The sequence below is a fragment of the Passer montanus genome, unplaced genomic scaffold, assembly GCF_014805655.1.
Source record: "Passer montanus isolate IOZ18808 unplaced genomic scaffold, ASM1480565v1 scaffold2, whole genome shotgun sequence".
Lineage (NCBI taxonomy): Eukaryota > Metazoa > Chordata > Aves > Passeriformes > Passeridae > Passer > Passer montanus.
In genome coordinates, this window is record NW_024366591.1 from 16,359,667 (window position 1) to 16,503,845 (window position 144,179).

Here is a 144,179-nt window from a genome sequence, read left to right on the forward strand (position 1 = left end):
ATCTTGAACCTAAAATTTTCTCCATGGCAAAAGAGTTGTAGGAGAATAATACTGCTGGGTAAAAATGCTCCAAGAAGCGATTAACAGAAATTTGAAGTGATCTATGTGTGGGATTGCAGTGCCTGAACTCTCTTAGGAGGATAGCACACACAGCAGTGGATAGAAAACAATGCTCTCTGTCACTGCGGGCAGATAGCTGGCCACAGGCAAAATACAGAAATGAAATCTGAATTAAGATTTCATAGTCCTTCAGTTCATTAATTCATATTGTAACATAAATGGTGGGGAAGGATGAGAGCTGGTTGTGGTCATGACTGCTGTAACTCTAATTGGAGCAGTAAGCATGACACATGTGAGGTCATATGGGGAGCTTGCAAGGAAAAAAGGCATTAAAATTCAAACGTAAAGTTTTAAAGATATTGAAAAGTAAATAGGTTTTAGCATGCCTCAGCTCACAAGTATCATAATCTATTTTTGCTAGCTAAGGCTTCCTTTGCCTTCCTGATGGTAATCCTAAGAATGAAAGTAGAGCAGTGCAAAGTTCACTTGGCTTGTTTGGTTGAATAAACCTGCTCCTGAATCCTCAAATATTTTTTTCTTTCAGCCAGTGGGCCATATATAGACATGGGAGATGACTCTGGAAATGTTTTTTGCATATAGGGGTCAGTATCAGTAGCTCCAGCAGCAAAGATACCAGTGAAAATGTTGCTGTTAATTTGTCCCTTGTTGTTAATATGTCCCATTTATCATTAGAAATTTTCCATTTTCATTCCGCTTAGAAGAGATTTCCTTAGCAGGGATGGTTTGCATTACTCCTACTTGTCCTGATAGCTTGAAATTGTGTTCCTTCTCTGGCAATGAGATGCCAGAGACTCAGGGGGTGTTGTCGTGCAGTATAATTGCCTTTCTAAAAGGTGATGTGTGTGGGGGGAAATGTAAAGAATAGTTCACAAGGATTTAACTGAACAGTTCCCACCGATGTTAGTTTACCCCCTGTGAGTCTGACAGGGTAGATTAAGCCACATTGGGGAAAATAACATTCATGCTTAGTCAGTCACAAAAGATCACTGCTATTGTGTCACTCTGAGAGGAGACAGTAGGTATTAGCCATCGCTGTCGCAGTTCTCTCCATTTGAAGCTTGTTAAGCCAATTTTATATTCATTGAAGGAGTGCTTGTAGCAATAAGCAACTAAGCTGATGCTCTGTGATCCTGTAGCTAGGGCTGATAGAGGTACTAAATGAGATATCTTTAGCTTAGTGCTGTGAGAAGGGCTGGTTTTTCTTTCTGGAGTTTATTTGTTAATAAAAATAATCCAGTTTAATCAATTTAGAGCAATGTCCTGCTGTGTTCATATGGAACACCATGGTTTGGACTGGATCAAGCAATCCTTTCTTCCAGAGAGCTCCAGACATCTTTGCTCAAGTCTCTGAGATGGTTAGTCCCTCTCCCTTATTCGTGGAGAGGATGGTGGATCTCTGATTTGTTCTTCCTGTCTACCTGGCTCATCCTTCCAGACTTACTTTTTTTAGCACTTGCTGTTTTCTTCTCTTCTGCTGTCAGATACTAGGGAGTTAAAATGGTTTGAATTCACCACAGTCTCTCTTCCTAGTGAGGGAGGGGGAAAATAAATGTTCTGTTTCTTTACTTGAGATATGTCACAGAGGTTGCAGAAAAATGCAGTAAGTGACAGCATCTTTCGTGTTATGCTGTCATTTTTCTGAAATAAGAAAATTTCAAGTACTTATTAGTTAGGAACACTGACTCATTACCAACAGAAACAAACAATTCCAAATGTCTGAATAAAAAGATAAAAAAATCCCACAATGCAGCTGCTGCTGTCAACCAGCAGAAAATAACCTGCTGATAATCTGTCCGTACAGCCTGACTTCCTGAAGGGCAATACACACAGTGTTTTTTACAGCCAATGTGGATTGTGCTTTCCTTCTTATTGCACACCTTAAAGAAACACATGAAATATGTTAAAGAAATATAATAACACTTAGAATGTAACATGATGGGAACATGATGGAATAGTCAGGAGGAGAATCTTGAAAACCACAGAATGTATATATGTCCAGAAATTCATGCACTGTTGCTTCTCTGTAACTTGTTATGTTGTGGCTTAATACTGCAAAACATTCCCATGTATAGTTTAGTAAGCAAATGAAGAGCCAGTAATGCTGTCTTGATTTTCTTTTTTGGATAACTGGAAAGAATTAATTTTGCACTTAGAACCACCATATCTAAAATAATAAAAAACAAATTGTTTCCATCCCAAAAGTAGTTTGATGTCTATAATTTATATAAATTCATATTTGTGTGTGTGTGTGTGTGTGTTCTCTGAAATAGCTGTGTTCAGGTTAAGATTGCTTGTTTCTTGAATGGACTCTGGTTGCCATTTTTCAATAATTATTGCCTGAAGGCATTAATCATAAACAATTTTTTGTGAGTAGTTGATATGTGAACATCCAAAGTTTATAATTGTTTTCTCAATTGTAGCTGGTCAGAAACCACATGATATAATTTCTATTTCTGGACTGGATGACCGTGTGTGCTCTTCCAGGATGAGTATTTGCATGGGTGAATTGAAAATCCTCTTTCTGTCTATACTTGAAATACACTTCTGCATTTGTGCCAGAAAACAAGATTGTTGAGAAGGTGAATACAATAGCAAATTAATTTAAAAATAGAGGGAAGCGCTTTGCCTTGGTCTAGAACTGACATTGCAAAAAAAATCTTAACAGAACAATAATAACTATAAATCTGTTTACTTTTGAGTGGCGCTGAACAGTTCTGAAGTAGATGCTTCTCAGTGTATTTTTCCTGACCTTGCTTTTTCTTTTCATGGGATCAATTAGATTTCTACAGGTTTATTCTTCGCTCTTGATTTTTAAGAATTTTAAAAGCATTCTTGGCTGCATCAGTAGATATGTTCTCATATGTTGCTTCTGACTTCTTCTGACAATTGCTCGTAGACTAGGAAGATCAGATGGATGCAGAAAATCATAATGTACTTCCAAAAATGATGCCCTTCCTTAACTGACCTCAATGTTTTATACACTAGAGGTTTTATCTTTAGCAATTTTTGTTAACACTTCTGTGAATTTAAATTAGAGCTCTTAATAAACAGTTTCTGTTGCATTTTCCAAACCTTAATTTTCCAATCCTTCATTGATTTGAAAATCAGTAAACCATATCTAAAAAATCTGACATGCTAATGATTTAGTATTTGCTCAAACTACTGTATAAAGCCAAGGAAATTTTAAATTGAGCCCAGGAGTTATTATTTAAATATTGGTTAGTTAGCAGGTCATATTCTTTAGAATAGCACTATTAATTTCCACAGTTCTATTGATTTCATACCTATGCAATCTGAATTGATAGCACATTCCCAAGACAGCTGGTTTCAATTGATCCAGAAACTTGTTTTGACAAAAATATTGTGAAAAATATGGACACTTAGTATGCATTAACTCTTGCTTCAATGTCAATTTTTGTTTCACTCCAAAAAACCAGTCAGATATGAACATTCATGCAAAGGGATCAAACGAAAATTATACTTTTGACCTAAATAATATGTTTGACACGGAGTTCATGATGTTGAGCAGAAGGTGAACTCATAGTTCTGTTGAATGCTTTTTATTTGAATACTAAGCTGGAAATCTTTGAGGAGTACACTTCTGTATGAAAGAAGTGTAGACATCCTTTGTTCTCTTCACAGTACTTGAACTTCTTAGTTTTTACTGCAACAAAGCAATTCAGAGCAACTGGCTTTTCCTCTCAAATTGCCTGTTTTCTTTTCGACTCCCTTTTTGGATTTCATACAAAAATGGTCTGTCCCATACACCCTAGAGAGAAAGTAGAGCTCTTGCATAAATACTATGGGGTTTTTTTAATGTTTCATGGGAACATGATGGAATAGTCAGGAGGAGAATCTTGAAAACCACAGGAAAGTAAAGTGTTAAGTGAGCCAAAAACCTGGTGTGTGCACCTGGCTCAGAAGACTAGGCAGCGTGAAGTATAAATTGCAGTGTAAGTGAAAGACACAGATTTTCAGTGATCCTCTGAAGGCAAATCAGTCCAATGATCTGTAGTTTGTGAGTCATTCTGGTTTCCCCCTTCCTTTTATGTGTCTGCTTAGTGCCATCCGTACTTATTTCTGTGGCACAAGTAAACCTCCATGAGCTGCTGGGCTTGGATTCTCTGTTTCCAGATATCTGTGAATTGGATGCTTTGAGGCTTTCTCTGCTCTGAGCAAATTGAATCTTTCTTGGTTGTGTCTGAAAGCCTTCCAAGGAACAGGCAGGATGTTACCCTTCATAACAAAGGGATTTCTTAGCCCACTGCTGCTAATATCCTTGCTCTTACTCCTGTCTTCCTTATATATTAACACAGACATACACACTCTTTACCCTGTTGTTTTAGCTCTGTGAGTACCGATGGCAGTGAAAAAAGGCTTAGCTTCTGACTAGGTGTGTTCTTTGAAATCACATAGCTTTTTCTCCATCTGCTTCTTCTGCAGCATTCTCCCTCAGCTCAATCCAGCAGCACTGGAGCCCTCATATTGGAATTTAAGATAGTTGTCAATTTTCTTATTGATCATTATAGCTTTATTCACTCCCTCTACTTATTTGCCATTGAACTCAACAGCATTGCATATGTTGCCAAAACTGAAATTAAAGTGTGACGCAACAGGCTTTGTGTATATCACTGACCTGTTCTTAGATCATATAACAACTGAGCCACACATAGAAACACCAGAGGAGACGTCAGTCATACAGTGGAATTTGAAAGTAGTGATCAATAATTTATACCAGCTATCACTTGGCTCTTATCTAATAACCCACTCTGTACTTTTCACAATCTAATTTCATTTGGTGTTAGTGATCACTGCTTTTCTACTTATAGTGATCTGATTAGACCTTGAAATATTTCCGTTTTTCAAGATATAGCACATCTTCTGTAACTCTATGTAACATATATTCAGGAAGAATTTGATTAGACTGGGCAATTACTTGTGATTCATGCCTAGTTTAAGATACTGAAGCAGGCAGGAAGGCGCCAGTACAATTTTAAGCCATCCAGGGCACCAGTTAAAGAGCTTTTCTACGTCCTTGATACATAATGAACATTTTAGGTACTTTCAGAATCACATCAGATTTGCTGATTGCAAAAACAAAACACAAACCAAGCTTCCAAGTGCCCTTGCATGTCTTGTTGGGGTTTTTTATGTTTGTTTGTTTTTGTTTGGGTTTTTTGGTTGGTTGGTTTTTCTTCCTTTGTTTTTTGGTTATTTTGTTTGTTAAATATTCTTGTCAGAATTCTAGTAGGAGACAGAAACACACACAAGTTATTGTACCAGAAAGGACTACTACAAGATTATTTTGAGGGGCGGGGCTAGGATGGGTTTATGCGTTTGAGCTACAGATCTAACAGAAACTAGCACTGACATGGGCAGATAACACCTGTGTTTTTATTGATCACAATTTCACAGTGGTATTTGTTACCAGCATAGCTAAACATATATATAGATGTTTACATATGTATATATTTGTATATTTTTCATGTATTCTGGTGTTTATTTGTATACATGTGTACAGTGTGCATACACCTACAGAATATATAGGTATGAATTTTTATTCCTATTTCTCTACATCCCTATATGACATATACACACACAAGGCAAGAGGTGGCAAGAGCCAAACTTGGCCAAACTACTTGGAGGAGGGCTACCGCAGGATCAACCAGCAGCAGCAGGCAGCATGAACTGTGCCCAGTCTGTGATCTCTGGCTGTGGAAACAGCCTCTGGTTTGAAATGAAGACCAGAGGGAGTAGAGACTTGTACAGGCAGATATGTCCAAAAGGCACTGTGCTCACACAAGGACTTCTCCCAAATGGCAATTCAGATCTCTTCAGGCTTAATATGGGCCATCCCTAAAGTTAAGGTTCAAGCCATGAGAGCCAAAGTGTAAATGTTAGAGCTGGAAAGAGCCGGCATAAAACATGACGGCAGACAGCTAGGTTTAGCCCAGAGACTAGCAGGGATGACAAGTTCATGTCACCAGTAGTTATCCCTGGATTCAACAGGATCAAAATACTTAGATAGTTTTATCATCTTTTCAGTTTATCATAGGAAACAGTTTGTGTCTCGCACAGACACAGGAATTCAACATTGGAATGGGTTTTGTGAGGAAATGTCAGCCCACCTGCTTTATTTTTAGGCTTCTGCCCAAAAGTGTAAAATGGACAGTGTAAATAAGGTGCTGGCAATAAAGTGACCCATGATGACCCTAACCCATACTTTAAAATGAGTTGTAATGTCACTTTAATGAACCTTTACCTCAGACCTTTTTTTCTTGTGTTTCTCTGAATTTATTGATTAGGTTGGAGAGGAATTTTTTATACAGAATTATGAAGTAAACTCACCTTACATAAGTACTGAAAGCAAACTTCCTCACAATGTCCTGATCAGTTTGTTTTTCTTCTACAGCACTTTAGCACTTTAGCTTGCTCTTTCCCTGGAGCAATGCTTCATGTTCAGCTTCATTAATTTTGGAGGACCTCCAGAGGGGACTGAGATATAGAATAAACCCTAATCCTGTTCATTTCTTGAGATGGGTAAGAAGTAATTAACTGAAATTCATGAAAGTGTATTTTTTAGTAGATTCATGTACCTGTCTAAATGTTAATTTAATTCTGATTCCACAGAATTTTCATAAAGAGTCTCTGCTTTAAAGAGGTACATTTCAAAATTAGAGCTTATAGTAAAATTCATTGCTGTCATATCTAAGGTGGCTCAGCATGAAGATAAAGAATCCCTGTGATATTTCAAAATTTCCTGACTTAATGTTCAAAATTTAATTTTTTCTGCCTCCAACTTTTCCCATGTGAATAAAGTGAAAAAAAAATTTTAAAAATAGTTATTTATTTATTATGCCTTTTTTTTTGTTGTTCTACATGAGCAGGGACTTCTTAGCATTCCTTCCAGTCATGTTTGCAGAATTCAATCAGAAGTGAATACCTTGATGAAAGTAATATACTATATTCTTATTCCATTGGTTTGGTCTTTTTTACTGAAGTGGTGTTGTAGTTTAGCTGGCATTGATGATGTCCATAGGATGGACGCAGAATTGTGTGGCCAGAGGGAATGTTATCTATCACAAATTATGTGTCATGGGTTACCTATTTCATCCTACTGTGCTATTTTGTCTTTTTGAAGTATTTCCAGAATTGTTCTGTCCTGACTGCAGTTATACCTGTGGAAATTCTTACTTTCAAAAATCTTTCACTTTGCCCTGGGTTTGATTAACATTTTACCTTTTACTCCAAGTTTAACTAACTCAACCTGCATTAAAACATATAAGCATTATGGAGTGGCATTCAAATATAATTAAATGCTGCCTTTTACTTCTGCCTTGGCCACTTAAGTCTTTAATTACTGCAGAAATATGTACAAAAGCAATGTATAAAGCACACATTTTTTGCTTAAATTATTAATTAAACTTTTTCTATAAGGTAGGACCTCTTGTCTATGTTTAATTAAAATGAAACAACTAATATTGCAAAAGGACAGAATTTCCTGTGTTAGTTATCTGGGTGTTCACAAAATCCACACAAAGATATTAACTCGATCCTACATTTGCTGAAATCAGGTCAGCAGTGATTCAGAGAGAGGTCCTCATGTCTTCTAAATCAATACTTCATCTAGAAAACAGACAAGCAAACAAAGAAAAGCTTTAGAGAAAAGTGTAAAAACAGTTAACAACAAAATAATTGTAAATGAGCTACAATGGATGTAACCATTTGTACTACGGTTGAGCTGCTTTTTATTGCACTAATAAAGATTTGGAGAAGGTCTCTAATCTGTTGTGCTACAGACACACCCAAAAGCTTTGCAATTTAAACAACCAAGAAAAATCTGTAAGTAAGGAAGCATGGGGGTAGATAAGCCGAGTTGCCTGAGGGTGAATGATGGGTCCCGTAATGAACACTGGGTATCCCATTCTAGTGCCCCTCCGGAGTTCACAGCCTGCTGGCTCTTTCATCCCTCACACTCCTTTAGAGTAAAGAAGATTGAGAGGTGACTTGATTATAACGTAGATGGAGTAACTTCACAGGGAGAAAACACTGGCTACTGAAATGTTCTTTAATCTAGAAGACAAAGGCGTTACAAGGTATAAGAGCTGGAAGCTGAGATCAGACAACTGCAAAGGAGAAATAAAATAAACATCTAGACAGAGAAGGTGATTAAGTAGCACAGGAAAGATATATCAGAAGATTTCATGACTTTCCTATAATTAAAGACTTCCATCGCATTTTCAGACAAAATGAGAAACAAAATTTCAAAAGAAAATATTTATCTGGAAAAATACATGTGTTTTTGCTGAAAGCAGAATCTTTCATCTGCAAAATTTTTGTTTTGGTTACAGGTGCTTAGGTTTTCTTTCACCAACTGTTATATTCAGGTTAAAGAAAGACAGTATGGCAACTGCATTATGTATTTTATTTATTAGTATAGAAGATGGCCTCCTGAGTAATGCAATTGTCAGAAACCATGATTCAGAACAAAACCCTCGAAAAACCATAAGCTTCTAGCAATTTGTCTAAAAACTATGAAAGTTACTCATATAGCTCAAAGTCTCAGAAAGCAAAACAAAAACAAAACCAAAAAAGACAAAATAATATTTAAAATTATATTAAAATGTTGACTACATTAATGGCTGGTTAAATAGTTGAAAGGACAAGAAACCTGGTTTCCACAGAAATGAAATTATGAGGTGTCTGAAAGTATTTAAACTTAGTTTTTGTTTGGCATTTTTTTGAGATTTATCTTTTTTTAAAGAAAAATTACCAAATTCTCCATTTTCAAATAATGACATGAACTCAGAATGCCAGTTAGAAAACATCTGAATTATTGCAAACTTACAAAAATAGACAAGTCTGCTTCTCCATGTCTTTAAACTGTGGTTTAAATTTTTTGTTCTCCCTTCAAAAATAGCAGCTTTGATCTTTCTCAGGAAGTTTTCACCTTCTGAACTCTAGGACTGGCTAGGTCTTAAATACCACTAATGGAGGGTTTGCAGCAGTGGATGGGCATAAGTCTTGCTTGTTCTATTTTAACATTTATATTTTTCACTGGATTCCGTTCTATAGAAGATAGTCCAGAAAAAGCCTGAAATGCTCCAATGAACTGCTGTTATTAAAAAAACCCAAAAAACCAACACTGGTTCTTGTTTTGACTACTTCAGTGGCTCAGATAAACACGAATTATCCTACAGCAGTGTCCCGAATGAAAGTGTCCACCCGATCCAAGCTGTTAGAAGGCTGCCAGCCACATTATTGGTTTGTGCATTGCTGGGGGAGGATGAGCAGCTGGAGGTGGAGGAAGGAAAACTGCTCTGTGGTGCCTCTGCTTCCATTGTTGTCCTGTTACAACCTTATCTCTGTGCCCAAATAAAATGTCAAAAGCTGCAAGAGAAATGCCGGAGCAGAGTGGTCAGAGTGAGAGCTGTCCTCGGTGCGGGCAGGGGGTGAGGAGGGGAAAGGTCATTGAAGAGTGTTCACAGTCACTGCAGCTGCCCACAGCTCCTAGGCTTTGATAAGAGGGTACATTTTTCCAGCACTACTATAATTCTAGGGAAATAAATTAGCAAACCTTTTCTCATATAATACCACTCTTATTAACTCTGACTGCATTTCAAAGGAAAAGAACCTGTTGTGCATGAAAAGTTGTAATTTTTGTCTTGCCCCTGAAAGGTCTGGCCCTCTGCTGTCAGGTAGTAATTTAGACTGCAGACCCTGCCACTTGCACAGTCCTTCCTGTCCACCTTCTCTTCCTGGAGCCATTTGTTTGCTCTCGTGGGAAAGGAAGGCTCCTGTGAGCAGCTCATTGCTTCCAGGATGCCATCCCTAGCTCAAGGTAGCTGTGGGAGGGGGTACTGCAATGGAAATGTAGGAGATGGCAGGTGAAGTATTTTGAAAATTTGCAGCTATCTCTTTCTCCCTATTAAGAAAAAAGTCATAAAGCATTTTTCTGTCCTGCCCTGATGGACTTAGCTGCCCACTTGAATCAATATTATAGAAATTATTTTCAGTCTCAGCCTACAACAATTCCAGTTTCTCAGTCAAAATATAGCAATCTCTGCACTCATAGAAAAAAAAATACTATAGTTTATTGTCTAGTAAATTGCTTGCCAAAGTTGTGTGGAATAAAAGGTAAAGTAGGAACAACTTTCTGATCTGTGTGCATTGCCTGTGACAACAAGTTCTTTGTCTGTGACCAGAACTCATAGGTGTTAACAACACATGGATAAAAAAAGGCACAATTATCAGATATGACTGAAACAAGTGGAAGAGACATTTACCATGTGTTCTTTAGCTGGAAGAGAAGAGGGAGGGAAAGAGGGAGAGATTTCAAGGTTACAAATTTTAACATGGTTCATACAACCTACTTGTAGCACAGCCTTTCCACTTAATGACCAAGTCTTTATCTCCTTTTTATCTCATTGTAGAGCCATAATCATACAGCATTTTTGCTGCTTAGGTTTGTTTTCTAATGTAGTCAGGAAAGTCATACAATGACAGCTCATACTTTAGGTTTCATCAGGAAACAATGAGAATTCCTTATGCTGGGAAATGCTGACTGACACACTGTAAATACCAAACAGTGTGATGCATTGTGGCCACCACATACATTTGCTTCTGTAGTTCTTGAATCCAAGGGGTCTCAGTCTCTGGCCAGATGGGATTAGCATCATGGGAGGCATGTGAAGCCGTGTTCTATATTTTTTCAGACTAAATGGATACAAGAATTTGAAGATTATAAAGCAAGATTATAAAAGGGTTAAAATGGGGCTTATATGGGGGCTTCTGCTAAGATTGCTGGCATTTGTTGATTTTTTAACACTTCTGAAATTTTAGAAATTATGTTAGACACTGAAGAGATTTCTACAGAGACAAGATGAACACACTAATACTCCAATCAATTTGTCTTCCAAACATTAAAAAAATAAAAGCTAGGGAAAAAACTGAGGAGTAGGGAGAGCACAATGCCTTGCACAAATGGGTAGCACTACCACTCATGCATTTTGACATATGACTGAAGTTTCTTTCCAGACACAGAAGTGGAGACTACAGCCAGCTGTGTCTTACTCTTTTGGGTTGTCTCTTCTTGTGTTATTTGCCTGTTTTCTGTATTAAATTAGCCACGTTTTCTAATGGCTTATTCTATAAGCCATTAGCAAGACAAATGTTTCTCATAATCTTCTTCACTGTCACCAAAGGTTTGTTACCTTCAAGGTATTACATGAGAGGCTTGTAGTCAACACTTCACTGACTTCTTGAGGTGTTTGAATCTTTCCCCAAGACTCAGTGGATTGAAGTTTGTTTCTCTAAATATCCTCACTGCTTCTTCCACATAAGATCTTTATGTACCTATTTCTCAATTCTTGGTGGGACCAATGAGGTGACTTTTAGCATACGCTGTCCAACACAGTGTTGAGGAGTCACAACACTTAAATCCTTTTGGCTGACTCATTCAGTAGCCTATAGATGCACTAAAATTACACTGTAATTTTTCTTTGTATCTCACATTTATGGGTTATATAGCTGTACAGGTTCTAAAAAATGCATTAAGTGCTCAACAAGGAGATTATGCATGGTTAATTCATTGCTGGCACAGTAAACTTTGGTTATAGCATTTTTTAGTATGGTGTTATTAAGCGTGCACTCAGATATACCACACCTGGATTTCAAAAGCAAATATTAAAATTATCAACCTGTGGGATTAATGCTAAAATATTCTATGTTGCATTCCATTTTTGTTAATGACAACTGTCATAATTTGCAGTGAAACTCTTGCATAATTATCCTTTACCATGAAGTGCATCTTCTTTCAGAGTAAGCTCTGCAATGATTTTCCATAAGATCTCTATGCTACTGATGATTTTTTGATAGGGTTATCTCCATTCTCATACATTAACCAAATTACGCAGAGGAATTTCTCTCCCTGCAACATCTTAAAGAGAAAAGAATGGTATTTTTTCTTCTGATGTTCTCAAGAAAATGCTTCTCTTCTGTTTTCCTTGGGGATGGCTTCATTATAAAGGATTTATTTTGTTTTTTCCTATTAGGAGATTGTGTCTATATTTCTCTTTTCTTTTCATTTTCCCTTTTTATCTTTCCCTAAACTTTTCTCTTCTGAATTTTTTAATCTCTACCATCTTCTGTCTCTCTCCCAGTGTAATATGAGCTCTCTCAGCTCTCTCTCCATGTCTTTGCTTAACGAAAAGTGATAAAGGAAAGAGACTGCTGGTCCAACAGATTGTTGGGAGTAGCTTGTGTTTGCATTTATGGTCTTTGGGAAATGCTTCTGCTGTCCTTTTTGTTTTACTGAGCACAACATAAGACTCAGGATCATGATGAACACTTGTGCTACTAATTTACACACAAGTAGTGATAGGATGTGCACCTCCTTATTAAGATGGGTACCAGAGATCTTTGAAAAGATGAAGGAGATACAGACATACTGCTTTTAGGGAAATTAATTACTTCCTCACTTCATGACTACTGCAGTTCACTGTCTAGTATTCAGGTCTAGGTTTTAAGCTCAAGATTAATTTGATCTGGTTATAAGGATGTGATTCAGAACACTACAAAGAACACATAATGGTATACCCTATGCTCTCACACCTGAATTCAGCAGAATAGTCCAGAAGGTCTTGTGTCTTTATCTGTCAGAATAAAGTCTATTTGTGGGTACTGTGTACCTATGTTTAGTGAACTGAATCACTTCCTTTAGTGAGTTTTAGGCTTTTCTTTTAGATAACATTGTGTAAAGACTTGCACTCAGAATCATGTGCACTATTTCTGTGCATGCAGCAATTGCTTATCAGCTAATAAGGCTATCAAAGGCTGAGACAAAAATACTACTAAGTTAAGCATTTTTAATTTTACCACTCTGGTGCAGATATTTTAGGAGTCTTTTTTGGTAAGGCAGCTGGGAAAAGCATTGGCCTCCATTGCTTTGTGGAATGGGTTTATCCTCTGTCTTGCTAAATCACTTTTCATTTTACTCTCCACTTTTTCTCTGAAAGTTTTATAATGTTTAATGCCAATATTCCTCTTCTTAAACTGAGGTTCTTATGAGTACAGCCTTACTCCTTCACTTTGTGCTGTCTTGATCTGTACAAATTCACAGTCAGCTTACTCATAGATTAATGTGACAGCTATGGGTCGAAGTTGGCAGTGCCATGTCTACACAGTCAAGTTTCACACAGATGGTCACACCCTTGACCAAGTGGATGAAGTTGAGTTCTAAATGGCTAGACTCTGTCTGAAATAGACAGACATGACAAGCCTTTTCGAAAAGGATGATTCAGCAGTGCTAGGGTAGAGACCAGCTTTTTGGAAGTTTTAAATGATGTGAGATAAATCTCTAACTTACAGATGAACTATGGATGCCTGAGAGGCAGATAATATGGTTAACATTCCCAAATCTACCTGACAGCCAGCCAGCATGGCCTGTACTACAGGAACCCCCACTGTGAGTGTGTGGAGACTGTCTTACTGTTTCAGTTGAAAAATGCACCAAACCTGTGATGGAAGTGGCCAATAACAAAACCTTATGGAAGACTATATGAAGAAAGAGAGAGAAATCAAACTCAATCCTCCAACTTCCAGCAGAGATGTCTATTCTCAAAGTACTTGAATTTTCTGAAATTAAGAAGTTCTTCTAAACTGAAGATGTATTTACTTACTTGCATTCCTTTAACTGTATTCCCTTAAATGAAAATGTAATCCCTTAATAGCAGCGATATATGGGGTTTACATATGGTGTTTACATATATTTATGTTCGCATTTTACTTAAAACCAAATTAAAACGGGAAAAAAATATTACTGCACTGCTTCATGGCTATTGGTTACAGGAATACTGCAATTTGGCTACTGTTCATGTATTTATTATTTATTTACTTATTCCAGAGACTTAAGCAGCCGTGGAAGATGATCATATGCTTGCAGGGCTCTGAGCTCTGTGAGCTTGCTGCTCAAGTTATTGCTTTCTGTCTTGAAGCAGTTCATTCCAGCCCTGCTGCATTTGCTCCTCTCTCCCAGTTCAATGCACTTGAAAGTGATAAAAATTTTGCTTGGTGCTTACACTGTTTATTGTTCTCGCAGTAAAATCTCCCATTGATTCCTGTGGCCACTGGGTGAGGTCTCGAATGGAAAAGGAAAAAAAGTTGAACTGATGGTTTATTCAAGAGAGAAAATTATAGATGAAGGAAGGGCAATTACAAGAATTAAGAGTCCTGACCTGTGCCCAGTCATGACTCAGGAGTGACAAAGATTATCTAAACTGATCAGAGTTTATGTTGGAGTAAGATATGTTGAAACTGTCTGTAGTTTTCTAAAAGGAAAACCAAGCCAATATGGAAATGATTTATACAAAGAAGAAAGATTATCACAACAAGTAGCAAATGAATGAATTATTAATTTTTCAGTGCTGGGAGAAAATTATAACACTCTTTAAAGAAGCAGGAATGTTTATGAAATGGAGCAGTAAGGAAAGCTGCTCTCAAAAAACCAGCAATATTTATTTGACAAATCTGCCAAGGAAACATGGAGCCAGCCTCCTAAATTAAGGGAGAAAGTGAATACTTTGAATGAGACTATTAATACCATTAGAATTGATTGCCTTAAGATTTGTTGTTGTGCTGCTAGATTAAAAGATAGATCAAAGTCAGTTTTGTATGGGAGCCCCTCCCACACCGATCAATCAGTGACTCTACAGCTGTTGCTCTCCATCCCTCCCAGCACATTCTTATTTCTCTTCCACTGCTTGAGCTACGGGATGATCACATCCTTAAGCCCTTTGTTTTTCTAGGAGTGAAATCTGGTCCACATGAGGCATGTTAAATAATCCTTGTTATAGAGTCCTCCTACATGGTACTTACACTGTACACTCTAGGTAGGTGCAAACCTGCCCTCTTGGTACCCTGAGTTGAGTGGGAAAAGGATTCATGAGGGCAATTACTACAGTGCTGAGCTAGTGAAAGTTGTTGAGAGGTGAGATTATTAGCACACAATGTGTAATGCACTGACACAGGTCACTTAGAGGTTGGAATTTTTTTCCCTTGATTCTGGACACAGGCAGAATCAATTTATTTGTGCCCACCACAAGTTCCCATGGATGTGGAGCATGTGTGGTAAGCACACAGCTAACGAGTAGCTTTTTTAGATGAGGAGTGTCAGATACTAATACTGTTAACTATGAAATCTGACTTGACTGCGATTTATATTGGTGACTACTTTTCCTGATGGCAATCTGACCTTGAACCCTTAGCATGTTCTTCTAAAATTTATCTATAGTATTGCTGACATCAATAAATTTTCAGTATAAATTCAGTATTTCATCAATACATATTTTCACTGTCACAGGGGCTTGTGACATCACAGCATATGTGCCTTGCTGTAAAAGCTCCTTTACACTTTTGCGTCCTAACTGGGTTCAATCCCTGGGCTCACCCATGTTCAAAACTGCTCAGAAGCCATCTTGCATTATGCAGGTATGAAACCTCAGAACGTGGAGTGTGCAAAGCCATCTCCTGCGGACTCCCATGGGTAGGAGGGGGTTGCTGTGGCTGCCTCTGGGCTTGTTGTGCACTTGCTTGTTGTGTTCAGAAGACTTACCCTTGGGAGTCTGCTTCTGCCTCCAGGATACCCATGCTGCTTCTACTGCTGAGAAGACTTAGGATAGGGGAAAGTTCACTATCTAGAGTTCAAATCCATTGCAGCATCTTATGATGAAGTTTGAAGTACTGGTTGTGATCTTCAAATGGGCAGATTTAGCAAGGAAATTTAGCAAGTACATGCCATGTTGCTAATGTTTTCTTTCTGCCTGTTTGTGAGAAAGTGTCAGGAAGGGTGTCTCAGAGGGCCCAAGTCATTGGAGAGGATGTTTTTAGATTGCCCTTGACAAGTAACTTTGAAATTGTACTGTAGACTGCAACCTGAGGTTTGCTAACTAAACTATACACAGGTATATCTGATGGGCAGAAATTTAATAAAACTTTATCTATATTTCTATGGTTGCCCACAGCACTGAACAAACCTGCCTTAGGGTTTGAGTTGCAATAGCTTTAGTGGTACTAACATTTGATATATCCAGATGAGGCATTTCCATACTAATAGAAGAGAGCCACAACCTTTTCTGATAACAGTGCTTATTCACTGTTATCAGAACCAGTGGATAACTTGAGCCATGATCATAGAGACAGTGAAGGCTGTGGATCACATTAAGAGTGCCCCAGCTAAGCCTTTGAGCACCCTAAAAAATGAAGGGTGTAAGTCAAATGCACGTGACTGTAGGGTCTCACCGAAAACTTTTAGTTCCTGGTAGTACTTTTGGGGGTGGTGATACAAACAGTATGGAGTCCTACTGATAAATGGTATGAAGTTGTTTATTTTCCACTAAAATATTCCCCCCACAATGGCATCCATTTTCACCAGCTTATTTTTTTTTCTTTCCCTCTCAGTCTCCTTACTCATTGCACTACACAATCCTCTGAACTAATCCCAATTTAAGAAAGAAAATACAGGGTCAGTACTCAGTGAATTGCTTCATAATGCACCCCAATTACCTTAAAAGCAAAACAAAGGATACATAATTCAGAAATATTGAGCTGAATGAATGAGCATATATGTGTAACAGCCACAATTCTGCAGGAGCTATTGTAATTTTTTTTTTTCAGTTAGAAAGTTTAGAAATAGGAATTTCTTCTTAATGTTAATTTGATTTCACTGTTTGGACGTAGAAAGTATCTCTAGCACCATATTCTGTGAGTGTTTCAAGAACTGTGTGTGCAAGTCTAATCAATATGGTGCTAAAATGCTGACAGAAGTCAAACTAGGTTTTCTAGCCTAGGTGTGAATCTTCCCCTAAAACATCCTTAGTGTAGACAAGGTGTGAAGTGCAAGGTGCAGCCTGAGCATGGTAACAACCACCTTCAAGTTTTACATATTTACTCTTTTCTAGAATACATACTTGCAAGTGAATTGGCCTATTTACAGGAGGAAGAGTTCTTCTGAAAATCCTCTGGGAACTGTCTGCAGCAAATGTGATAAAGCTACATATATTGCTCAAAAATAAGAGGAAGAAAATGTGTCCCCTCAAGATGTTAACTAAAAAGGACACACTTTGCTCATCTTACACTGTAATTATTCTGTCTGTGTTATATCTTCTGTGGAGATTATGGCAACAAAGAAAAAAAAAATCTGCATTTTAGAAGGACATAGTGACCGGCAGCAAGAATGGGAACACAGTGCTGCTATTTTCTTTTCCTTTAATGTTAACAGCCACTCATCCTTATCCACAAAATGAGGTAATACACAGAAATAAGTAAGAAAAAAAATTGAAAGACATACCTACATCTCTGTTTGGCAGAATCATCTAATTAAATGAATCCCAAGTATTCCTTGCTGTAAATCTTACAGCAAAGGACACATATTTTCAAAGTACTGTTCTTAAAATTTAATCCCAGAAAAGTTAAACATTGATTATAAATAGACTACTCTGTGACAGAAAGCAAATATATGTACATCTTAAAAGAAACCTTCTAGTTAGATAGCAGTTAAAAAGCTCTACTTACCAAAAGGTTTGCATGGCATAAAGCATTGAAGGTTTATTCTTTTATGTGTTCAGATAGTGCTGTTCTCTTGGTAGGTTATTACGTTATTTGGTTCATTGATTTATGTTTCATTGATTTGTATGAATCTAGATTTCCCGAGAATGTACTCTGTCTTATGAGTTTTTTAGGAAGGTATTAAAATGATGAAAGCTGTTGACTTGATAGCCTTGGGAACTGAAGACATCTACTGATGCTCTGTTTTTTAAGGGAATCTGATGTAAATTTCCCCTCACTAATCCATTAATTTGTCAGAAGTCTTGCTGGGAGGGAAATTTTCTGGGCTGATATTTCATCTTCTAAGTTTCTTACATACATGAATCTGAAGCTGTCATGAAGTACTAATGATGACTGGACGTATGATACATGATATAAGAATTCAAGCATCACTAACACTGGCCCTGGACACACATCAGATTAAAAGATTCCTTAAATAATATTTTTATGGGCTCTAGTGATGAATTAAAGAAAGACATTACACTACATTCAGAATATAATCAATTTCTTTCTTGTGTAGTGTTCCTCTATCAATTTAGAGGTGCAAGGCTTGGTAGTCTAGTATTATTCCCATGAGACACCTAGTCTCTGCATCTGTGAACCTCTCTAGAGTAATTCCATGGTCTGTAGCAAAGTGCTTATCAGGGGAATAAAGCTGATTAGCTGCAGATATTCTTGCTCTGGAATTTAAATATAAAATTTTGTAGCTTTTTTCTTTCTTTACAGAAACCCTGCTATGTAAAACCACTGTTTGTTTTCTGTAACTGTATTATGAATTTTGTTCAGTAGTGCATTTTACTCTTTGCATTGGTAAACATATTTCTTACAAGTAAAATGGGAGAGTCCTGTCTCTGATTAGCCGAACTTTTGCCATATTTCCTCAGGGAAATATTTGCTCATATTGCAGGATAAAACCTCCATTTTTACAGTAAAATGGGTCTGCAGACCTGAATTACTGAGAAGACAATTAGCCTTAAAAAATTGTGACAAAAAATAGGATTCTTCCCAAAATTAATAATGTGTTTACATGTATTAAAAATGTAGTATCTAAAGATTGCTTTTTTGTTGTTGTTGTTGGTGAATTTTTTGTGGGTTTTTTTTTGTTTGTTTTCTCCTAAATAAATCAAACAAGCAATTAACATTATGGCCTAAATATCCAGGGAGAACTTGGTTTACTTGTCTCCTATATATTTTAATGTATAAGATGTTGGTTTGTCTCTTCTTAGGGTAGACCATTACTTGAAGAGTGAGGGGATTTTGAGGTCTAATTGACTCATGATTTTCAGAATTTAAAGAGCTCCAGCTTTTGACAGTCTGACTTTTGTAAGGTACTCCAGGTCAAGTTTCTAAGACCATAGTGCCTTTTGAAATTTTTATTCAAACAGTTTTGAAAAGGTTAAGAGCCTTATTATTGTGGAAACACAAATATACTAAAAAAACCTTCAAAAATAAGCCTTTGCAACTTCCAAAAGAAATTAATCCTTAAGAAACTATACTTGAGAGTCTTGATTCAAATGATAGCTAGAAAATGAGTAATAACAACATTATCAGCTTTTCATTTTCTGCTTTGCTATGATTTCACTTGGTTAACAAAGGATGTTCATAAACTATGATTTATTTTTCACTGTGCATCCTTTTTTATAATGAGGTTTCATCTCGTGACTCCTTCCTTCTTTGCTTCCACTACACAATTTGAATCTGTGTGCTGCATATCATTTTGTGTAATTACACTATATTTAGATACCCCTCTGTGATGTAAGGTTCTGAGACATATGCCTTTTCCTGGAAAAATTATTTTGTTGTAGCTTTTGTGAACTTCATTTGGACCTGATCTGTGAGCAGAGCCTAAATTTATCACATGATTTGCAACACCATTCTGTTCAATTTTAAATTATCTCAGTGGTTGAGAGTCCCTGAATGTATTTTAACTAGACAGACATAAACAGCTTGCTCAAGCTGACCTCCAGATGTCCTTTCCTTTCCAGCCCTGACCCAGTTCCATAGGTGAACAGTGTAAACTCTGTGCTACAGTCTGTTACCATCGGATGCAGCAGTGAAGTGGCATTCCCCTTCCCATGGCTGATGCCTGTCATGCTTCATCAGTGCTGACAAGCAATTATTACTCTTTGTTTCTTTTATACTATATATTGGCAAAACAATCATTGCGAGGAATTGTAGAGGTAGAAACCATTATCTTCGCACTATAGTGGTAACAGAGCTTTTAGGCTTACTGAAAATATCCATTAGCTTCTGCTTTCTTATCTACAAATGCTTTCTATTTTGCTCTCTGCTATTCCAGCAGTTGAATCACCAACTTTTGCTGCATTAAGAATGGATCACTCTATTCTTTAATTTGGTGATTTTAATTTTCTGCTGGCTTTTGTTCAGAACAGAAGACATTCTTCATTAGTTTTGAGTCCCACTATATGAAATATAATTTGAATATCAGTTTTAGCCTCATTGACTTTGAGGATTTTGTTTTTCTCTTAGCAGTTGTGACATGATATGACATTCCTGTGCAAGTTTACAAACAAAAAGGAAAAAAACCCGAGAAAATAAGACAAAATAGACTGAGCCAATTGTTGTTTCTGATCTGGGAGAGCTTTACTTTCCTTGGTCATCATATCTGTATGACTCACTTAAATCATTGTTTTCAAGTACTGTTAATAGCCTTCAAGAGCTTAAGCAGAATGCAGTCATGGAGAACAAAGATCTTTTAGCAGGTCTCTGAGCTACTTGCACATTGCAGTTATGGTCTCCCACCTGAATTAGAAGTTAGACACAAGTTATGAGAGGTTTCATCTCCAGCAGGAATTGTCCTTGGTTGAAGACACACAGTTCCAAAAAAAAAAAAAATTGCCAGCGCAGGGAAAAGAAACAGTCTCTCAGATCCATAGAATTTACTTCTTCTCAGCTCTCCAAAGAGGTCTAGTGCTGGTTCTGGCTATGAATTTTGATTTTCTCAAAAAAGCCACATCATTGTGAAACCTCTTACACCATTCCCACAAGTTCCCTCTACCTACTTGCTCCTGTCTCTTAAATGTCCCTCAAGTTTCCCCTGCTGCCATGCAAAAGTGATCTGGTAGTCTGTTTTGTTCAGAGAGTTTATTTTCAAAGCCTCTTTCAGGCTGTTATTTTTTGGAAAACATTAGGTAAACTTAACTGGAAGGTTCTCCTTCAATCTCTCCCTTTGATGAATTAGCATATCTAGTGAAGATGGAAAAAGGGAAAGGTGTGTGGGCAATTCCTGATTTTTAAGAGCCCACTCTGTACTACAGTATTGTAAGAGTTACATCTTGGCCACTGTGCCTGATGTTTAATCCAAATTTTTATCAAATTCCTTAAGTGTTACTTAGGATGAGGTTTTCTTCTTGAATTTGCTAAAGCTGCCAGAAGTATTCAACCCATATAAAACCGAAAAATTGCTTTTCCACACCTCATTTTTGACATGGTGTATATAAAGGTAGTTATGGTCACCCATTGTTACATTTTAAAAGGGTTTATTTTCTTTTATCTCAACTTCTGTTTCTTTTCTTCTGATACAGAAGGAAGGTTTTCTAATCCTATTAACTTTTGTACTGGCATTTGACATCTTTGACACTGTCAATGAATGAGGAGAGGGTCTGTCCAATATATAGCTGAAGCTTATCCCCAGAACTAAAAGATAAGTTGTGCTTTTTTCCCCCTCTTTTCCTAGTGGATTTCTAGCACCACGTTGCCTGATAGTAGAGGAATGAGGAGACTTAGGCCCCTTCTGTCACATACAGAGATGTGAACTGCTGCAGAAAAAATGAACTAGCTTGTCAGTGCTTTCTAAATATGAATAATTCTGTCCCATCATTCCAATCCTTCTCTGTTTGAACAGTGTCTGCTCCTCACTCCTCTTCCCAAGGTACTTTTATATCCACTTTCAATCCCATTCTCAGCCTGACTCAACTATAATTTCTCAGTTGCACATATTACTAATAGGTTATTTTATTTCTTCTGACTTGGGACAGACAGCTCTACTTCAGAAATACCTACTATATTTAGGTCACTTTCAGTTGCTATTTTCTTCTAGTTACTTTTAGACAGAAGCACAGGAGACAGCTCAGCCGATTGGACCGTTGCTATCATCATCCCCTTGTGTAATCCTGCAGGAAGGCTACTGCCTGTCAAAGCTTTCTCCCAGGTGTCCCTTTTCTGGATCACATAGGAGAAGCAGGGAGGCTCATGCCTAGGCAGTACTTGAAGCATCAGACCATATGCTGATCAGCTACTCTAGCCTTTGACAGTCAACTGAGTACCTAGGGAAGCTACAGACCTGTTTGTCACGGCACCTTTCTGTCTTCTAGCTTTTTTTTACCCATTATCTGTCTGCTTCATTTAGGCAGTAAAATCTTAGAGTGCTGTGCCTCAGCCATCCCACCATTAAGCCTAGTGTCACACAGAGGCCTTTTAGGTATTCATATTTTGCCACTAGTAAATATATGAATACAGTTCTTACATAAAGAAAGAAATATCTAAGTAGTCTGACTTTGCTGTTACTGAATTCCTTTGTTGCCTTGTATATTACATGCAAGTACCTAGCATAATGCTCTGAGGCACAGAACTCCAAGCATGTCCCTTCTTTTCTCCAAATAACTTAATGGAAGACAAGAGGAATTGCTGGTCACAAACAAGTTGTCAACATAGCTTCCAACTTTTTATCTGGGGTACAATGAAGCTGATCACTGGTCCTGCATGGAAATATTATATGCAAATACTAGTAATTTACAAAAAAAAATACTAAAAGGGAGACTAACACTGTTTCCTCAAATGAAGAACATGTAGCGAGAAGTAGATTTATGTATAAAAAACCATTGAAGAAAATTCTTTGTATGGAGCTTTGCTCTGATTCATTTGAAGCTGTAAATCTGACTCAGCAAAGAAAGTGAGATCCTTTAAGTATTATAAAGATTAGGCCAGTTCTTGCTTATATAACTATATATCATCTCTATCTCTATTTCTATATCTATCGATCTATCTATCTATCTATCTATCTATCTATCTATCCATCTGTCTATCTACTTCAATTGAAAGTTAAGTCTGTATTGAGGGAGAGAAAAATGTTTTCAGGTTTCCAGGTTTCTTTCTCAGTCTGGATTTGTTTGAACATTGCCATGCAAAGGAAAGAAAAAAAATCATGAACACTTTTTACTGTCTCCTAGCTTCTACCTTCACAGATCACATGATTTTCTTACAGGTTTTTGGTTCTGTTTAAACATCAGCCTTTGCAGCACTTTCACTGCTATGTTGTGTGTATCCATCACCACTTACTCAATGTGACTCACCACCCATATACTGAGCTGCTTCTAAGTCAGCAGAATACTTCTTAGCCAACAAATTTTCTCATTTTTCAAAGTGACCTTTGTTTCCATTATCCTTCAATTCTCATTCTAGAAAAAGAAGAGAAAACTGAGACTACTAGTAATACAAACAATGTGAGCTTATAGTGAAATAGACAAACAAAAAATTACTTTTTTTTTACCTGTTTTGTTGTTGCTGTTGTTGGGATTTTAAAATTAATATTCTGTTCCTAATGAATGAAAGAGGGAGTGCATGAGGAAAAAAGCAGCTGAGATAAAGATTTGCATATGCAGAAAGGGTGGTAATTTGTGCAACTCTAACCAAAATCCACCAGTGTCTGAATGCCCTTTGTGTTTTAGAAAATCTCTCTCAGAAATCCTTGTTTGTCAAGTTTGAGCCTTTAACCTAATTCCATGGTCACCATGAAAGCCCTGTGAATGGGGACTTAAGATGGGAAAATATGACATTCCCTCTAACTCTGGTAGCACAAGCAGGAGCTGCTGTATAAATACCTTGAAATGTGTAATAACAGTCCACGTCAAAGTTTTCAGAAATCTTTTGTATTAGGCCCAAATCTGCTTTTCAGGCAGAGGGAGTAGGGGTCAATTACATCAAGATGCTTCCTGCTGGGTCGTGCTGCTGTCAGTTAGTTGATTGTATACAATATTTATGTTCACCTTACCACTTCTGATTATACCTTTCCTTGAAGCCATTGAAAGCACACTCATTCAAGTATTCTCTCTTTATTTGTCACTGCAGAATAGACTATGGTCCTTTACTTCACTATCCTACATCTGTTTTAATGATCTTAGTCTTTTATGAACCTTACAGGTTAAGAGAAGTGCTGACTGGATACTTATATGTATGTTTTTCTTTTAATCTTTAACCTTTAGTAGTGTAATGAGCATGTATCAGTAAGCATCACCCCAGTCAGTATGGAAATATAAATAATACTTTGCCTTAAGATTTCATGAGCACATATCTCAGTATACTTTTAGCTGGTGGTTTAAGCATAGTGAACCTCTGGCACCTTTTAGCTGCATGTTTTTCTGACGTTCAGCCATGTAATTTAGCTTGCAGTGGCCTGGGTTACAAGAGTCCCTATGATATTATTAGAATAGCTATTCTCACAGCTATATTGTTAACTGGGCAAATTAAGACATACTTGACCTGCCCTAATGATTTTTTTCAGTATTACAGTCACAAAAGCCCATTTTTAAAACATGCTACTTATTTTCCTCTCACAGATTCTGCATGGTGCCAAGTATATCAAAACAGCAAGGGAAAACCGGATATCCAGCAGGGAATGTAAAATAAGCAGGTATGCAGGCTATAAAAAATGAGAAAATACTTAATAATCTTGGCAATTTTCAAAATTTTATACACTGTAAGATATAATTTTTGTTATAGATTTTCCCAAGCTGTTTGTAATTTTTTGGTAGCTGTCTTACTTTCAAATTTTTTAGTCTAGAGTGAAGTATACTGAAAATCTTCTGCCTGATATGTCTCAAGACATTTGTGCCTAAAATTTTAATGCATAAAAAAACTTTTGTATGGGAAGAGGTTGCATACTTATTCCATTTGCTTTAACCCAACAAATAAACTTGAGAAAAGATAATTCATATTTCAGTGGTAACATAATGAATGAATGGGCTGAATTATTCATGGTCCTTCCATCCTTTGAAGCAAAATGAATTTTAGGAGGACATAACTGTTCTCAAGAAGGCAATCAGTAAAAGAACAGACCTGTCAAACAAATACTCCATGTTAAATTATTAACTGATCTCTAACATTTAATTAACAGAAGAACACAGTTGTCCTTGCTCATGTCCAGATATTGGAAACCATAATATGTTCTCTGCCACATCTCCTCGCTCAGTTAAATCCTGCAGAAAGATCTGTGTTGTGAGGCAGCTGGAGCCATCGATGTTTATTAATTCATGACTGGTGCTCAAAACACTGACCACAGAACTAAAGCTATGAATTTGAGAAGGAACTGCTCATGTATTATAGCTGGCCCTTAATGGTTGTTTTGTTCTTGGCTCTGTGTTTCTGTTCTCTCTGCTGACTGATGGTGTACTTTAAAAAGAGACACCAGCATTTAGGAGCAGTCCACCTGTCTGATTGCTTTTTGGATAATCCCTGTGATACTTTGTCACTGAACAAAATAGTCAGATGTATGGGCTGCACCTAAAGACATTTCACTTCACACATTGCCATCTTTAGGATTTTTGGTTCTCTAGAATTTTTTTTCTTTGTATCTGAATCCTTATTTCTGTCAGTTTGGGTTGACATCTACAGAAAACTAATTCCATTTCATCTCAACAAATTTTTATCCGACAGATCTAATCTAAAAAAAGTCACAGTTTGAACCTGGGACCATTTGCTTCTGAATTGCTGCAGAAATGACACATGCTCATTCTACAGCGAGGAAAAAAATATTTAAAAACCTGAAAAATATTGAGCCTCAGGCTACTTGTCCTTTATGTATCTGATAGTAAAAGAAAAGGACTTCAGGGGATGGTTCTTTCAGCTTTTGCAAGACTGACAGTTAAAAGGGAAATAAACTAGAAATAGACTAGAAATATCTGGAACCAGGGTTGTGATATGTTTCAAAGAGGTACCATATTTAGGACAGTTGTGATGAAAGTTTACAGTTAGCTGGTGATAGTTCAGCTCAGCAATAAATATGACCTCTCCCCTTTATTCACTATGCCTAGATTTTTTTTATTATTATTATTATTGTTACACAGATATTTGTGCACCTTTAAAACTACTGAAGTTCACATTTCATTTGCCAAATAATCATGTTGTCTTAAGCTTATTTAATGACATTTTTTTTCCAAAACATATACACGACTATTACACATTGAATATAAAACCTAGATGTTTTAACAAATGCATTATTAATACTTGGGAGCAAATGCAAGTTCTACTTTTGAATGGATGTCCTTCATTCTGTTTCCATGTGAACTATGTAAACTCTTTCCAGAAGGAACTTGGCTACTACTTCTTAACACGCTGTTTTATATAGTTTGGAAGATAGATGATGAAACAGCAGATATGTTTGTTTTCATTAATAGTCATAGGTTTTAAATTCAGAATAGACTGTTCTGTTATCTGCTTGTGTTCCCAGTAGCACTGCTAAAATTGGAGTTACTGCCTGGGTTCCTCTCTTATGACTGATATCTAAGACTGAAACATTTCTGAAAGTGATTAAATCATTACAGTCTCCTTCATTTGCCTTTAGCTGTATTGGTAAGGTTAGGGGCAGGAAATCTTTAACTGCAAAGACATTTGTGCTTGAATTTCTCTGGTTTTCACCTGTAACTATTCACCACTCTTGTTTTGACATGCTAATCCCCTGCAGTGAACTGGCAATGCAAGGATGCCACATTTCTTTAGAGGATATTGTCCCCAGGCAAGTTTATCTCTGATGAAGCTGGACATGACACAATGAAATTTAAATGCTGGGCGAGTCACACCTCTTAATGAGCTCTTTGATATACCAGTCCAGAAAGAAATAAGCACTCTTGAAGGGCTGTGGTGATTAATGGGCTTTCTCAGAAAGCTGGAAGTAGGGGTTTCACCATATCTCAACATGCAAAAGTGATTATGTATAAATAGAATATAAAATATTCTCATCCTGTGTTCTATGCCAGATTTATTTTTTTCACCTGCCTCCAACACAACTCTAAGATATCTAAGAGACTGGTACCAGAGTTTTACTGGTCCTTTCTGGGAAGCAGATTTTAAGTGAAATACTGGACAGAATCTAATTAAGATGCTTAGGAGAGCTTGTGGTAGAGAGAGGTGGATTGGTATAAGTTGTTCTAGGATTTTTAAGAGAATAATGGCTGAGCTGGAGAGAAAGCAGGAAGATAGAGAAGTATGAGAACAATTTTCTTCATGCTGCACTGAAGCTGTTTTTGCGTCCTCACTAACACTGTCGTTCAGGTGTTTCTGTGGACTGGCAGAGTAGAAATGTTAACTATTTGAACCTGAGCTGGAAGCTCATCAGTTTCTTATTTGTGAAGGGTGAGGAGTCATTGTTTGCTCTCATCTCAGGCTGAAGCAGACTTTGATTGTGCCCCTTGGTATTCACCTGGAACTACCAGAGCTGAGACCCAACACCCCCTCCCTAAAAGTGGGAGTGATGAAAATTTAGCTACACTGAACTCTCCAGGCTGATCTCTACATAAGACTGTGAGCTCATGGGGGTACTTTATTAGTGAGATGTTCCTGTTTGCTGTGATCAGCACCTCTTTTATGATGTATGTGGGAATTATCACACCAGCAGGACAGCCCAGGAAATGTGGTAACCCGTGGCTGAGGATTTCTGAACCTCAGCTTAGACAGCTACTGCTGACAAGCTGTAACAGAGTCATGAAGATGTTGAAGTGGTATATACTTTATGCACAGCTCAAGCACTGGCAAATTCCCCAGGAGAGGGATTGTATTTTAAATGTTTCCACTCACTCTATATGGAAGGCATCAGCGTGCCCTCAAGCTAATCAATGTGGATAACTGAGGAATTTAATGCTCGCAATATACCAAAATGTCTTCTTGCAGATCAGCTGTTACACCAAACTCACAGCCTTCATAAAGGAAAACATCTAACAAAGTTAATGAGACTTTTCCCTATTTAAGAACAAGAGATTAGGTTAAATGTGTGACCACTAGCAAAATAAATCCCAAAACTTTAAGGCTAGACTTATTCTGTTACTCTGAAGGGAATTAAGATTTGAGTCCAGGCACAGGCAGAAAATATTCTGCACAGATATTGTTAGAATAAAACCTTTGGGCTTCTGAGGGCAGCCAGCTTGTACTCTCTCAGGTAACCTCTAGGGACAGTGTCAGGAAATAATAGAGAACATGGACCATTCTTGGTAGTAAGCTACAGAATTAAAGGAGCCATTGTCTTCAGGGCCAGGGAATGGGCCCTGATGCTCTTAGTTAAATGGTAAGCTCAGGATGGGAATCTATAACTCAAGATGCTTAAGGAACTGCATGTTTAGAAAGTAAGCATCTCATGAAAAGGTTTGAACAGACTGTTGTGGACATTCTCAGTCTCAATAAATTCATAAACTTATGATGTTTATGACACCATGCTATTTCAAAGCACTTTGAAAGTAGACATCCTAGTTCTAATAGTAATTTAGTGAGTTTTTTATTTGTTGTTGTTGGGGTTTTTGTTTGTTTGTTTGACTCAAACTGTGTCAACCAGGTTTAACATGGGTGCTATGGCCATCACAGTTCTTATTGCATTGGCATGCTGCATACTAATAATTGGTGTGCACTGTATGATAAGACCAATAATATTTTATTTAACCATAGGAATAATTTTTGTCTTCACAGTTTAAGTTGTCTGTTTCTCCAAAGACTGGTTAGGAAAACACACAAATACTACATATGGGTTTTGAAAAACTTTACATCAAATGCACAAATTAGTTTAGCCTACTGTTGCAGTGCAAGTATCTGGAAATTAAAGTGCAGTGCTAAGAACAAATTTTTTTTACATAATTTTACCATTATACAGCTAATCTGTATCCATTATGAGGTCCAATTAACAAATGCAAAACAGTAGAATGTTTTTCCTTCCTCTCACTGAACACCACCTATCAGGGGCCATTCTGTTTAATAGATGATGATAGAACAAAATAACCCAAGTCCAACACCAAATCTGCCCAAATAGTGTAAAATGCACACTGTGGTCACTTTCATTCAGAAGCATTATTGGGGAGTCTAATATCATGCATCACTTCACAAGGAAAGTGTTATGCAGGTTGCACCAAAACACTACAAAGAAGTGAGCAGCTTTCAATACTTCAGTCTCTGGTAGTAGTTTTGGAAGGAATATCTCTCTTTATTTTCTTGTGACCAATTAAGCCCTGAAACTGTCACAGGCTATGAGGCTGTCACCTCCACTAAAGTCTTTTTCAACTACTTTGGAAGTTTTGTGAGTTTAGGCATATTTTTAACAAATACATTATGCACCTCAGTTTCCCTAATTATTACTGTCTTTCCTGACTGCAGAGGGAACACCACATGAAGGAAAATTATGATAGATTCTGAGGAACATATCTGAAGTTCTCTCAGAAACTAACAGAAAAGTTCTGAATAGGAAATTGCCTCTGCCAGGAATCAAATTGGTCAGCAAGTTTGCCCTTTTTAGGCTCAAGCAGAACATTAAAACTTTTCAGATTCTGGTTCAAGGGAAGAAGGGAGGTGAAGTGGGCTGTCAGCGGCTGCACGGGATGCAGGGGGAGATTCCTGATTCCAAGGAACACATAAGCAAGCTGAAACAAAACAAACAGTCTCACCTACTCCCACCTAACCTGAAGGTGGAAGTAGCAGGAAAAAGCTGAATTTACTGAGACTGGGACTGAAAGATGAAAGCTGAAGTAAAGGTCTTTTGTTTGCTTAAGCCTAAGCCCTTTTCTTTGTGTTTGAGTGAATAATGCTTTGTTTTGGAGAAGCTGGCTAGGGGTCACTTAAATTCATCTGCTGTTGTAGGCTCTTGGAAGAAAAGGCATATTGATGACAAACACAGTTGGGTCTGTCAGTTGAACATGAGTAGTAAATGAGAGATTGCCGCCAGGATTTCCAGTCTGAGAGTGGTAGGACCATATGGCTCTATCCACAAAAAGTTGAAGGTAACAAACCTCTTCTCAGGAAAGTGTGCTTGAGAGGTATGAGAAGGCACTTCAGTACAGTTTATCTGTAGTTGCAACTAGTCTTACAATTCTTTCAGTTTAATAAAGCAGAATATTCTCTACTGGAAATCCTTCCCTCTAATTTAAGCAAACTAAAAAAGAACAAACATTTACTTAAAAATGTGTAAAATGCTATCATCTTTGGTTTCCTGCCAACAGCTGATGTGCTCAACAAATGATCCAGAACTAGCACATCCCAGTTCAGTGCTTAAAAAGGAATATTTAGGAGATATTTTGGTGTATGTGGCTTTGTTCTGAATAGCTGGACTTCTGCTCACATGGTTTAAAAATATTTGAAGAACTGTAATTTCTAGTGACCTTAAAATATTGGATATTAATATTTATATAAGGATCTTGCCTTCCTTGCTTTTTTTAATTTTATTTTTTTTTTTTAGGCATGACTTGTAAACACCCGGCAGCCAGTACTGATTGCATGTTCCCAGTTAATGGAATGCTCCTGAAATCAGAGACCTGCCCTGCAGACAGGGGTGCGTGTGTGACCCAGGAAAGTTTCAAATCACCTTTTTTTAATGAATCAGGATAGATGTTCAAAAGGACAAGTAGGGGACTCTTATTTTGTGTGTGTGTGTGTGTGTGTGTCAACAAAGAGGAAGAATGTTGTGTCCTCGTTAACATGTATGAAGCATTACAAAATCTAACAGCAAAATTGGTTTCAGTTTGCTTTAAAAGTTGTGTTATTATTCACTGACTGCTAGAAGGCTACAGACATTCTGTGAAGGAAAAGGCAAGCTCATCACCCCAGTGTTACTTTCATATTTGTAGTCCAAAGGGACTTCCTTTTTTGACTATTCAAGAATGAAGATTTGATCTTATTTTGCTAACTTTGGGTTATAGAGTCTGTTTCACTGAATCTGAGAATGGACTGTTGTTCTTTTCTTGATAAATGACCTGTAAGTAAATGTGTAAAATGGAACATATAGGGATAGAAATTAATATTTAATGTTGTTGCAGATTCATCAGTGTATGTCTTACTTCAGGACTGATATACCACATAGCAGATCTTCCTTTCCTTTGAAGGGAGGAAGTGGGATGTAAGAAACAGGAAAAATATTTTTCCACTGAAATAAGTGTCAGAGTTCATGGTTAATGTTTAATCTGAAAAAATATTTAACTGCCTCACAAAAGGAATGTTCTATGGTCTGCCTAGAATTAATGTCCTACCACCTTTACAGAGACCTTGAAGTACAAATGTGCCATGGAATAGCAGTAAGGAGTAAGTAGTCCTGGGAGTGACAAATCTATAAAATTCATTCTACATATATGTTTTGTTTTTTCTTTTGGTTTCAAGTGCCATATGGTGAGAGTTTTAACAGAGGTTCTTACAGCTGAAGCTTTTTTAAGGGCAATGTGTGTAAACATATATTGTCAGAATATCCACTATTGCGTGACTTGATAATGGAATACATCTTTCTGGTCCACTTAATTTACTGAAATATTATCTTTCTCCATTCCTCAGTCAGATTTGCCTGAATCATCAGCTACCAAGCCCAAGAGTTGCTGGGTATGGAGACAGTTCAAGACAAATTCACACGGACAAGCATGCAGGTATTTCTAGACTAATCCATTACTGAATTAAAAGAGCTGTAATGATATCTTTTATTATACACGTGGATTAGTATGGGCATAGGACTTCAGCACCTTCTTCCAGACGTTTCACTGCTGTTGAGTGTTTTCTCAGTCAAAAAAATACGTGGAGATTCTCTAGGAACAGCAGTGGCACCTGGGATAGGTCCAAGTTGTGCCCTGATGTCAGCTTCCAGACAAAACCAGCTGTTTTGGAAGGCTGTGGAGATGTGCTGCCCATCATCTGTCTCTGACTTCCTGAAACTCTCTGTCAGGGAGTGAGGCTCTGATGGAGCAAAAGACATTTTTCAAAATATAAATTTGATTTTAGAATAAGGGTCTCAAAACGTCATACTCTAAAAATTTGCAACCAAATGCAAAATCTGCCTTGGATTTTTTTAAAGCATGTAATAAGATATGTAAGAAAAGAACATTGGGAAAGTTAGGCCCCAGCTTACTGCAAAAACTTTGTCCCATGTTCATCTCAAAGGACAGTGCAGGAACTGAAAAACATCTATTGTATCTGTCTATAACAAAGAAGCAACTAACACCCCTGCAGCATGGAAATTGCTGGTTTAGTCCTAATTTGAGAAGCTAAATCATTATTTAGACCCATAACTAGGACTGCATTCAGAATAAATGTACCTGTTATCACCTCAAATACAGGTAGCCTTCCTTTTGGACTCTCCAGATAAAATTCTTGAAGTTATTAATCACTTGACCTTGCTTTAAATAGGTGTGTGGAATCTAATACCTTTGAACTTAAAGCTTTGAAGTCCTGGGTCACAATGTGTTTCTACTCTTTCTGTATCACTAATCTACATAACTGCTCATTTAATTTTTCCTCATACAGAGGAATCCCATGCTTGGTTCAGGGTTTTGTCTAATCTCATCTTTCTCCTGCTAGACTAGACAAAATCAATGCAGTAGCTTTTTTTCTCTTTTATTTTCTGTGTGTTTGTTTATCTGGTTAGGGTTTTTTTTTTTTTTTTCAGTTAACCTAATTTTGTGCAATTAAAAAAATCCAGGGTCAAAGAACTAGTTGAAAAATTGCAGTTTCTCTTCCCCTTCACCTTTTATTTTTAAATATCTTCAGGTTCTACTAATGATAGATTATGCTATCCTTGCCCTTGTCCATTCTAGAACTAGTTTAGAATAGCAAAAAAAGCATTTTGTTTGTACACCTCACTCTTAATTGCTCCTTGTGGTACATTTCAGTCATAGTGTGACACTGTGATGAAGTTAAACAGTGAAAGAGGATATTTTCTGTGCAGTGCTTAGACTGCACAGATACCTGAGATAAACCTGAGGTAGGGTTGGGTTGTTTTGTTTTTTGGTAGTGGTTTTTTTTTTTGGTCCCTTAGCTGAAGCTGGAAGCATTTGGGAAGCCACCTGTCTGCTATCTCTCATTTTGCTTATGTTATGAGTTGAAATAATGAGCCCTAGAGAGCTCTTTTTCCTTCCTTGCTAGCTCAACATTTAGTCATAGTCTTTCCCAAAAGACCATCCTGTAGTCAACTCTTGTGCTTTCTCGGCTGCCCAGAAAGGTCACAAAAAATTTTACTGAATGTCTTCTTCCAGACTTGGAGGCTTATCACAAATGTTTGAGAACTGGCTGTTAATTTGCTGGATTTGAGTTTTATAAGCATATTTTGGAATTCTGGAAGTATTGTTCTGCCCCAGGAGGAACGGGGTTCTTTCTGAGTCCTAGAAGACAGAACAGTAAGTAGAATAAGGTAGAAGTAGGAAGAGAAATACAGATGGCAGGCCAATCTTAACGTTCTTTCAGGGGGTGGGAACTTTACTGAGCAGACACCAGTTGGACAGCCACGATGTGCTGCTGTGCAGGATGATCATCTGTGGAGAGGTTCAGCCTTTCTGTTTATAGTGTCTCCTTACATGTGCAACAGCAAAACTTTCCAAGTTCTCTTGACAGAGTTTGTAATCCTTTTCTTCATGCCTGGCAGAGCACATCCAGCATATCTAGAATCCAGGAACAGGATATTCCCTCACATTCCCTTACATTGTTGTGTGTACATGGCTGTGCCGTGGCCACTCATGCTGGAGTGCAGATTTCTCAAGCCTTGTGTAGAAGGCTCCATACGGCAGATGGGATTTGCTCAAGATCTTTAACTTCCTGAGCATGCTGGCTTCTGCAATACTCCTGGTACAGGTACTTGTTTCTATCCTGAGGAGCTGGTTTCTTCAAGCTAATTGAAATGCATCCAAAGGTAATCCTCTAGCTATTCTAAATGCTTTAAAAAACTTCCATCAGTTGCTCTTCTGTTACTGTATTCCTATAAAGATCATTAACTCTGTCATTGCACTATAGTAATAAAACTGTAATAATGCTGCTATTTGAGAATGAAGGCCTCCACAAATTTAGAAAAATAATTATGTAAAGATTTTCAGTCATTGTATAGGGTGATGATCAAAATTAACTTTAAAATTTTAATAAAGATTCTCCATCTTGGAAGAAAATAATTCTCCATTTCTATTTTCCAGTATGATGGCAACAAAAATTCTGATTTCCTCCTCCAAATAAATAAACGATTGGTTAAAGCACACAAAAAATTAAAAATCAAAATATTTTTTAAATCACATTTTTTGTGGTGTCTTTGTGATAATGAAGAGACATATTAGTTAAATAAAATAAGAACAGTTTTCTGTGCAGTTACATCCACTGATGGGATCAAAATGGGTGCATGTCAATTTTCTGCTTTCTTTCCCCTGTCTCTTTCAGTTGTATTTTCTATGGTATGCCTTTGACAATTTCACTGTTCTCTTTGTGATAGTTCAAGATAGAGAAAGGATGATCCATTAGATCACTTCAGTCCTTGAAGGAATGTAGTTTTCTGGCAGTTGATGTAGGGTTAATTAAAAAACCACACATTGGGTGGTAAAGTGCACGATTGTTTACAGGGAGTTGTGGGAGAGGTGGACTTCAAAGTAACACTTTATCCAGAGAAGGAAAATCTGCCTATGTGGACAGATCCTGCCAGAATGTAGGGTTTGTGCCTTAAAGTCAGCTGAATGGATATATCTCTTTTGTGGGACACAAAAGTGAGGGGGCAAAACCTCTTCCTCCCTCAAGGGTGGGGAAAGTGAAGGCCTTTTTTTTTTTTTTTTTCCCTTGTATTGTGAAAGCATTATTTCTTTATATTAAATTGTTTGAACATGTAAAATATTCTGAGCAGTATTCTTTTCCCCTTCTTTTTCATTCCCACTTGCCTGCTCCACATATCTGCCCAGCTGTGCTAGTAAATATGATAAGGTATTTTAACAGTCATCAGTGAATTATTTACTTCCAGTTTGATCTAAGAGCATAGCTGCAGAAAGTAATCACAGCTTCACATTTTGGTGCATAGTGTCATATTTCCTTACAGGTTTTGATACATCATTGACATAGTTTCATACCTCCATTCTAGGGTGTATAAACTAATTGTCTGTTTCTTGGCATGAAGCAAATCATTTTAAAAAAATCTTCTTCTGACATAAGCTGTAGTGTGATACTTTGTGTCTTCTTGCGGTTATGATGACAGAGCTACATTCTGCTAATTTACAAAATTTCTGGTTGGACACAGTGTGCTTTGGAGAGGCTCCTTCTGATTGAACATTCTTCCTCCGTCACAAAAAGTTCCCCATGAAATAATGTGTCACAATTTGCTTTTTGGTACACCCTGTATAATCTAATATTTTCTTAAATTTGTGACATAAAAGTGTTCCATTGATTTAAGAGTTCAGAATAGAGTTTTAAACCTAGAGACACATTATTGAACTGAATGCAACTGAATCAGAAGTTGCATTTTCTGTGAAATCAGAAGTTGCTCAGTGTTTAAAAGAGAACCGAGGAGAAATATCTGGATAATATTTTCTTTTTTTTTTTCTTGTGAAGTACTCTGGGCTCTATATTGTTACAAATTAGCCACTACAGAACTGTGTGACAATGAGGGGTAGAAATTCTGATGTTTTGGTCTCCCAAGGTCCACAGCCTATGCAAAATATGAAGGAATTTCAGTTTGTACGGTAACATAGAATGATCATTAAAATAATAAATTAGAATGCATATTTAAAATTTACCCCTGATTCCTAAGTTGATTAGATTTCTAAAGCCAGAAGGAATAATTAATCTGACCCAGTGTATAGTAAGGCCACTTAATGTCAATTGGTAATGACTACATGATTCTCAATAACCTGTCTTTCAGAAAAAACTTACTACACTAAATATAAAGACTTTTAAGAGATATCTACTTTACCACTGATGAAAAAGTACTGTTTTTGGGTATTCCCTACTGAAGAGTCCTTGGAAATGTGGAGGAAAAATGGGTAATTTCTATTCAGAGTACAAAGTACCAGGGTTTCTTCTTCACCAGGTGATTTCATGTACATTGCAAAAGGTATCAGCAAAAAAACCCTGCCCGCCACCGTCCCCCCCCCCCCCCCCCCAAAAAAAAAAGAGAAAAGCTTTAAAAAACCTTGATAAAAGACCAATGTTAATTTTAGACTGAAATTGTTTTTCTGAACTTCAGTTGGAATACATATGTAAGAATGAGTTATGAGCTGTTGTTATCACTGAAGATATCAATATAGGACAGAAGTACTAACCTAATTTTTGCTAGCAAAAAATGTGAATGTCTGTACAGCAATCTGCTTGCAAAGTGTTTTCAGAATGAGCAAGGGAATTTTAGGATGTTGAAATAAAGGAAATGAATGTTCTCATTTATTAAGAATCATCAAGACCTCTTTTTGCTGTTGTGCTTGTCAGAAAATTTCACCAATAAACATTTCAGCAGCGAATGCAAGCATTTTCATGGTCTTTGACATGACCCAATGCTTTATGATCGATTGAAACCTTATCCATATTTTCATAAATATCCATTATTGGGAACATTATCAGGGAAAAATTAAAAATTTTCTTGTTCATTATATGGTTAGACTGGGATATTCCTCAAAGATTTAGTTACCACTGATGTTCGGCATTTTCACATTTACTAGAACATGATACCCATGGTTAATTAAAGTAAATGAAGTTAAAGCATTATACATACAGTTGTCCATTTTTCTTTCTTTGTTTCCTGCATTTTTAAAACCATGTTTGCTCATATTCATCCTACCATCAGCAAAGTCATGATGTATATGGTGTTCAACAGTTTTCCACCTGTGATTCCCTACACATCAATGCTATGCCATGGGACTGCCATGTAATGTAAGATTTGTTGTAGTGGGTATGCATATATTTACAATCATTAATTGCTTTGGAGCCTTCATAAAGGAGCTTGAGTCATCACCAGAGGACATTTTCTGTGGTGCTGGCTGTCTAACTCTCGTTGTCTGAGTGCCAGTCACACTTCTGAAAAATGATAAATAACGTTATTACACAATCTTAAGTGCATGAAATAAAGATGCCATCACCCATAGCTCATCTTGCAGTCTTGTAGTTCTGTGGCTCTCTGTCTTCAACTCTGTTCATTATGTCAATTCTGTCACTACATGCACAATTCATTGATATAAGATTGCTAAAATACAAAGCAAAATCCTTCCTTCAAAATCTCCTTCTAGGAGATCTCGAAGTCTCTACATGAAACAGTATTCACACATTTCCACAAACATTTCATTCTTGAAATTAAATGGATTTCAACAGATAGCCATGCAGAAAGATCTTCAGCTTCACCTGTCTTTCTATGAATGTTGAAAGCAATGATCTTAAGATTCTTTTTCACCAGTCTTAGCACATGCTTTAAGGAAGGGACACTGCATCTTTTACTCTGGAAGCAAAAGAGCTTTTCAGAAGCCTGTGAACAGGTATTAATCTTTCCAATTTTGGCATGAAAGTGTTCAGTTATGACTTTTTTGCTCTTTGCTGCAGTCAGCATAGAGCTAGACCTGACACTAGGAAAATCAAGCAAGTTCTTCAAACCTGGGAGAATCTTCTTTCAACTAAGATAAATCCATTCAGAAATTCACATAGGAAAACTGAGACACCCTCAAGTTTGCCATTTGTGAATACTTCCAAAATGTCCTCCTTAAGTACTTCCTGCAGATCTCTGTACAGACAGAAGCTGTACCTGTGGAGTGGAACCAAATCAGGCTTTAGGCTTTCCCTTGAGAGGATGAAAAAAAAATAATTATCAGCTCTTATCTTTTCTTAATAAATCTTGTTATAAACTATAGTGAAATAAAAAGTAATCTCTATGACACTAAAAATGCATAATTGTTATAAATTGCCCATTTCTTTGCCTGTAGATAGGGATATAATATTTTGTCAGCACAATATTTTCTGTGCTAATTCCTTAATTTTTTTAAAGGTGTTTATTTTGACTCCTTCACTCATTCATCTTACTTAGATAGTATTTAAATAATCTGAAGTATTGCTTTTGTGGGCTTACAGGAGTAATTTATCCCATTGTACTGATAAATGATTGTGGAAATTGTGTAATCTGAAGCTGCCAATGTATGTGCAGTACTTTTAAAATTATGCTTAAATTTAAGGAAGATATATTACCCTTCTTCCCTGAAGCTATCTGTCTATGTGTGATCTCATGGACTTGAAAAATAATATTTTTCCTTTGGTACTACTTTTCCTGTGAAACAGAATAATTAAAATGCTTATGATAGGTGGCTGCATAAAAATTCAGGTCAAATGTAAATGTGTTGAGTGTCATTGTAACTTTCTGAGGACTGACATTGTAAGAAAGAATATTTCCTGGGCTGCACTATGAAGGCTACTGGGCTGATTTCACTTATAATACAGAAAGATACTGAATTTCTAATTACTTCATATCCAATTGAGTAGAATTTCACTAATTTGTAGTTCCTAAATCCTGTAGTCTCTGAAAAACAGGCACTTCATGGTTATACAGCTGGTCCATTATCTACGTATAGCACACACATTTTTCCTCAGGTACTGAGAAGTAGTAGTTATCAAAAGATCTGTTGTAGTGATTGAAATGTAGAAAAAAAAGAAACTAAAATGCCATTAATGAAGCCACACTCTTCAAATGAAACATATCTCCCTGCTTTCCCTTTCATGAACTCATTTTTTGTCTCCTTTGCTGCACTGTCTCTGTTTGTGCAGTATCCATAATGAGTTGTTAATGAGCTGTCGATTATGAATGCAATTTATAGACAAGAGAGATTGAGGACTTGAGGTGCTCTTTCAAAACAAATAATTCTCTATCTTAGTTCTCTTTCATTTACAAATATCCACTCTTTCTATTACAGTATCTTTTATACTAAAATCTTAATCTGAGTTACTCTGAATGTAGTTGCACATTTAATGAGTTTCCTTTAATGATATATTGACTATATCCTGAATGTTGCAATGAACAAAGAATACAGTATAATGAAAACTCTTTGTTATACCGCGAGCAGACTCAAAGAATTATGGTCATTAAGCTGTGATCCTGAACCAATGAATTTAATGGAAAATTTGCTGTCAAATTCAGTATGAACAGAACCAGAACCTAATTTCTTAAAGGCGTTCAGATATATGGTCCTTAATAACAGTTTTGTAATACATCATATACAAATACAAAGGGAATTAGTTACAAGCAATCTAATTACACTGTAGGATGAATTGGCTAATGCTCTGTACATATAGCTAGGACTCCCCTATGCACAAAAATTGAAATGATTCGCATATTCTGGGTTTGGTTTTCACCTTTAAAGCCAGGAAGGTTGAGACACAGACTCTAAACCAAAAGCCAAGACTATATAAACATAATCAGAAATGAACCCAGATCTCTCAGCTGTTAACCCATATAATCATGTTTGAACACAGCAGCAAACCCCAGTATAAGAACGGGCATCAGGTGGTCTGTGCACTCATCAGGCAAATGAGGTCTAGTCACTCCATTACCATTAATTACAGTTTTAGTGATCTAAAATTGAAGCAGCTCATGAAACAGAATTTCTCATGAAAAACTAGTTCATAGACAAATTACCTTGAATGAACCCTGAGATTTTGTGAGCTCCATTCCTTCTCCAAGCAGAGGAATTCCAGGATGACCTTTGTCACCATTAGAGAATTAAATATTTATTAGAGGTTTTATGGAGCTGCTTTAGAGAAATAAGTTACTGGTGGTTAGCAGAGAGGATGCTGAGGTCCTAACTTGGTTAGTTAAGGAATGGGAGTTAGCCCTTCAGACATTCAAAGTAGTCAAATTCCTACTGGGTTGTGTTTTCTCTATTTATTTTATTTTGATGAATACCTTTCTCCTGAGTCAAATGTTGCTTGTGCACAGTAATTTTGCAGATCTGCAGAACTAGAGATTTTAGTTTTGTTGTTGTTGTTGTTGTTGTTGTTTTGTACTGGCCATAATTCACCCATGCTGAAGTTTTGAAAAATCCTGGTATTATATCTCCTGTCAGAATCAACATCTGGCAAGAACCAAGGGTATGAAGCCTTTCAAATATTTGCTCTGAGAAATGCAGCTGTGATACTATACCTACAGCCCTGCATTGCTCTTCTGAAACCTGGCAGGAAATAAAAAGGAAAAAAAAAAGAAGAGAAAAGAAGCTGTTTAAAATCATATGACAGGTTATTATTTTGTTTAATGTGAAATGTTCATCTGACAAGCTTATTGAACTTGATTTGTGTACCGAAGCCTTCTGCAAATCTACAGTCTATCTGATTTCCCTTCCCCCTCTTCCTCACTCCCCGCTCTGCCACTAGCACTGACATCAACCATTGTGCCATATGAGGGGGAAAAAAAGGTACCTGGTGTATTCAAGTGATTTAACCAGTTTGATTTATGTTAATGGTACAGAAGAGAATATTTTTTGGTCCTCAAAAACATAACAGGCAATTGATGTGCCATATTGCAGTATGGTTTTAGCTATCAACATGTCAAGATTTAGTTTTGCTGTTAACATTTTACGATTTAGAAGGCTATAAGAATATGTGCAGTGTAGCAACAACTCAGGCATCATTCCCCCAGCTATATTTATTGGGCTTTCATTTTTCCCTTTTATAGAGAAATTGAAAAAGAAAAAGGAAGGGAAAAAAAGCTGACATTTTCTGTCTTTCATTTTCTTCAGTGTGTCAGGTTGTGAGAATAGAGAGAAAGAAAACTGAGTACTTATGGTTTGTTTTCACACCAAAGTAGATTCAGGGCATAAGAATTCAAATGTGGAATTTGTTGATTTCTTACTAAACTAAAGATAACCTGTGCATAAACTGCAGCTTCATTGCATCTACCACCTCTATTTATTCCTACTGCTGAAAGCTGCATGTTTAACATGCTGTGGAGATGGTGATCTATATAAGCCAATTGTCTGAAAATCTGGAAGTACTGTGTGCAGTGTACATGGTCATAGAAACATTTATTTTCCTTCTAGACCTTCATTTCCTTCTATTTCTGCTGTGGAAAATCAATAAGATGTACTTCTTGGTGTTTAAGTGGGAATCTAATTTTTTTCGTACTGAAAGAATGTCACAGTGGCTGGAGCTGCTAAAATAATATCTAAATTCCTCTTTATTGGGTATTTTACTTCCCCCAGGTTTTAAATTGATGATAACTGGATAAAAAATTTTGCTGACCGTTTAGAACTAGCACTAAAAAGTAAATGGGACACATGAAAAACTTGCCTACTGAAATTTCTGTGCTTAAACTTCCAGGTTAAAAAAGCAACTTGAAACATGGGTGATAGGAGACAATACAAATTTTAGAAGAGTTTTCAAGCTTCTTTCAATGTCCCTTTCAAATCCTCAGACACATTGCTAAGAAGGCATTGAAATTCTTTGTGAAGATCTAATTAATACCTTTTTTTTTCTCAGTTGCTCTGAGTAATGAAGAAATGCCTAGTATTTGGGACATTACCCCAAAAAATTTGTCTTCCTAACATGTATATTCCCACTACATGTTGTTTTATCAGTGCATTCTGCTCTTCATGTCAACAGTATGAAGAGGGACATACACACTTATTTGTGCCTCATCTGTTTCACAGTAGTCAGAGTACATTGGAAAAATACTTAAAATATATTTTAAAATTTTCTTATTACTTTCTGTGTTAAAGTTTCATAAACAATTTAACATTTTCAAACATAACAGCTTAAAGTTTAACAGCATCAAAGTTTTTGTCATAGCTTCCACTTTTGATATTCCAGAGCTCAGTTTGTCATGCACTTATCTTTATTTATCGTTATTTTACTATGACTGCCTTAAATTGTATTTGGCTTTGCAGGACAGGTCTTGCTTCAAACTGGGGATTGTGTCATATGTCATTTGTGTGAAAATCTAGGTCCTGGAGTTATTGTCTACAAGAGAAAGACCTGGGTAGGCTCCAATGGGTCCCTTCACAATCTTTATCTTTCCCTTTTAACGTGAGCTGTTGTCCAGCTGAGTTTCTTTGGCGAACTATTGAGAAATCAGGAAAAGATAAAGAAGTCTATTTCTACATGTGTGTAAAAAGAAAAAAATCCAAAAAAAAGCAGAAAAAAAAGCAGCAATTATTAAATCTTTGGTCTTTGGCCAAGCTTAAACTGTGGAACCCCAAAAAGCTGCCATTTCCAGAGGCATGACATCCAAATTAAATGGGACTTTGATGTGTGCTATTTCTTCACTTCTGTTTTCCCATTCTGTGATTTGGGTAGAAGTCAAAAAGCATGCGTCAGAGGAAGGTCCAGGAGAAAACAACTTTCAGATACTACCAGAGAGCAATTGTTCCCTAGGTCTTAATCCTCCACAGGTTTACCTGCTGAGGCTATTGCAAAGATGAATTATTTGCCTTTGAGCTCCTCTGTGGTGACAGCAATATCACAAAGAATTCTATTGAGAAATAAATATTTTTCTGCTCACTGAAGAGACTCTGGAATAAATAGGGTCAGAACTACACAATAAACAGGAAGATAAAAAGAAATATTGATTAGTTGCTCATGAAGAGAGAGCTAGTCATCTTGTGCATTGTGTTGAAAAATACTGGGTAATTACCTAATTAAAGATTATATCAGCAATACACATAAACAGCACAGCTGAGTGAATCATGAACAGGCAAAATTCTGATGTCAAAGCAGATAAGTATGAAAATGCTATAAACTCTGTGAGGATTTTGCTATTGATATTGATTTTGTATGGAAGATGTTCAATTCCCACTGTGATGGACTTTGATTTAGTATGTAAAATAGCAGAAAATTTCCAGCATTTTTTATTATTTAACTTGCTACCCTTAAAGTTCTTTGAATATAGTAGTATCTATTAAATGCAGAAGAGTGTATGCAATCTTTTATTTAAAAAAATAATTTGTATGGAGAAAATTAAAGTAAGCCATGCAGTTCTGTTTAATAGAACATCTAATGCCAGCAAACTTTTTTTTTCTTTTTTTTTTTTTTTAAGAGGATTCCTTTTCCTTCAAAAACCTGGAGCTTTGTAGTTATTTAACATTCAGGTTTACTATAGTGAAACTGATTTACCTTGACTCAATCTGTATTTAAAGAGGGAAAATGTACAGGGATAAAATAATCTGTTCCACAGTTCTCAACTGAACTGCTGCTTAGGTTTGAAGGGCAAGAATTCTAATTGGTTGATAATTTTTTTGAGTATATGTTGTGATAAGGCATGTTTTTGATAATGCCTTTCTTTTTTTAATTTAAAAAACCCTACAGTCAATGTCAGTCAAAATGGAGCTGGTAAAAATCTGAATGGACCTAGATGACATAATTGAGGTTACAATCATATTATAGTGTCTTCTTAATATAACAAAAAATAATAGTTTAAAAAAGGTAGATATAGTAATTTCAGGAAGTCCTTATTAACAAAATATGTTATTCAGTATGGAAATCAGATTGTATGTTTTGACTTTATGCATGAGGTTTAGTACCCTTGGGTATTCCTTAAGGAGCAAGAGCACATGATTTCTTCATTTGCAAGCCAGAAACTTGACAGCCACAGATGCAAACTAGTCCAGCTTAAGGTGTGAAAGCTGTTCTGTGAAGCCAGAATCCAGGCAATTAAGCAGGTTTCCCTGCTCCCCAGGTAGGCTGGTATTTAGCTAAATTGTCAGTACTGAATATACTGCTCTAGGAGGAAAGGTAGACTGTGATAGACAGAAGACTGGAAGCATTTTTTGAGAAAAAAGATAAGACAAGTACCTAGGAATTGATATTGCATATCGGAATAAATGCATTTTTGCCTTTGGTTCCTCAATATTTTCATCAAGATCCTTAGAAGCATAAACGACAAAAACAGGCCAGAGTGCGAACTCTCAGTGTATCACATACAACAGAATCTAAGCTGAGGCTGTCCCTGAGATATAACATTATTTACCCAGAGGTGCATGAGTAGTGCAGGGCAAACCAGTCTGTCTTAACCCACCTCAATATCACTCGACATTAGTAAGCAAATGATTGCTCAGGTTAGTGGGTGCTTTGACAATGGATTAATTTGTGTGAGAGGTACACGCATAAATTCTGATTTTTGTAATCTGTTTGTTTTAAAAGTGTGTTAGGCTTTCGTGACATGAGCATTGAGAAGTTAACATCAATATGAGTCAGAACTTTCTGACAGCTCTTCATGCACGCTAAGGGGCTCTCAAACCCTTCTGCCTGCCTTTGGTGCTGGGTCTGAATGTGACTTAGAATATGTTCCTCCCTACTCTGATGTATAAGGGAATGCTCTAATGAAAAGTCTGGTGGTGTTTTGCCAATGTAAAACAGATGTAGTGTGTGGAGTACCACTAATGAACTTAAGGCCTTGGTTTTCTGTCCAGCTGAAACCTTTCCACTAACATTGCAAATGTAATACTGCACCTCACAACAGACCTAAGGTAGAGAGCACAACTGTTCTTACAGCGCTCCTGATCTCCTGAAGTCTTGATGTCTCTGGGTTAATGCACTGCCTTGTGAAAGGACTGCATGCTGGGGTTTAAGAGAAGGGCTTCCCCACATGCAATGTCATCTACTGGTGGTAGCCCAGGTCTTGGACTCTATGACAGGTGAGCAGTGGATTGAGCAGCAGACAGCCACAAAACTGGGAGTGGGAAGGGGAGCACATTTCCTGACCCAAACAGAGCATGTAATTCCTTTCTTATTCCAACCTCCTGCAGCCAGTGTGGTGTTTGGGTTCCTGAAATGAAACACTATGACATTTCTGTGCTACACCTACTAATATCATTCCCAGTGGCCTCCATAACGGGAGAGAAGATGAAGTTAAGAGCCTTCAAATGATTCACTGCAGGACAGCTGAGCAGTATGCATTGAGTTATTTGCCTGGTTTAGGTGTCTGGTTTATTAGTAAGGCTAATGGAAGGCTCCCAACACTAGAGTTTAAAAGGCCCTGAAGTTTGACAGGTTAAGTACCCATGTTTTCACCTGTCAGGTTTTTGAGTATATTAAAATATTAATTTATATTATTATATTAAAACCCACATCCAATTAAAAAAAACCAAAACAACAAACAAACAAACAAACAAAACCCCCCCCAAAAAAAAACCCAAACCCCAAACTAAAACAAAACAAAACAAAACAAACAACCAGCAAAACCTTGAAAATAAGTATCAGGAAATAAATAAATAAACAAACAGATTAACTGTGTGATATGTAGACAGAACATAATCTGATCCTATTTCATATTCTCTCTATATATATATATATCTGGAGTCTCCCCACAAACCTTCTCCAAAACAGCCTGAGTCAATTCAGCCATGCAGGGGTCAATTGACAAGCCCATTTGGTTTCAAAAGAGATGAGATAATGTTTTAGATGTTAAGAGAGGTTTGTTATCCAAAGAGAAATTGATCACCTAGCAAAGCACCTTCATAATTTTTATTGCAGTCTCTTTTTCAAGAGCACTATAGTGGGCCAGAACTTGCATATACTTTTGTTGCTAGATTAAGGAGTTAATTTTTCTGAAGGATATTAGAGCATAGTTTACTATATCTAAGATTGTTTCTGTCATATATTTTATAGTGTCTCTTCCTTTGAACCACATCTAACAAAGCTTCTACTCTCTTACCCATACAGAACATTATTTTCTGGACATTGTTTCTGAAAGAGGACAAGGCAACCTGTAGACTGGCTTTCAAGCAAGCTTTATTTCTCTGCTGGGAATTCAATAGGGAAGAGAAAAACCTAATGGTTGTCACTGACAGTTTACCCACCAACAATTGTGCTCTCTTCATGAGCAGTGTGTTTTTGCTGTATGAAGTTCAGTGGACATTTGAAAGGATGTAACTTACATAATCTTTAAATTATTTTACAGCTATGATGAGTGAGGCCTGTGGTGATAGACAGGACTTATTAAAGTGGTTGATTCCTTATTGTAAAATAAAATGCAATATGATCCTGGAAAAAAGTTAGAGAAATCTCTCACAGTTTTCTACTTAAAAGTTTTGTTTCCTAGAGTGAAACCATCGGTGTTGGGGGAATGCACCATGAGGAACAATAGCCATGGTGACTCACACTTGTCTAAAAAGGCTACATCATCATTTCCTAGTCTGAGATTTTAATAAGAACAATCAAACAACAAGGCTTGTTGTAGTAGAAAAGCCTGCAGTTTGTGATTAATAAGAAATAGGTTTAATAGCAATGTCTGAACTGCTGGAAACCTGCAATAGCTCTTTAGAGAGCATGAGGTGACGTTGTTCCTCATAGCTCTGTGCCACTGCTGTAAGCTATCTAAGGTAGTGCTATTTTAACTTTTCTGTTGCTTGACATTTTCTTATTTTAATAGTGTAATTTCTGTGTTGGACTGAATTCTGGCATTAAGAGCCTCACCACCCTCCTCTTTTGATTGCTTCTTTTTAAAGCAAGAGGAATAAAATTAATTGCTTCTGATCCACCACAATGGTAATTACATAGTCCCAGGTGGGACCTGACCAAGGATGAACTGCTGCTTTTGCTTTCTGGCTGGAGACACTAGACAGGGATAATAGAGAAGAATAGCCCACTGTTTCAGTGGGCTGGTTGTTTCCTGCAGCAGAGAATGATAGAAGTCTATTGCTGTACAATTGCACTGTGGCATTTGCAGGTCTCAGTAGCATCCCTCAAGGACTGAGAGGAAAAAAATAATTTCCATGGTTGTGTATCTCACTTTGCTAAGTTTGTCTGTGAAAGCTGTTGGCCAGCTGCTTCTTTGCTCCTTGAATCTTTGTTATAACATTACACTGATATAACAAACGTAGCAAAATCATTAAAAACAGCTTGTACACTGCATGGCCTTGTAAAGAAGAAGTGATAGAAAACAGGGCTAGGAATAGTTAGGAAATGCTAGCATTGCAATGGAGCCACAATCATTGCATTTAGATGTAGTTGTCTATTTGTTATTTCTTTAAGAGTCTTAAACAGGAAAGCAATTAAAAGCATGAATGTTTTTCCATATTAAAAATAAATACATTCTACCTTCAATTTTTTTATGTAGAGGGGACTAGAAAAGAAACTTTGACAATAAGTAAAAGTGTTTTGCACTTCCATATGTCAGAAAAAAGAGGAGAAATTTCTCTGATCTTTAAAAAACTCCTTACACTCTATTTTAAATAGAATAAAGCACACATATAAGAAGACTGTTCAGTGAACATTTAATGCATCACATTGAATTAGGTCCCTGAAATCATGCTAATGACTTAGAAATGTTTAAGCTACTAAAGTATAATACATTTTATCTTTCTGATTTCTATACATTCACAGTACAATTTTTGTATCAAGCAGTGTATTGAGCAAATCAGGAAAGATTTTTTTTCTTCTGAAGTTGATTTTCTAATATGCTCTATTGGCATAAACAATCCAAACCTGTGACACTTGCCATTAAATTAAAAGGATGAACAACAAGATTATAAGAACCATTTTCTTGAGTACAACAAAAACTGAAATAGTTTTCTCATTCAATTATGTAAGTTTTTCAAAGAAGTTTTAGAGAAAGAATATATAAGATGTAAATGATGCTGTGAAATCTCTTGTTGGCATATAGTCTTCAGAGAAAGATCAACAAGACACAGATATTGAAATGCTTCTATAGCTGAACTAAGGCTTTACTTGTCAGAAATGTTTGTGCTTTCAAATACAAGCCTTTTGAAGATCTTGGCATGGATTAGCTAAGATCTATTATATATATCAAGTTGAAGGCAAACTTTATGTTGGAAAGAATATGCAGAAATTCCACAAAAATCTTGAAATTATTGTGTAAATGTGACTGAAGTTCCACAGATTCCAGTCTCAGCTGCCTAACACTGAAACTTAAACGTCTTCCTTCCTGTGAGATTTTGAAAAGTAATTTTATTTAATTAGATTTCTGATTTAGGCAATTTCAAAGTGCACCTGAATAGTATATTAAAGATTTCCTCTGCAACAAATACTAGAAATTTACTTAAAAAATAAAACCTGATTTTTGATGCATTAATTCTTCCTGGAGGTTGAGACACCATGCAAGGCAGCAAACATTACCAAAACAAGTCTTATTGAATCTTATACTAGTTCTTTGAGGTGAAAAATTTCACTCAACATCTGTTTTTATCTTTTGGAAGCTGCTTTTAAAATGTGTATTGCTGTCATCCCATGGCATACAATTATGACTTTACAGTAACTGCAGCTTCAGTTAGCAAAGCAACTACATTTTTACATGCATTTTTACAAAGCAAAATATTACATTTTTACAAAGCAAATACATGTATACATACATATACAGAAACCTGTCATCTAACAAATACCAGCCATTTTCTTAAAGTGCAGCTCTGGATAAACCTCCCTTTTCACCTGATTACCAGGCCATCATAAAATCTTATGAAGTGAGTAATGCCTGCAATATCCTTAATCTCACCTTTACAGGCACTTTAGCTTTCAGGCAATTATACATACAGCATGACTTCAGCAGTCAAAATGCTATCTGCTTGCGCAGAGAGCTGACATTAACTTAGGTTTTTCTTGATAATTTAATCTTTGCTATGACCAGTTCTGCCCCCTGGACACTGGGCTATACCTCAGTCCTCAGGTGCATCACCTTTGCTGCAACAGGTCACCTCTACCAGGCTCAGTGGCCTTGGAAGTGTCTCCAGCTGTTAGTGACCTTCTGCTCTTATGCCAGCAGCAACTGCAATCTCTAAAACCTCTGTCAGGCCACCTGCCTGGCTGCCAGAAATAAAACACACTCCAAAAACATCCCAGGCAAGTTTAAAGGAAAGTTGCGCCAAGATTCCTAAACAGCACATAGAACTCAGTGATAGCCAGAAATATCCAGCTACTTATTACCAAGGTTGAGTGCAGTTCAAAGAGCATACTGGGAGCAAGCAGCTTTAGAGTGGCTGTGTCAGGATTTGCCAGGGATTCTCAGGGCAATCCAAAAGCAGAGCAGGCAGGAGAGCAGCTGAGCCAGTGCCAGTCAGGAGGAGCGGGATCAGTGAGCAGAGTGCTTGGCGGGGGATGGCAGGAGTGGCTGCGCAGCTGATGGTGCATCACTGCAGCTCTTTGGGAAGGTGGGTTGGTGTCAAACGCTTTTCAGTGTGTCCTGCTTTGGGGATGGAAGGCAGTCTGGGTTAGAGCCCTTCCCTCTGGCAGCAGTGCACAGAGCTGAGGGGAAGGGTTTGTTTTGGGGTGCTGGCATACAGGTGGGCTCATGGGCATCTTCTGTTGGTACATGTGAAACTGAACGTTTCAGGCTTGCTCCTGACTTCCTCAGCACTGTTCAGCTGGAAGGAGAGGGAAGCTGCAGCATAAGCCATGCATGCCTTTCTTTCTTGGATGTAACTGCCATAAACAAATAAGAAGTGTGAAAAGCTTGTGTTATCTGCAGAAAATGATGACATACTGTTCAAAAAATGTAGGTCCTGTGAGTATTCTGTTTTGCAAAACAAAATCCTACTGACTAAAAAAAAAAATTACAGATGCAAAAGTGTGTATGAAATGAAAGAATAATTTCTAGCATGGATTTATAATTTTATTATGAAATAATTTCAACTACCATTATCTTGTCTGAAAGACCAACTGCTGTCTGTGATTTAGATACTCATATTTAGATTTTTTTTTACGTGGTTTTTAAAATTTTCTTCATTACTGGAAGCATTTACATGATAACAGGATCCTTGCTTTTAAGAGTTCATCAGCTCCAGCCACTTAGTTCCCACTTGAAGTCATAATCTTCTGTTTATAATTTCATAATTGTTTGTAGTAGAGGTGATTAAAATATTGCAAACATAGCATTATTTCAGCTTCAGGCATTGAACAAGCAACAGATGAACACTTGAGGAACAAAGATGATGTTTTCATGTAAATAGCCCAACCAGTACAAAGTAAGAGGAAGAAATGAGAATACAGAACGTGCCCAAATGCAATGCTTTTCACAGCTTTCTTTTAGATAGCAATCACTCTTTGAAAGACATGCTTTTCAAAACCTCACATCTTCCAGTAGAATATTCTCTCATCTCTCATGAAGTTTTTCTACTATATGAAATGTTTCTAAATACACACACACACAAAAAAATTAATGCATTAATTGGCACAATAAACTCTCCTAAGCATTAATTGGCAGAAAGTTAGGAACTCTTCCAGACAAACATTTGAATTTCACCCATGTGGAAACTCAAGTCAGTGTGATGGCAGCATCAAGTGTATTCAGATATTCTAACAGGAGGCAATTCTAACTCTGAATTTAGGAGTTCATGCTGCATTTCTGTGCTTCTGCTCAGTCTGTACAGCAGGCTCTGAGGGTTCATACAGCACCCTCTGCAGACTCTGGGTTTCCATCCCCAGAGTCTGCAGCAGGATTCTTACTGTAAGCATCCTGCTGGGGTAGGGACAGCTTTCACACCACATAATCAGATCATACTTGGAAATTCAGTACATCTAGGATCTGTCAGATGTGTAAGACAACAAATTTGGGGTGACTTATTCCTAAACACGCCCCCTCTTCAGTTGCCAAACTGCAATGCAAAAGACTGATGTAATTTTATATGCTGTTTAAGTTGCTGAATACCCAGAAAATTCATTTCCCTCCCTCTCACAAACCCCAAAGGAACTTGTAATCCAATGATAAGTGGTTATCTCTCATAAACATTAAGTACAGAGATATGTGCCACTCTTTTATGAGCATAATAATTCATTAAGTTCACAAGAAGATGTACTGATTCTGCCATTTTATTATTTTAAAAGAAATATTAAAAAACAATTAGGTATTTTGGTTTTGCTCCTCAGCCACTGTTGTTTTGCTACATATGTTTTGCTTCCATGAGAAGAACAGGACTGTGAGAATGAAACATTTCTCTGGGAAATTATATGTGCCCAACATTATATTTGGATAATGCTGGAAAAGATTTTTTTAGAAAAACCCTGACAAAGATCGACTCTGAGGGACAAGTAAATAATGGGAAATTTTTGTTACACTCTTTGCCTGATGACTCTTTGTTTAAAGGGTAAGAGATGAGTTCAGTAGTCACTCAGAGGCAAGATATCTGAGGTGTTATCTGAAGGTACCACAATAAAGCAAGCTTCTCATGGCTGGTCCCAAGTCATGCCAGGGTCTCTTGAATACCAAGTTTGTCTGATCCAAGCTCCCTGTAAAACGTAAGCCCTGGTGCCGAAAGGCATAATGCACAGGAACCAATGACTTCAGCAATCAGCTGTCTCAGAGGATAAGAAATACCTAAGAGGGAGATAAAGAAGGATCCTCAGTATCAGGGATGAGGACAGTCCTTTATATGTAAAACCAGAGGCTGAACAGGCTGTCTCAGCATGGGCAGTGGGGAGGTGCCACTGCATCCCTGTGTGCTCACTCTCTGATATACCCTGTGAGGACAGGGCCTGAATCTCCTCTCCAAATTCAGTCATCTGGTAGCCTCATTCCTGAAAATTGTTCAAAAAACATGGCTATGGCACCTGATGACATGGTTTAGTGGTAAACAGGTGGTGGTTGGACTTGATGATCTTAAAAGTCTCTTCTGATCTTAATGATTCCATATTCTGTGATCTCTGTGTTGGACAACTCAGTGTTGGACAATTCCTTGTTGGACAATGTTGCCTAAAACTGTAGATAGCTGACAAAATATACCTGTGTATATTTAGTATTAGATTCCTAAATAATTTATGCTTTCTGAACATAATTGCTTATTCTAATAAGCTTTGTCTATATCAGTATGACTTTCCAGAATAAATTTTCTAATGGAAGAAGTTCCCAATTTAATCTTTTTAAGGAAATGCAAAAGATGGAAATAGAAGAATATTCCTTAAAATATAAAAAAAATTTTTTGTGAATTTTGAAAGGAACAGAATTAAGTCAAAAAGAAATAAATGAATGAGGGTTCTTAATTCTAAATTTAAAAGACATTTTATGTTGATTTATGTGAGTTGAGCTTCTGGTCTGAGTCCAAAGTTGTTGCTGGTGGAAGCTACTGTTTAGCTTGGAAATGTGTTCCCAATTTGGTCAGAATACTTCTTTTTACCCTCTGAGGCATTTTTCAAAAGGATAGGTAGAGAAGAAGAGGAGGTTGATTGGCCTATATTTCAATAAGATGTCACTTCTGGAAGTGGGACTTTTGGGAAGTAGAGGGAGGCAGAAAAGAGAGAAGATATTATTTTTCTCACTGTCATTAATGAGAACAATACAGTAGTAGCTATCACCAGAGATAGTTACCTAACCATAGATTATAAATTTAGGGGGTAGAATATATTGGCTAAAGCTTTTATATCGGAAATACAAAAATGTGCAGTTTTTTTAGTTCTCTTTTTTTTTCTTCTTTTTAAAGTATGTCATAAAATTGATGGCAGGGTTTGCAGATATGCACTAATTAAATACATGCAGAATGTTAAAAGGATGGACATATAAGTCTTTCTAAATACTGATGCATAAACTAAGACTTTTCTTGTTTAAAAAATACCAGTTTATAAGGAGAAAAAATGTGCTCTAATTTAGCTGGACAGATTTGCAAAGATCTTTGAAAGTGTGAAAAAGGGGTAAGAAGGAAATGTCTCCTTTACAATCTGTTTATGGCTTTGGGACTGTGCTTTATCTTGACAAATAAGATAAAGATCATTTGACAGGAATCCACTTATTCTTATCTTGCTAGCAACTTAAAAACTGAATTATTCATCCTCAGTGTGAAACTCTTGATTTCTATTCTAAATTCAGCTGCATAGTTCACACCTAGTCTCCACAAAAATGTATCCAATGCAATAAAATAAATTTAGTGAAAATTACCTCTGTAAGAGCAACTTTACCAAAAATTATAAGCATTCCATGAATGAAAGAGCTTTAATGAACTAGTAATAAGCCTAATAAACTTACAGGAGTAACATAAATATTTCTCTAGTTTCTTCCTGTAACTTTTAGGTTTGTGGAGGGGTGAGTGAACTCATGAGCTTTGCTAAATCATGAAGGAATTTTCCTCTGTGTGAGAAGTCTTTAAGTGAACTTGGGGCCACACTGTGACTTGGGCCACATTTAACTGCAAATATGTGTTAACCTTGACTGTGTCACACAGGTATGTGAATAAGCATGATTGCCAACTGCCAATCCCAGACCTAAAAATTCCATACTACAGGTGCAGTTGTATCACAAATTTCATTTTTCTGGAAAGATTTGATGAAGACTAATATCAACTGTGCCTGTGCCAATGTTACATTAATAAAGCCAATAAATAATACAAACCTTTATATCTGTAATAACACCTGTGCTTTGCAAACACTACATATCTGTAATCTGTCTTGAGTTCTGTTTAGAGCTGATCCAAAACAGCTCTGTTTAGACCAGAAAGAGATCTTTTATGCTTCTTAGTAATTTTGAACAATGCAGTTTTTCCTCAATAATTAATTTTCTTCTTCATACATTTTCTATTACTGATTTATATATATATATATATATATATATATAATATAATGCATATATTATATCAATTAAGCATTTGCATCTCTTGAATTAAAACCAGTTGTTTAACACATGTAAGGTCAAATAAATCAAGTTAGGAATCTTCAATTTTGGTCACTGCTGCTCAAAACTCAATTCCATGACATATTTGAATGTCTTCAGCTCCATATTTCCTCCCAGTTGGTAATTTAATGGCACACCTTTGTTAATGTGAGTATCTGTGTGCAGAGTGAAGGTGAGCAGTCTCAGCTCTGGACGGGTGGGGTTTGATCTGGGGAGTTGTGAGCAGCTGAGGAGGGATTGTCCTGGGCACAGCATTTGAACAGGAAAGTGGTGGCTCTCTTTCACAGTACAATAGAAAGGAAGCAGCTAACAATGGTGTGCTATAAAAAGCAAAGGAACATTCTTCTCTGTCAAACAGCCGCACCTCTCTGGCAGTGCTGCTGCTGCACTACACTGGCTGGCAACCACTCTGTGTTTGAACTCTGCTGTTACTGAATTTCACTTAAAACTGAAAACCACACAAAGGGAGCAGGCACAGAGAACACCAAAAAGAAACAAGATGTTCAGTTCCTTGCTGCTTTTGTTTTAGGGGTTTTCTTTGTGTCATTGGGAAATAATGATCAAAGTGTGGTGGTGAGGGTTATCTGCTGTCTGGGCCAATTTTACCTCATTAAAGAAAGAGAAGAATTATGGCAAGTTCTTCTAGAAATTCAGAGCAGACATTCAAAAGCAAAAGTCACACTGGGATGCAAAATCCCTCCAGTTCCTGCTTCAGTCCATTAAAAAAATATATATATTTGAAGCCTGGGGGAAGAATACAATTTAAGGGAGATTTTTCCCTTATGCAATGAACCCAACAAGGCCTTATGTATGCTGCAGCAAACTGCAGTACCTGCAGGGTGCTCATCTACCATGAAAGTCTTCTATTATCTCATTCTTTACATGAATGAAATGTGAATATAGTTCCTTCTTTCTCAAAAAACCATTACACTGATTGGATTGTGTCTGGAAGCAACAGAATGGGTTTTTCCACACAATTATTTTCAACAGATTGAAAATGTATGGCTCTCCTTGTAGGTGCTGATGGAAGGTATTCTGGAGTTTCAAAGACTGTGTGAAAAACAGTAGCTCCTGTAACCTTTAACAATGTTCTAAGTAGAGGGGGAAGAAAGAAGTTTTAAAAGTTGTTAAAAATACATATTCCTTCACTGTGGAGTTTTCTCTGGAACTCAGTGGCCTTTATTGCTTCAAGTTATTGCTATTGATTGTAATTAGATCATAAGCTTCACAAATATTCATTTATAATAAAACAAATGACTTGTGATAAAATTAAGAATATTGTGGTATTATTATTAAGAATAAAAATGAAATCTAACAAGATGATAGAGTAGTTGCAGAGGGAGTACCAGATATATTTTCTTGGAACTGCTGGCTATATTCACATCATGTAAAACTGTTTTGAGAAATCCACATTCTAAATAAGGACTATAGGCAAGTTTTTAGCTAAACAGTAGCTATTATGTTATCATGGGGAAAAAAATGTTAAAAAATGACAAAAAAGGCTGTTTCACGTTATCTGAGGATGTGTGTGTCTGTGTGTCTGTATTTGTGTGCATGTATGCCTACATGCATTACTATATGTGAATAAATATATTCACATATTTCCTGAAAGCTTTAAAACAGATGGAAAATTGAAAGGAGTAGAGGAAAACTTAGTTTGGCTAAAAGCTACTAATTCCCTTTTTCTGCCTCCTTATTAATCATATCAATATTTTAATTATATCTCCTTCCTTATTTCTTCCTTTGGATTTTCTAAAACCTATTTGCTAATTCAGTCCAGCAGCTCATCTTTTAATGTCATTTTAATAGACCTTGTCTTGTGTTCATGAAACAGTGAAAGTAAAGGTTTCATTGTAAAAGAAAATTGCCGTACTTGCACCGAGTTTTCTAATTACTGTGTCTGGTACCACTACTGAGTGTTTGGAGAATGGGAAAGGGGAAATAGAGATGGTTATTAATCAGCCCTTACTGGTAATTAAGGCCCTCAGCTTCCTATTGATTTTTTTTTTCTTTCAGCTTTACATACCTTGATGTCAGATAAAGCAAATGGCAGGAGAAAAATCTCAGCTGCAGACAAGTAACTTATTTTACAGACATGAGCATTCCATGACATTACGTGAAGGAGGATGCAGGAATGTGGACCTGCAAACAGACCTTGTTTTCCCCAGAAGGGCTGTGTAGTAACATAAAGTGGGCAAATCAAGAGACACATGGCTTCAACAAAGAGCAGCATCACTGAAGTCATTAGTGAACTTGGATTTGCAAATACCTCCTGTGCATTTGCTGAATTCTATTCTTGCAAGGATGAGACAAGAAGAGAGTTTTTCCTTTTAGGATGAATGAGCAGTTTGCCTACTTTAGATAATGAGATATGTTCCCCTCCATCTTCTACATATGTGCCCATGGCCACTGTGAAAGTGACTGCTTGGCAAGAATGAAAATTTGAATTTATGTAATATTTTCCTGTAGAGTCATGAGGTAAGAAGAAGAAGCTGGGAAGAAATGTTTCTGTATATAGAGGGGGAATGGCAGGCCACCTTAATGACAATCACTCACAGGACTGATGCAAGGGCAGGGGGAACTCTCCATTTCATGACAACTTTCTGCACTCCCTTTTCTTATTTCCCCATTTAAGTTATACAGAAACTCAGCATCTAGCCATGGCTCTGGTGAGAATATGCACAAAATTAAATATATTCATACAATTTTGAAGAAAATCTTGGTGGATGGTAAGAAGAGATGAAAGTTTATTAATGCTGGACAAGTATTGATTCCTGCTCTTTAATCTAACAGTAAATTTGATCACACTTCTTTGTTTTACCAGAACTACCTGTAGAATATGGAAGTCTCATAATATGTACTGCACATCTTCTTTTCCCCCTGCAAGTATATCAGCAGTTACATTTTTCATCTCCTTCTCACGGGATTATGGCACAGTAAAGACAAAGTACGACATGAAAACTAATTTATCTCTAAAAAGAAGAAAGAAGCCAGGCTATTTCTGGGAAAACATAATTTGAAATTCCACAAAAATCTAAACACAATTTATTTAGATTTTCTTAATAATTTTAACAGAGAAGAATTAAACCCCAAAAAAGTTGTTTAACTGTACGTAGAGGTCATGACAGAATTTATTTTGATTGGGTGACCTCATAAAATTATTCACCACTGCTGCAATTTTTTTTAAGACAGCTCAATAGAGTGTGATTCCCAGTTCCCATTAGAGTTTAATGAGAACTGGGCCTCTAAGTCCCCTGGATTCCTTTGAAAATAACCCAGCCCATGATAAAATAATACAGTTCTGTGCATCCTTAATTTTTGACAGTTTGCTTGTGACTGGAATATTGATTGCAACAGCTACTGCCAAGCACACAGCTCCCATCACTCTCTTCTGCTTTTCCATTATGTCATAAATAGATTGCCCAGCTCAATAGATTATACAAATAGACCAGGCTGGACCGCTTGTATGGGTTTGTTTAAAAAAAAAAAAAAAAAAAAAAGACAAGCTTAATAATAACCAAGCATTTATGTTCCTTGAACAAGTTAATTGTATGAATTTTAAATGCTCTGAAATTAGTAACTTCAAAGACAAAATAAGGACCAAAGTAAGACCAGGTCCAACAGTAGTAATTAGAATCAAGTCAAAAGTAAGCCTGATTGGACAGTTTAAAAATGTTTGTTCTATGCAAGAAACCTGGCAAATATGTGGTACCCAAAATGTGAATTCAATTAAAGCTTTGGAAAGTCACAAAAATATGCAAGCAGAAACATTTAGTATTCTGCTAAGCTGAAAATGCATTCAAACTAAAATGAGAACTGAAATGAGGTGATTGAATAAGCAAGAAGAATAAAGGAAGTGAATTGTCAAAATAAAATATATTTGGGAATTGCCAAAGCCTGGCAAGCCCTGCCTACCTGCAATCTCAATGGACTGGATTGATTTGGATTGCTGACATCTCAGGGAAGATTTTAGAACTGGTTTATTGAGTTTTGGTTTTCTCTGCCTTGCCTTGCCTTTTCTCTTTCTCTTCATAATTTTCTTTCTCTTTTCCTTCCTCTGGTAATTTAAATAATAGCACTACCTAGAAGGCTGTCAGGAATGAGGACTCCATTGTGTATCCTGTGTGTTGAACCTGCTGTACAACTGCAAAATACAGAAATGTAGATTGCTTTACTCAAATGCTTCTAATTAAGTTGAGATAGGATAAAACTGAGATGCAGTAGAAGTGAGTGTCCAAGAAGTCAATGGTGTGTCTAAAAGCACTTTAAAGCAAACTTAGATATCTTTAGATGGGTTGAAGCCACCCTTCTAGGCGTAATGGGTCAGACAAAATCCATCACACAAGCAGTCAGGAGCTTAAGTACAGCCCCTGTTTACCTGCTACCAAAGGCTGCATGTTTGTTTCTGAAGCTGTTGCAAAAGGAAAATATTAAGCACCAACTTAGACTGCTGAGATTATGATGATGATGATGATGATGAAGAAGCTTTCTCCAAAACATCTGGGCTGCCACCAAACAAATTACAAATATACTGGTTAGAAAGTACAATGATTACATAATGTCTTAGGGTGGCAGGTGTTAAATTGACCTTCTGAAACCAAATGAAAAATGAAAAACAGATGGAAGTTTATGATGAATGAACCTGACGTGGTGGCAAGAACCTGGTAGCTGATGGATTCCTTTGGATAAATGTAGATGGGTGACAAGGGTGAAAGTATAGAACTTCAGAATATTGTTTTCCTGTAAACTTTTATTTAGGTTCTATTGACTTGAACAAAGATGGTGGCTGCAAAGTGGAAGATTAGTTTCTACCTGCAAATTAGCTATAATTATTTATAATAATGTGTTGGACTGAGACCAATAGTTCAGGAACAGGCTCAAGAAAAATAGTTTTCAATTTTATCATGGGATGAGTGACACAAAATATGGAACATTCTGCAGCATTTTGAACATGTTCAGAAATAATTCCAGAAAAATCTTGTTTTTCTGAGCAAAGGCCATTTCTCCCTTTGCAGAAGACATACTGCTGTGACCATTAACAGTCAGTGTCAGGTTCTAAGGCTGAGACTTCAGTTAGAGCTATAGGAAAGAGAAGATAGTTTCTCTGCTTCTGAGGAGCTCTTTAACTAGTGGTGATTTCACATCTGTCAATTTTTTAATTTTTTCACTTCTTTTTTTTTTTTTTTTTTTTTTTTTTTTTTTTTTTTTTTTTTTTTTTCTCATCTCATGTGTGACAATGGTTCTGGTCTTGTAAGGGGCTGTTCGAAGGCAGGCTCTGACACCAGAGACAGCTGCTGGTGGACTCAGAAAGGCTTCATGCAGATGGAAAGGTCAAGTTGCACAAAATAGCTTGCAGGTCCAGAGGTCTGATGGCAAATATTCTTACCCTAGAGTAAACCCAAAAAACCTAGTGAGGCATTTAAAATGAGATCCAGAAAAAACTGATAAAGGTTTTGTGCGGGGCAGTATAACACTAGCTAGGTTAAGACTGGAGCAGGCATTAGTCAGAGTAGCACTAACTTCTTAAAATACTGCTCTGTGACATTACCAAGAGCAGCTTTAAAGTTGAAATGATCACCCTCTGTTTGCTTTACCTCCAAACACTGCCCTGTCTCTTTGAAAGAGAATTCTGAACTGAGCAGATGGGACTCTAAAAGATAAAATACCCATTTTGTTTTCCAACAGAAACATTTATTTGTGTTTGGACCTTGGAAATATTTCTTTTGACTCTCTTAAGAAATTATATGATTTCTCTATCTTCAATTATTTATTTCCCAAGGCCCCAGAGCCTGTTTGTGTGCAGTGTAATTTGAACAATGGTTAAAGCTGCATTGTTGACTCCTCTACAAAACCTGTACCTGAATATCTGCATAGAGACTGTGTTTAAAGAAATAAATTAAAGTAGAATTTAAAAGCGCAGTCTCAGGATAAAACAGACTTTCAGAATCTTCAGCTGCCCACACCTAAACAGTCCCAGTTGAAGCACAATCTCTTTGGTTTGCAGTTATCTAATACCACAGGAAAAAAAAAAAAAAAAAGATAGATTATCATGGAGATATTTTAAAGTGACCAGTATAATCTCATTTCTAAAAATAATTATGCCAGAACTACAGACAGTAGGGATGAAAGAAAGTTATTTTTGCCTAGCTTCAGATTCACTTCAGATTCCTGGATTTTGCACATTTACTGTAGACACCCAGAACTGAGTCTGTTTGAAATGAAAAGATGTGGAAGAGGGGAAATGTCTGAAGGCGAGGAACAGCCTTAAAACTATGGACAACATATCCTCAGAGAGCAAAACTAACACAGGCACACTGTGAATAAAAAGAACAGAGATGGTGTAGGGAGTATAGGTCAATGAACATAAGGAATATGAGGGCAAAAATGTGTCAGTTTCCTCAGCTATTTCTTAATTTGTGGTTGGAAATATGTTTAGTCACTTATTATGCACTAATAGTTTATTAACTATCTACTTCTAGACTCTCATGTCATTACTCATTTCTGAAAGTATCCAATATGATGGTCATTAATGAGTTTTATATTTTTCTAATAGCTTTGCCAGCCCTGTACTATGACTGCTCCTTTACTGACCTTCCTTTTGTCATATGCATGTGTTTTGATCAACTTTGAATTATTAGCATTTAAATATGCCAGCAGAATATTGAAGTTTCAGAATACAATGTTGTTTGTAATAAAATCATTAATGTGATAAGATGCAGATCAAAAGGAGTGTACACCAAAGAGAATACAAATGATAAAATACTGAATTAATGTGAAAAGATGAAACACATTTAACAATAAGCTTCCACTAATATTAGTGAGCCTAATAAGGAGCATTTCCCATAATGTAAATATGCTTCAAAATGAGACAATGTAAATATTGATTTGGTATTTTTTCTTTAAGCATGTGTCAAATTTACTAATTTGTCAAAAGTCCTAGTTTAGATATATACACATATGTAATAGATACATGTTTATTGTAGTAAATGGTGTAACAATTGTTACTTTAAAGTGATCATGCAGACTTCTCTCCTCTGGGCTGGTGAGTCATTCAGGGAGTCATGCAAAATTAGCCCCACAGAAAGGACTCCAAGCCAGACTCACAGCATGTGGGTTGCTAGATCATGTGTTCTTTCAAAGAGAGATTATTGGGAATCCTCTTGATAGGCACCTTTGCTGCTCAGGGTAATCCTGGTGTAGTGATGTGGAGACATGCAGGGACATGGAGAGCAGAATTTTCCCAGTCCCAGACTGAGTTCCCAACCAGTGAGCTATAGCTATTCTCTAGTGAGCGGACAAGTCTTTCACTGAAGTTTTATTGAAAAAGCTCTGTCTCAAAACCAGCACTGCCTGCTTGCCACAGTTATGTTGTGCTATCAAGAGTATCATTACACCAGTATCAGCTTTCTGAACCTTTGCCCAAAAGCAAAGAGAAAAATCATGAAGCATACAAATTTTTGTAATTAATGTGATGTTTCTTCATATTCTCTCTCTAGCTATCTTCAAAACAATTCTGTTTTGGTGTGGGTCTTTATCATCTTTAAAGTCTTTGTAACAACATTGTCAATATGACAGATGTTCCTGTGTGTAGCTGTAACTCAAAACAAGAGCAATATATTACTGATATGATATATTTAGATATAGATGGATATAGAAAACTCACATATGGTCAACCATAAGGAAAATACTAATTCCTACATCTTCTATATTCTGAAATGCAAAGTTCCAGCCCTTAAAAAGTGGCAAAATTCTCAGTTTTCTGCACAACAAAAATATATTGTCCCTTCTAAGTCCGTTCCTAGATTTTTAGTAGTATGGACTGGTAAAGAATATAACTAAATTGAGCCATAAACATTGTTCTGCTTGTGTGTGCGATTTCAGAGAGAGGAGTGGATAAAATGGATTTATTCTCATAATGTGAAACTGCTTCATATATCAGAAATTGCATAGTTGACAACTGCACTTGAGTTACAGTAAAGATTTTCAGCATTGCCAAATGGCACATCATGTAATTTCTGATCTGGTTTAATAAAATTGAAATGTTTGGTAACAATTTATGGTTATTTCTTGAGAGTTTCATAATCTATATTTATATTAACTTAGAGTGGCCAAGATATGTGAATTTTAATCCTTCATCTAGAAAGTTATATAAATCAAATATAGGGACAACATCAACAGAAATAAAGTTACCAAGAAGAGAAAGAAGAGGTCTTTAGGGGGCGGTTTCACCACATATCAGTAGACTCACCTAAGAAAATCAATTGTTACCCTGAGTTTATTTGGGTATCCAAGACAGACAAGGATTGGAAAATTACTTGAAAATTTCTAAAAGCAAGCAATAGCTGTGAGAGGAAGAAAAGAGACTCAAACCTGGAGCTGTGACACACCACCAATGTTGTGGCTTCCAGTGTATGGCTGGATAATTGAAATAAAAATGAATACTAGGGATGTCTCAATAAAAAGGAAGGCCTGATATCTTTTTCTTTGTAATACAAATACTTCACTCAGATCTTTGGAGATAGGGACTCACAAATACAGCTGAGAATGCTTTGAGAATATGGGATCTTTGCTTTTGAAAAATAGTGTTCTCAGTTGCAAATCAGTGTTGATGTGGAAACTGAAAAGTAGGATTACCTGAGCTGTGTTTGTAAAATATGCCAACAGCAAGAACAAAAAACCACTGAAATACTCACTTTTTAATAAAGAAAAGTTATTTTATGATTAGATTATTTACAGAAATTGTGCAGGAGTGGAGTTGGAGCGCTGGTGCTGTAAAGAAAAGATTGCTCATAAAAGCTGGGAGAACAGAATCAGAGTTTTGATTTCTCAAGTGTGACAGAAGGGTATGGTTCTGGGAAACATACGTTTACAAAGATTTGAAGCTGTAAAATGTGTAGATCCTGAAGAGGAAAAGAGTAACTAATGAAACCCAGTTTCCTATGAATTCATGCCCTCATTCAATACAGACTGCCAACTTCACAATTACTCTTTTTTTTTCCTGAGGTACTCCTCTGAGCAAACAACAGTATTTGTGGTGGGTAACCTGGTGCTCCCAGGCCAGCTCACTCCCTGCTGCTATGTGGGTTTGTCTGCTTCTCTTCATGTGGGGGCAGTAATTCTGGAGTTTCATCCACCTCATTTCTGACTTTTCCTCACAATTCTCTTAATAACTTATGTTTGAGATTCCAAACTCTCTTTTAGATCTGATAATTTTTAAAAAAGTTATTAGAAGGGGGTCAGCAGACAGAGAACCATGATCAAGTAAACATTATTCCTTTGAAACCTTGGCTAAAGAATAAAAAATATAACCTGTGTGAAGGAAAGCAGAGAATGAGTGATTCCTATATATGCTCCTGAGCAAAAAATTTTTAAGGAAACATTGTTACCTAAGAATGTTGTATATGTCCTGTACAAATGAGCCAGAGGCTGAAGAGCACATAAGTGAACATGGGAAAAGAACTAGGGCAAAAGAGTCCACAGTAAACCAGCACAACCAAGCTTTTTTGGGGAAAGTTAATCTTACATGACCAGATGCACTGTGAGTAAGTTTATTAAACAAAGAAAGAAACAAACAAAACCTCACCAATCTGAAGGACTTTTTCTGACTTCTTCATAGCTTTACTAGAGGGATACTATGTTTTAAATTCTGTGTACTTGGGTCAGCCTCTCGACTGCAACAAATAGAATTGGTGGCCTAAATTCTGATAGTTTTTGTACTATTGTCATGGGTAAGTAAGTTCTCTGAAGTCCAAGAGTTATTTAGATTTGCAAGGTAAAGAAGAAACCAGCCTGGGGACTTCTTACATCATCTTCTCTTCTTGATCCTTGCTGTAAATTATAGGCGGACATTTTACAGTGCTATCTTAAACCATAAAGGTGACAGCTATCATCTAAATACAAAATATTAGAAATGTATCAAGAATGTAACTGATTACACAGTAAAAAATTAATCTGAAATCAGAGCCTTTGTATTTTTTCTGAATCTCTTAGCCAGCTTGAAATAATTTCCTGTTGTCACATGCTTTTAAGTAAAGGACTCCTTAGTTAATGCAGAAAATCTTTACAGTCCCAGCTATTGGAAAGCTTTTGTAGGGTTTGTTATTCCTGCTGTGTAGCTTATGCATCTTTTGACAGTATACAAGCATGCAAACACAAATGCATAATGTAGGAAAATGTTCTTCCTTACTCTGTTTCACTAGGGATGATTCTAGCTGTGATAGATGCTTTTAGCATATCTATTTATATAATGGAAATATGATATCCAAAATTATTACCATTTGATAAGCTGTTGTTATTTTAGTGAAGGAAGATAGGCAGCCTTTCCAGTTTCTGTGCCACTGTGTTACACTTTTAAGAATAAATTCTTAAGACAGTTCCTTTCAATGAATATCTCTTCCAATGTCTTGTGCTTGTTCATGGCCTCTAGTTGCTAAAACTACTTTAAAATCACATTTTGCTGGAAGTGCAGAGCCTGGAGGTTTTTTAAACTCATATGAACACCAGCTATGCTCTGACCATGTATATACACATTTAAAACTAGAATGATAAATCTGAAATGTACTCTGGTTGTAAGAAAAACTCTCAAATTGGAATGAGCTGCTTGCCATGTTGCTACTAATCCATTGCTGTCTGTATACAAAGCACCAGCTAAGTGGTATTTCTAGACTGCTCATTGTGTCTTGTTCTTTGTTGATTTTTCTCATTCTGTGTATTTGAACTACTTTAGCTGGAAGTACTTAGCTGAGAGATTCACAAAAAGAACACATAGCATGGGGTGGGTGACCTATGAAGTCAGACATGAAAGATTCCTGTTTGGCTATTTTTCAATGCTGTTTCAGTTGAATCTGAGGCATTACCAGCTGTGACACTGCACAGCAGTCATTTTGTTTCCTTACACTAGCTAGACAGATTTATCAATTCCTTTTCCTTGTTATGAATTTTTTTCAGTTCTTGCTCTAAAAGAGAAGAGGAGAGGAAATGCAATATTGGAATCTGGAATAAAAATGGATTCTCAAATGCCTTTTACAATTGGTGCTCTGGGAGGAGGGTCACACTACCGAAATTTCTGAGGTTGAGGTAGAACACCTATTTAATAGGTCCTTTGGCAAATGAAATAATTTCTGGTTAGCAAAACCAAACCTTTTCTATTTTTTGTTTTTCCAAGCAAAAGCTGTGTGACAGAGTGGAACTGAGGATCAAAGTTTAAATACAGTTTGCTCTGCCACCTGGTTTTGATCTAGAGCTCAAGCATATGACTGGCAGCACTCACTGTCATGGGAGGGAGACCTGGCAAGGGGGGAGAGAGCAACATGTCTCCCTATTTTTCAAATTGTGAAAGGTATGAGATTGACAGCCTTGGAAAAATAAGTCTCCAATTTTATTCACAATTCAAAAAGATGGCAGAGCAATCATAATAAACCTTCTCCCTTGGCGCTTTGCCCATTTGTTTCAGGCCTCCTTTAGCTGAACTGTCTGGAGGTGGTGAGGAGATCACTTTGTCTCTTGACCAATTCAGTCTTTGTCCCACCGCTGACTCTGCACTGGGGTGTCAATTGTGGTTGTCATCTTTTCTTGGGTAGTTGCCACCTGTCCATTAGAAACTGGCCAGAGACCAGGAATTCACTTCATATTGACCACAGAATAGATGTTATAAGCTCAAATTAACATTTTAGACACGGAGTCCGGACTTGAAACAGCAATTTAGAGAAGAAAGGCAAAGTGTCTCTTCCTTCTCAATCACTTATTTATGGAGTTACTGTGTATTTGAGCTACATTCACTTGATTATTCTCTGCCTGTTGTAAACTTTCTCTACATAATTATAATTACTTTTTAAAGAATCATTAAAGGTCTGAGGCACATTCGCACTCAACTTGCTACAGGCTGTAAAAACCTTGGTTTGTCTTTCTTAGGTGACAGAAGACATTTCCTTCCAGTTCTTGTGGCTGGCTTAAGGGTCCATACTGATCTCAAAGAGCAGCTTGACCTGAGGAATTATAAAGCCCTGAAAACCTATCTTCAGTGATCAGCTGAAAAGCACCATTATTTTGATGTGTTATCACCATGAGAGAAAGATCACATTAAAAGCAAAAGAGATCAGTGTTAGAGATAAGAAGAGACATAAAGATGAGACAGAACATGAAAAAAGAACAACTAGGTAGCTGGTCAATAAATTTGGAGTCTGGGTATTGGTGGGCTTTTTTCCCACAAGTTGTTGAATGGAGTATAAAGGAACTTTTTAGGGGATGGGTTATTTGTCACTGTGTATCAGAATCCAGTTGGTGATTTAGGGACTTGTCAAAATGGCACAGCTGTATCCATAAGGTCTATGGCTGTACTAGTGATTTGTCTGTAAGGCTGTGGCATTAAAACAGCTATGATATATAAGGGCATTGGTAATGTACTGTACCGTGGACATCCAGAACAAGATACAGATGTACTAAATCTACCACTGTTCTGTCACAGGGAGTAGTTGCCATAATAATATTCAAAGTCATAAGCACAGAGATAGAATTAAAAACCCCCAAAACACAAACTGCTAAAATAAGCATTCCTGTCATGTTTGTACAAGAACTTTTATTCAACAAAAGGAAATGACCATGAACTGGGAGGAAAAAATAGCACTGTTGGCAAAAAGGTATTTTCATGGTGTGAAAGATGGAGATGGGAACACTTCTCTTTTTTTAACCTTTATAAACCCCCAAGGATTTACAATGATTTATACTCATTGACATAGATCTGCAGAAGAACAGGATGCTTTGAAATAGTTTGCTTTATGATACCTTGCTGACCAGTGCAATTCTGAGTGTTGTTTGCTGCAGTGTCTAAAATGCACTGCAATAACATATTTCTTTGGATTGGATAAACTGCAAAATGACATGCAGCTCTGTGAATTAAAAAAAAAACCCCAAACAAACAACAATTTTCCACACACACTTAAATATCTATGTTACAATGATAATCTTGAGTGTTGTATAATAGATGATGTTAGTCCACTGGAAGAGTAAGTAAGACCCTCTTGGTTTGTTTTTTTTTATTGTCAGACAAATGTGCAAAGCTGTCTGTCATTCTAGTAGTTATCTTTGAGGTTGTAAAAATTGCAGTCAAGTTTCCAGTTACATTTCGATCTTTCAGGTTTTGGGATTTTGTTCTGATTTTCTTCCTCTTTTTTTTTTTTTTCTTCTTTTTATAGCTTGCTTCATTCCAACAAAATTATTCAAATCAAGAAAAACCATACTGTTTTTTTACTTTAGCAATGCCCACCCACCCTGGCCACCAGTCAAGGTCTCAGCACTGATATTGATTTCATGTTTGACATCTCTAATGAAATAAAGGACCTCATTGCACTCTTCCCAAGGGAAAGAAGTATCCACAGTAATCACTTTTATCTTAGGACAGAAGAAAAAGACTTCATTTTTCTTTCATTCAGACTATGCACTACTCATGGTTTTTGTTGGAAATCTGATCCCTGTAATTTAAAAAAGAAAATTTCCTTTGCAGTGAGAACAATGTTTAGTTCAGAAAGAAAAACTGTTTAAGACAGTGATTTCAAGGAAATGCAGTATCGGCTTTTCAAACTGTGTACTTCCTCAGTGCATTCATCACACATGATCAAATGTAATGTTTTGTCAGGTTTTAGACACTTTCCTATTAGAGTTACATCTTTTACTTCATCAAACTAAGGCTCTGCTGAAGGACAGATTGTACAAATAAACATTAGTTGGAATGTTTTTAAAGAGGAATTGTTTACTGATTGAAATACAAAAACTGTTGCTCATGCTTGCAGATCAAATTACATGCTTAAGAGAAAGCAAGCTACATAATTTGTTGACTCATGACTCATAAGAAATGTCAGGCTGTATCTTTTGATGTGAAGAGTTGCAGAATCTCTTGTCTTTATTAGATGAAGCAGTAGACAAAAGGTTGTTCTTAAAAACAGTGTCAATATACATAACAATCTCATAGCCATCAAACTGCAACCCCTCTAAGGGTGAGTTTGTGAAGAGGATGATCTGTAACATTCAACTTAAGGAGACTTTTGTTTTAAGATGAAATATTATACTGATGCTAAACTCCAAGTGAATTCCCAGAGGGAATTTTTTGTCACATATTGTCTCTATTTTCGATTACTTAGAGCAGTCATGCAGAGTGAAGCCAGTCTTCCAAAATAAGACAGTATAGAATGAAGGACATTAAGGTGTATCTGAAGGGTAAGCATGGAGGTAGAGGCAAAAAAGCAATGTCAGATCAGAGACCAGCTGGGCCCAGACTCCCATCTTCTGGTATCTTATAGGGGAACACTTCAACAAGGGGAAGCACACAATGATATTTGCTCCATGGTTTTCTCTGCTCAGGAACTTGAAGTCAGATATGGTGTCTTTGCCCTTTACAGCATTTAGTGACCAATGTCACAGCACCATTCAACTTCCTGCAATACTTGGGAGCTCTGTAGCCCTAGAGAGGTTATGTGGGGTCTTCCAGAGGGGTCCTCCACATGTCAATGTTGTCTCCTGTTTATGTCTTTCCAAGATGTATGAACCACAGACATAGAGGAAGGACTGAAATTTCAGTTGAGGAAGAATGGAAATATACTGAAGATTAGTTCAGAGTATTTTTCCTGTCCAAGTCTGTGTTGCTTAGTTTTTTTCCATTATAGTCTTATATGTGTGGTTAATAGTGCTGGTTGTATCAACAGAGGTTTTGTGAAAGAATAAACATAGCTGAGTAGGAAGCATGTACAAGATACATAAAAACACCCAAGGAAAAACTTGGCCAATTAAAAATAATTTTCTTGGACTGGCTCTACCTGATAGGACATAACTGTAGCGACATACTTGATGAAGTAGCATTTTCAGTGCCCTTACCTCCGTCTTACACTGTAATGGGATTATTTTGTAATCTCAGGTAATGGAATCCTGGGACTCCAATAAGAACTGAAATGAAAAAAAACCCAAAACATTCAAGACTGTAGAGGAAAAACTTGTCTTATATTTTCCAAGATTCATAAAATAAAGACTGTGAATTCTGGATGTGTAAATATCTTAAGATAGCCTGTTTTTAAAATAACTGATTATTTTTCATTAAGTGTAATGAAGGTGTAGAAATTTAATTAAATATTCTTGGTTTTTGTGATTCAGCAGCATGGTCTAACCCTGTAGTTGATGTAGTTTTGAGCAGAAAGTTTGACCAGAGACCTAAATTATTCTGCAGCACTGTGATTCTGCATTTCTATGAAAGCAGAACAGTATCTGGAGCCCTTGGGACCTAACACTGACCGAAAAAAAGGCCCATGATTTCATACAACCTTTTTTTTTTTTTTAATAAAGCCTTGAACATATATTCAGAAATTTGAAATACTCAGGAGAGATGGTTTACTCCTATTTTGTAAATTTCTGTTTGGGGACAGATTGCTATCAAGTTTTCTAGTTGGTTCACCATAGCCACAGATAAATAAAGGGGGAGTGGGATTAATATGACCAAACACATATTGTACAGTCAAAAGAAGAAACCCATCCTTGCTGATCCATGTTACCCCCAGAATAAGTTGGATAAATGGATAAAAAAGAAGCTGATTATTTCATTTTCATGCCAAGTATTCAGAGAATGAGTTTGTTGCTGCATTACAAAAAGACTGCAAAAGGCTTTTTCATGTTCCAGCCAAAACATAGGAGATGAATCCCTATGTTCACAGTCCCGTGCCAGTCACATTTCTTGCACAACTGCATCCTTTTCCTTTATTCTGTTACAGTAAATAAAAGCTTACATGTAAGTTTCACCCCAGCAATGAGATCCATGCAGAACCTCCCACTTACCAACCAGCTGCATCAGCCAGTGGAGACACAATTGCTGCAGAGCAACATCTGCTTGCAAGGCCACAGAGTGAGTAAAAGAAGGGAAAAGGACATTATCCCTTTAAAGAGCACCACAGCAAAACACAGAAAGAACTTTCCGTGTGGCAGTCATATGCTTTCATATTTTTTATGCATATCACCCTGGTCATCTGCTAAAAGAAGACCCCTCATGTTTTATTAGTTATGTTGTTGATAAATGGGTTAGGGATAATACAGCTTGATTTGCCCTGGAAAACCTTCTCTTCATTTTGCATTTCTCTGACTGCCCAGAACATATTTATTTTCCTTATGTAGCCTTTACACCTCCCTGCGCCCCACCCCTCCCCACCTGCCCCTGCAGCCCCCACCTGTCCAGACTGATTCCCCTTTGCTTCAGACTTCATGAGAATATTGAAGGTTTATTTTCAAGCACCAACCTTCTTCAATAGAGAATATCTAAGGTATTGGTTACGTTTGAAAACAGTGAATCATCATAGATTAAATCAAGAAAGGGAAGTATATGAGATTGAAAGGCAAACAAGGAAAATCTGATGTGATTCTAAATAATTCAACCCATACCAAGAGCAGAAGGTAAAGTGAATTATAACTTCTACAGAAATAACTGAAAAAAGGAACTGAAAAACAATCCATATATCTATACTTTCCTTCCTACTGTCACTATTTTTTTCATATTTTCTGTTAATCAGTTTTTCAGTGTTTCTGTCAGAATTTCATGATTGACTTAAGGATACTGAAATTAATTAAAATTCTTTTTTTACAGGCATTGTGACTTTAGTCCTGAGCATTGCAGCGTTCCCTGTGGTATCTGGGGTCAGCTGGACTAGACACAATTGCAGCATTCGTGGCAAATCACACAGCCATGAAAGCATTTCTTCTTTTTCTACACTTCTGAGCAAGCCCATGAAGTTTAGAGAGATGTTAGATATGTATGAAACAGTATCTGATAAATTCAGCAGAACAGAAATCTGTAAGTTTCTGTGTCTGTAAAATGTTTACTTGTGACAAGTTTTGTGGCACTCAGGAGGAAATGACTAGATAACCATGCAAATTATAGGGAAGTAACTGCATGTGCTGCAGGGCAAACACCTCTAATAGTCTGAGATGAATTCCCTCATGAGATTTAAAGAAATGCTGGTGTAAGTATAGAGATAATGGTTCTGTGCAGATAAACTTGTTGACTAATTTCTTTCTCTTAGAACATCTGTACTAAACTATCTGACATTTGAAATACAGCAATACCATAAAACCTAGAAGATTTCTTTTATGGACCTATTATGAAGAAAAGCCTTCAGGGTAAGTTATATGACCTGGAAGAGTCCTGGTCACTAACATATCACAAATAGACACATAAAACTCTGACAGCTATAAAATCAAAATAAAGTATAAGTGTTTATTAGTATATCCACCATTCTATTGCCAGCAATTAAGGTGTGAAGAGGTAAGAACCAGCTTATACTGTTGGAAAACTCATATAGCCAGAAACCCTTCCTCATTTCTCAAACCATTCCTTTTTAAAGAGTTTTTAAACCAATCTGTCTTAATTCCTAATTTTTATGTCTTTTTATATTTGTCTTTAAAAACATATACCAGCATTGATTAAATCTTTTCTCTTTCACTATGATAGTGACCCATTTAAACAGAGTAGGGCTGAGTCCTGTATCACCTGCTGAAGTAGTGGGAGACATTCCATGAAGTTACCCTCTCCTCCTATTACTTTTTACTGGTTTAATTTTTCAGACTTTGTGAAAATGATTTCCAAAACTAGCCTGTTCATTTACACCTGATCATTCAACATCTGACTGCTTGACTACTTACAACCTGATCTACCACTAAATTTTGCTATTTCATATGCTGTCATATACAGATTTGAGATTTGTTCATCAAAGCCACTGCCAGATTAAAACAGCTGTCCAAACCCCATAGTGCTAGTGATGGCTAAAAGTCATGAGGGGTCTGTGGATAAACAAAACATTCTTCCTGTTTCAGTGATTCCTTGATAGCTGAAAGCTGCCCTAATGCTTGCTGATAGATATCTCAGCATGGAAATCATAAGCATACAGGAGCAGCAGTATCTGAAGGAACATAGATGGGATAAGACCTGTAGAGGGGAAATATTCCTTGAAGAAAAGGTGAGTTCCCTCAGCAGTTCAACTACTCCTGGGCAGAGAGGAATATTTTATGTATGTTTTACAGACCATCTGAGTAGATATAGCTCCTGAGTTCATATAGAGTTAAAAATCATATACCAGTATCAGTAGTATTTTTTCTCCCACTAATAATAGAAATTATTTTTAGACTTTTAAATTTTTCTTTATAACAGAATTATTATGACTTAAGAGCTCCTCTTGTTCCATCTCACTGACTTCACCTTTGTCTTTGGTGTGAGTGGAAGATACAAATTAGGTTTTGCATGTGTGAATGTAGCTCTGTTTTTTCTGCACTTTGGCCAAGGAAAATAGACATAAGGTGCGTGTATTTTAATCTTTGGGAATGTAGCAACTTGAAGCACTGAAGAAAAAATACAAGAATTGGAAAATGAAAGGGTACAGAGAAGGACAATACCAGCCCACTGCAAAGGAAAGCAATTAAATATCTGAGACTGTCTCATATTTGTTGCTGTTGTGGAGGATTGTGTGCCATCTGTGCTAGGATGTGCATGAGAACCTTGTGACAATAGCCATCTTGCACAGCCAGAGGCAAGGAAGGGCTGAAACGCACCTAGACCACAGAACAGCATTGGACATGGATCAAAGCTACTGCAGATCCCAGATGCTCTCCAAGATTCAGATAAATTGGGCCTGCATAAGGCAATTACTCACCTTGGGTATCAGATTAAAGCATGGTGGTTCTTCAAATAAAGTTGTTATTTTCATGGCTGTATCTTCCCTTTTCCTCTTTCCCAGTGCTTGACGGTAGGGTGCAAGTAAAAGCCCTTTTGGATCTTGCCAATTTACAAGTACAGTTTGTGTGGCAATCAAAATCAAAAAAGAAAAAAGAAGACAATATTTTTAGCAATCCTCAATTGTTCCTAAATGTATGATTTTGGCTGTGCAAACAGTTGGAATTTCTAGCAATATAAACCAATATATTACTGAAAATCATGCCTAAGCGTTCAAATAAAATACATAGACAATTTGAAAATATCCATGCAAGCTATGCAGTAATGAGTTATTTGGACTGCAGGGCTTTTATGGATGAAATTGTAAAATAAATGTAAAATGTAAATATCCAATTCAAAATGTCATAGAAACCAAACAAAATTATTTGCATGTTGTTTATGAATTCTGGGGTGGACAGAGAGGTAGTTTGCTTCTGGGTCAGAGGCTGAAGCATTGAATTAGCTCACAAAATGAGACCAGCTTTGCCATCCATCCCTATTTACAGAATTTCAGATTTTTCTTGGAACAGGAATCCTTTTGTTTCCCAGCATAACCTTAAAGACCTTGAAAAGATGTTCAAGCAGTTTAAAGGAAGCCTGTATATTCCTGAGGACTCTCCTATGTGGAAGTGCACAGACAGACCTCTGTTCCAAGAGGCAGGGATAAAAACCTGCCCTGGTGTTAGTGCCTCACAGCAATGTAGATCAGAGGGGGTAGGTGTTGGGCAAGTACTCCTTGACACATCTTCTGAAATACAAGTGGAGTACAGCTGGCTGGGAATGTGGGCAGATTTGCATCCATGTGAAAGTGTTTTCTGTAGACTGCCGTTTTTCTGTAGATTGATAGGACATCTTTCCTTGACCCTCTCCAGCAGCTCAAAGAGCAGCATTTCTAGGTCTTTAGCAGAGTCAGGTGGCAGCTTTCTTTGAGGCTTTAACTTCTATATTAAAGACACATCAGCTAAGATCTGTCTGTACCATAATCAGCTTTACAAAATTCTTTCTTATTTGCATTCTATTTACTTTTCACTTAATGCTTGGGACCCACAAACTCCCATCATCATCTGAATTTGAGAAAATTACCTCTAAGTTATTATTATACCATATCTTTTTCTTTTAGTTTATTTTTTTTCTGGGAATATTTTGACAGAAAATTTAAGAAATTTTCTCACCGATCTTCTTGTATTTCATAAGTCTCTAAAAATATCTTTCTTAACCTATTTTCACCACTGGCCTCATTTGGGATTCCTGTAAGAGGCATTCTCTACACAATGAATGAAAGACCAATTTTATGACAGAAGAAGAATAAAAGAAGAAAGAGGGAGGTGTCTGTCAAATGCCCCAAAGTGTTATGAGCCTGTGACCCTTGATACATAGGAGGGAATGAATGAAAGAGACCAAAAGAAACATAAGAAATTGCTTCAAGACAGCATGTTGCTCTGGTGCCAAAAAAAGCAGATGGCAAAAAGGATCATGCAGGAAAAAAAATAAAAAATGCAGAGCTCCTTTGCTCTCTCCAGCTTAGCTTCAGGTGGAGCATAACAAGAAAACTCTTCCAATCAACCTCAGAAAAAAATGTAAAAAATTAAAAGAAGCCACAGGTATAATACTTACAGATGTGTCAGTCAGCAGGAGATATTTTAACAAAGCAATTTAAATGTTTTTCTTTGGAGGCATTATTGTTGCTTGTTTTGCAATGTCCTATATAATAACTTTTCAAAAGTTAATACTCTGCTTTACTACTCAGAATACTTATTAATTCTTGCCAGAAGGACATTTTTCTCAAGAAGTTATACACTATCTTATCAATCATTTAACATCAAAGTCAAAACACTAAACAGGGCAGTAAATATACTCTTAGGGCTGTTGTCTATGAATTCACACCATGACGTGATTTTGCAGCTACCTTTGTAGCTAACTGTTCAAGGTTAACAGTCATGCCTTCTGTGTCTCATTCACTCCTAATATTTCAATTATTTTAACAGGTGGTCACAACCTTCAGCAATAACATCAGAGACCCTTGAAATGTTGAGATCCAGAATTCTTGCAGCAGATGTCTTGAATGGCTTCAGTTTAAGAAATTCTACAATTTTCAAACCAGGTTGTATATGCTCCAAGACTGAGGTTCTAGAGCTTCTAGGTCCTTCATATTGCAGCTCTAGAGCCTCTTTTACAGCTTTGTGGGCAAGGGTAGCTCAGAGGATGCTGGTGTTCACTGGTGGCATTGCTACTGTACTCCCACCCTGTTCTCATTCCTTCCACTGCAGACACCATCCCTGCCTTTTGGCAGCTCACCTTAATTTCTGTGAGACTTCCTTGACGATGAAGATGCTAAGAGGAAAATCTGAGTCCTAAGTAGTGGTATTGAAATATGGGCAGCCTGTTAAATAATTCCCCATTCACAAGAGAATTAAAAGGGTACTGTTTTGCAGGACTCAGTTAATGGCTTTACATAAGACAGAAGAAATAGCATGTACAGCTTAAAAATTAACCAGGATAAGTCTTCCTTTTATGCACCCCAAAGATAAAATTTTCTGAGTTCTTATGCTTCAAAGTAGTTCTGATTTTAGTGTGGCACTGCTATGGAGATGTGGCAAAGTTTACATACAGTATTAAATATGTAGCCTTCCCTGTCTGAAGTCAGTAAATCACCCAGCTATGCATCATAATTAAGATTTCTTATTTCCTGAGCCCAGAATGACCATTCTGCCATATACAGATGGTCAGTGAATGCTCTCAGCACCCATCATTTTCTATTTATTATCTGTCATCCTAACATTCTCATTTTTCTCTGCTATCATGGTGTTCAAGTTCCTGACAGCTAAATGTGTTATCTCTTCACCAGATACAAAACCATACTAGCAGCCTCAAATCTGATAGAGAGGGAGAAGTTATCATTGAAGACAGGGTGAAGAAAGTCTGAATTATTGACTGGAACAAGAACAATTCACCCTCAAATTTTTTTTTAATCCCTTGAAAATTCTAACAGTATCTCACAGTTCACAGCAAAAACAGTCCCCAGTGGCATCAAGCAAAAGAGTGGGATATGAACAGTGATGCCTATCCTCTGTACAGTGCATCTTTTCTTCACACAGCCGCTCACTACGAGGTCAGTGTGCATGGGGAAACAACAATACTGGGATCTGTGTTCCAGCACGTCTGCTAACCACATCATTTCCCTGTGCAGACACAGGGAAAGAAAAGAGTAGGAACTTTCACTTCCTTTCTCTGTTTCTGGGGTGGATTGTGCTTCCATATGCCAAGTCTGGGACAGCAAATTAAATATGTCTGGTACTGTTATCTGAAGCCAGCTTGGAAAGAGAAGCCCACAGTCACAATAATCCAGTGTTCTGGTCCCCCAAAGAGGATGCCTACCTCTTCTGGTCCTTAATTGTGTCTGAGCTGTGCCTGAAAACTGATAAAGAATCATAGACTTATAGAAACAGAGAATAGTTTGGATTGGAAGGGACATTTAAAAGCCTTCTAGTCTAGCCCCCTGGCCATAAGCAGGGTCATTTTCAACTAGACCAGGTTTTCCAAAGTCCCATTCAGCCTGACAGTGAATATTTACTGGGTTGGTGCCCTCAACATATGGGCTAGTTGTTCCAGTGTTTCCAGATCATGTGAGGGAAATCACAGGGAGAATAATTTTCCTGCCACAAAACCAGTGTCAGTATTAGCTATTTAGACAGTGGAATCCAGGTTCTTGTGTACATTTCCTTAAGTTATTTAATTTACTGCTGTAGATGTGCTCACTGAGGTTGAGGGTTATGAGAGTGACTAGGTCTTACACACAGGTTGTTGGTTTAGCCTATTCCCTTTTGTAAGAAGTTTTCTTCATCAGCTCACTGCAACTTGACCTTATTATAAATGAAGACAGTGTGTAAAGCTAATGATTTTCATCAGCAGAAAATGAAGTTTCTCTTTAAGGACTTTATGTCGTATTTATTTCATTGCTTCTATAAAAAAAGTCAAGTAGAAAGTGTTGGCATGACTATGATTTTTAATTAAACTTCTAAGATATCAATTTTTATTTTTTAATTAGGGCTTTTATTTCTACAGGCAAGGTTAAGTGGAAATGTCATCAACTTGCATGTTAATTTAGAGGCAGAATTCCTATAAATCCACCTATGTCATGCTTATACTTCATCCAGTGACTATGTTTTGGTGTAGTCACATCTTTGTGTTAGGGTGTTTAGAAAGCTGAAGACCTGTGTGTGTCATCACCCTTGATCTGTTTATTTGTTTCTCCCTATAGTCTTTTTCATTTCTCTGGACAGCAATTCTTACTTCTGTGACCTGCTTTACACCAAAAGAGACAGTATTGACAAGGCTGTTTGTGTCCCCTGCTAAGAGATCACTTGACCTGGATTCCTGCTGCTTCTTATCCCTCTTTTACTTTCTTGCGTACAGTGATATGTGCTTTGTGCATTCAAGGTGAGAGAAGACAGAGCAGGAATAACCCAGGAACACAGGTCCAGAGGCATCAGGAAAGCATGAAGAGCTGTCACTGTGAGCCAGGTATAACCTAATATTGCCATCTGACTACTGCTCAGTGACATACATGAAGTGAGTTTGATGGTCTCATCCCAAATCCCTGAGGGCAAGTGACTAATGTGGTAGCCAGGACTCACTGGCATTATTGGGAGCCTCCACTGACTGCCCAGGCACTGCACAGGCTTCTGGATTTGATCACACCCACTGAGCAGGTCGAGACTGGCTGTATGTACTTCCCCAAACAAGACTGGGCTCTTTTTGTTTAAAAGGTCAGCTGTTTCACACCATCGCTGATGCTTTTAAAAAAGAGTCCAATATTTAGTGGTGCAAGTTTTTAGATAATGTAAAACATCCGGCCTTTGATGACCATCTCTGTTTTGCCTCTTGCTTTCTTGCCAGGAATAGATAGATCCAATTTTTCTGAAGAACCATTAGACTTCCACTAGAATCTATTTAACTAATATTTAGTTCTATGAATTTTATTGGTTGTAGAGTAAAAGGCACATTTATTTCTCTGCACACATTTAAATGTCGTTTCCTGTCTATTGATTCTCTTGGCATTGGTTACTGATCATAGAACTCCCAAATGGTGTAATCCAAGCTGTTCATATAATTTGGCTTGAACTTTATTTTGAAAAATCTGTAATAATCTAAGTTAAATAAACATAACGCTAGAAAATATACTCTCGGGAATGAATCTACATTGACAGGAGATGGATAAAATAGTTCTTTTCCATCTCTGCATATGACTTTCTGATTAGAGAAGGCAATAGCAAAAGATGGATGACTGCCTAATTGGATATTAGTAGGGAAAGAGTGACACATGTTATAGTATACTGCTAGAGGATGACTCTGAGGGTTGCAAAGTGAAGTATTTAGGACAAATGAGCCCATCAGATTAGATAAAGTAAAAGAGACAGTTGGGATTCCAAGAGCTTCTCTGACTTATAATTAAGAAAATGTCTCCACAGGAGACTGTGCTAAGCATATCAAAGATAACAGATGCAATATGTTGAAGGCTTCAAGCCACCTGTATGGAGAAAGCTGCTTTTCAAAGGTGGCCAAAAATTGGGAGGAACAGCACTTGTTCTTGCCCTTCTTGAGGTATCTTGTTCATGGTGCACATCTGAAAGTATATAGGAAGTAGTTCTTGGAAATGAAAGTTAATTTTTCATATAAGGATGAATTTTTCCTGTGTGAATTTCTGCTTTTACATTGAGAATTAAGACCTTCTTTGTGGTGAGAAAATAATTATGAGGACCAGAGAAAGGAAAATATGGGGGGAACTGAGTAACTGAGTAATTGAGACAGGAAGGGATTTCTGATGAGGAATTGTTGGGGTTTTTTTATTAATTTGTTTTCACTTAAAATATGCAATTGGAAGTAAAACTCTGCTTTAGAAACCAACATTTTCCTTAATTATTAGCTTTATTTTTCTTCAGTATGTTTTTTAAATTGTTTTCAAATAATTACATTCATTTTTGCACTTAATGTAATAAAAATTGATGACAACTTTCAACTTTTCAAAATTTTTAAATTCTGAGCTAGTTAATCACTTTGTATAGAATTTGTGGAGTCCCATTAATTTCAGTGCTAATGCTCCACAGTCTTTATTCTATACACTCTTCAAACACAAGACCAGTGAAAGGCTAGGGGTTGTTTTCCATCCCTCTAAAATCCTCTCCTGTGGTTAAGTAGACCCTGCAGACTTCAGCTTTCTAAGTGCTTTGCTAAAACAAGGGTATTCAAATACTGCTGAGACCTCAGACAGGACAGTTCAGTGAAATGATTACTTGGTTTCTTGAGGCCAGCAGCTTAAGCACTTATCAGTCTTCACACTGTTGACTTTATTCTTTGGTGGATCCCCAGAACATTACTATCACGCTGGAAATGTCAGGGTTGGTACTCTCCTCTCAGCATGGCCTACCAGCACAATTTGGAGACCATTTGAAATCCAGCCTACTAGCTGACACTCTGTATTGCCTGTAGTAGGCACTATTTACTCTGGAAACCAGTAGGTTTTCTTCTCTTCGGTTATTGCTTGCACTAAAAGCGCTGGCAATTCGTGTTGCGTCTAATCTGGCAGCTGATCCTGGTGGATTCCATAGTTTCATAAAATTAGGAGAACCTATGGGCCTAATTCTACCAAGGTGTGAAGTGAAGCATCAGTTGAAAGATAGGTCTCCTTACACTGCTGTCTCTAATGTTAGAATAATGTAATGCTCTACTACCTGTGAATTTAAAATAGAAGATTCAGTCTAGAGATGAGTAGGATGAATGAAATACTGTTTTAGTAGATTAGCAGCGGGACTGGGATGAATTTAAAAACCTTGCACCAAATACCTTATTACTCTAAAGTCCTACATAATCAATAGCAGATTCTCTATCTCTGCATCTCAGAAATAACATCTCTGTATCTATAAAATTAAAAAAAGCACAACTTCCCCCCAGTAATTTCAGTAATTTGAAATTGTCTTTCAAGGAACATTTTTGTATATAATACAGAAAAATGTTAAATTACTAAAACACATGCATGCATATATTATTAATTATCATGTATACTAATTCCTTTCAGAATTTTTCATTTTTTCTTATATTTAATATTTTTAACTTACACTTCCTTTTTTTGTTTTTGAAATCTACACAAAAAGTCAACAAAAAAGTGCACAAGAGGAAAAACAGCATGATTTTTCTGAAATGTAAGTAGAAAACTTCAATTGAAATAGAATTGAAGCCACCTGTGCGACAAGGCTCTTTATCTGATTTTGGCATTTATCCTAAATAAGAGTTTGACATGACATTCCAAAGCATGGAGAATTCACTTAGAAATGTTTGCAAAACAAGACGAAAGAGAGGCAAGAAACTGGACTAGGTTCTGATGTAACATCTACAGTTTTGAGAGTAGAGGGCATGGGCCATAACTGCACTATTGGTCAGTAAAAGACCAATGTATTCATATGGCAGGTAGAAAGTCTAGAAAACCTTCTAGTTGGGAATGAGTGGGTTTTAATTTCATATATATTATTTTATGATTACTATATGTCTGAAATGAAATTTTGCAGTCTTGCAATGATGGTGTAGTTATCTGTCAGGTGCATTTTGCTTCTACTCTGAAAACACCAGCAAACCCCACAAAAACTGAAAGTGGTGTTTTCAGTTTTGACTGCTGGCTTAGCAATGCTAAGGTGTTTGACCCTTAAAGGCTACTGCAGATGGAAAATGAAGTGCTGCAATTTCAATTTTCCCCTTGCAATAATCTTACTTTTTTTTCTAGAAATGCAAATATTTTGTAGTAAAATGACTGTGACTAAAGTGAACAATACAAAATTTCTATGCCATCAATTGATGAAAAAAGTGAAGCTAAGGAATTGTATAGAAAATGAAAATTGGCAGCCAGTAAGACATTTCCATGTGGAAAAATTATCCTACTGATCATTCCATATATATCATATATCTGCGTAGGTAAAACCTTGGGCCCTATGGAATATTCCCTGCTAGTGTGCCACATAACTTCCTGGCAAGCATGTGTGGAAAACAGAACTGGGAGGAAGTTTTTTTTCAATTTATCTGTCTGATTTAAGATCTACTATCTTTAGATGTTCTCTACAGGGTGTATTCTGAATTCTTAGTCATATTAGGTGAGTAGATCTTCAGTGTATAAACCCATATCTGAAAAAATTTTTTGGCATCAGTATTCATTTCAGTGTTTGAGTGATTTTTACATACCATAAATTTTTCCTGTGCCTGTATATTATTATACTGTAGGGCATTATTTCTGTGCAAGTTATTGCATTTTGTATATGCGCCTTGGGACATGTTAGGGCACATTTTCTAAAAGAGTTGATGCATAAATGAGGCTGTTCAACCATTACTGGTGAAATATCGAGGAAGGTTTTACATAAGGAGATTATTATCTCGAGTGTGGACAGTGCTGATTTGCACTCTTGAGTATTAAATATTCTTAATTCTGGCAGTTGATTTGACCTGATAATTAGTTAACAAACTGAGAGGTCAGGTATTTGCTGTCTGCATGAGTTAATGGTGAAATACATCATGAGTTTGCCAGGAGATTTTAATCAATTTTAAAGGCTGTAAGGCAAAATTTCTAGGGCTAGGTGCTCGTACTTACTGCTTTGCTGCTCTTTACAAATACCTTTAAGAAAAACTATTTCAAATGAGCTGCAGTTTGTTTGGATACTAAATACCCACATAAAACAAAGTATTTCTTCTCTCATCTCTGTGTGCATTCCCCTTAATGATAATTTCAATGTTGAGTCACTTTGTTTCCTCTTACTTGTATTTGAGGTACGAAGTAACTTAATGTACTAGCAATAAAATATTTTTTAATATGCTGCTCTGTGTTGCTTTTAGAATGTACAACAGTCAAGCTGTATATAAATGTCCCTTAACATTTAACTTATGTATATGATTAATTTTCGCAACATTTAACAGCTTGAGCTAAAACATAAAGGTTCTTTAAAAAGGAATCAGAATTATTATGTGCATGCATAGGTCCACAACATATATCAGTTGTTTTTTAATGTCTGACTTGTTAAACTCAGAACCTCATATTGTTAGAAACCTCTTCTGTTAATTTCTTTATGCTTTTCATAAAGATTTGATCATTAAAGATGAAAATTAATAGTTACTTAACTCTCTCTATATATAAATTGATCAGTAAAATGATTTTAACTGTTGTTTGAAACATTCTTTGTATATATAATGGAAGACTTTGGCTCAACAAAATACTTCAGCATGGGTTTAAGCTTACAGCAAAGGACTTTGGACTAAGATTTCATTCCAAATATTCATTAAAGACAAAGACAAAACTCTCTCTGATTTCAAGGGGTCAGCATTTCAAACTGTGGGAAAATGTAGTGGTGAATTTGATTTATGTATACATTAAAATAATCTCTGTGTCCAGATCCAGAAGCTGCATTGCATGTGTAGATTTCCAGTCAAAAACTCTGAGAAAATTAAAGCAAGCCTTAATTAGTGATATACATCTTCTTACCTTGAGAAGTTTATAGTGGAGGCATTAATGACACAGCCACCAACCAGTCTAAAGTCGATAAAGATATTATGGTGCTGTGCAGTGACCACACATGCAGGGAGCTACAGAGGCAAACACCTATACCAGTACTCTGAGCACACAGCTGGACACATATCTGGTCAGCCAAAGAACAGGAGACCATTCAGGAGATAGCCTGTGCATCATGGTGCGGGACAAGACCAAATTTACAAACAGTGGCTTGACAGTGACTGCGTTTTGCCAGGTGACATCAGGTATCTCCTTACTGGGGAGGGGGTTGTGAAAATATGTCAAAGAAAAGGAAGGATACAGAGCAACTTATCAGACCTCCTAATTTCTTAGAGTTTTACTTGGAAAAAATAGTTCTATAGATGGGACCAGGATGGATTATTGTTCTGGCGAGTCACCAGTTGTTTTTTTGTATGCTGAAGACCTGCTTCAGTAACTCAGTGAAGAGTATATCAACAACTCAGCAAAGAATGTATGGCATTTGGTGCTACTTCAAGCAAGTGTTAGCTTATTCTCCCTTTCCATTTTCTGCCACATAATAAACAGAACAAGTTCCTTCCTATTCTGTGGTCCTGGATCCACAAACCTGTAGGAAGTGCGAAATGCTTAGATGTTACTCCTAACAAAATGTAACATACTATTCCAGACAGTGGTGAAAACATAAATCAGAATAAATGCCCTTCAGAGCTGTTAGAAAGCGTATTAAAATGGGTACTTTTGGAAGATGTCCATATAATTTGTCCCGCATTTGAGAGAACTTTGGACACTAAATCACAATTGAGTTTTATAAAGCCTCCTTCTGACTAACAAAATTTTGAAAGTGTAACATAATCTAAACTTAAAGCACTGCCAGATAAGATATACAGAGCATTATGGAGCTGCTAACGCATGTAATACAGTAGATGAAGTGCAGAATGTGGAACTTAACGAAGCTTGTTCACCAGACAAGGGCATAACACATGAAGCTGTGCAAGACAGCAACTAAGGAAGCAAGCCAATTTTTGGAAAGCTAGTTAAAATGTTTATGCAAGTTTGTTTCCATCTCAGAATCTACAGCAATTACATTAAGTTAGAGAGTTTCTCAAGTGTAATGGAAGTCCCACTATCCAAAAATTCAGTGAACGTGACTCATTAGCTACTCATAACTTAACCTAAACACAACCATTAAGTATTGAATAGCTACTCTGCTACTTGACCTCAAAATATTTTGTTTGCATATGTAAAGCTCCATAACATTTTATAATATAACAGAGATAGAGTACCCTAGATAGTGTGAAAGAGCATAAACTTGTAAATGTGAATGTGTTTCATTCTGGGAAAGTGTTTGTGACACAGCTTCACCTAAATTTTTTTGCTGCTTGACAATATTGCAAATCTGGTTTTGAACTTTACAGTAGTGAACAAGAAACACCAGTACCATAGCAAGCTGGCATTTATCTGATAAATAATTGCTCTCTTGGTCCAAATTTGTTTAAAAGATACTGCAGTTTAACTCCATGGAATCTTATGCGGACCATGTTTTCATGGGCCCTTCTGAGTCTGTTATAATTAAAACTGATATAAAGCTGACTTAATGTGATGTTTTATTTGAGCAATTTGACAGAAACTTGATCTTTTCCTCATGCCTTAGAGTGAGGAGTGTTGCTGGAACATCTGTCAGGACATGCTCAATAGACAGAAAGGGTTTCTTCTGAAGGGACTTCTACCTGATGATTATTTCTATCTATCTACTTCCACAGAGAGGCTGTTTGGCCTATTTGCCATCTACATCTGGGCCTTATACCATACTGACAAAAAGTACAAATGAAACTTATGTATTATTAAAGTAAAACTTCACTGTCCCAGAAGGACAGGTATATAATGCTCACTGAAAAAAATTGTCTTCAGAAACTATGTTAGGAATATTGAAGGAAGTGATGCATTCATACATTGAAATCATCAGCCAAATTAATGTCTCTACTTTTTTTTTTTTTTTTTGTAGATAGATAAATCTTAACAGGGAAGAAAGTTTACCAGAGTAAAGCCATTATACAGCAGATTGGGAATTTGCTGATTTCATTATCATTTTAAATGCTCTAAGTCTCATGACTTGTTTCACACTTTTAAACAATGAGCAACTATCAAGTGAATACTCTAAAAGATAAAGCATATAGAAAGACACAAGCATTTTTTTGATATCACATCTCTGAAACCAATAGAACTGCTGCCCTTGCCCTCTGATGTAAATAAAGAATTCCTAAACTGGCTAAAAGTCATTCTTGTTTTTCTAGTATAACATGCTAGAAATGGGACACAAATATTTTATTTTTATCATTTAGTTATGTATTTCCTCCATGTTCCTTTGTTTCTTTCATAGTTCATTTTAGTCTTTTTCCCCTGTTCCATCACATGTCTCATTCTGAAGGCAAATTCAAGTTTATTTTAGCGTGCTTTTAACTCTTCCCATTACTATATTTTTGTGCTTAAAAAAAATTATAATAGGCATTTTTCATTAACCTTTTGCTCTCTCTTTTTTTTCCCCATAAGTGACATCATGGCTATTAAACCAGAGTAACATAATTGTTAACTGGAATTTAACCCTTGCATCAAGTGAAATAAAACCCACTAGGGTAAGAACTTTTATTTTTCTACTTTAAGTCAGCTTTTTGGCATTAGTTTTAAGAGCAACCTTTCTGCTTTAAGGGATTTGATGATCAGTAACTGAAAAACGTTACTAAGTGTGAGATTTATAGAGCTTCTGGACACTGCTATGAGAATCTCAAAGCTGAATCTGAGATGATGTTTGCCTACAGCTCTGGCATTGTGGCATTGCAGCATTGCAACTAATACATAAATAAATGGAAATGAAAGAAAAGGACCAAAAACCAGTGTAATAAAGTCAATCTGCCAGGACAGTATCCAGTGTAGTTTCCCCATCACTGCTCTCAGGGAGGAGGAATGTTAGTCATCAGCCATAGTTAGGGAGCAGCCCAAAAATAAAAGAAGGTGTCTGTGGTTGAACAATAAGTCTGTGAGGAAATGATGAGAATTAAGCAGAGCCAAACCAGCATTATATTAAAAAAATAGCAGCAAAAGTTGCCCTTTAGTATATAATTTTTCATTCACTATCTGGTGTTTGCACAAAATAGACAGTAAGCAGCTCACCACAGCTCTTAGGCTTTAGTAAAACATTAAAGTGAGATTTAAATCAGTGACACTAACTTTGTACAGTAGTGTCTTAGCAAACTCGTTACAGATTTCCTTATTCTGCCCTTTCCCTTCATCTCAGCTGGTAAGAAACACTGGTGCTGGTATTTCTCAAGGGCTGACAAAGGTCCATTATTATGTATGAGAAGGAGAAGTGAATGCAGTGAAGCCTGGACACAAACATTTCTTTTCATCTTTGCAAATTTCTTTATCCTACATTTTTAATTTTCACCGTTAGCAGAAAGATAGCTTGTGCATTCACAGTTTTGTCTCCAGGGTGAACTTTCCAGCTGTCCTCAGCATAGATTACTAACCTATTCATTAGCCTTTGATCATAAACCTGACCAGTTTGCCTTGAGACATCTTTCTGGATTTGATAGCCACAGTTTCAATTTCTGACGAACAGCTGGAGGAGGAAAAATCTGAACTGACTGAGCAGCAAATAAAGATCTCTTTTACAAGACTATCCTATGCTATACAGACTATTTAGTATGTGGGCAGCAGACTTGCAAATTCGTCTGTCAGCATTGCTTTTGAATATTTTTTCAGACAGATAACACTAGTGACACCTTAATGTCTTTATCAGTCTTGGCTCAGTAAGGGGAAAGTAGAACTGTAACATCATGTTCTCCTGCTTATTTTTCTGCCAGGATTAAACTGAAACAGGAGACATCCCTTGGCTTTAAAAATATACTAGAATTTTTACTAAAATGACTTGATATTGTCATTGAGTTTGCTCTGACCATAGCTGAAATATTTGAATTCCAGAAGAATCATGTGTAATTACACTGAAGCAGAAGATGAAATTTCTGACATCTGAGAATGACTGAGAAGCTTCAGGCAGAAATCAAACTGTTATTAGCTTTTTAAGTACTTGTTGCCACATTGACTTATATGTGATCTTTGTCACAGTCCCATATACAAGACATGTTTCCTTTTGAAAGAGTGGTGCCAGAGAGCTTCAGTGTTTGCATGTCTTCAATGATGACAGCACTCAGTTCTGAGGTCATGCCTGGGCAGAAATTGCCTACTGGGAGTTGTTTCTGAGCTGGAACATTTCATTTAAGAATAGTAGAAATTACTGACAATAGGGAAAAACAAAAAGAAAAAGCCAAACAACCCTAGCAGTACTAATGGACCTATTGCTTGCAAAAAACCTGTTGAGGAACCAGATGGGAATTGTCTTTGGGTAAACTCTGTGTTTCTGAGCGGATAAGCTAATGAAGTGTTAAATCACTTTTTCTTTTCTTTTCTTTTCTTTTCTTTTCTTTTCTTTTCTTTTCTTTTCCTGAGCATGAGACAAATGCAAATCTTCTTGGCCAGACACAGTAAAATTAGGGATGAATCAAGGCAGTGTTCTTGGAAACTGAATTTCCCCAAATGTTGCAAAGTGCAAAGGCCATTTGCAACTGGGTGGGTGACAGATGTTATATGTTTCCATTTCTTCCCTCAGCATGAGTTTTACCAACGAGTCTGAATAGGATTCTCTTCAATACCTTGCTGCCACTTTCAATGACAAGGCTACTTTTTAACATCTTTGCCTTCTACAGTTCTGGCTGCACTCTCAGTTATTTCCCTCCTCCTTGAACTGCCTCACCCCGAGCTGACAGTTTAATAGATATATTGTAACATGTAGACCATGATAAAGAATTATAGCTGTAGAAACTGATGGTGAATAAACTAGTGCTAAAAGATATGGAAGGTTCAGCTGGATTTCGTGTAGAAAGATAATCAAACTAACTTGGCTGAAGATGTGTTTGAAATGTAAAGGTTGTGGGTTTTTTTTGTGTTTTTTTTGGTTGTGGTTTTTTTTTTTTTTTTTTTTTTTTTGGGTTTTTTTTTTTTTTTTTCCTGCTACTAGAGAGGGAGGAAATAGCACTGAGCTTCCTAAAAGATGGACCAAAAATCCCCATGAAGGCAAATAGAGAGGTGGGTAACCTGAGAGGAATAGGCATGCTTCTGCTTGTTTGTGTGGGGAATTGCACTGGTTTTGACCAGGAGAGAATTCTTCATAGAAACTTGTATGGTGATATCTTTTGGATTTCTGACCAAAATGGTGGTGATAAGAACTCCTCAGTTTGGCTGGCTCTTGAAGAGCAGAGCTTACACAGCTTTAAGGCTTTCTCATGCTGCTCTCCCAGGGAGTGGACCATGTGCACAAGAGGCTGGGAGAGGATCCGGCCAGGAGCTGATGACCAGGAGCTGACCCCTGATGACCAAAGGGATAGCCCATAGCATGGGACATCATGGTCAGCAATCAAAACTGAGGAAAGAAGGAGGAAACCAAGAATGTTCAGAGTTAAGGCATTTGTCTTCCCAAGTAACTTCCATGGTATGGAGTCCTGATTTCTGGGAGATGACTGAACACCTGTCTACCCTTGGAAAGTGGCAAATAAATTCCTTGTTTTGCTTTGCTTGTATGCACAGCTTTTACTTTGCCTATTAAAGATGAATCTACCTCAAACTATTTTCTCACTTTTAGCTTTCAAATTCTGTTGTCCATTTCACTGAGGGGAGTAAGCATACAGCAGTGTGGAGCTGAGCTGCTTACTGGGATTAAACCACAAGAAAAAGGAACAGAAACAGCACCTTCCCAGACATGCATAGTTATGGTGTTTTTTTGTTTGTTTGTTTGTTTTTTGTTTTTGTTTTTTTTTGGTTGATGAGTTGATTTTGTTGTTGATGGGTTTTGGTTTTTTTGTTTGTTTTGTTGTTGTTGTTGTTGTTTGTTTGGTTTTTAAATGATGGCAAAACACCAAACAGAGCTGGGTGGCCTTTTCTGAAGAGAGGCACTCTGTATCCCATATTTTAGACAATTTTCCCAGGAGGAAAATCAAGAGTTAAGTTAGTTTGAAGTTGCATCCCTAGATTCATCAACTTTGAGAGTTCAGAGAAGGACCACAAAAGTTGACTGGATGGATAGAGCACCTCTCCTATGGGGAAAAGCTAAGAGAATTGTGACTGATCACCCTGGAAAAGAGAGTTTGGGGTGACCTAAATACACCTTTCCAGTACCTGAAGGAAGCCTACAGGAAAGACAGACTATTTATGAGAGCATGTAGTGAGAGGGCAAGGGGGGGTAGTTTCAAACTGAAATAGGGCAGGTTTAGATTAGATATTAGGTAGAAATATTTTACTGTGAGGGTGGGTGAAGCACTGCAACAGGTTGCCCATGGATGTCCCATCCCTGGAGGCATTCAAGGCCAGATTGGACAGGGCTCTGAGCAGTCTGGCTAGTGGAAGGTGTCCCTGCCCGTGACAGAGGAGTTGTAACTACATGATCTCTAAGGTCTCTTCCATTCTAAATTGTTCTATGATTTTATCATAAATGTCTCAGTGTTTTAGCCAAGCTGCAAGTGACTGGTCCTGACTTAAACAAATTAAAATATCAGTGTTTCACACCACACTAATGCAGCCCCACCTTTAATACTGTGTGTAGTTTAGGCTGCTTCAACACAGGAAGGACATCAGACTGTTAGGGTGTGTCCAGAGGATGGGAACCAAGATGGTGAAAACCCTTAAAACCAAGATTTATGAGGAGTGTCTGAGCCCACTTTGTTTGTTCTTCTTGAGAAGACAAGGCTGAGGGGTGCCCTCACCACAGCTTCCGTCTTCCAACATGTGGGCAGCAGATATGGGGGTGCTGATCTCTGCTCTCTGGTGAGAAGTAGGACATGAGACAACAGAATGAAGTAATGTCAAGGGATGTTCAGATTGGACATTAGTAAAAGTTCTTCAAACAAAGAGGGTGGTTGGTGAGTGGAACCAGTTCCCCATAGAAGTGGCAACAGCATCAGGCCTGACAAGAGCTCAGTGAACACCTGGATGATATTCTTAGTCATGTGGTTTAGTTTTAGTGATTCCTGCAAGAAGCAGAGAGTTGGACTTGATGATACTTATGGGTTCCTTCCAGCTTCAGATATTCTGTGATTCTGCTGGAAAGCTGCATCAGCCTGACAAAAGGGAGTCCCATCCTCTCCTGGGTAGATCTACTGCTCCAGCATTGGATCTTGGGGTGTAGAGTGAATTCCATTCTCGATCCCTTACCCATCCTTTCCAATCACTTCCTTTCTGGTTAGATGCTTGCAGAACTTTTGGCCTTTCCTGAGGGACCTGAGCAGAGTGGATGACAATCTTTGCTTGAGCCTAAACCTCAATAACCATTGTAGAATTTCTGAGCAAGCATGTAATTTTACATGTTAGTGACATTTTGAAAATGTGCCTGGAAGCTGCCAATGGGTTGTGCTTTATCATGACTAAAAAGGTACTGTGGGAAAGTAGATTGACTCATCTCTGGCCAGCATGTAACTGCTGATAATGGGGGAGGGAGTTGCTCTGAATTATTTATAATTTTTAAAATAACCCTCCTAGTAATACTTTTGGATTATCTGAAAGCCAAATGGAAAACAATGTTAACCATTAACTTCCAAACTATTGCTCAATAAATAGAAAAATGAAATAAAAATCAATTTGTTTCAAGTCCTTAGAAACGAACTCATACTCAAGACATCAAAATAGTTCATGAAAATAAGTTCCATTTTTAAAGCAGCTGTAGTCCTAAGCAATTAAAACCTTTAATAAGAACTTACTTAAATAGAAAGTAGGTAATTTTAATAAAACTCTTTTTTTCTGAGGTGTTGACCATGACTGGATGCCAGGTTCTCACCAAAGAGAACTTTCTGTCATTTCTCTTCTCAGGTGGATAGAGGGGAGAAAATATAATGTAAGGGTTGTGGGCCAATAAAAGGACAGGGAGAGATCACTCAGCAGTTACTGTCCCTGGCAAAGCAGACTCAGTGTTGGGAAATTAAAAACTCTTTCCCTCCAACCCTCCTTTCTTCCAGGGCTTGGCTTCCCATTTTATCTCTTTCCTTCCCTCACACAACACAGTGGGAGGGGGAATGCAAGCTGTTTATTTCATCACCTGATATCTGTGCCACTGCTTCCGCACTGGGCAGAGGACTCACACTGCTCCATACTTCCATCTGGGGACTCTCCCAGGGGAGCTAGTGCTCTGTGAACTTCTCCAACATCAGTCCTTCCTATGACCTGCAGCTCTTCATGCTCCAGCACAGACATCTTCCACATGTCTCTCAGGAATAGACCAGACTAGTGCTGGTTCCCAGGGAGGTCACAAGTCCTGACAGCAAAGATGCTCTAGTGTGAGCTTCCCCTGTGGTCACACACTTCTTCAGGCATCCACCTGCTCCGGCATGGGGCCTTCCATGGGCTGCAGGGGCAGAGCTGTCTCACCATGGGAGCAGGGGAATCTCTGCTCTGGTGCCTGGAACACTTCCTGTCCCTTCTTCTTCACTGGCCTTGGTGTCTGCAGAGCTGTTTCTCTCACATATTCTCACTTCTCTCTCTGGTTGCTGTGGCAGCAGCTCTCTGGCTACAGAGAGCAATGCACGAGTCTCTGAGGCATTGTCCTGGGGAAGGCTGTGAGAAGATCAGAGAAAAGAATAACCAACAATTCTTATCTTCACTTGCTGTACCTGTTGTTGTGATCATGTGGAATGGGCTATGGAGATTTGTTTAACAAAGGGAGGTTTTTTAATTGGCCAGTGGTGATGGTGTTTAGATTGAAGGACCAATTGGGTCCACCTGTATTGTGACTGTCTGTAAGGGTGATGGGTTTCTTAATAAGTGTAGTATAGTAAAGTGATTTATCAGCCTTCTGAGAAGCATGGAGTCAATGTTAATTTTTTCCTGGCTGGGGGCCTGCAATCACTCCTATGCAGTAATTTTCTCCTTCTTAAATCTGTTATCCCAGAATTGTTATTGTCGTTACTGATGGATTTGGTCTTGGACAGTGGTGTGTCTTGGAGCCTGTTGGTATTTACTGTATCAGATATTAGGGAAGCTTCTGGTAGCCATCCCTGTAGCCCATCTCATCTGCTACAACCTTGCCACACAAGCCAAATACACTTTTGTTGATTAGAAAACCATTTGTGGTCTTATTTTCAGAACTACTGGCAGTTGTAGGTATTCAGATATTCCAAATGCTGGGTCATGGGTTTTGTATCTAATATTTATATCCAAGATGAAAAATGCTAATCTTCATGATTGTATTTCTTTTTTTGCCTTCTCCTCTGAAAAGCTGAATAATAGCCATTTAAAAATATTTTGAGATTCTTTGATAACAGGCATTATATGAATGCAAATTATAACACTTTTAACATGCTTTCAGTTTATTCTTATCTGTGTGGGAGTTATCAAATCTGATTTTGCTTTAGAAAGTCATAATTCTATTATTAAAATAAAAATGAACTAAGTGGAAGGAATGTTCAAGATCCAATTCAGTTCTATGACAGAAAGGACTTTTTCACAATGAGGAAATCCATACGAAATTACCACTTTAAATCTTTTTGCACATTTTTTTTTCTTTTATGCTCATGATCTCTAAACATCAGTTGGAGGTTCACAAAGCATGAATCTTGGTGTCAGTAATTGCACCCTTACTGTATATTTATCCTGGGTAAGAGGTGAAACCTGGTGACTGTCCCTGTGCTCAGTGATTACTGACTTTTAATATAAAACCTGATCAATATTTGGAGATGTCATTATCCCATTTTCTATTCCCTTACAGAATTTCCAAGGCTACAAGGTGTGGGGGAGCTCAGATACTCAGATGCTGTGTGAACAGACTATGAAAGGTGAATTTATGGAATGGTCAGTCATTGACGACCTCTAAAATAGGTATCAACCCTGTTAGCAGTTCTATTGATCTCTCTCAGTTCAAAAAACAGGAGGCAAAAATCAGCTGGGTTTCAATTTGTTTCTCCTCAGGTGAAAATACAAAGAATCTACATATTTGCAATTCTCATGATAGCTAGCCAGGGAGAGAGACATCTCGTGACTTAATTTGGATAAAATGCTTGGGTTCAGAATATGGCTGGGCTAAAGTCCAGGCTGAGGCATGAAATTATAACTGCAGAGTAAGCAGACATATGGACTATATGGTTTTGAGACATCTTCATTCAAACAGATTAATTTTTAATAGGTATCCACAACAAAGCATGCTGTAAGCATTGTTATTCTTTAATGTTTCCTCTCTGCTACTTGATTTTTGTAATTTTCCTTTCTGCTTCATTTTATTTCTTTATCCTCAATTCTAAGGTAGATTTCTATATCTTTTAAATCTATTTATTTATTTACTTATTTTTCTATTTTCTTGCTATTTTTCCCCCCTTTATTTTTGTCTTCTCACACCATTCCCACTACCAGCAGAATGGAGCAGGGGAAAGCAAATCCCACTTAAACACAGCACTTTGCACCTTGCTTTCCTAGTAGCAGCAGTCAGAGAGAGGATACTGGGTTAAACATAACCACAAAGCATGACCATGGTGCTCGGTATTGCCACACTAGATCTGGCCCCAAGTGACTTGAACCAAGTTAGCAATAGGTTTGTGGCAGGATGTAGGATTTGCCTAAGATGAGTGCTAGCACTTGAGAAAGGTAAGCAGCTCAAGAGACTCATAGTGGGATATAAACATGGATATGCTGCCAATCTTTTCACAATGGGCATCAACATAAATTTTTCCCACTGGCTTGTGGCAGAATTCATATCAGACCCATACACTTGCAGAGGGGTGTCGAGGGACTGGCAAATGTATTCCTTTGCTTTGCAAGCAAACAAAAATATTCTGTAATAACCAAATAAAGGGGCAACACCTCTTGAAATACTTCTAGGAAATCTGCTTGTATTTTGCATTGTATCCTATTTGTATTGCTTGATTGAGAAAGAGGTTACAGATATTTCAGGAAATAACTAATGATAAAATCTGCTGCATTACACAAACAAGAAGATTGTCTAGATGAGCTCCATGAATAAAAATATTTTGCAATAACTAGAACGACAGTGAAATACAAAATAATAGAAACAGTAACCCCTGATGTCCTTTTAATTTTGACATTGATGTCCAAAGGACATTCCTGAGTGCACAGAGACCTTCACTTCTATACCATAACTCTAAATTTTGGGAGCAGTGACAAGTTACTTGGGTGGGGTGGGGGGTGATCAGCTGGGCCACTGACTCCAGTTTCCTTTCTGCAGCAATAGAATAAAATATAATGAAAGTTTTAGAGGGACCCACTGGAAAGTTTATCCTTTTTCAGCTGTGTGCTGCCCTCTCAAACTTTTATCTCCACATACCCAACCCTTTAGGCAACATTTTGCAAACACAAAAAGAGCAATATTTAGGAAAAGAACAGAATTGTCACTCTTGTCACATTTTGGAGCATTTTATATGAACAGTGCAATGGACTTGGTGCTTTGTTAGATTGTATAAAATTATGTTATTCATGTGCTCCTCTTAATTTTTTTCTGCACACTGATGCCCCACCTTTTTGCCATGCACTGCAAGAAGGGGTGCTTTGTTAGATTGTATAAAATGATATTATTCATGTGCTCCTCTTAATTTTTTCTGCACACTGATGCCCCACCTTTTTGCCATGCACTGCAAGAAGAGAACAAAAATACACTGCTGTATTTCAATTCAACGTGTAAGATGAGATTCAAAGCTACAATCCCCACAGTGAGGACTAAAATGCTAGTGACCAGTATAATAAGCACTGCCCACAATATGCCAGCTGCTTAGTTAACCAAGTTCATTGCAGAAACCAGGAGACACATTTAAAGGAAAATTTTGAGACAAGAGCAGTCCTTTTATAATTTTTTTCAGGAGAGTATAGTTACTGCCAAGCATCTTGTCCTTTTAAAGGGAGTAAGTGGGCCTGTGACAGAACCCATCCTATCTTGACAGTCACAGCTGGTGTTTAAAGGCCAGAACTGATAGACAATAGCATATTAGGGGCATGTTTCTTGTCCAGATGGCATTTGTCTTAATCATCCGTCAAAATCTGCAGTGGTGCCAATCTAAGGCCTTTCACCAACAACTTTCTGTTTCAAAGATATAGCCCTATTCTTAGACTTAGTTATTTGGGTTTTGGGTTTTTTTTCCCCCCCCTTCCTTCTAAGGTTAACAGCTTCTGAATGGTGCTGACAAGGAAATTCTTCTTGTGAAAGATATTTTGACTGTTTTTCTCGATTTTTGGTAAAGCTGATTGCTCCTTGCAACTCCTCACTACATTAAAAAAAATATGCTGCCCAACAAGTATTCAGTAAAGAATGTAAACTAGACAAGAATGTAGTTGGCCCAACTTTTGCATTACATTTTACCTCATAGTTCAGGCATTTTGTTTGCCTTACAAGGTATTACAGACAGCCTGTAAATGCAGATCAGAGCTGCAGTAGCAGAACACAACAGAGCTAAACAGCTGATTTAATGAGGTAGGAATTTAATACAATGCTTTATTCATAGAATTTGAACGCTGAAGACCAGATGGTGTCAGCAGTATTTCCCTCTGACTCAAGATCCAAAATTAAAACAGATTTCTGTTTTATCTTATCATTTTCAGCTCAAATCTCACTACTGTTTCCAGGTAATACTTTCCTGGGATTTTTTCTCCCTTTGCCTTTCTACAGTACATGCCAAGTAATTAGTTCATGAGCCACAAATATGTGTGGTACATAGTGCATCAAAGGTCAACACAGTCAATGGACTGTCATGTTAGGGGCTTGGATAACACAGCATGCTAAATGAAATAGATGTTCACTTCTGCCCAGTGAACTATTCAGAGTTCAGAACCTTCTTTCCATGAAGGGTTCCTTACTTTAGATACTGGCAGAAAAAAGTATTCCAAGAAATGGTTATTGCTATAGAGATGCAGAACAAACCCAGTGACTCAAAAGAACTAGCTCTTAACCATTTTGACTCTGAAATTGAAAGTAGTCACTTCAAGCAGGTCAAAGTTTCTCACAGTCTGCCAAAGACAAGACTTGCATTTACAGGAGCTGATTTCATCCAGAAGCACAATGACTCACCGCTTACTGGGAATTTAAGAGTCTTATTGCCATGACACAAGAAGTCAGAGTGTGTTTCTTCTTAACCTATATTGACTCCCTCTGTAGGGAGTGTTTTGTAGGCAAGTGTTTTGGAGACAGCATTTCAATCTGAGAAAGTGTGTGAGCTTGTCAGACTATCAGGAAAAGATTGGTTCTCCTGACATACTGTTTTCCTAGTTTGTATCAGTTTGTATCACTGTGTTTTCCCTCTCAACAGTGGTAATTCATTTGGCTTTGTTATGGGAGAGGGACATTAAAGTCTTGTCCTATTCACCTTTTCAAGTTGAAAAACATTCCAGCAAAAATGTTCCCAGTGTCTGAGATCTATTCTGGTAACTGAGACACTTTCTGTCCCAGAAGTAAAACCAAGTATATGGAAATTCCTGCGAGATATACTTTGTCTTTGCAAAAATCCTCCTCATCCCCTTAGAGGCCTCAGAGGAGAAGCTGCAATTATCTTTTCACCCATGCTCTTACTCTATCCCTTCTTTTCTCACACACACAATCTTTTTAAACCTCAAAGCATTCACCTGCTTTGTTGCTTCAGCATTTGGGCATTCACTGCATGCTGACACAAAATAAGCAATCCAATCAAGTCAGTCCTCAACACAAAAGTTCAAGAACTGGAAATCACTTCATATATAATGGACTTGAATATAGATAAACCAGATTGGTTTCTTTCTTCATCAAATAACTTTTTTTCTTTACAGTTGTTTTCTTGTTTCCATGTTCCAGCAGAGATGAGCAGAAAATATAATTGTGCCCTGCAGAGAACTGAGTGGGTTGAAATTGTTTGCCATTGCCAAGAAGAGAACAAAACATGAGAGTTCAGTTATATGATCATCTGAAAACGCAGAAGAGTTAACATTTTGCCAGCGCACCTCCTAAAAGCATTACAAATGGGTGAGTAAGTGTGAAGAGGCTTGGGAGATGATAAGCAACACTCTCAAATTATCTTGGTGCAAATCAGAAGAACTGGGACATACCAAATAAGTTATTTTTAGGTTTATAATCTTTAAATATTGAATTATATTTAGATATATAAATATTAGACTCCTTGAAAATTATCTCAGTGCTACCAGTTTGTGATAACTGTGATTTACTAACTTATCCTACAATCACAGAATAGTCCAGAAGGGATCTCAAAAGATTATCTGGTCTAAGATTTCATGGGAAAGGCAGTGTAAATGAGATTATCTAGCACCCTGTCCAATCACATATCTTGAAAATCTTCAGCAATGGGAACTCTACTACATCCCTGGGGAGGATATTTCTTAAGGTGAAATAACTCCCTGTGTGTGCCTTGTGTTCCCTGTGCTGTTCCTTGTGAGGAGAGAACCTCTGTCCTTTTTGAAGCTGCCCTTTAAGTACTGGAATGTTGTGATGAGGTCCCACCTGAGCCTTCTGCAGGAAGAAGAGACCCAACTCCTTCAGTCTTTCCTTACAAGACAGGCTTTTCAGCCCTGTGACCATCATCGCCACTCTGCTTTGGACCCTGTCAAATATGCTCGTGTCTTTCTTGCCTTGAGGGGGCCAGAAATGAGCATGCTACTCGAGGTACAGCCTGACAGGTGCTGAGTAGAGTGGAATAATCACATCTGTACCTCTGCCTGTAGTGTTGCTTGTAATCCCCAGGATTCAACTTTGATCCTCCAGCAGCACACTAGTGTCTTGTGTTGAGCTCATTGTCCCTCAAATCCTTTTCAGTGAGGCTGCTCACCAGCCACATAGATCCTGTTTGATACTGGCCTCTTAGTTCATTCCAACCAAGGTACAGGATTTTGAATTTAGTTAAATTTCATGCTACTCTCGGTAGGCAGTCTTCCAATCTGTTCCATTATGTCTGTAAGGTGGTTCTCCCATCTGACAGGTATGTTCACCTCACTATCCAGTTTGGGGTCATCATCAGGACCCTGCTGAGCTTCTTGCACTCAGGAAAGATGAATTAGACCAGCATAAAAGAAATAAATTGTTCAAACTCTGAGCATTACTTGAAAAATTTAATATTTCAACATGCAAATATTTGAGTGAAAATATGACTATAGACAGGTTAAATGACTATGCTTGATGAGGATTTTGAAGACTCAATGCAGCCCTTGCATTGGTTACTTGTATCCTACATGATACATTCTTTTCAGATTTTTGTGTTTTAGCTCTCCATATGTAAAGAGGAGTGACAGTGTATAGCTTTCACCATTTTATTTCTAACTAGCTTAATTACAAATCTTATAGAGCTGAGACTTTCTTTAGGCATCACCAGAATTTAAGATTCTGAGCATTCTAAAATCTCTCACAGTATGACCATTAGTTTGGAGACTGTGTTTGACAAATGAATGTATCCAAACAGCATTATTCATACTCAGATAATTTTCTTGTTTTCTGCCTTTTCTTGCTAAGGTTGCCTCCCACCATTCCCCTCTTCAGAAAGTAAGTAATAATTCATAAGTTAGGATGAATTAAAAAATTCCTGAAGTGTCTGGAAACAGCACTTCAAACACAGTCAATAACCTCCTTGGAAACTGGCTGCTGTAAAAAAGAAATGAACAAAATAGGACTTGGCTGAATAGTTTGAATTCTGGCCTTGCTGAAGTCAAGAATTACCATTGATTTTAGTGGAGTGAGGATTTTATACTTTGTGAAGCAAAAAAATTCCCCTAAGACTAGGATTTCCAAAGGTATCTGAGGAGATTAGATGCTTCTGGGATGCCTTGAAAATTCCAGCCTAAATCAGTTTCACTCTTCCAACAAATGAGTCAACCACCCAAGACAGATTTGAATCTATCTTTCTGACTCTAGTAAACCAGATGGATTTGAATTGGTATCCTAAAGAGGAAACATACAGCCTCCATTTAGCTATCATTTAAGTAATCTAGACCTATAATATGGAGCATAATTGTTTCTGTAATCCTTTTGTAATATCTGGAAATTAGTCATCCTGAAATGATGTATTTTAATTTATTTTCAAAACATTAAATATTAAAAGTGCTAGCACATGACCTCTAGATGTAATTAATATAAGAAATGATAAACCAGGCATATAATTAAATGTCCTTTCCAAAAATAGAGTACTGAGGGAAGCAGTCATTAACTAAGATTATATTACCAAAAGAGAAAACATTACTACAGTCAGTCATCATTGTGAACAACAGCACAACAAGGTTCATTCCTATGCCCGTGGATATCTATTTATAGTATAATGACATGAGCTGTAATAACCACATGACATCTCTTCCAGGATCTGAACTTGCAGATATGTACATCTGGAAAAAGAACACATCAGGCAATGTTTATGTTCCCTGCTCTTATTCAACCAAAAACATACAAAAACAATTAAAACCTCAGAAAACAAGAGTGCAGTTTTAATTTACTCCTTTTGTAAGGACTGTGTTTTAACTGATTCACCTGACATCAAACCGCTTTTTCTTCCACTAGAGAAATAGCTATTGCTCATCTCATGACTTGGAGAAAATATAGAGTATGCTGGCATGATAATACAATAAACTTTGCCAGAATTTGAATTTAATGTTGTCTAGTTTAAATTCCTAACTTTCATAGAAGGTTGGTATTGTTTAAATTTGTTTTAATAAGAATCTTATAATTAAATTCCATAGTTATTTTAACAAACTAGGAAAATAACTAATTGTGGTGGAGAAGAGGGACAGATTTCAGACCCTATTTCATAAACTCCATCCCTTTTCAACAATTCTGTGCCATATAGAGATGGTGCTGGGGAGGTAAAAAAAAGAGAGGTGGTACTAGTCTGAACTTGGGTAAATTGAGGAAGACTGAACCCGCTAGGAATAAGCATGAATGCTGTCTTGATTTCAAGTGACTGCATCTGTGAGGTGGAGGGATAAGAAGGCAGAGAAATACAGTGAGGAAAAAGAAATGACAGAAACTGTCAGATGCGACTAGTAAGCAAGAAGATATCCTATCCTACATTGTTTAGGGAAAAATATACACAAATGCTCCAAATTAAAAAAAAATTCAGCACTTTAAACTATGTACTATAAAAGAACTGAGGGGCTAGCTGTATTCATTTTTGTCCTGAGTTACTCTGAATTCCTTGGGATCAGACTGCTGTGCATGTTAGTGAAAGTGGGCTCTGGGGGGGCCATTTCTGAACAGAGATGCTGTTTACTGTGTCCCTGTTGGAGAAAGGATGCATTATGTAAGACATATTTGCATGGTGTCCATATTTTCTTGCATTTGCTGTCTGTTTATTCTGTTCATGGGCTGACACATCTCCTGGGGATTCTTTCTTTCTAGAAAATGAGCTAATAAAATTCACAAGTACATTTCTTCCTGTTAGTTATTCCTCAGCATAGTCGTCAGCATTTTTAATTCTGACCAGCTGAAAACAAGCTGTTGCTTTGTCAACATTATTGACCTTTCAAATTAGCATGTGAGTAAGTTATGGCATAGAACAAGTGTATTTCACCTGGTGCAGAGCCATCACAATGACACATGCTTTACCTTGTAGTATAGCAAACGATTCTTCAGCAGAATGCATGGGCCAAAACTGTGAATCCACTCCATGAAGGTCAGCAGGAATCATCAGTAGTATCATATAGTCCCTTTCATGGCATGTTTCTATAGGCTCATTAAAGCACTTTTACATCTTACCCCACCCTTCTTTCCAAGACTCTGTGTTTGTCTTTATAGACCTCACACTTCTGCTTTAGTTTTTTCTTTATTTCTATACTTTTGTATGTGTGTGTTTTCTCTACATTATGACAACCACCACAAATGGCTTCACTGTTCATTAAGGGCCACAGATTCACCTCTAGTCACATGTGTGCAGCATAACAGAAATGCAATGGCTTGTAATGTGCATATCCTGATCTGTCAATTTTCCACCCTTCCAAATGAGCAGAATGACAACAGCTGTCTTCTGTTTACTGGAGAGATGCACTATTCCTTGTAACTGTCTTGGAACATACATTATTACTAACATATGACTATTTATCTTTTGCTTTAAACTTATCTTCTTATACCCAATATTTGTCTCTATTTGGATAAAAGAAGGAATGAGAATTCTATAAGCTCTGTGTAAGCTGAAACATAAATGCAAGCTGTGCTTCTGCTTGGACTAGTGATGCGTCTTCCTCCTGAGTTGGCAGCTAGGCAATACAGAAGTTTCCTCCTTAGCTGTAAAGGCTTAAAAGCACACAGAAATCACAGATTTGATTCTTTCTGCTGGTGATGTACTTGAAAACATGGCATTTGAACCTTCCAGTCCTTGCAGAGCTGGAAAAGTAGATCCACTCTTGCCCCCGAGGGACCAGCCCTACTGATTTTTAAAAGTACAATATTGACTGAAGTTTCCTTAAGCCCAGAAAACAACAGATTACTTTGCAGAGCCATAGTATTATTGCTCTGCTACTAACATTGATGATACACAACAATATCAAGGTTACAAATTTACTTTGTGCAGTTAAAAGTTCACCAGCCTTCATACTGACTTTGGTTTTCTTTTTGTAAATTAAAGTCCTTTTTTTGTCAATCAGTTCTAGGAAATTATAGATCTACTTGAGATTATATTGGCTCCCTTATATAAAGTAATGAATTAAACCTTGAAAATTAGAGAAAGCCTAATATTAAAAGTTCATTTTTTAGAAAAGATTTCTTCTAATGAGAGACTTGAATATACCTAGGAAGAATTCTTGTCCTGACCCGAACTTTTGTGGTTTTCATGTTCAAATGTATTCTCATAGAAATAAATCTGAGCTAAAGTAATAGAATTTAACTTTTGCTTTGGCAGCGTACCACATGTAGAACTTGTGTAGGACTTTCTAAGAGAATTTGTGATATTAGTTTGGTTTCCTTTTATTTTTATTTACTTTTTTCCCCCAAATAAAGCTAAGTCTCCTTTTTATGTCAACATTTAAGTGAGATTTCTGTACTTAAGTGAGATTTGGAATTGTAGAATGCCTCTCTTTTTTTTCCTTTCAAATTGTATTAAAAATATTATTAAAACACTTAATTAGAGAAAAATTACTTAAATCTTGAATGAATTCCATTTTTTATGAAATGAGATAATTGGGTCAGGGACACTGTCCTAATTCCCTAGGGCACGTGAGCCCCAAATATCACAGGCCATGAAAATAATGATTACTTGAAAATTTCTATTGCTCAACAGAAAAAAAAAAGGAAGAAGAAATCTTGTGAATACATTTCTTAGAAGAGCAAGCAACAGCAGATTGTCTTTGGAATATATTAATGTATTGGATATATGTGGCAATATTTTGGTAGTGAGAGGGGCTACTCTGGTGGCTTGTGTTAAAGCTGCCACAAATTTCCCGTATGTCCGGTGGAGCAAATAGCAGCTGGCTCCAAGATGGACCAGCCTCTGGCCAAGGCTGAGCCCATCAGCAACAGCGGTGTTGGGATAACAGATTTAGGATGGCAGAAATCTTGCAGTGCAACAGCAACTGCATCCAGAGAAAGGGAGAGTGAGAACATGTGAGAGCAACATCCCTGCAGACACCAAGGAGAGAGGACGAGGGGCAGGAATTGCTCCAGGCACCAGAGCTGAGATTCCTCTGCAGCCTCGTGCAGCTTGTGGTGAGATGGGAGCTCTGTGCTGCAGCAGAGATGCCCCTGCAGCCCGTGCAGGACTATCCCATGGAGCAGGTGGATGCCCAAAGGAGTCTGTGACCTCATGGAAAGCCCATGATGAGGCAGGCTCCTGGCAGGACCTGTGGCTTCATGGAGAGAGGACACTGTGCTGGAGCAGGTTTGCTGTCAGGACTTGTGATCCCACAGGGGACTCAGGCTGGAGGGATTCCCGAAGGACTGCGGTGGTATGGACCCACTCTGGGGTGTTTGCGAAGAACTGCAGACCATGGGAAAGATTTCCTTTGGACAAGTTTGTGGGGGACTCTCTCCCTTGGGAGGGACCCTCTGCTGGAGCAGGGACAGAGTGTGAGAAATCCTCTGTCTGAGGTGGAAAAAGTGGTAGGGACATGATGAACTGGTCACAGTACCCATTTCCAGTCCCCCTGTGCTGCTGTGGGGAGGGGAGACAGAGAAAATGGAGAGTTAAGCCTGGGAAGAAGGGAGAAGTGAGGGGAAGATATTTTAAGTTAAGATTTAAGTTTTATTTTCATTATCCTACTCTGATTTAGTTGACAGTAAATTAAACTGAGCCTTTCATTGGATTTTCTCTCCCCTGCCCAGCTGAGAATGGGAGTGACAGAATGGCTTTTGTGGGCACCTGATATCCAGCCAGGGTTAACCTGGGAGAGTTAAACAAGGCATTTTCATCTTCAAAATTTCTGCTTGTTCCAGGAAATCTGTAAGTGTGAGATGAAAAAAAATGACTTTCTTTAAATGTTGTAGTTATATATTACAAAAATAAATCAATCACGCAGGAAATATATTATTAATTTTGTTTAGCAACTGCTGGGTTGATTTTAAGAAACTGTCAAAATTACTCTTTCCTTAGAAAAAATAAAAAAATGTACAAATTTTCATGTGGTTGTTGACAAGCACATACCCTCTGCAAATTTACCCTTGTCTGTTGGGTCTGATGCTCTGAAAAACATCCCCACACTAAGAGCACTCTAAGATACCAGTGATATGAAGAAAACTTGCCAGCCCAGTATTAAGTCTTCACCTTCATGGCCAAAAGTATCGAATGCAGAGTATGTTCTTATGTTCAGAGTATCCTTACACAAGTTTTAAAACATTTCAGGCACTAAATCTTTGAAATTTTTATATCAAGATATCAATTATTAAGTCTGCTCCGTGTCATATTCCCCAAGACATAATATAGGTAAAAATAAGAGCTATTTTTGTGTTTGTAAGAAAAAAAGTTTTCAGTAAGTGACTTCAAATATTTTTGTTATCTTGTTTGACAATATTCTGCTTGGAATATCATTATCAGTCTGGTAGTCTGGACTGTCTGAATATCTGGATGACACATATATGAGGCTGAAAAATCTGTGTTTCCTTCCCTGTAGCTGAGAAAAATAGGGCAGGTTACTCATCTTTTCTGCCTGCAGCTAAACTTGAATTTGAGGAATTTTGCCACTTGAATATGCTTTAGGCTCTGCTGCTTTGTCTCCTTAGTCATCCAGTCTCTGCCACCTGTGTACTTTTACTGCTGTTTTATAATGACTATAAATTCAAATTCTGCAGATTTCACTAGTACTCTGTTCAGCTTCAGCAAGGCTGGATGAAATATAACAGCTAAGTTCTTCCCAAATTATCAAGATCTTGTATTTCTTTTTGTTCCTATATCAAACAAATTTGAGATTTACTAAGTTTTCAATACCCTCCCCCACCTCGCCCCCATATATTTTATCCCACATGCAGGACTCATCTCAGATTTTAATTCTGATGATCTTTTTCAGTTTACCTGGATCTAACAAACACTGTAAAAGCTAGAGTGGAATGATGTCACCTGCATTTACTTTTCTGTAGCACATACTCTGTTTGAACTAGTGACTGAAGGCTTTCTTTACTGTTGATTGAAGGAAGTAAGAATCTGTATTCTTCTCAATGTCAGGTTTAAAGTAAGATGAACTGTGCTACTGTTTTCAATATTGAATGCTGCAAATCAATCCCTCTTTTCCTGAAGACATTATTTAGTGGTCCTGTCTTCTCACAGGTGATCTTCTCAAGTGTGTGTTTGTATGCTGGACAAAAGCAAAAAGAGGTGATGCACTGATTAACAAAATCAGGGCAAGTCTGCAACCTGTTATTTCCACCTGATGGGGAAAAAATGACAGTATTTTTCCTTTGTAAATAGACATAAAGTGGACAATTAAGCCTTCAGCAAAACTTTCCTAATTTCTGTCACATGTAGTCCTGAGACAGAATCACAAAATATTTAAGGTTGGAAGGGACCTTGAAGATCATTTAGCCCAATACCCTGCCAAGGCAGAGTCACCTGGAGAAGGTGACAGGAAAGTGTCCAGGTGGGGTTTGAATGTCTCCAGAGAGGGAGATGACCTCTCTGGGCAGTCTCTTCCAGTGCTCTGCCACCCTAAACATAAAGAAGTTCTTCCTCATGTTGAGGTGGAACTTCTTGTCATTTACTTTATGGCCATTGCTCCTCATCCTGTCGCTGAGCACTACTGAAAAGAATCTGGCACCACCTCCTTGACACCAGACTTTGAGATATTTATATGAATTTATGAGATCCTTCTCAGTTTTCTCTCTTTAGACAAAACAGGTCCAGCTCCCACGGTCTCTCATCATAAGAGAAATGCTGCAAACATCTAGTCATTGTGATCCTAAGCTCAATCCTCTGCAGCAGCTCCTGGAATATATTTGCAGTGCAGAAATTAATACAAGGTTGAAATGAGCAAATTTATTATTTTTGGAGAAAAAAAGAACAGCAACTAGTTTCTTCTATGTAACCTAGTTTGCAATTTTCTCTGGAGGGCAGTGGGTACCTGAATAAAGGTAGGATTTAGGCTATGGAAATTATACTTAATTCTGTTTTGAGTGGAACCAAAGAAAGATCTGCTGCTCATTTTTTCTTTCTGAAATCACTGTACTGCAGAACCCTAGAGTATTTATGTTCCAGGAGGAATAAAGGGATGACATCAGGAATGCTCTAATCACCACCTTGCTTTATGTGTGGTGAGACACCACTTTCTTGTAGCTATACCTAGTGCATCCCAAAGTACTTAAAAATTTGGGTATGTGTAAAAATCCCTACACTACCCTACACAGTTCCTGAGAGCTGGTGAATTATGTTGTCATATAAAGTTTATTAGAATCTTGTAGAAGTTGTTCCTGCCGGTGACTCAGCCTTTCCCAAACTTCTACTCTGAAAAGTGGTTCAAGGGAAACCATCTCTGCTCTATTCCATGATCCTGGCAGATGAAGACTTGAGAATGCATCGTGGACGTCTCAGCAAACTCCAAATAGCTTGGAGTACAAAGGAATTGGTTTTTGTTGGTTTTTTTTTTTTGGTTTTTTGGTTTTTTTTTTTTTTTTTTTTTTTTTTTTTTTTTTTTTTTTTTAATTAATGTAGTAAGATTTGCTGTAAGTGTTGGAAAAAAATGAAAGTTATGCAATTGGTGTGGTATGTTTCTATCTTTCCCTTTCTGCAGAAAAAAGTGGGGGGAATATCTCCACACACTAATCTGATCACTTCACTTAGCTCACCTAATCTCTTTCTTCTTTAGTCACATTTCCTGCACTTTCTACAGGTTAGACATGATCAAGTAATTCTGCTTTTGGTGACATTTTGCATTTGGATTTTAAGCATGAAGATCCACTGGTTGAAATGTCTTTAGCATCAACTGAATGGTTTTCTTTTCCTTCTCCTGTTTCTGTCATCTGAAAAGAGTGTACTGAGTTCTTTTGGTCTGATGCCTCAGAGGCAGACCCCCTCTGCCTCAGATACAATGGGATGCAGCACATGCAAGAACCAGACACTTCTGTCAGTCATTCTTATAATTTTCTTTTTCTGTGTCCTTTATTTCTGTATTTGGACTTTTTGCCTTCTTGTGGTGGGCTGACCCCAGCTGTCAACCAACTACCCACCAGCTTCTCATTCATCTTCTTAACATAGAATGAGGAGAGTGTGAGAAAAGCAGAAGTGGAAACCTCATGTGTCAGCGATGGAGAGAGACGGGGATACAAACATGTATATACTATTTTAGGGAGACTAGTAATGTGTACTACAATGATTAGGTAAAAATCACATACACAAATTTATGCATAGAACAACATCTTTTGCTTGCAGAGTTTAATGGGATTTTCTTTTTCCAGTAAACCTGTCTGATTTAATCTTCTTGCAATCTAGGTCTAATTTTCAAAGTTCCGTTTGCTTTTGCCAAGGCATCCTGTTATCAAATCTCTTATGCTAACCAGGTCCAAAGTCCATCATCTGTCTTGTATCCCCCAATATTCCAACACTCATGCATCAAGATAAGGACAGTTCAACAAGTGGAAAAACCCTGCATATGAAGCAAACCAAAAGAAGGAGTTAATTCACTCCTTTCCATCCTTGGACAAGTTCTAATAAAGCAGGCTCCCAGCACACCTGACAGCTGAGGCAGAACACAAATGTCATAACTTGAATACCCCTTCCTCTTCATTTCTCTGAGTCTTATAGCTGACCACGATGCCATTTGGTGTGGGATCTCTTTGGCCAGCAGGAGTCAGTCTCTTACCCTGCCAACCTCTTGTGTGACTCCATCCACTTGCTGAAGGGGCCAGAGTGGGAGAAAGCCTTGATGCCATCCAAACACTGCTCAACAGTAGCCTTGTGTGTTATAAATGAAATAATAAATTTTAGTCACAAATCTGCCCTAAAATTTGCTGTGAAGGATATGAAACTCCATCCCAGCCAGATGCTGGGATGCTTTCTCACAGGAGGACATGAATTCCAGTAAATGTTATTTTTAGAATCATCATTTATTGAAAATAATTGAGCACTGAGATTTCTTCTCCACTTCTGTGAGGATAATAACTTTCACTTATTTTTTGTACTGAGTTGCCACTGCTGCTAGTAAAATATGTAGTCTGTATTGGAGACCTTAGTTTATCTCGAACTATGGTTAATTTGGAAATGGATTTCTCAACAGATTTAGGTGGACTTATGCTTTGGTCTATTTTAAGGCACTAAAGGCAAGACTTAGCAATCTCTTCAAATGTATCCATACGTGTTAGAAAGTAGTAGCCATACACATTGTAGTAAGAAAGGGAACATTGTAAATATTACAAGCATGTGCTTTCAAGAGCTCAGTAGGATTGCTGTATATCAGGGTCAGATTACCTGCTACAAAATTCTGGTCGAAGCACAAAGACCTTGTTAAGACATCACAGAAGAGTTTTGCAAACTGATGGGTGCTACTTTTTTTTTACTCGTTAAATTACATGTAGCAATGCCTTTTTCATAAACCATCCCGCTACATTTTGCTGTAGTACACTGTTAAGCAAGTGGTTTAAGTTCTAATTAAACACCTTTGCTAAATCAAGGTCACTCTCTGTAAGTACCTACTGCTAAGAGCTGCTATTACAGTAAGTCACAGTTGCTTGCACAGTAACTTGTTACCCAGTAACTACTGCATTGTTATCCCTGTCCATTCAATCCCAAGTTTTTTGTATCTGTACTCATTGACTGAAAACCAGCTGTGGATTGGTGCACTCTTTCCAATTCATAAAATGTGCTTTAATTGCACTGCTGATATTAATTGGACAGCCTGTATCAGGATCAAGGGGAGCTGAAGTTTGCTATGCTTCTGATAATGCTTTGGCTGGAGAAACAGTCTACAAAGTTCTCTTTTCTTGCCTGTAGATTGAGGTACAAGACAGCAGTAAAGGGAAAAAACATGAATGATGTTTTTATCGCTGATACATGAGTAATGGATGAGGAAAAGTTTGCCATGATGGTGTTCAGCAGTGCAAGGGCCTAGTTCTGGGCTGTCATTCTGTGTTTGTTAATTTTGTCACCAATTGTTGTTAGTTATCAGTAGAGGTCTGTGAGATGGTGACTTAGAGAAGACAGGGTCCACTTAAGGAGCTCTAGGAACATTGTTCCTAAGGGGATTACTTAATTACAGAGCTTAAGTAAGTCTGGTTAATTAGATGAGTGCAGAAAACTCACCGATATTGCTCCAGCAAAGTTTACCTCACCTGACAATCAACAAATAGAAGGTTAAATAAAAGACTGGATGAATAAACTTCTTAAGATCATGAGACAGGCCTCTGTGGTACATAATTTATGGTACATTTATGGTGTTGAAACCAGCAAAATGTTGCATTTGGAAATCTGCACAGGAAAGTAGCACCCTCTTTGGGATTTACCACAGCAGTTATTTTCAATTCCTCCACTGAAATAAAAACAGTTTGAAAGTTTGATTTGCCTATAAGTGGCTTAACTACTTTGACAATTTGTATGGTTAGTGTCATAGCAAAAATTTCTGAAGTACTTTTTCCTTGTTATTGCCACACTACATGCATAGCTCAATAGATGGGACCATGGGAAAATCCTGCTTTACAATGACCAGGGCAAAACTTCTGTAGTTTCTCAGCTGTCATGTATCAACATAGTTTTACTGATATGATGGAATAATGCTTATGAACCTCCTGCTGAGGATTTGTCTGACCACTAGCTTATAATCTATGAACTGTTGTGCAGAAAGACAAACTGTTCAGGAGACTAGTAAGGATATTGCTTTAAATGTTACCTCCTTCTGCCATGACAAAATGTAATCGGACAGTAGGAAAGAGCTGTTGAGCTTGGCTGAGGTTCTCATCAGAAAGCTTTCCATTTCCTTACTCTCAAAATAAAAAAGCAAGGAGAGAATAGGCTGAGACTCTTCCCTATTTCTGTTACAGGTTCTAACAAAGCTAACAAAGCACCTGGGATCAGCACAGAAGAGGCAGCAGTTGTTCTCTTCATGTTTTGTTGTTAAAAAGCAAGCTCTGGTCTGTTCCTTTATCACAGCACTCATTAAAAAGGTGTGGGATATAGCACCTTGCTCCATGTCAGTATCCCTTACTTTTAACCTCTGCCATTTTAACCCAGGATGTGGAACAGCAATCAAAGTTGGAGCAATTTTTTTTCAACTTGTTTTCAGCATTGTAAATTGCTGCTTCAGTTTATGTTGTACCTGAAGGAAGGCTTGTGTGCTTGAAAGCCCCCCTGTTTGGCAGCTACATGATCTTACATGGTAAAAAACCAAACAAACAACAAAAACAAACAACAACAAAGCAAAAAACCAAACCAAACTACCTCTCTCACAGAAATAGATGCTGAAATCTGACCTATTGTATATCATAGGTCACTGAATTCCCCAGATACCCTGTAGTGTAGGAACCTAATAACTTGTGTTTCAGCTGAAGCACACCATGTTGAGCTAAAGCATAACTTCTTGAAAGGCCTCCAATGTTGTTCTTGAGACTGTAGGAATCTGTAATCTTAGAGGTATTTTCATGCCAAAATGATCTGTGATTCTGTGATTCCTTTGTAGATTGTTCCAGTGATTTACTTCCTTATCATTAGGAAATGGTGTGCTTTATTTCCTGCTTAATTTTCTTGACTTCAGTTTGCAGCTGCCCCCTCTGTTAGATCAGAGAGCCCTCGTATTTTCTCCCTGTGAAGGTACTTACATGCTGTAATCAAGTCACCTCTCAATCCTTTTGATAAGCTACACAGATTGATCTCTCTAAGTCACTTATGGCAAGTGTTGAGAGTACTGCTGCTAGCTCAAGTATAAAGCCTTTTCTGGTCAAAGATTAGTAATTAAAGTCATTAGAAATGGACAACTCTTTGTGAGTGACTGAGCCTTACAAACAACTTTTGGCTGGTGAGTTCAATAATGCCAACTGAAATACCTGTAAGACAGTTATCTATAATTATGCATACATTCAGAAAGACAGTGGATGCCACTTCTTCATTTTAATGTAGTCTAGGTAAGGAAAGGGTATTTAGTGAAAAGAATAAGAATTAGAAGCTCTACAGTATAATTATTCCCTTCTTTAAGTTTAAGTACTTGTTTCTATCTTAGCATTTCCTCTTCAACTTCAATTTTTTTAATGCTGCTTTCTGATAAGACAAAACTGATGACATAATTACTAGGTAGAAATTGTAGGTATTGAGCACATTCTTGAAATCACCTCCTCTCAGTTTCCTTACAAGCTAGAAAACCATGTTATTGAAAGGTTGTTCAGCTTTTCATGATTCTGCACAACTACATAAAAGTTTGGTGGAAAAACATACAAAACCATATTTACACAGGAACAAATATGCTTGTTTCTCTGTTTCATTAGCAATGTGTTGTGTCTGATTTACTTCTACAGTAATTACCAAACTACCCTTTGGGTATTCTTTACCATGAGCAAATCCTAGAGGAATTTGTTTTTATTTGTGATCTGAAGTCAAGACTGAATTATTAATCTCCTATGTTTTGTCTTTGTGACTACCTTAAAAGAGAAACCAATACATGTATGGTCAGTCCAGAAAAGTCTCTTTGATAAATGCCTTGTGAAAACACAGAATCAGTTCTGAACCTGTGTGATGCTCAGTTCTCTTCTCTTCTCTGTATTGAGTATATGCATGAAGAGTCTGTGATATGAGAACAATGTTTCAGATTAGGCTTTATTTATTGTCTTCTTCTAATTAGTTGGGTTCACAGTGATAAAATATGTAATGTTGCCAGACTCCTGTCTGGAAGATTCCTCTATTCACTGTAGTCCACTGTAGTCCCCTGTCAGCTCTGACCCCTCCATTGTCAGCACTGTCAAACCTAATAGCACCTGAAGCAGGGCAAGAAGTGGACAGAACAAAGTCTGAATGAAATGGCTTCACCTTCACTTTTAGCAATGTCAGTTCCTCTCCACATTCGGTATTTCAGGCTTTCTTTTGACAAGGTTGGCAATAATTTTGGAAATACATTCAAAGCAGAAACTTCTGAACAAGTGAACTTCTTCACTGCAGAACAATATCTTCCCGCATCTTTATTCTACCTGCATGTGTGATAATGGCATGGAACAAAATGCTAGGTGTGATTAGAGTGTCAAACTCTGGTAGTGATGCCTGTTTGCTTTTTGGCTGACTGCCCTTTGAAGGACTAGGAAGACGGTGGAAACACTTTCTAATTTGTTATTAGGATCAAATTCAAACCAGAATCAGGGTGAATAATGAGCTTTAAATTGTGGTGACAAATGAAAAGTAATTAATTTTGTCTCAAATGGTGTTTTTGGAGAGGATGCAAGTGTTATCCCGTTTTTATCATGTTCATTAAATAAAGTAGATGGGGAACTGTGTGTGATTTTGGGTGTCCAGGCTGAGACAGGTTTTCACTGGTTTTGACTGAAGTCACACTGTTGATCTGGACCTGACACCGCCATGGTGGTGGGAGGGTGGTGTTCCCTACAGACAAAGCCTCTCTCAATGGACCAGCTCTGCACCCATCCCTCTCTCAGGTGGGCAGTCAGACACATGGTAAGACACATTTCTTTTTGTATTCTTTTCATAAGACACCCAGGTCAACCTAGTAAGTGCTTGCTACTTTCTACAGTTTTTTTTTCTGGTATCTTTATTAAAGTTTCAGCTGATGGGTCCCGGTGGTTAAATACAAAACTTTTATTCTTCCTATTTTTATTCTGTTTTTCCACATATGCAACTATAACAATGCGACCGCATTATGAATAAATTGTTTCTGTTTTTCATTTCAGTCTGCAGAGAACTATGTGAGCAGAGTGCACATTAAATATATAAATGCCACACACACAAAAAAAGAAATAAAATCTATTACCATTAAAAGAGATTTCCATAACTAGTTGAAATATCATTATTCTTTTGTAACTGGTCCTACAGTTTCTCAGCATTTGGAAATACTTTAGTTGATGCTATGATAATTTCTATTTTAAGAAAATGTCGGGTCTTTTATAAAGCATGACACTCTTTGTTTCCATTCTTTGTTACAATCTTTTGAATCTCCTCGGTGTTTCTCTAATAGTGTGAGAAATACTTTCAGCACCAAATAATTCAGTGAAAGACTAAAATATATTTTATTTTCCCCCCCAAAAAATCTATTCAACATGCTTTCTTGATGTTTTGAGAGTTCTTCTTTTGTCTGTCATGTTGGTATTCTGCATGCAGTTTGGAATAATGTGAGGAGACCTTATGCCTTCAAATCACTATTGAAAATGATAATACTACTTTGTTCTTAAACTAGGCTTTAGCATATGCATACATATACTAAGAATGGCTCTGAGATATGACATACAAGTTTAATTTTTCCTTAAAGAAAAATATTCCCTGAAAGTCAAGAAGACAAGGAGGTGAGGAAGAAAGAAGAAAGATTGAGAAATATTTGTGAGAAATTTTTAAACTTTGTTCTAGAAATTCTGGTGCTGAATTTATTGATAGAGAAGAACAATGTTTTACTTGCATACTTGTAAAGGGTGAGGGAGCAGGTTAACAGAACAAATTGGGAAGATCAAGTCTGTCTGCTGTCATGTCTGTTTGAAGGATACTGGTCCAAAACAACAGTGTTTGATCTGGAAAAGTGCTTTTCTCAGGCACACAGATAAATAGTTTCTGACATGAATGATTTAGCGGGACACGGTGCAGTGGTGAGAGGCCACCCAGAGGAAAAAAAATTAAATTTCTCCTTCAGTTTTAGGGTGGGAAGAAATATGAAGCTGAGCATTAAGCCAGTAGAGATTTCTATTGAGAAACAGGAGAGGATGAGAAGCCAAAGGCTGTGAGCAGCAGTGGGAGGAAAAGCCTGGAAATGCTGCAGTGGAAAACAAGTTTTAAGTAGACACACAGGTGTGCCAGGGACAGGTGGAAACTGAGAGCTAAGCAAAATCCTCAGACTTCAATACAAGTGGAACTCTCAGCCAACAACTTGCTGTCTCTTCATGCACAGTGACAAGGGATCTACAGCATATAATTACTCTCCAGAGGAGTCTAGGCCAAAAAGGGTTAACAGTACCAAGACAGAAAAGTCCAGGTAACAATTCCCAAAAGACTGATGTTGAAAGACAGTTTTGCTTATCTTTTGCTGCATCTGTTGTCAGTTGTCTGCAGAATTTATAGCTTCTCTCACATGTCAACCTCTGTTAAAGCTCTACCTTGCTTAATATCTGAGTTAATAAGTCCTGCTTCCCCTGCCTTGCCTGGAAGCTGTGCACAACCCATCAATGGGAGCTGTAGGTTGCAAATGAGAATTTAAGAATCTTCAAGTTTTATCCCTGTAGTACCACTGAGACAAAGGTGTTTCATTCACTTTCAAACTTGATTTGGGTTATAAGGAAGTTGATGATCTTACCTGCTGCTCTCCAAGGCTAACCACTGGTTTGCTCACAGGCAGAAACTCCACATATTGCAGCACAGACCTCTTACAGGCTGATGACAGCCAGGTCTCTCTTCTGCTCACTGATCCAGTGTGGGCTTTTCCCCTCTTCTAGCCATAGCACTGCATCTTTGTTTCTTGTCAGGCTCATGGCTGAGGCTGCAGAGGGTGGGTTATGTCTTATTCACTTGTGAACAGATTCAGGAGAACAAGTTTAGGTGGTGAAATTTAAACTGGTGGTAAAAGGAGTTTCCAAAAGTGCCTTGCCAAGTGGTTCTCCCAAGGATGACTGGTGGGTTTGGAGGGCGAAGCAAGCTGCCCTCTATTTGCCAGAGGGAAAAATTTGGCCGTTTTCCTTTATGTAGACTAGGGATTAAGTGATTCTGACTTTTTTTTTTTTTTTTTTTTTTTTTTTGTATGGAAAAAGCAGGTAAGTGTCTTTTTTATAGGTAGCTACATGGAGAAGGGTAAGCAATTTGGCAAAAGATAAACAAACATGAAAATGCCACTTTCATACTGTTTAAAATATTTCTGATTTTTCAGCCTTGTTGCAAGACCAATAAAGAAACACAAAAATTTGACTTTTCATTTAGGAGGATTTTCTGTTGCATCACTTTTGTATTAGTTTTATTAGTGTGAATAGGAATCCAGAAATATGAACAAAATGTAGAGAGTGTGTAGAGACCATGCTGGGACAGTAAATGTATACAAGTGTGTGATCTCTGCTGGTAGAGATTAGGTACAACATAAGAATAAACTGAAGCAGAAGAGAAATCTGGAGACATCAGGAACTGGAACCTTCTCATCTTCTGAACGTTGTAGTTTGCCATACTTGTTGCTTCAAGCTGCCTCCTTGTTAGCAGAACCTACCACTAATTCTAGACTTCAGGTGACAGCATTAGGTGACACTAAATACTGCAGCAGCTGGCACCTCTGGAAGCACTGTGTGAGATCTTCATATCTATTGATCTCTATAGAGGAAGCTACAATTTGCAGGAGTTTACAGAGCCTTGCTAAGCAAGCAGAAGTGTTTGTGTACATGAGGAGTTCCAAGTCCAGTAAATATTACTGTTTGACTCAGCTTTATGCTCCTATAGTATACTCTTTTTCTTCCATTAAATATACTGATGGAAAACTTAGGCACCACAGTGAGTAAATAATTGAATAACATTATCATGTCCAAAGGCATATTAAATTTACATTATCCCATTATGCCTCATGTTTCTCTCATGATTTCAGGTAGTCTTTAACAGTGGGAAAAGTTCTTGTTTGCGTGTTTCTCTGCCACTAACTGTTCTGTAGGCTTCCTTGGCTGCTAAATGTTTGTGCATTTTGTCTGTTTATATTTGGTATAAAGGTGGAAGTTTTCTTTCTCCTAATATTTCCTTGAAGACTTATATTGCCCAGACAAGAGTGATGTGGGTACTGGGAAAGATACAGAAGACATACTCAGAGGCAAGCTTAGGGTTTATTGACAGATGTTGTGTTTCTAGTGTATGACACTCAGTCCTTGCTAAAATGTTGTTGTCTTGTGCAAGTATTGCACTGTTGGAAGTAGTTGTTGCTATAGAAGCACTGGAGCTGCTGACAGTGCTGGCAGCAGGAACTGCAGCAACAGCAGAAGGTTACCTTATGGGCTTGGGAATGAGAGTTTGCATTTTATATCCCATTGCTTCTCTTTCTATTGGGAAAACAATAATGGAAGGAAAGGAGAGAAAAGAAAAAGAAAAGAACAGAAAAGAAAAGAAAAGAAAAGAAAAGAAAAGAAAAGAAAAGAAAAAGAGTTTCTGGATTTGCAAATTTGTTTTTAACTCCTCTCAGGTGGACCAAATTAGATGAATTAATGAAATGAGGATAGGGAACTGTTCAGAAAGGGTTGGATATACTCAGAACTGTTTACAAATAGCTGCCAAATGATAAGGAAAAAAAAGATCAAACAGTCCCAATAGGAGCTGTAAATGGGAATAACTGTGGTGTGCTGGAGGAAAAAGAGAAGAAAGAAGCCTCTACAACAGCGGGAACTGGCTTCAGTCATAAAGGACAAGAACTTGCATAGAAAACTCTCTAGTTTGTAGCCCTATGTCATGACTGCCATGAAAATTATGTCTTGTATGTGGGTAATCATCTCCATTCAACAGCTTTAAACACTGCCCTTCAACAAAGGAGTACTTTCACATCAGCAAGGATGGGTGGGAACAGTATTCAACAGGACCTGATAAGATCTTGTGTGCACTTCTGAGTCCAAGAAGCTGTACTAGGGAGACACTCTGCTGTCCCACAACTTGTGAAGCAGGAATGTGCTCTCCTTTGCATCAATTTCGTTATATTTACTTCCTGACTGTCACTCCTCTTCTGCACTGCTGCATCCTGCCAACAGCCTCTCCACTCCACTTCCCTGGTTCATCTCTTCGGGGTGGATCTTCTGCATAGCCTGCTGGGCTAAGAAGGATTCCTGTGTGGCAATGCTTTCTCTATTTTCTTTCCATAGGATATGAGAAAAGAGGTCAGTGAAAAGGACTCCCTTATCTCCTGCTATTCAGATATGAAGCACTTTTCCCTCCTCTCCTGTAAAACTGAGGATGAGCCCCAGCTGAGAGCAGTCTGTGTGCACGCCCAGTTTTAGGGCACTGAACACAGCAGGAGAAAGCAATGAGCATTTAGCAGGGTTGCTGAGGAATTCACACTTGCACAGATTAGAGTCTGTTCTTGATTTCTCAAACATTAACTATAACGTTTGAGAAGATCTCAAATGCTGTGCATTTGCTCTTCATTAGTTGCAAACAGTGAAGCATTAGTGTCAGTCAGAATTTCATGCTCTTAAAATTTATTTTATATTATTTAAATAACTATAATGTGAGAATGGAAATCCAGTGAACACTGCGTTTGACTAAAAGCCCATCCAGAACAACAGCCTCAGTATAAGGTTAGATTGTAAGAACAATAATTCTGTTGTATATTCTCCTCTTCTCAAGATGTCTGTGGCCCAGGATGATTTTAAGCAAGAGGTGATAGTTTTGTATTTAGTAGCCCCAGACTGACTATTCTTTCATTACATTCTCCAGATGATTTCCAAACCCATGGAGGTGTTTGAGTCTACAAGACTGCAAGCAGGTCCACAGCTTCAGTATCTGGTTTTGGACATAAAGGTACCAATGGCTCATCTGAGCCTGCCGAGAGCAGGGAGGGGCTTACTTTATGCCTCTTAGATTTGTGGCAGAGTAGTAAAAAATGCCATGAAATCGTGTCTCTGAATTTGGATGAACTCGATAGCAAAGAGAAAGCTGAAGAAAATGATCTGAGAGGTTTTTGTGGTGGAAGAGGATTTGATACTTGTACATACCTTAACTGTGTGTATCTGAACTGCGCCATTGTAAGATAACCTTGAAGGCAGCTGCACATGTATCTAACCCCTGTCTTTCAGAACACTTTAATCTTGCACCCTGACAAATATTGCCACAGTGAGTACTGTATAGATAAGACGTGAGCTAAAGCCTACCAAAGTTTGCCAAACCCTTTTCTACCTATGAAATCCTAAATAAGCTTAGTATAGAAAAGTGGTTTAAGGTATCTTTGTTTCATCCTGTGAGCAGCTTGCAAGGCTTAAATGACAGTATTTTACCTTTTGAAAAGATATTCACCCCCAAAATTATTCACCCCCCCCTTTTTTTTCCCCATTTAAACCTGCCTAAACAAGGATTCATTACTGTTAATGGGATTTCCTTTTTCTTTAGTGTCATTAAAGATTTGCTATCCAAAGTCTACTTGGATAGGAACAACAACAACATCTACTTGCATAGCAACAAAAAATGGAGCCAGAAGGCAGAATCCTATTCCAGTGTAGGATATCACTAATGTAAATAGTCTGCTTGAAAAATATTATATATATATATTTTAAAGTCTTAGAAACACTGTAAACATTTCAGATGTTATCCCATGCGGTTAACACAATGTCTAGGAAAAGAATGAATTTGTTTAAAACTGGCATTTCCTAAAGCAGAAAAAGAAAGCTTTATACATAATAACAAAAATGAAGCTTCTAAGTGAATAGTACACAGCTCATTAGAAAGAATAAACTCCTGGGGTCCCTGAAGGTAAAATACAATGAATGTAGTCTATTTAAAACTTCATTCAATGAATATGAGTTTTTCATACTGAAGTAAATCATATTTCATAACACAATGGTTTATTTTAAATTACTTCTTTTTACTATTTAATGTTCTTATTATATAAGCTGCATTTTCCACTCAACTGTCTTTAAGAAATCATATTTTCCTAAATGTGGTTTACTAAGGAATGCATTTTAAAAATGAATCATCAGGCAGTACTGAGATTTCTCTATTGTTTATTTGACATATAAATATTTGGCAATGCATTTGAGGTAAAAAGTCTCCCTGTAGTATACTGTAGTAATTCACAGCTGCCATGTTAAAAGACAAGTATCTAAAAATTATGTATGGAAACTGTTGGGACACATTGGGTTATGTGGAAAAATACTGACATACCAATATGCCAATACTTAACAAAATGTCTATGATTTTAAAAAGCATTGTAAACAACATTTATCCTGGACCAATTTCTTTAGCTTTGCTTTCAAGTCACCAATATGTACAGAGAATTTAGAAGAGGAGAGGACTCAAAGACAAAGCATAACATTTTCATAACATTTTCATTTGAAGTCAGGTAAAGCAGTAAATGCATCTTGTAGTTGATCCAGAGCATGTAAGAAAGAGTCTCTTCATGTCTGTCATAATACCCTTGCTGAAAGTGAAGTGTTTGGTTAATCAGTAGCTGGCGTCCAGTTCAGAATTCTCTTCTCTATAGTACGGTTGATGAGATCACAGCAAAACAGCTGAGGCTTCTCTTTAGTGCTGTCAGCCAGAAAGGATTAAGGGTGTTTAAAGGCACAGCCGCCACTGACAGATGGGTGAGCAGTGCAAAGTAAGTGAGCAAGGCAGAGGCCCTTGGTTTGACAAGACTCCACCAGCTGATGTACAGCTGCCTGTGCTGGCCATGCTGGGCCAAGGGTGAATTTTCTGCTCATTTGATTTGCATCTCAGACTGGTCTACATGATATCTGCCATGAGCATAGCTTGTGATGTGTTTGAGGAGACTGTTCTGCACAAGCAAGAAGCATGTACTGCATGGCCAAACAAGTGCTGTAAGTTCAATTCACTCCTTGAAGACATACAATGCTCCAGCTACATTTGGCTACCAGTGCAGGAGACCATACTCAGTCAGAAGCTGAGATGTATAACAATGGAACACTTTGTATTTTTTTTTTTAATATTTCATGGCATTTGCATGCTTGTATTTCATCTTGTCTGATTTTTGTTTGTCTCTAAACAGCTCAGACTTACACAAGGAGGATTTAGATGAAGCAGCACACATTCTGAGACCTAGATTAGATAGTAATGGTACATGACTGAAATTCGATGAGAAGACATATGATATATTAACTTTTTTTTATAATCTGGGAATCTGAGTGTCCAGATGTGCTGACTGGGCAGAAGTGCTCTTCAATAATTTTGACAAGTTTTTCCTGGAAAGAAAGCTGTGACCTTTCTCTTTCAATATTATTGAAATCCAAGTCTTTTGCAGGTTGAATTACTTCAAAAGGCTCTGGACTGTGTTATGATCTTAAACAAACAAAAGAATAATTTTTGCCTAGCCTAGAAGGGGCTGAATCCCTCAGATATGATTGTGAATATATTTGTATTTTGTTAAATAATGGGGGAATTTTTAGGTAGTGTTACAGGAGCTTTATCTTCAAAATTCTATCTTATGTAGTTACAGCTACCTAAAAAACCTTCCCTTCCCTTCCCTTCCCTTCCCTTCCCTTCCCTTCCCTTCCCTTCCACATTTCTCTCCATTTCTTACCAGAAACAATGTACATTTCTGGTGATAATAAGATAAGATTTTCAAGAAAATATCTTTTCAATAAGTATTGGACTGAGTCCCACTTAATTTCACAGGTCACACTTGACCATCACATCTTTGGCTGCTCCCCAGCCATTTGTACAGCCTGCCCACTAGGGATGTAAAACTACACAATATTCAATTTGGTCCTGGAAAAGTCATAGGGGGGTCCTAGAATTTTAAAATTTCCATTCTTAATAGCTTTACTTAAATAAGGATTGTAGGAATATTGACAGTTTTAAAGGGGTCTTTTTCAGTAGAATAAAAAAAATGAGAATCTATTGTTATTGAGATCTGTTGTGATGTTAATTTTTTTATTACCAAAATTTCACTTACAGTGTGGAGAGGGTTTATCCCTCTCAGTTTATTATGGCAGCAGTATCAAAACTAAAACCTATGCAGAGGCTAAAATAATGTCTTAAGAAGTCTGATAGAAAGAAATGTTAAGAAAATTATGTGTTTTCAGTTACATTCATTGTTTACAACTATCATTTATATGCTAAATGCTCTCCTAGGTAATTACTATCCTTGTCAGGCTAACCTGTGCACTATGCAATAAGTGTAATTTATTAGGTATCCTTCATATCTTTAATAGTCCAAAGCTCTGGCCACCACCAAAGAGGTGCTATTTTGCCTATTCCTTTAATTGCTTTTTAAGTCATTGTATTTCACTGGAAAATACATGTGAGATTTTCTGCCATGAACAGTCTGTGTGAGATATGGCTAAAACTCAACTAGAATTCAAGGCCATTTGTTCCAGTAGCTTGTATCTTACATGTTCAGCACTGGATGTTGTCAGTTCATTCCCCTATCCAAAAGCTGTCGGATGCCACTATAAGATGATGTGTCTGGCTGAGTTTTAGGGAGTGAGTTTGTGTTTGGGTGTAAATTGTGCATCTTTCTTTTGCATGTGAAGCAGTGTAAAGCAGTGTTCTTTACAAGAGAGCTTCTCTACTACAGACTAGAACTAGACTAGACTACATGGCACAGAACTGGACCTGCTGGCAGAGCTGGGAGATGTCAGGGGAGCCCCAGTGCTAGGGACAGGACAGCAGATTAGGCATGGTGCTGTGTCCAAGTTTAAAATCCCAGTGCTGGGTCACAGCTCATTTGTGACTCCCTGTGTGTGACTGATGCACCATTATTTTCACACCACAGTGCACACCACGGTACCTCAACATCTAAGCCTGGACAGCACTAACTGGCTATATATATATGGATATATATTTATAGGCTTACTTGCAAAGACTGCACAGAGGTAGGGAGAAGGGTAGAGTTGGTGGAGGGGTCTTCTCCATTTTGGAGCAGTGTGGATTTTAGGAACTGCACACATAGAGGTGGGGTAGAAGCCTGCCCAGCACACATGTTTGACACTGATTTAAGAAACTGTGTGCTTGGGTTAAAAGATGTTGAATTGATGAGCTCTAGTCAGCTCCTTGGAGCCCCCAGTCCCTGGTAGAGCATGTTTATAAAAAAGATTTGGGACCAGAATGTTTAGTAAATATTTAATTAACTGAATTGTTATCAGAGTGCAATGAATATCTGCAACTAAACTTTTAGTTTCCACTCCTGTCACTCCCTTTGCAATGTGGGAGATGCAAAGGATAAGGAGCCATGCAAGTTTTGTCAGTAAGACTAGCTGTGACTTTTAAATATATTGTCTACACCCTAAGGGAAGCCTATAAAAACTTGAACGTGAAATCATTACACTGTTTTGTCATGCCCAAATGACAATAACAACCATGAAACCTTTGCTGTGAAATGCCTTTACTTAGGCTAACTCGATTTGCAATGATTTAAATACTGAAACAAATTCCCTCTATTTTCATCTTGCATTTAAACAAAATGACAGCATATTGGCACCATCACTGCCTCATCTTACTATAAAACAGCAGAAATGAGCAATCTGTCAAGTTCCTTATCTGTGCTCTTTTTAGTCTTCTACAGTGTGTGCATATTCAGAAGGAAAAAAAAACCCCACACAAATACTGGTGTGCTCCCTCCCTGTGTGGCTGTTTTTGATATCCTTGTTATAGCTAAAGCTCTAGAAACCTGGAAAAGCTTCATGGGTAAGGATGAGTAGCCTTACTGGTGGGCAAAAAACTGGGAAGGTAAAGTAATGATGGCAATACTCATTCAGCACTCCTGGGAATGAATAGCTGTCATGTATTTGGCTGGAGTTACCTCCAAGAATAAATGGATGTTTAAAACTTGGTTCATCACATCAGAAAAGGACATGAAGCAGTTCTTTCAGGGAGTGGCTACTGGTCATCCTTGCAAATAAAAGAGAAGATTCTTCTCTCTAAATATTCCTGTTGTTTTCAACAGAGAATATTCAGGAAGTAATAAGCTAATTCAGTCTGCCATGAATCTGGTCAAGTGAGAATATATGACTCAGTTAAAAAACTCACTTAGAAATTGAATTTGAATTTAGATTTATCTAGGCTGTTTAGATTTACTAAATTACTTAGGCTGATTTAGATACAGATGAGTCAAAGACAACTTGCTCAGCATTCAGAAGCATATAAGCCATATGTATTGATGGATTGCTTCTATTAAGGAATGGATTCCGGTTTTTGTTGTTCATGATGATATTTGCATATGATACAGTGCTTTAAATAAAAAAGATGTAGTACTGAATTTTGCATGTAAATATACTGATAATATCTATGTAAAATTAACTGAGGAATCTTATTTGAAGCAGTCTATTGCATCTACTATAATAATATATTCTATTGCCTTTGTTGAGATGTTCACAATGTGACTTTAAGGTGGCAAATAATCATGAGAATGAAGCCTCATGCTTTTCAGGTAGAAACAAATATGTTCTGTCTTATTTTTAATTTTTTTTAAAGTCCAAGAGAGATTAAAAACAACATGCATAATGTTGTCAAGATGATTATTATTCTTGAATTCAAATGGCAGGTATGAAATAGAAGCAGACTGTGTCTGTACTAATGTGAAAATGTCAGAATGAAGGTAAGCATGTTACAAAAGGTAAAGACAATAAAGGGTGAAAATTAAAGCAACTTTGCACTTGGTTGTAACATTTCTTCACAATAGGGGGATCTTCTAAAACATATTAGAAGTTATTACATCATAGCGTCCCAACCTTTGATTTTTCTGTTTGTTATCCATTCTCTGATAATTGGAGAGCATGATTCTTAACATCCTATTTTATCTGGCTTGTATGTGGTACATGCACCTTCGTGCCACATGTAAAGCTTTCAAAGCAGCCTAGTTAATGTAGTTGTGCTGAATAGAGTTATGCTGCTGTAGACAGCTACATGGTCCATGCCATGGAGAAGTGGGAGGAGAGAATCTATAGTTCCAGGAAACTATAGGGGGCTGCAAGAAGTTAATTGAATAAACCTGCTGACAGAAAACACTGTGTTTGTTATGCACGACAAGAAGAAATAGAGCAATTTGTATGTTCTGGTGTCCCATGGGGGCACAGAAAGATACCAAAGATTCAGACTAACATCTGAAAATGTTGGATTATAAATTGGGCATCTAAGGCTCTCAGTGAGGAACAAAACTTTATTCAATTACATGCTGCACTAATATGCAATGGCTATTGTTACAAAGGTCTTGCTTGAAATCAAGATCTAACGGAGGGCAGTAAGGAACATAGAGACGACAGAAGATAAACACAGCATGAAACTGCACAGCCTGTAATAAACAACATTTAAAGATGGAATATACAGAACAAAATTCTGTAATATTATCTACAACTGGCTTGGTTTTACCAACATATCTCACAAAGCTGCTACCTATTGCAATATTTTATCCTTTCTTTTCCCCATCCTCTCCCCATTTTTTCCTGTTCCCCTACTCCTCCTTCTTTCCCTTCACCCCTCTGCCCTTCCCCTTCCCTTTCCACATCTCCATTCTGTTTTTGAAAAGACTGGTAGATTTGTTGGCTCCATTTTTCTTTGCAAGAAAGAAATTATTTTTCCTTTATGTCAAAATGCTCTCTTTTCTCCTCTTTTGTATGAAAGTGACTTTACATTCCCTCAGAAGTGTTGTGGGTCCTGACAATCCTTGGCAAAATATGCTGGAAATAATTTGCACATAGGCTGATGTTCAGTATTTAGTCCTGTGTCTTACCAAATGGCTCCACTATTCGTGCCTTATGCAACTTCTAGTGGAACAGCTACAAAGACACTTACTGTAGTGTCAAGTATAATATTCAATGTACAAAAGCTGTAAAAGAAAAGAAAAGGGAGAAAAGTATAAAGTGACACAGCATTAAGCTATTCTTGCAAAGATGCAGTATGCTTTCCAAATTCTTGGGAGGCACAGAGAAAGCTTTATTAATGGTTCATCATCTTGCCAACTCTGCCCACGTTTCTCATATGCAAACATTACTGTTTGGGGAGGGAGTGGGTGGGATTTTCCATACATCAGATTGTAGCCATGAAAATGACAGTATTTTTCCAGAATAATTGAAGCATTACCAAGCAAGACAATGATTGATGGTGTCTTTAACAATCTAAGAATACTGACTGCTTTTCTCACAAATAAGTTAAATGTATATGAAGAAAAGGAGGATATTACATGATGGAGAAAAAGAGGGTAGGAAAATAATTATAGCACTCTAAAAATGCTGCTCACTGTATTCAGTTGATTTTATTCATTATCATTTTCACAAACCACTTGTTCAATTTCCGTTTTTTATTTTCAAATCATTATACCATTGCCAGAAAGCAAAATTGCTGCTTAGTAACGTATGTAACATAATTGACTGGGTACATTAATGTTTGTTGCAGAGGCACTTAAGTTTTTAAGCATTCTGAGAGTTACAAAGATGTTGCTAAAGTTGGCAACATCAAACTGATTTTCTGTCAATACAATAAAAAGGATATTGCCTGTATTTCCTGCGTCTGATCAGCTCCAGACAGAACAGACACGCACATAAGGTGATGTATAGCAGAGACTATGCAAAAAGCAGTTCACAATATGACTAATTTACAATCTGGAAATTAGAAGTAAGTAGAAAAAAAATGGCATGTGGCTTTTGTGATTTCTTAGACACAGGGTTAAATTTCCTTGGCAGAAAGGAGAATTATAGGGAGGAGAGAGTAAGCGTGGGATAGATTAATTTGTTTTCTCAGACCTAGTAATGTCATACCACTTGGCAAGTGATTTTTTTTTTCAAAGTATATGTTGCATAGCAAATGTTACAATAATCCTTTCTTACATGGGTGACTGGGAAATAAAGGCCAAAAGATTGGGTATTTCAAGGAATATTTTTCAAATGTGTGGACTTATTGCATATGTTACCCTTCCAAGTTGCAAAAATATTTTATTGGTACTGAGATTGTCTCACAGAATAATTAAGGATGGAAATGATCTCTGAAAGTCATCAGGTCTAATCTGTCTGCTCAAGTAGGGTCATCTAGAACTGACTGCTAAGAATTACGTCCAGATGGCTTTTGAATATTGACAAAGAAGGAGTCCCTACAATCTCTCTGAGCAACCTGTGCCAGTGCTTGGTCAACCTCACAGCAAAAAAAAAAGTGCTTTCTGGTATTCTGAGAGGACCTTTCACCTACCTAATTGAGCCCATTATCTCTGGTCCTATCAGTGGGCACCATTGAAAAGATCCATCTTTACAGCCTTGCTTCAGATATTTATGGATACTGATGAGAGAGAGCCCTTTGAACCTGCTCTTCTCCAGGCTGAACAGGCACAGCTTTCATCCTCTACTTGTATGAGAGCCTACATAATTTTTATGGCCCTTTACTGGATCCTCCTCAATATATCTATGCCCCTTATTCTAAGAAGCCCAGAACTGAGCAGAGCGCTCCAGATGTGGCCTTGCCAGCGTTGACTAGAGGCAGAGGATTACCTTCCTCAAGTATCTGGCAGAATTCTGAATACAGGCCAGGATACCATTAGTCTTTCTTGTGACAAGGGCACACTGTTGACTCATGTTGAATTTGGTGTCCAGCAGGACCTCCAGGTCCTTCTCCACAGAGCTGCCTTCCAGCTGGACAGCCCCCAGCAGCCTCCCAGCTGCACAGCCTTGGGTTTTTCTATCTCAGATGCAGACTTTGCATTTCCACTTGTTGGATTTCACTAGGTTCCTGTCAGCCCATTTTCCAGATTCCTCTGCATGACAGCACAACCCTCTGCTCTATCAGTCACTCCCCACAATTTGGTGTAATCAGGAAACTCTCTGACCAATCATTAGGTCATTCATGAATGTTAAACATTATTTGACCCAGTATTGGCCCCTGGGGTACATTAGTCACTGGTATTCAACTAGGCTTCATGCCATTGATCATCACCATTTGGGCTCAGCCAGTTTTCAATCCACCTCTCTGCTTCTTTCAGCCTGTGCAGCATCTCTATGAACACCTTATGTGAGACAGTGTGAAAAGCCTAACTGAAGTCCAAGACAAATGGCTAAGCTGCATCCTGGAAGATATGACCTTGACTAGTGGCAGCTTAAGAGTTGAAGATTCAGCTGTGACATTGATGGAGAGGAGCTGTGCAGTAACTATCCTTTTCACCACAGAGAAGAGTGGCCAGTCAGCTGGGCAATGCCAGCCAAGGAGTAGTTGTGAGGTGGTAGGGTGTGCCCAGATAGACCATTCCAGAAAAATACTTGTCTACTGCTCCAGACTTCTAACGTGGGAGCTGTTGGTTGTCAGCTCTAATGTTGGAGCCATACCTGTATGGCAGCCAGCATGGTAGTGCCTGAGCAACATTAGTGCTGATTTACAGGGACCATAAAGGCAGAATAAAAGCCATCCCCAAGATGGTGGTAATGACGAGACATCTCCTAAAACCAAATTCTTCTTCTCACCTTCTGCACTTCATCATCCCTTTAAAACAATTACAAATCAACAATTTCTGATTCCTTTCCTTCTTATTTCTCACCTCTGTTCTTTGTGCTGTTCTTCTCACTATTATATATTTATTAACTTTCCCTCTTTTTACTTCTCCATTGGTCCATTGTAGCCATGGTATCCATTTAACTTTTAAGTAGAGCTGTACACTGCATTAAGGCATGGGGTTATTTTTTTATCTTCTACATCAATGTGAAAGTCATTCTTTTTGAGTCAGTGGAGTGACAGTACAGCGTAACAGATTCAATTGGGAGAATCAGAGATTCTAACATTTTCAGTGAATCTATGATAAAATTTAGCCTTTGAATATTGATTTAGAGTGGTTAATAGGATTTACAAGATTAAGACACCAGGGTGTTCAGAGTGGCATTAGGATTATTCATTTAAAAAGAAAAGAGTTGAGCAGACAGTTGGAAACCATAAAAATCAATCAACAATTATTTTATCAATTATGGACATGTTAAAAATTCTCATTTTTCTGCTCTTAGTGTGTGTTTCTTGGATCTCAGTGGCCAGGAGAAGGGTAAATACTTTCAGACATAGGGTATTGCTGCTCTGAGGTTGCCAGGATAACTCTATCTCTGACTTTTCCAACTTCCTTTTGCAGTTTGTCACATCAACAATACAGTGTTTTAGTACACACTGGAAGTGTGGTTTTATTATTTTGGGTCTCTGTGCTTTACATTTAACACCACACATAAGCCCTCATTGTATATTATTATTTTGTTGTATACATTATTATTATGTGCTTTACATTTAACACCACACATAAGCCCTCAAACTGACGCCAATTAGAACTGCATGAAGAACGGTGTGTTTTTTGCTAATCAAAGAGGGAATAAAATTTGAATCTCCCACATTATTTTCTTCAGCCCACTTAAAAATATCTCTTATTTAGTATTGGGGCTGCTGAAGTCTCCTTGCTTTAATGTTCAAAGGTCCACATATATTGAATTAAAAAAAAATGCTTTGAAGAAAAGAAATGAACTGGATTTTTTGTCATGACTAAGGCAAGTACTGGAAGATGATTATTCAGTGAGAAATCAGTCTGAGAGTTAATGATACCATCCATGACTGAACCGTTTTCCAAACAGAAGTGTTTCAGGTGCCTTTTAGAAAGGAAACTAATCTCATTCATGCATACTCCTTATGCCACACATATATTTGACCTAAGACTTTTTAAGAAACTTATCATGTGCATCAGGATCAAGGAAGGTGCTGTCTGTACTGAAGTTTTTGCTGACTTTATATTGTCAACATAAAATAAAGAAGAAATAAATAACCCCTCTCAAAACTGGTTAAAAATGCATATTTTCCATCTTATCTCTAACAGGACAAAATTGAAACTTTCCATAAGCCTGAGAATTGTTTTTCTTTCTTCCTTGAATTAAAGATGAAAGCTGCTGAAACAAAGAACTATGGTTACAGAAATACATGCTCAGACAGTTCTAAGAAATTATCTTTAGATGGTCTTGTGCCAGCCATCTTAACTACACTTTTTATGCTACAGGCCTAACTTCTGTACTAGACCATTGCACAGGTGGAAATATGTATTTGTGGGACACCAAACAGTAAATTTCCCCAATGCAACACAATTACAGAAACATCTGTGCAAAACATCTTTGATCTAATTCACTAGGAAAACATACAAACACTCATGATGGTCTAGTAACTGCAGATTTCCCTGCACTACAAAGCCAGAAACAATGGGGAAATTGCTTCAAAACACACCAATAATTTTTGTTCCAGCACCTGTACATCTCAGCTGTTGTTCCTTGCCTGTTAGGGTATAATTCGATTTAGAGATAGAAAGAAGACAAATACATTTTACATGCATTAATGAAATTACACAGACAGCTTGCAAACACAAGAAGGAAAAGCATATGAAAAAAATCACTTGAATAAAAATAAGTTGGACACATGAACCAGTTTTGGTAAAACAGAAATCACTTTATGCCCCTACTTGGCTCTTGATTCAAGAATCAGTTGGAATTTGTTTGGAAAGTTTTTGATAATTTACAATTTCTGTGCTTTGTATGAATTGCTTGAGGCTGGGTAGAGAGCCAGAATGGCAAAATTTAATGAAAAACCTTATTTTAGCTGAAAAATTGTAAGGTTTTTGTTTGTTTGTTTTGTGATTCCTATTCTGTCCCTTAGAATCTTCTCAATCTGCAGTTGCAGCCAACTCTACCAGTTTCAACCAAATTTGACAGGTGGATTTTAGGATCTTTCTGTCAGTGATCTCTCTTATTCCACAGAGATATGTAACTTTGTAGGCAGGAGAGGTCCTACAATGACCCTTCTAAAGGAAATGCTGCCATGTGAGTTATTACCTTCTTAGTTTCCAGGGAATCCAAAACTGCAAGAGACTCAATAAATACCCCATCCATGGAAAATCTTATTGGAGCACTAAATAGCTGCTAGAAGATCAAGAGAAGAAAATCATATCACGTTTAATTAGTTTTCCAACTTTAGAATTCTTTGTTATGAAATATCAAGGCTAGTTTCGTGAATACAAACTTTTACACTATGTTAAGATTCAGCTGAAGACACAGTAACTGAACACATAATCAGTTTAAATTTCTGTGGCAGGTAAAGAAAGTACAGCAGTTGTAGGCTCTGGGCATTTCTTTTCTTCAAGCTTTATTTGTAAATTACATAAACACAGGGGCAGGTATAAACAAAATGATGGCCCTGAAGGGTGATTTTGATATATTGTTCCATGGATCAACATGTTTATTAATAGCACTGTTCTGAAAGGTATGGAATAGGTGTTGACAGTCACTAAAAGTATGAAATTGCTTTTCCATCTACCTATTAATCTCTTGGTCTGTCAAAGTGAATAGAAGCCTAACTGGCCTTTTCATTAAGTAAGGGTTTTGAAAGTTTTAGATTTTTCTGTCAGAGAGTTTTTTTTGATCCTTTCCTCTTCCAAAAGTAGCATCACTGCCTACAAGAGAAAATTCTCTTTACACAGACACAATGTAGGATGTTGGTGTTTGGAAAGAAATAGGCAAATCTGGCACCTTCAGTTGTCATTAAATCTTACTTACAGGAAAATATGAAGATCAACCAGTGATTGCCTAAAATGCAATAGGCAAGATGACCCTACAGAATATCTCTTGTTAGAAGTGAGCTGCAAGTATATATCTTACTGTTTAATTTATTCACTTTCTTATAACTATTCTATTAGCAAACAGACCATTTAAAATTATCTCCCATATTAATTTTGGAAAACTACAGCATGAGAGAGGTGGATTATTATATTCCTAATTAAAACACAAATACTGCAATTACAGTTTATATGCCATTATCCTGAATCTACACAGGATGACGTTAAACAGCAAAACAGCCATTAATTTTACTGTTCAAAGAAATGCTCATAATCTTTTAGAAATGTCATATAAAATATTCATTTTGAAATGCCCTACGGTGATTTCTGAATTTATTTAAAGTGGGCTGTTGATAGCTCTTTTATAAATAAGCAATTACAGTACACTAAATATATCATGGCCCATCACATTATACATTCTATAATTTCATGGATGAAAAGCCTACAGCTGATCTGCATAAATGTGGTATGTCTCACAGCAGGTGAAGAGTTTGATTACACAGGATAATCAGTGTTATTATTTATAGTAACAATTTATACCTGTTATTTATTAAAACCTAGCAAATCAGATATTGGTTTATTTAAGGAAGTCACTGCATTATAGGCTGAACCATGCATAAGAATATTAAACACATGTAAAATGCACTGTTACATTAAGAGTTTGAAATCAGCCAAGGTCAGCAGGGAATGAGTTGTTAGTATTTGGTAGCAACAGAGAAAGCTGTGCTGGGTGAGCAGCTGGGGTCTGCTCACATTCCCCCCTGGACAAGTATCATTACTGCAAACATCTTTGCCCCAGCAATATCAGAGATCCTTGCAAGCATGTTTTCTGAAGAAGCCAAGGGTTGATTAATTGCAGAAAGGTTGAAACAATCTGTGAAATATTCAGGTGATTTTTTTAGACCTGATATGAAGGAGGGTTGCCCTGCACAAATTACCATACTGCAACTTACAGTGTTCTTATTCCTTGGTCATTTAGGAGAACAAACCTTTAAAAAAAAATAAAGGATCATAAAAGGATAGTCATGTGGATTATTTGAGCATAGTTATAGGATCTGGGAAATTACACACACTTAGTTTGTCTGTTGGTATCTTACCTGTTTGTCACCTTGTCTGAGTAGTGTTATACTTGCCCTCTTCTTCCTCACCTGCTCATTAAAGAAATGGCAAGAGTCATCGTGGTGGGCACAGCAGAAGGGGACAGGCACTCACAAAGGATTCTTTCAGCCTCTCCCTCCTGGCCCTGTGCAGGTGCTGCCCACCTCTGCTGAAGGGGAAAGCAGAAGCAAGGCTGAGGCAGCACTGAGCCATGGTTCCATGGGAAATGACAGTGCTGTAAATGCTGTTCTGTGAGCTAGGTGCAGTTCAGCTTTAGCTCCTTGAGGATGGTGCCTGGCACATCTTTGAGACTGCTTAGACAGAGGTCTGGGAACTGCCCACTCTTTGGAGAAAGGAACAATGTCTCCAAGGAAAATTAAGACTTATAAATAGCAACTGGTAGGATGAAAGTTAGTTTAAAACAGCAGAAAACCTGTTGACAGTACAGACCACCCAGCAAATCACCTTGAAAACGCCGATATGTTTGTGGTAGTAGTATGGCAGATAGCGTAGTACTCCCAGTGTATGTTTCTGAGCTAGGCATTTGAGTTCATAGCAGTGAAAATTATCTCCACACAAAAATTCTATTCTACTTTTTTATGCATATATATTTAATTTTTAAAAGGATGTCACACCATGCTGAAATGACTGAGTATATATGTCTAGAAACAGGTCCACTTCAGCTCTCATTTTTGATAAAAACAAACAAGCAAAGGCATGGCTGTACAGTGTAAAGGCCTGGAAAGGAAAATAAACCCATTGTTTTTTGGTGATGTTTCAGAGATAGTTCCTATGATCATGCAAATGAGCATAGGAAGATGAACTGTGTTCATACTAAACTAAATGGAACTTTTGTGCATGAATGCATGTACTAACTACATAAAACAAAACTTTTATGCAATTCAAAAGGAAAGATCATCTTTGTAAAATTCTGCAGGATATCATAATAAATTGGAATAGGTAACTGTAATTACTGTAGCCAAGAGACATAGATGTAAAATATTTGGCTTACCTATCCCCTTAATTTCAAAGTACAGAAAAACCTGAGAAGAAATAGATATAATATTTAAATGCAGCAAAAATATGATCTAATTAAAATCTACTGCAAATAGGAAAAAAAATGGAACTGTGTGTGAATTTCTCACCTCTTGTGAGTACGGGTGTGGTGTCCTAAATATAGACTATAGAATATATGGAAGATGCTCACAAGTATTAATAAGGACTAAATATTTAGAAATTCAAAGTGAAAGTAGAATCCTGACATTATTGGGAAAATGAAAGTTAACATGGTTCTTAATAAAACAAATACAAATGCCTTAATATATAGATAAATATTTTTGTGTTGAAAATCTAGGGTTACCCTGTATGATATTACTCCATATATACTAAACTATACTACTACAGATGGAAATACCTAAATGCTTTTATTCTATTCTATTCTATTCTATTCTATTCTATATTTAAAATTTCAAAATAATGAAATTCTCTTTTTTTCCCAGGTGTTTAAAGATCTCTCCTCCCTCAGAAGAGATCAAGTTCTGTTTGAAGGAAACAGCTGGATGAATAGTCCTATAATTAGATTATTATGTGAAAGTATAATTTACTATAAAAAATGGGGTTTTTTGTCACCTGAATATTGTTTATTTACATATTCCAAAGCAGCAGAAGAGAAATTATTTTACACTAATTTGGTGTGAAGAACATTTCTGGATATCCTGAGACAGTTGTACTGAATCTGAGACTGTTAAGAAATAGCCTTTGGCACAGAAGGCTTTGAATTGGAACCAGTTCCTTTGTTCTTCCAGTATTCTGGGTTGATAAACCGGCATGACACTTAGGATGTTAAAATAAAGGAATTTTCAGTTGAGCTCTTTGGTTTCAATGGACAGGAGTCACACTATGACCAATCTGAATTTCAGAGAGACTGCTCCTGGCTGAAAACAATTAAGATAAGCTCACAACTCATTCCTATGGAAACATTTAGATGGCTGTTTTAGGAACAAAGGTCTCAATTTTGACTAATAAATCTTCTCAATTGCATATAAATGCATATAATAAGGCCAAAGAGACAATTAGATCAGTTATTCTTATCTTATTTCTTATCTACACAGTGCAATGATACATTTGACAGTTTTGTCTTGTAGAGTGCCATACAATCTTTTTAGGTGAGTATCAACAGATAAACAACCCCTTGGCAGTTCATGTTAATAGTCAATCAATTTCACCAGTACCAATTTGTGACACATTTAGCTGTGTCAGGCTTTAGCTTCCAGCTGTTTTAATTTTTTTTTTTTTTAATCTTCCTCTACTATATTTAGGGACAGGGAGATAGAAATATTAATTTTTTAGTAAGTGGTAGTTGATGCTGAAAATAAAAAAAAACTAAAGAAGAGAACTGGTTTCAGGTAAGAACTTATTTCCTGTAAAATGAAGCCTTTCACATAAAACCAAAGTAATTACTTTCTGGACAATTGTAAGAAAAGCAGTGAAAATAAGTCATGGTATTTCTTAGAGTCATAGAATCTTAGAAAGCTAAGGGATTGGAATTCATCGTAAAGACATCTAGTCCCATCCCCCACTTCCATGAGCAGGGACGCCTCTCACTTGAGCAGGTTGTTCAAGGCTGTATTTAACATAGGCTTGAACACTGTCAGCATTGGGGTTTCCAGAACCACCCTGAGCAACTAGTTTTGGTATCTTACCACTCTCATGGTAAAGAATTTCTTCCTAACCTTAAATTTCCCTACTTTCCATTTGTACCCATTGCTCTTTGTCATACCACAGTTCTGGATGAAGTGTCCCTCTCTGGCTTCCCTGTAGGACTCTTCAGATAGAGAAATGTTCCTATGAGGTCATTGGGACAACTTTGCAGTTTGCTAGTCAGAAGAGTTACAGGCATGAAGACAGAAATGCAGAAGAGGAGACACAATGATTGAGAGGAAAGAAATTGAGAGCAATGTACAATGGAAAATTTCAAAATAATGAAATTCTCTTTTTTTCCCAGGTGTTTAAAGATCTCTCCTCCCTCAGAAGAGATCAAGTTCTGTTTGAAGGAAACAGCTGGATGAATAGTCCTATAATTAGATTATTATGTGAAAGTATAATTTACTATAAAAAATGGGGTTTTTTGTCACCTGAATATTGTTTATTTACATATTCCAAAGCAGCAGAAGAGAAATTATTTTACACTAATTTGGTGTGAAGAACATTTCTGGATATCCTGAGACAGTTGTACTGAATCTGAGACTGTTAAGAAATAGCCTTTGGCACAGAAGGCTTTGAATTGGAACCAGTTCCTTTGTTCTTCCAGTATTCTGGGTTGATAAACCGGCATGACACTTAGGATGTTAAAATAAAGGAATTTTCAGTTGAGCTCTTTGGTTTCAATGGACAGGAGTCACACTATGACCAATCTGAATTTCAGAGAGACTGCTCCTGGCTGAAAACAATTAAGATAAGCTCACAACTCATTCCTATGGAAACATTTAGATGGCTGTTTTAGGAACAAAGGTCTCAATTTTGACTAATAAATCTTCTCAATTGCATATAAATGCATATAATAAGGCCAAAGAGACAATTAGATCAGTTATTCTTATCTTATTTCTTATCTACACAGTGCAATGATACATTTGACAGTTTTGTCTTGTAGAGTGCCATACAATCTTTTTAGGTGAGTATCAACAGATAAACAACCCCTTGGCAGTTCATGTTAATAGTCAATCAATTTCACCAGTACCAATTTGTGACACATTTAGCTGTGTCAGGCTTTAGCTTCCAGCTGTTTTAATTTTTTTTTTTTTTAATCTTCCTCTACTATATTTAGGGACAGGGAGATAGAAATATTAATTTTTTAGTAAGTGGTAGTTGATGCTGAAAATAAAAAAAAACTAAAGAAGAGAACTGGTTTCAGGTAAGAACTTATTTCCTGTAAAATGAAGCCTTTCACATAAAACCAAAGTAATTACTTTCTGGACAATTGTAAGAAAAGCAGTGAAAATAAGTCATGGTATTTCTTAGAGTCATAGAATCTTAGAAAGCTAAGGGATTGGAATTCATCGTAAAGACATCTAGTCCCATCCCCCACTTCCATGAGCAGGGACGCCTCTCACTTGAGCAGGTTGTTCAAGGCTGTATTTAACATAGGCTTGAACACTGTCAGCATTGGGGTTTCCAGAACCACCCTGAGCAACTAGTTTTGGTATCTTACCACTCTCATGGTAAAGAATTTCTTCCTAACCTTAAATTTCCCTACTTTCCATTTGTACCCATTGCTCTTTGTCATACCACAGTTCTGGATGAAGTGTCCCTCTCTGGCTTCCCTGTAGGACTCTTCAGATAGAGAAATGTTCCTATGAGGTCATTGGGACAACTTTGCAGTTTGCTAGTCAGAAGAGTTACAGGCATGAAGACAGAAATGCAGAAGAGGAGACACAATGATTGAGAGGAAAGAAATTGAGAGCAATGTACAATGGAGAAGTCAGGGAACTCCTGGAAGATATAGGAGGACCATGCGACAGTAAGAGGAAGAAAGAAGTATAAAAATCATAGTTATGGTGATGAAACAGGTGAGAGATGGGAAATCCAGCCGCAGAGAGTAAAGGAGATACCTGGTATAAGCCACTATTGAAGGCTGAATCATAAAGACAATGTGAGGAGAAAGGAAATGTGATACCAACGATGGTAATGTATTCAGTGTTTCAGATAAAATATTTTCCTCCTGTAGATGACCCATAAAAATGTTGAATGCTTAAATTTTGCTTAAATTTTTGTCTTAGCAGAAAGCTTATATGCCACAGTGAGTAAATACTACAAGCAGTGGATCAGAAATCATATGAGGGAAATATCCATGATTTTAGTATTAGGGTAGTATTTCTAAAAAATATAATCAATCACAGGGTATAGAAAGTGTCTTGGCACTAGAGTTCTCTGTAAAATTCCAGAATTCATATGTTGAATATATTTTAATAAAAACTCAAATTTGCATTATCAGGTTGAAAAAAAAAGGCCACAAACAAGTAAGACTTTTTCATTCAGAGGTGCAAGAAGATAAAAGTTGCTGATATATCAAGAAGAGAAGAATGAGGGGAGACCTCATTGCAAACTGCTACTTCGTCATGAGGAGAAGAGGAGGGGCAGGCACTGATCTTCTCTGTGCTGACCAGACCACAGAGTGACAGTCCAGTGACAGGACATGAGGGAATGGCCTGAATTTGTGTTAGGGGAGGTTTAGGTTGTATATTAGGAAAGGTTCTACACCCATAGGGTGGTTGGGTTCTGGAGAACATGCTCCCCAGGGAAGTGGTCACAGCACAAGCCTGAGAGAGTTCAAGGAGCATTTGAACAATACCCTTAGGCACATGCTGTGACCTCTTGGGGATGGTGCTGTGCAGGGACAGAAGCTGGACCTGATGGCCCTTATGGGTCCCATCCACATCAGCTTGTACTGTGATTCTGTGAAGATTATTTTTTACAGAGAACTGTTTAGAAATAAAAATCGTGTCTTTTTCTGGGAATTTCTTAAGCACTTATTATCACAAAGATGATTTGGATGACTTTCCCAGGAGTAAAAAAAATTGTTCTAGCACAAAAATTTGCTTTTCTTAAGTGCTACCTGGCACTTTATGGACAGCAAAGATTGGAGCACAGGTAGGAGGTGATTTATGGAGAGGATTTTTGTAATAGGCAAGAGGTAAGAGTTAGGTGAAAGGTGAATAATAACCAAATGGAAGACGGAATGCTCTGTACTGAAAGTAGTGATAAGTGGAAGCTGAAGGCATATAAAATAGAAAGTAAAGTGGAAGACTAATGACAGAAATAAAAAGCAAATTTAAATTTTGATTCCAGAAATTTTCATATAAATAGTTTGTAAGAAAAATGCATTTCTAAAGGTTTGATCATTTTCATAGAAAAAAACCTTTCAGTTAATTTTCTATGCACAATTTCCATCAAAAAAGTTAGATTTTTTTTTCCTAGGCAACAAAAAAGGGGAGTCTTTGAATGATTCCTGAATTGAAGCAATCTCTTGGGTTTTTTTGGCTAGATCATCACAATATATTTAGCAATTAAAAAAGGAAAACAAAAATATCAACACCAAAGCCAACAGTAATAAGTCAAACCTGTACATTGCCTTATGGGTGTAATTTAGGAATCTGCTGTCATAATATACACTGCACTGAATAAGCTCTGTGGAGTTTCATGATGTAGAAAATGCTGTGAGAAATATGGTTTAGCTGGGAATTCTCATTCTGCCATTAATGTTGAGATACTGAGAGACCAGGCCAGTTTCTGAATTAAAAAGCAAAACAAAACAAACACAAGGGGAGGAGGAAAAAAAAAAAAAGAAAGCAGAAATGGTAGACTTCTAAAGATGAAATCATGGAAGGTTGGAAATTATCCTGGGATGAATATAATGGAAGGAAGTTAGATGTAGAAGCATGTTAAAGTTGGTAAAACATTTGAATGGTGCTAAAAAATTAAAATCTACTTACAGGTGTAGATGTTTGTGACAAGGTAGGATTAATGTTAAGTAAGAACCATATAATCTAACCTTAGCATCACATAGGCAGGCTACTGATCATCTGCAACACAGAAATATGATAGTGTATATTCTCAAACAACAATTTTATTATTTCTGTAGGTGTTCCACAGGTTATATGATACTGTGTAGTACTGCATGAATTTAGCCACTTTTATTTTGGACTTTGGTTTCTAGGAGAAAATGTCAAATTCTCTAAAACTTTGTGTCACGAAAGGAAAATGTTCAATTAACTGTTTGTTTTGGTTTGTTTTTTTTCTATGAGTTATAAAAAATAGCTACTATATAGTGGTTTAATTTCTGAGTCCTGTTGGAATGAGTCTCAATCCTCCATATCTCTTGTGTGCTAGCTCTTCATTTCCAGACACCAGACTCTACCTTGTCAAAAGGAAGATAAAATATGCAGCAAAAGCAGCAAGGTGACAAATTTTATCTACATGATGGTTGAGACTTTTCCAACTTCCTCTTTGGGTATGTAAATCAGTCAAAAGATAAAGACTTAACTCTTGGCTCAGACAGTCTTTAGATTCATAGCGAAAGGTAGGTTTCAGTTATGAATAGATCCAGAAAAATAAGGACTAAGGTTCCTAGGAATCTCATAATTGAGAAACTGGCTATCTCTATATATCAACTTATCTTTCTTTAAAAATTTTTAAATCTGCAGATTTGTCATAAGTGTATTTCACTTTTTGTTTTTACAGCAAAGTAAAGCAGATAGGTTAGACCATTTGAAGTGAAGCTAAGAGCAAAGCAGATTAGAATGTTTTTAACATCCTAAGGAAAATTGTTATTTCCATATTGACAGTTTGTGTCTTTCTTGTCAGATAAGTAGATTTTTTGAGGAGTGCATGTTCTAGATATTGAACAGTAAGAATTCAGGGAATTTCCCTGATGGATGTATGAAATAACATGAACTTTTTATTTGTCATTGTCAAGTTAACAGTCAGAGACTGATGATGCAAACGATGTAGTGGTGGATGGAGAAATGTGAGCTAAAAAGAAAACATTGACAGGCAGAGGGGACTAAAGTACCTGGCAAGGTTACCTTATTATTATCTCTTCATTATGTGTCTGTGAATGGTCAAAAATTAACATACATTAACTGTGTACTGCTGTTGCAGAGGCTTTTCAGTATTTCTTTATCTTTTCAACTAGACAAGGTCAGGCAAATATTTGAACACACTCTTGGAAATCTTTGCTCCAAAAAAGGGCAGATTGCATAAGGTGTAGGTTATTTTTATATTTTCAAGATCCACTCTAACATGTGGCTGGGTTTTCCAGGTCATGATATATACATTTTTATGTATGAATATGACAGAAACCATGAGAGTAGAAAAAGGAAAATATTATTTAATCTGCCATAACAGCAGTATCAATGATAGTGCATTTGAAAGACTGTAAGTTTTCTTTTCAGTGTCTGGCACTATTTTAAACCAAGAAGAAGGAGGCTTCACTTAACCTAAATAATGCAACTGAACTTCCGTCTAAGAAGAAAACAAGCTTAGCTAGTTCAATTGGGTGAATATTTATTTTCTTCTCTCTCCCTGTCCCTTACTCTCCTGTAACTACACACACTAAGATGGTACCACCAGAAAAACATTATGCTCTGGTGCTGAGCAGAAGTGATGAGTTAATAGCTGAAAGACTTCGAAAAGGCAGGACATACATTTCTAAAAATATATATTCTTCATCTAATCTTATAGGAAAAAAAAATAATTCAGAAAATACACTTAGAAGGCTGAGGAGGTGTAGTAGCACTGTGTAATCTTGCAAGATTGTTAGTGGGCAGAGCCTGGGTGTGGTGCAACACAAACTAGCTAGGGGTTAATCAGTGGGAAGCAATGTGACAGACATTGGAGTAGCTTCAAGAAAACATTTTTAGAAATAATATCCTTAAATTGATCTCATTAGATGGAATCTGCCTAGGAATGAAAACTGAAATAGGAGAACTTGTGAAAAGAATGTTGCCATTTTTAGCTTGGCTGGCGACAAATGATTAAGAGAAGGAAGAAAGCTGAGAGCTGAGATAAAGCTGAACTGAGAGCAGTAGCTGAGTAGGTTGGTCAAATGTTCCTGAGTGAGGAAGAAGCATAGACTTTTAGAAATGGACCCACAACTGACTGGAAATTTTTAGCTTGATTCTTTGCTTTCTCAACTGGTCTGACTGAGGAAATCTTGCCATTACACATGCAGAGTTAAGCATTTACATTCCAGTGTATAAACAGTTAAAGTCTCACTTTCCATTTGTAAATTATACTGAGTATGCTTAGATATTCACCTACTTCTTGCTGTTAAAGCTATTAAGTAAATAGCTTCTGATTTCAGTAAATAAATTACTGTGAACTCCTTAGAATTTTGAGTATTCACTTCTTTAGTCACTGCTTTTCTCACAATTTCATATTTCTTATTGTTATATCTGACAGTCCACATTGCATGTATGGTTAGGCTTACTAGACTTTTATGCAGATATTTTCTGGGTAAAGGCTTCTGTACACCTCCCAGCTGTTAGTAACCTATCTTCTCTGAAATCTTTTGAAAACAGGATACTAGTTTCCTGAATACCTGTGCGAAGCATTCCAGTGGTGACCACAGGTACGACTAATTTTTAACTTGGTGATGCTGCAAAGGTAGTTTACAGCATTTGACCTGTGACACTAGGATGCAGGGAATGTAAATAATAATGCTAATGTGAGGATGAAATTAAAATTGCTCTTGTTACAGCTGTAATGTAGAGAAGCATCTGAGTTGTGTGTGCAGGTGCATATCCATGACACTTAGCAAATCCCTGTCTGTTCAGGGGTGCTCTGGTTACAGCTTTGCAGGTGGAGACAGGGAACTGACTTGCAACAAAATGAGGACTGTTTGGCAGCCAGCTTCACAGTAAAACATTTGACTGTTATAGGACTCAGTTCTGGAGAGTACCTCAGGCAGATCCCGATACCACAGATAGGCACAACCTTTATGCTTAAGATGTACTGGTTAATTCCCTGGGTGGGTGAGCTCCCTGTGGCAGGTACTTCCCTGGCAGTCCCTACTATAGAATTGATTACTGCACATTGGTAATTTGATATAGTCTAAACTGATACTGCAGATGTAGTCATAGAATCTTTTCTGTATAGTCCAGACAACCAGAAGATATCTTGTGCATTATTAAAGATCATAGATAGAAATTAATTCTGTATGCACTGCAGTGATCATGCAGGACTATGAACCAGCTGGCATGCAGCTCCTAATTTCCATGGCGATGTTCTTGCGAGGACATTGCAATAGATACTTTGTCAACATCCCAACAATGCCTGGCCACCCAGTACAAGAGATTTCACTCCCCATGCAAACCAGAGCCCATGGAAAAATTGGGTACATCCTGAAAGGATTTGTGCAACACCCATTCAATTTTACATCTAAATAATTTGAGCAGAATAACTTCCAAACCCAAGCTCAAGTGTTGCTACCGAAGGAAATTCAAAGTCAGAGTACTCTTTTGTTTTTTTGTGGATAGTATTTTTGCTTTCAATATATCTCTGAAGCTAAAATATCCCAAGCACATGTAAGTAAAGGTTTGTGTGTAGTTCAGGTTAACACAGAAATAAACTAAACTATAAAAAAGGGAGGATAAAACCAAAAAGGTATGGAACAAAAACTTAGTTTATTAGATTATTACAATACAAAAGTATTGTAGTAATCATGTTGCTTTTCCTTGTACACATTTCTGTCTGAGACATTAAATATATTACCTGGTGACTTGGAAATTAATTGGGAAGTTATAATGCTAACTGGACAGTTGGAGTTATTAATTTCATTTGGTTTGATTAATGGTTTCACTTTTAATGAACCATTAGGATTTAATTCTGACTTCAGTTACCCATGAGTAAAAATCTACATTGAAGTTTCAGGTTTGCTTAGATTTTATATTCATTTAGCAAAGATATATGACAAAGAGATGACATTTTCCATGCAAATATTGGCACTTGTGTAAAGACAAGGTGTAAATGTAATAAATGTGGCAAGAGAACATGGCTTTGAGAACATGGCTTTGGAACAGTTTCCTCATATTTTTGCCTATGTCTTCTAGTGTTTTCAGATTTTTCAGTCTTTTTATACATACCAATATTTTGTGCTCTTTTTATTACATTTTAATATCACTTCCTCTGCAAGATGACATTCAAATAGCACAAAGAAACACTTAACATTTTCTTAAGTTTTCTTGTAGTTTGTAGTTTATACAATAATGCTTCTTTAGGAGGCACATTGGCAGGGGCAAGAGACTGGTTGGTGGCATCTACCTCCTCTGCAGGAAGTTCTCCCTGGCAAGTCAAATTCTCCATGGCACTCAAATTTCTGTAACTACAGAAAAAGTTCTAATGTCGTAAGTTAAGATTAATTTCTGGGGCTCAACCTCTGCTCTTATTCCCCATAATTCCCAGGAAAAATAAAGATGGTGAAGGCTGCTCATGTGACATAATGCTGTGCCAGAGTACAGAACACTCCAGGTGCAAGGTAGAATGCCTCTGCAAATTTCTGGAGCCTTCTGTAACATTTTGGAGACACCTTGCTGTGTATCACACTATGGTCTGAAGTGTTACCCTCTACAGCAGGTTACACACAAAAATTTTAAGAGAAGGCAAATTTTTTTTTGCCCTGAGCATTTCAAACCAATGAATAAAATATTAACAAGTACAAATCTATACAAAATCCAAACTGTAAACTTTCAGTGCCATGGGCAGCTTTCTGGGATTACAGGAAGTTAGAACAGGAAAGGAAGCTTAATGAAGTAAGAGGAAAATCAGTATCAGATAAGTAAGGAGCTTTAGGCTGAATTTTTTATCTGGAATTAAATCTTCTATCATAATGAAAACAGCCATAAGATATCAAGATGTTGATGATGATTATTAGTATTAGTATTATTGAAACAAAATAGGAACATTCTGGCAGAAAATATGAAGAAATTACAAGTTGTTTAGGGATGAAAACAAGGATATTCTTGACACACTAAAAAACCTCTAAAAGTATCCAGAGTTAAGCTGCTCGGTGACTTATTTTTACTAAGTAGGGCTTCAGATGTTCAGCGCTTAAATAGATGTAATTTTTTCACTTTTCCCAAATTGGTGTCCTCATTTATCTGCCATTTAAGCAGACAGTAGTGCTGCTGACTTAAATGACCTCCACTGGCATCAGTGGGAATATTTACACTCTAAAGTTAAATTTCTTTAATACTTTACAAGCCTGGCTCTTTGGAGGCAGATATTTTGTGATTCTTCTCCCATGAATGAGGACTAGTAATTTGAAGTCTGCTGTCTTTTATTTTTTTCTTCATACCTGTGGCACCAATTTGTAGTTTATTGACTCTGTGCAAGGTGTTGATAGTTAGTCAGGAGAATATATCTTTTCTCAGCTGAAAACAGTAAGCCTCAGGCCTCAGGGTTGCTATTGAGGAAGTTGAGGCTGAAAGGCTGATACAGCATAAGATGCCAGGTTAGATGAATAACTCCCTCCCAGCAAAAAAAATTTGATATGCAAATTACAGTTATAAGTAATGGGTGTTTAGAAGTAATTTTTTTAAGGAGAAAGTATGAAAGCTCTGGTTACTACTAAATGACAGATTTGATGACAGTAATAGTTATAACCAAAAAAATAGCATAGCAAAGGGACAGCAATTTGTTGACATTGATTTAAATTCACGATCTCTAATGTTCAATCTTCATTGGCAGAGCAACTGCAGATGCAGGAGTGAAAGTAATTTTCTGCATCAGTTTTGGTAAGAAAAACATGAAATAAAGGAAGTCACAAAGAAGCTGGTATTTTGGAAGAAAATTTCCCAAACACTTCACAGTCACTAGTCTCTTACGATATTTTTCAGGCTTCACCACAACTTAACTATTAAGGTAATGCAGACACATATAATTTTTATTGCTTTTCTTTTCCTTATCAAAATAAAATATGTTGATTTGGATTTGTTGTGCTTTTTTTTCCTCCACAAAACCTCACTGATTTAATTTATTCTCCTCCATGCAGTAACTTCTCAGCTTTAAAACAAATCTGAAAGTCAAACCTTACCAAATTATAGCACATGGTATTGTGATAGGCTGTGTAACTGAAGCTATAGAATGTCAACTAAAAATGATTTTTGAATGTGACACTGATCTTGACAAAATACATAATTAAGATTCCAATACTTTAATTGGGTGAAAAAAAATGATCACAGAAATGAAAAGCACAGAATTGTCTGTGGCGTTATAATGCAGCTAGTAGTTTTCCTGATGTGCTAAATTGTAAGAAGTTTACTCTAACTAATCCTGGAGAAGAAGCTTTGACTCTTGAGGTACTTTGCTAAGTCATTGCTACAAAAGATAAAACAGAATAATTAGAAATAGCAGCATCAGAAGGAGGAGTGTGCTTTTATATATAATATTATTCTATTACATGCAGCACTTTTAGTGGGGCATTCTGAAAAAGTAATTAAGTGTAAATTTCCCTTATTTCATTTGCAGATTTACATTCCTGTAAATCATTGCAAAGGTCACTTTCTAAGGATTTGCAGGAAGGTCTGAATGTCACAAAGTATTTGTTATTGCCATACAAATAGTTACAGGCAACATCTTTATTTTTAATTCACTAGCTAACATTGTTGATTTTTATCTCATCAAAATTACAGCAAGAATACATGAATTTATGAGCTAAAAATAAAATTAACCTTATGTAAGTAGTTCTGCTACAAAATAATGCATATATATTTAACTATGTCTTTACAGTTGTGTTACTTTGTGACACTTTTGGAACCAAGAGCAGAGCAGGGTAAAGATGCTTTTAATTTTTAAAGGAAGAAGAATCAACCAAAGTATTTTTACTCTGGAAGGTTTTGTAATACAAATATTTCGTAGTCTGCAGATCAAACAGGCTCATTTTACGAGAAACGTGTTATCATTTTGTATGACATTGCTCTTCTGCGATTTTAAACTCTGAGATTTAAAAAAATAAGACATGTGGTGCTCTGCATCAGCATTAGTAGTGACTCAAATGTGTTAAACACAGACAACCCAACTTCTCTGGTGCACGTCTCATAATGAAACTTAGCGGGGGGAGAATAACAGTGATCATCCACACACAAAATTATGATGAATAGATGCACAGATTTTTTCCTTTAAAAAAAATTTAAACAACTACTTATTTCTTAGTTAAAACAAAAAGAAAGGAGAAACAATTTTTTTATATAGCCCTCAACAGTCTCCTATGTGTCATTTAAAATCGCAGTAGGAAAGAATTTTAAAAGATCAGTTAATTAATTGTTTTTACAGACTGTGTTTCTATAGTTACATATTACTCACAGCATTCATGTAAAAGTTGACATCAATTATATAATATAATTCAGAAGTAAGAAAAGTGCCACAAATTGAAATTGAAACTTTAGCTCATTGATTGATTTTTGTAGTGGGTCTCAAGAAGAACTTAGAAAGACCAAATGCTGTGAAATTCCAGTGGGTAGTGACATTTCCTTCTCTTGCTCAAAAATGGAAAAAGTATTTATGCTTCCCAGTTGCTTTACTTCAAAACATGGAGAAAAGAGAACGACAGAGACAGAGAGAGAGCAAATATATATTTATATATATTTACATAACTGATCCATAGGAAAAGAAAACCCACTATGAAGTCACGTATTTAGGTTGCATACTGATTTTGTGAATATAAGATAGTTAATGCATTTACATAAATCTAGGTAAATGTAATTATCCCAAATTAACTTATCAGAAAATGGAGACAGAAAAATTATTTGAGGAAAAGGTCATGGGAACAGGTAATAAAGGCAGTTCCCCTTGCTCTGCCTGTATTCCAAATTTTGTCTGTTAATAAGAACTTTTAAAAAAGTACTTTTTTTTTCTTGCACAGGGAGATTTAGGGTACAATATTTAAGTTTTGATAAAGACCTCACTTAGATCCAGGGTTTTGCCTTTAAAACAGGCTTTTTATAAAGTTCTGTTTCAGAAGCACTTTGCTCCCCGAGAGGTGGAGGTCTTTTTTGCTGCTTTCTTCAAAGGATAGAGAGTAGAGGGCAACCATTGTTCATTGATAAATACTGTAGCAAGTCCCACCTAAAACATATACCTTCTTTGCTTTTCACTTGATTCTCAGTTTAAAATAGTTGTAGTACTGACACAATTTACAGACTGATAGTTCCAAAGACAGAGCTTTCTTTGGCTTATAATAAAATTTGGCAATGGCAATACAGGTATTTCATACATTGCCCAGCTGTTCAGTATCTGAATAATTGTGGGCAAGAGGCTTGGGAAGTCTTTCTGTTTGATCAGACTCTTGAGATTATCAGCAGGAGTTCTTGTTTTGATGTGAACATCTGTGCCAGACTATGAAACACCAGCCT